This window comes from Hibiscus syriacus, unplaced genomic scaffold (assembly GCF_006381635.1).
Source record: "Hibiscus syriacus cultivar Baekdansim isolate YM2019G1 unplaced genomic scaffold, ASM638163v2 tig00012370_pilon, whole genome shotgun sequence".
Taxonomy (NCBI): Eukaryota; Viridiplantae; Streptophyta; class Magnoliopsida; order Malvales; family Malvaceae; genus Hibiscus; species Hibiscus syriacus.
The window spans coordinates 630,362-752,775 of NW_024062270.1; the positions used below are offsets into that span (position 1 = coordinate 630,362).

Below are 122,414 nucleotides of genomic sequence, written 5' to 3' on the forward strand. Positions count from 1 at the left end.
GATCCAATTCACAGTCTTGATGAATATCACTTCTTAAGAATGATTGCATAAACTAACAAGATAAACTCGACATCTTGCCATGAACTTTATTTCTTTCTTAATTATTAACAGCGTACACGCCCTGTAAACAAAGTTATTTGAACTTAAGACTTTTAAGAAGATTAACACCCCCATTTATCATTGAGGCTTCTGCCACGAACTCTTGATATGAAAATTAAGGCTTTTATTTTACAAAAAGAGACAGTAATCTAAAAATTTAAGAAGGGATTGCAGATGTTAAGAAAATAGTATGAAGATTTTGAGTTCTAAATCCATATCGTTTAGGCAGACCAGAAAACTGAAAAACCTTTTAGTCAATAAATGGACGTTTAAATATTGGGAAAATAGTAATTGCTCTTACCATTCCCAGCCAGTTCTCGAGCAATGGTGGCAGTAGGAAAAGAGAGTGGAAGCCAAGAGAAGGCATAGTATGAAAACCAAAGCTTTCATTTTGGATAAGTGGTTATTATTGTATGCTGGGGTGAGGCATAATATCCCTCTAGGGGCGTGGCTGAGCCGGCGCAAATTGCGCGACGGTACAGGGCCCCAAAAAATGGATGCCTCAAAAAAAAATATCTATAGTGGCGTTTTTCAATAAACGTCACTATAGATTGACTTATTGCGGCGTTTTTAAAAGAAACGCCAATATTATTGCGTTTTTATTTAAAAAACGTCACTATAAATGGACCTATTGCGGCGTTTGTTAAAAAACGCCACTATTGTTGCCCCAAAATCGAATATATCTAAAAAATAGGGGCCCTTTTATAAGAATTTGTACAGGGCCCCCGAAAACCTAGCCGCGGCCTTGAATTCCCTCATAGATTACTATTTATAGATCAATTCAAGTGTGTTGTGGGGGTAAAGAAAAAGTATTTTTTTCAAAGCTTGATGATTGATACAATTAAACTATTATAGATACGAAAAATTCACTATTAAATTATATAAAAAGGAAGAGGTCAAGAAATTCCATTGGACAATTAATATTGTTTCCAGGACCAGTTTTCCACATTGAGCAACTAAGTTTGTGGGGTTCTCTATTTGATTATCATATCATCTTGGAAAAAAGAGATCGTGTATAAAGGCTTAATGGAGTTGAGAAAATTAAGTAATGATTATAGATTACACCAATTTTCTAGTAACCAAAGACCGACAATTAAACTATGAAGGTCTTCTTAATGGAAGTTAGAAACAAACATTGACCCCAAGTGTTGAAAATGATCCTAGAGAAGGACATCTCCATAAACAATGTTGTTAGACTGTTTCAAACTTATCTACTTGTTTGCACTCAAATATATGTCTCTTTAAACAAGTCTAGAACACACTTTCTCTCAGAGATCATAATTCATACTTTAGACCAGGCAACCTCCATCCCTAGAAAGTAATTGAGAATGCCAACATCTTTGATTTTGAATTCAGCAACAAGTATCCCTTTTAGCATTATTATTTCATCTGCTTCATTTCATTTTATGATGATATTATCAACATAGACAACGAAAATGGTTCACCAATTAATAGGATTCTTCTAAAAAGAGGAATGAGCGGTCTCTGTATCAATAATAAGAGTGTCGAGATGCCTTTGTTATTGAATAAAATTGAGAGGTGGTTGTTATATTTTCTACTGTAAATATCGGATCAAAACACTTTATAATATTTTCTTGATTAAGAGGACAAGTGTTTATCTTTGAGAATAGTATATTCACCCACGATTCGTTAAGAGTCTCATACTCTCTGAATGGCTTCATTCTTGACTAATGATACTTTTTAAAAATTATAGGAGGGGTTTAATTAATAACATTAAAAAAATGTTAAAACTTAATATGAATTTCTAAAAATTTTATGGGGGAACAAATTAAATTTTTTGAAAATTTAAAGATCTAAATTATAATTTTTTAAAATTTCGAGGCCGAAACCCCTACAGATCTCTATTGCATTTCGTCCCTAAGCAAAAATGTTATATATATTTTTTATATTTTCGATTGTATTTGAAAATATTATGAATTTGTATAACTTTTCAATTATAAACCCTGAAACTATAACAATATAATATTTTTAGTTTAACCGAAAATGTTATAAAATTATGTATTTTTTTAGATGGAACATAAATTTATGAATTTGTATAACTTTTCAATTATAATACCGACTTGTGCAGAAAATTCACTTTACAATTATAATACTAAAATATCCCAAGGAATATTGATGGATTCGTCATGCAAAATTTGGTTGGCTCACGAAGTTTTAATTCTATATACAAAGGAATTCTTGAAGAGAATGGAGCAATAAATGCAGAAAATGTTAATTTCTTGGCTGAATGCGAGACCTTGAAGAAAATTCGACATTAAAATCTTGTCAAGGTATTAACAGTCATTTCGAGGGTCGATTACAAAGGCAATGATTTTAAAACCTTGGTTTACGAGTTCATGGAAAATGAAAGCTTGGAGTACCGGTTGCATCTATCTGTTAGCATGATTGATCCTGAGACGATGAGAAATTTGAACTTCTTCCAAAGAGTTAATGTGGCCATAGATGTTGCTCATGCATTGGAATCTTTGCACCATCATTGTGACTGGTAGATATAAAAGTTTTGTGGATACATTTGTTTAGTCAGTACTGGAGAACTGCAGTTGCATGCAAATAGTTTCTCAACATATTCTAAGCATCAAGAGATAGTATATCGTGAAGTAGAATTAAAGATTAACGGTAAAGTCATATAATTAAATTAAAATTTAATTTTATAATTAGAGAAATTGTAAAATTTAATGGTATCTGAAATAATTTATCATTGAATTTTAACGTGATTGTTAGATGGTAGGTAGTGGGATGAGCCACTAGAACCTTTAAATAAGGTTCGAATCATGACGTTTGCAAATGAAACAATTTGAGTTGAGAGAGTCGTTTTCTTAATGGTATATACTTATTTATCAACCAATTTAATTAATGTAAATACACGTCTTCCATTCTTCCTCGGTGTCTGCAATCACAATAAAAAGGATGCATTGAAATCTGATCTCATATGAACTAAGCAAAAAGATCTAAAATCAAACTTATAGCAATACGAAGAAACAAGCTGAAGTAAAGAAACCAGTTCATCATTAAGAAGTTTGTAAACTTATGGCGGATTGAATGTGCCATTCTTAGTTAGTCTTCAGTTTTCAGCTAAGAATTATTCTAGACAAAACGAAAAACAGTAAAGTCTTCACAATCCTACAAACATTGGAACAGTTTCCAGTTGGGAAAATGATGGAACAATGAAGCATAAGGATCCAAGATGCTCAGTGCCTTTGCTATAGCCTCAAGGCTCGGCATTTTGGACGAAATCGACGCAAGTGCGACACTTGCAATCGAGAAATCGGCACTTGTGGCACCCGAAACAGACACAGGTAGTGCAACCTTTGCAAGTAGGTGATCGAGGGCAGCCCCTGCAACTCTTCCTGCTTGCTCGTTCTTCATCAGCTTTGCAGGTGATTCTGAAAAAAAAGTAAAACCAACAAATGCTAAGCTACATGTTATAATATGAGCTTGATCGAATTCGAAAATCGATTACTTGTCGAGAACTTACTTCTCATATGGCCAGTTAGCACACCTCCACTTTTTTGCATTCAAAGCATCATGATACGTACGGCATTCCTCGTCCGTCCGGAGTCGGAACCTGCGTTGTTTCTTGCACTTGGTGCAACGTATGAACTCGTCTCGATGGAAAAGACGCTTAGCTCGTAAGCTCGTTAGTTCGTTGTCCCCGTTCGACGCATGCTTGTAGTACTTCAATAAGTCCTCCATAAAGGAACCTTCTTGCCGTTCATCATCACCCAAATGTGGTTCTTCCATTTCCTGGTTCCTTCCTTCCCAGAATGTTTTTCGAAATCATAAGGCGTCAATTTCTCTGGTTTTCAAGAATTCACCATAAAAACACGTCAAGCAAAGAAGAGAATCTCAGAACCAAATTGAATTAATGCAAAACCAGCTTCAAAAATTGATGAACTTGGGGCAAACCAGGACATAAAGTTAATAGTAACAAATGTCAAAAATCAATGATCAGTTTCATGTATGTGAAGTGAAATTGAAGTTCATCAAATTCATAAACAAATGAATGATCGATTCTACATTAATGAAAACACCTCTAATTCGTTAATGCTAACGTTTTTATTTTGCAACAGTATTTTTCTAACAGCGAAACACCTTAAAAATAAAATATGAATTACCTTCGTCACAAACCGGAGTGCACTGACAAGATATAAGAAACTGGCCATTGGTGAAAACCCTAAGCTTGCCAATGGTATCACCATATTTCTTGCTGGTGCACCCACACTTGACCTCAATGAAATCCGACTCTCTTTTCAATCCTTCCATGTCTTTCAACTCTTCTTCGGTGAACATATTTGACAATAACCTCGAAAAAAAAACACATAAAGAAAAACCCTAACGACAATGATTTTTATTCAAGAAAAAACCTGAAGATCTTGTCGGCCGACAAGAATTTGAAGAAACCCAAGTATGGATTTTTGATGTATTTAATGTATATCAAGCAAATAAAAGGGTTTCCTTTTGTTTATTTAAATGTGTACTAAAATTAAACCTTAAAGGAAGATATGTAATGCCCGAGATCGAATTGCTGGTTCTATGTAAAAAAAGAAACCGAAATTCACTCACCCAATACATGTCAACAAGCATGCAACGAAGCTAAAACGTGTAAAAGATGAGAGAAAGAGAAGGGAATTAGTTTGGCAAAAGGATAATTCAATAAATATAAACATATATACGAGATGAATTTATAAAATTTTACGCGATAAAAATAGATTATCAATAGAAAATGTAAAGTAAATATATAAATTATATGAAAATTTAATAATTCTTTTATTCATTTGATAATAAATATTAAATAAACATTTTAATTGAATTTTTATTTAAAAACTTTTGAAAAAGATAAGTAGATTGGAGTCACTTGTTACTTAAATTTACTTCTTTTTTTTTACTACTATTATATTATCTTTTAAATATCAAACTTTGGGGGGAAATGGATTTAGCAAATGTTAGGGCATTGCAATTTATTGTCAATACGTTAAGAAAAAAAAAAAGAGAAAATAAAACGATTGTAGTTAAAAATTTAACAAATAAAATCATTTAAAATAAAAAAAATAGTTTTAATAAAATAACAACATTCGTGACATTCTTAGTACTATATAATAACCCTAAATAATTAAAGAAAAGGTGTGAACTTACTTTGAGCCTAATCTTAGATAACCAGAATCTGATTCAGGAGTTTCCGATGCTTTGAAAAGTTTAATCACTCTTTATATTTATCTAAAAAATTGAGACGACAAATCAAATTTATAATAAAAAAAACAATTGATGTATCTTTTCTCGCATCGATTTAAAAACTTTTTTCTCTAAATTAACTCAAATATAATAAAATATAATTTTACTCTATTATTTTAGTATAAAATTTAAAAAGAGCTAGGTAGAAGAATGATGACATTCGACACCGTAGATAAATTAAATTTTGATACATGTTTATTTACAATTTGTTGACAGGTATCTCATAGAAAATAACGTTAAAAATTATAAAAGACAAAAAAAATTACTTTCCATATAAAATTTATATGAAAAATTAAAAATATTTAATTGATTTGTGCCCAAAAAAAATTAAACAAGCTGTGAAGATTGATCATAATTCCCATTGTTTATACTGGCATATATATATATATATATATATATATATATATATATATATATATATATCAAAACATGCACCACAAATTCTTACATGATGGGAAAAGATATTTGAACATATATATAAATATTTTTTAATATCTATAAATTATATTTTAAAAACTAAATCACCATTAAAATTGTTATCTCAGTTACTCTTTGCAAATAAGAAAAAAAATAAGAGGTTGAAGCATTTATTTTAGTAGTGGATTCCTACTATTCTTTAAAAAATGAAAAAAATAGCAAATAATATAATCAATATTTTTAATAAAACAACACCATTCATGAAAACCTTAATTATATTATAACTCTAAATAATTGAAGCGAAGAAAAATGAGAATTTACCTTCACTCTTATCTCAGATAGGCAAAATTTGAGTTCGGAGTTTTCGATGCTTTGCAAGATCTAGTTGTTCTTTGCACTCTTCTATCTTAAGAATCGAGTCGGTGAACCTAATTTATAAATGGGAGGACAATAATTATCTCTTTTCACAAATTTAAAAGTTGAAACATGATTCGTTGAAATATGACATGTCAAATTAATTTGCATTGATTTAAATTTTATCCTCTGAACTGGCCCAAATACAATCTCAATTTACACCGAGGACATTCAGTACAGGACATAATAAATTTCGACACGTGTTTATTTATGATTTGTTGAGAGAAATTTATAATAAAATAATATTAAAGATTTAGAAAGAGTGGTGACTTACTTCTCGATAGAATTTGTGTCTAAATCTAACATAGATTTGATTGATTTGTGTAAGAGAACTTAAATAAATTGTGAGGATTAATCATTCCTATTGTTATAACACTTTTTCTCTAAATCTAATTTCGGAGTTTTTGATACTTCGTAAGATTTAATCGCTCTTTATATTCCTCTATCTTTAAATTTAATAAAAAAATATTTAATTTATAAACAGCAAGACATCGGTTATTTCTTTTCTCAAATTTAAAAGTTAAAATATAATTTATTGTATTAATTTACACTAATTTAAACAATCTTTTTCTCTAAATTAATTTAAATATAATCTCAATTCATTCTATTGTTTTAGTAGGGAATTGTCGACTCTCGTTTTCGTCCCGCTATTATTATTATTATTAATTAATGTTATTTTTATTAACATGGTCAATCAGACTTGGCCAAACATGGGCTACCAAATCCCTGGAATGATAATGATCGTTGCTGGGCAGGCTGATCTGCAGAAACTCATGCAGGTAGACTCCATCGTATAGTCGCAATTGCTTTAAAAGAAATATTTTTATCAAGTTTCTCATACGTGCACTTCTTTACCTGTTGGCATTAGGCTATGAGTATGGGACAGACACAAGTGGCAAGCTCTGCTGCATATCCATCAACCAGGTACATATTTGATCTCTTTATTCTTGGCTGTCTCTTGTAATACCATCGGCCTTGCCATGAGTTCGGTTGGTTATGATCTCCCTGTAAAGGTTCTAATTGTATTCTCAGAACCCCATGCCATGCCACGGACGTGTTATGATAAATAACTCTCCAATAGACTATGGATTTCATCCATAAACTGTTTCGTGCTCCTAAAATGTCGGATATGCCATCTCTTGTAGCTTTTATGCACTAGGACAAGTTACCCTAGCAAATGGTGTTGCTACAACGGGAGCAAGCAAGCCCCATTCAGCTTCCCCAGTTCCATCAGCGAATTATTCGCAATCGGGTAAGGATTATGATTTTTCGTCATTGACGCAAGGGATGTTCACAAAACAATGATCCGGGCCCCCCTTTGACGATCTCTGGCTTTGTCATTACTATACCAAAATATTCATTTTTACAAGAATTGAGAGATTTTTTTTAGGGGGGGGGGTGTTAGAGGGGATTGTAACCAAGCTGTAGATGCAGTTTCATATCATTTTGTTTTCACCATAACTGAGGACTTAATTTATATGAGTAGATTTATGCCAATACTTCAATAAAAATGTGTTTAGATTGAATTGGGTTTTAATCATTACTCAAACATGGTTATAGAGTTGGTCAATTTTGATTTAGTTTTATAAACGATGGTCACTCGATTCAAAAAACATAATTCGTAATCATTTTATTTTAATTAAGATGTGATCATTAAAACGGGAGCTTCCATTAGTTTGATGATGTGTCATCTTAGTAAAAGGGTATAATTCTTACTTCAACCCTTGAATTTTAGATAAAATACTAATTAGGGACCATTTTATAAATTTAAAGTAATTTAGGGATAAAGTTCTAATTTGCCCTTCTTTTTATATATTTTCTTCCCCAACCCCATCTTCTTGCGCTGCACTTCTCCATCTTCTATACAGCGGTGATACTCGCAGACCTAACCCCACTTCATCGGTCGTCGTTCATCAGTGGTTACTACTCCGAACGCCACCATCAACGGACGAGGAAGTCCAAACCACTGTCAATAGAAGACTAAGCATTACTTTTACCGGCAAGCATGCACCTGATATCCATTAATGGTGGCTTGGCTAGTAATAGAAACGGCCAAACCAGAAAAATCCATTTGTAGTTGGACAAAATCATTGATGTACTTAAAGCAGAAACAGTTAAACTATTCACGTCAACTGTCATTTATCAGACATAATTATGTGGAACAGGCACACACTCGAAAGACAGCCCAGTTCTTTAGATTTTTCTTTTCGGCAATAACACTACAGTGGGATGAAATAAAATGGAAAATTCTCAAAGGTCCATCCAATCACACCCGTTAGGTGTGGCGATAATCATTCTTGGTATTCCAATACCAACCAACCATCGGCGGGCCACATCATCAGCTACAATTGCTGAAAAGCTAGTGTTAGCTTTTTTTTTTTAAATTTTAACCTAATTAATTATAACTTAAAGGATAAACTACATCAGATACCACCGAACGTTAGTAATTATATTGTTTATACCACTAAACTTTCAATTTTATCAATTATAACACTAAATTTTGATTTTTGTTTCAATTATATCACTGAAACGTTAAATCGTTAACAAAATGGTGACATGGATAACGGCTATTGATGTGGATACCTCACTAAAACAACGTCGTTTTGGTCTGGTTGTTAACGATTTAACGATCTAGTAGTATAATTGAAATGAAAATCAAAGTTTAGTGCTATAATTGGAAAAATTGAAAGTTTAGTGGTATAAATGATATAATGACTAAAGTTTAGTGGTATATGGTGTAGTTTTTTCTAATTTAAATCTATTCATATTTAATAAAGGGTTAACTAAATGGTTGATCATTTATGTTTGTGTTTTATTTACTTTTTCTCACTATTCTAAAATATATATATATATGATTACTTTCTTTTTCATTTAAATAAGATATGGTCACCCCAAGTTAGCTACCGTTAAATATTTTGATATAATCACACATTTGGTCCATTTTTTTATATATTCTCTCAATTTAGTCATATTTTTAATAAATTAAATAAATTTAATCCTCTAATCGAATGATGTCGCGTGTCACTGGTGCCACATGTCACCATTCAATTGGAGGGTTTAGGTTTATTTTAATATATTAAAAGTAGGATTAAATTGACTTTAAAAATAAAATAAAATATTTTTAAATTAAGTTAATAATGAAATATATTTATTAAGTTAATATAAAAAATAAACCTAAACCCTCCAACTGAATGGTGACATGTGGCACGACACATGGCAACAATGACACATGGTATCATTTGATTGGAGGATTAAATTTATTTTAATTTATTAAAAGTAGGGCTAAATTGAGATAATATATATAAATAACATGGATCAAATGTGTGATTATACCAAAATATCACATCACCTAATATGTTAACTGTTAACGACTGTTAACATGTAGTGAACACATCTTAGCTAAATAAAAACGAAAGGGATCATATCTTAATTAAATGAAAACGAAAGTGACCGTATATTATGCTTTTTGAAATCAGTGAGAAAAAATAGACAAAACACAAACATAAGTGATAAATCATGTAGTTAACTCTTTAATAAAATAACATAAAGACTAAATCTAATTTCATTTGTGTTTAATAAATTAAAATTAAAATTAAAATTAAAATTAAAATTAAAATTTTGATTTTTATTTTAATTTGTTTAATTTCACTTGTGAAATTTAGAATAATGAAAAGACACCCTTTAATTTTTTTTAGGTCTCGATTCATGCAATTTCCTAAACAGTTTGTATCATATCATTGAAAATATTTTTGAAGTACAAGAAAAACCATTTAAAAAGATCATGAATAGTAATAATTATCAAATGGGTCCTCATGTTTGCAAAAATAGGCCCATTTAGAACATAAATCAGGGAAAGAGCACAAGCGATAAAGTTCAAATCTCGCCGGTATTAGTTGAAATAATAATTGATTTAGGTGACTTTTGAGTCAGATTTAAAATGTAAGTAAAACTTTTATTGTATAAAAATATATATTTATAATAATTAAGTAATGTAAATGTAATTAAAAATTTGATATCAATTATAATAATTGCATGAATCAAGTTGTCTCCGTGATAAATGAATTATTGTTATTCTTTGAGGGCCTGAGTTCGAGCACCATAGATGCCAATGGTGTGAACGTTTAATGTCGAAATATTGAGAGTTTTCTTTAATCAGATATAGTATTGTACTTATACTAGATTAATAACGTAATCCATATATAACTTTTCTAAAGTATAATAATTTAATTATAAACTCACTTATTAAAAAACAATATTTGGTTTATAATTTGTATCAGTATGGGTTAGGTAATAGAATTACCGATATGCCCTTGCAAAAGAAATCGAATTTTGAATTATTATGGGTGGTTTTGGCAATTGGCACTAGCTTTTAACTATCTATCATCCTATTTTAGACATCAAATTTATTTAAAAAGAAAATAAAAAGATTTTTTATCTTGTAATTGATAGTCGTAAAAGCAACCATTTTTATCTTTCAGATTTAAATTAAGCTTAAATTATAAATAAATACTTAAGTTATATCATATTTTTATATAAAATATTTTGAATATTTTTTTTATTGATTTAAGTATATAAAAGTATCATTTTCGTCAAAATAAATATCTAAAATATTCAATTTTTTTATTTAAGTTTTAAAAATTGACCTATAACATTAACTAAATATATGTTAGGTACTTTCTTAAAGAAGAAAAAAACACTTTAAGTACTTAAAACGAAAATGATAGTGTACATTGAGTATCTATTTTAATCAAAAGATATTTTAGACACTTATTATGATCAAAATAATAACTTTAAGTACTTACTTTGATAAAAAAATTGAAAATTTAATAAAAAATATGATATACTTCATATAATATAAGTTTTTTTTTTATTAAGTTAAGGTGATTACAAAAATAATATATGTTCTAAATACTCTTAACTATTTGATAATAAACGCTTAATCACCCTGCTACCGTCACTTGTACTCGAACCCGTGACATATAGGAACAACAACGATTCCTTTAACAACTAAGATAAGTTGATTTGTGCACAATATAAGTATTTAAATTATAAACTTCAAATCAATATATATTTTTAATAAGTAATATATATATTTATTTATTTATTTATTTAAATGTAGCCATACACTTGGTAGATATGATTATTTTGAAAATATAATATCTATATACAAAGTCAAAAGAATAATTTAATTGCTAATTCTTAAATTTTCTTCTCACAAGATTTAAAGTTTAAATGATTTGAACTTCCCTCCAATATTCGGAGGCTGCATTAACAAACTTTTGACTTATAAAATACCTAATCATGCATAATATGTAGTTTTGTACATGAATCGAACGAACATAAATGAGGGTATGTTTATGTTCTTCTGTTTAATTATAACTGAACAATCGAACGAATTTTTTTGTTCGTGTTCGTGCATTAATAAACTTAGCTTGTTCGTGCTTGTTCATATTTGTTCGTTAAAACGATAAAAGAATACAGACAAACGAACGTAAACAAACACAAACGAACGAACATAAAAAGTATGAAATATTAAATTAATTGAGTTTATATTTAAGAAGAGTTTTTTTTCTCTCTCCAAAAATAATTTCAGGATTTTATATTTTTTAATTGATTTGAGTAATTTTTTTTATTTGGCTTTAAAATTAACTGAATTTTAAAATATTAACATGTTTAAGGTTAAAATTTATTAGGGTTTAGTATTTTAAATGGGTAAAGAGATTAGATTAAATATAAACGAACAAACATTTACGAATGTAAATGAACGAACGAGTCATTTATTTGCGTTTGTTTATCTAATTAAACGAACATAAAATCTTATTCATATTCATTCATTTATTAAATAAACTGACATAAACAAACTTTCCGTCTAACAATTCATGAACGATTCGCTTTTTTAATTAATTCAAATGTAGGTATTTTTTATTAAATAATAACCATAGTCTAACAATTGCCTGTCCAGCTTAGTTGGTAGAGTGTAAGGTTCTTAACCTTGAGGTCGTGAGATCGAGTCCCACGATAGACAATTCATAATTCGGAGGTCTCTCACGGAAGTTGCTCTCAACCTAACGTTTGGGACAGTCTACTATCCTACCTCCCCTTATCCCATTACATACGGGAATAAGGGTCGGCTAATTTAACCATAAATATTAAATTTTATGGGACCATCAAAATTTTGCCTATGTTTTGCTATTCGTTAATTGATGATCCAACGACATCAAAGTAGGGTAATTAATTCTCATAATAATTTATTTGAGTTACTGCTTAAATGAGCTAGTAAATTAGCTGTTGTGGGTTGTTAGAAGTTAAAATCAACTTGGACGAAAATGAAAGGACAAGATTATTAAAGGATGTACTGGAAATAATAAAAACAATAGTTTAGATAAAGAGTAAATCTGAGTTATATTATATTTAGATTTACCAATCAACCTACCAAATAGTATATTATTCAAATGAAAGTTGTATTTGGTAAGCCCTTTTTGTTCTTTCTTATTTTGTTTTAGGGTACTTTTTTACAAGTGATTTTTTTTTATAAAAAAAATTACGTTCGTGAATAATTTGTTCACATCTCTCAATTCCGATTTGTTCTTTCAATAATTTGATATCTTTTGTGATTATTTTACCGCTTCGATCAAATTTGTTCATATCCACCATTTGTTTGAGTTTATTTAATTAGTTTTTTAACATTTTCTTTGTATGATCCTTATACGATCTTAAGTGATTAGTTTTCTTTGTGTTAATAGTTATAGAAAATTATTTTTGTTATGTATTTAGTTAAAAATTGTGGTTCTCAATTTTTATATTATAATTTAAATATTTTTTATTTTTAATAAAATTAGCATGTTCTATAAAAAATGGTATTTTAAATAGTTTAATTTTACACAAAAATAATTAATAAATTATGTAATTATTATGTAGGGATACATAAAACTAAAAAGGTCATGAGAGGAATTTAACAAAAAATTCAAAAAAGAATAGTGCTTTTAACGGTAATTGTATCCAAATCCCAAACCTAACCCCAAATCCAAACTTTTGTAATTTAAAAAAGAGAAAATCGCCTCAGTGACCAAAAATACTTTATAATATACGATTTTAACCAACTTTTTTTGGATTTGCCAAAATGACCAATAAAATCGCAACGCGATACCACGACCACGACCACGACCACGACCACGACCACGACCCGACCCGAGACGAGACGGCGGCGGCGGCGGCGCGCGAGAGTCCCCATTGTCCTCTTTCACTCAACAAGGAAGTGCAAAATACAAGCCTTAAATACCATTCCCAATAGTATTTCCAATACTATGTGGGATTGAGCATTACCAACACTTGTTCCAAATATCATTATTCTTCATAAGTTATCATCCATTACAATATGAATTAGTCGTGTTAATGAACCAATATACCTCATTAATATATGGTATTGTTGAACAAAAGAATGATGATGATGATCTTATTAAAGACCATCTAATACGAAAGAATCCAATGCATAACCGATACCTTATTGTGAAACTAATTCACATAGAGGTTGTACGTGAAAAAAAAATCTTTTACTTTTATAGTAAATATCTATCTCAATAATTTTAATATAAAAAATATATTTTTTATTTAATAATAGAATTATTTCATGTATTTATCAAGTTATAATTTTAAATACTTATTAAAATGAATTAATTTATTATCGATAATTCATATTGTAATGGATGATAACTTATGAAGAATAATGATATTGGGAACAAGTGTTGGTAATGCTCAATCCCACATAGTATTGGAAACACTATTGGGAATGGTATTTAAGGCTTGTATTTTGCACTTCCTTGTTGAGTGAAAGAGGACAAGGGGGACTCTCGCGCGCCGCCGCCGCCGCCGTCTCGTGGTCGTGGTCGTGGTCGTGGTCGTGGTAATACGTGTCTTCGACACGTCCGCGCGGATACTATCTTTTTAGAGAAAAATTCTTAAGAAACAAATTTTTTTTAACTATTCTTTTGACCGTTGCGATTTTCAACGTTGCGATTCTCTCAGTCGCATTGCGATTATCTCAGTCGCATTGCGATTTTCTTCTAAATCGCGTTGCGACTCTCTCAATCGCATTGCGATTATATAAATCGCATTGCGATTTTCTTCTAAATCGCGTTGCGATTTTGATATCGCGTTGCGATTTTATTGGTCATTTTGACAAATCCAAAAAAAGTTTGTTAAAATCGTATATTATAAGGTATTTTTGGTCACTGAGACGATTTTCTCTTTAAAAAAAATCCAAACTTTATTTTTATATTGTTATTTTTTAAAAAGATTTCTATCATAAAACCCATTGGCCATAGCTAAACAGAAAGGAAGAATAAGAACAAAATGCTCATTGTTTTCTCTCAAGACAACTTTAACAGTTTTATTTTCTCTTTTCTGTTCAAAATTTGAAGTGTTGGCTTCGAACAACCTTAATCTCTTGTAAGAATTTATTGTTTTAAATGATAGGATTTCCAATTTTATTGATCTTTGTGGGTTTTTTCAGCAGATGATACTGTGATAGTTTCACTTCTTCTTCTTCTGTTTGTTTTTCACTTCATAATTGGTCTTATTTTGATGTCCTTTTTTGTACAATGCGAGCTTAGCAAAGAAACTAAATCGAGTTTCTAAAAAAAAGAATTCACTTTTTTCGGTGGGTTTTGGGTTTAGTTTTACTTTTGTTTGAAAAATGATGTTATCGGCGTCGCCGACGACTTTAGCGAAAAGTTCGCTGGAAGAAATGCTGGAATCTCTCCGGCGACAAGACGAGGCCGATAAACCTAAAGATTTACCTCCGGCTTTACCAGCCCGGCCTACTTCCAAGGCCCGACTTCCCTCGGCTCGCCGGTCACTTCCGACCAACTTCAAAATCGGTGCTAATGGTGTAAACGAGGCCGTTTTAAGTGAAGTGAAGGGAAATGAGGAAGTTAAAAGGAAGGAAAAGGAGTTGGGGGTGAAGGGAAATAGTTTTGGGAGTAAAAAAATGAGGAAAGGTGTGAATGTAGTAAATTCACCGTATGATTTGGGAGGGAAAGGGAAGGTGGAGTGTGAGGAGAATGATAATATTGGGTATTTTACTCAGAAAGTAAGTATTGAGTTTAACGTGTTCTTTGTTTGTTTTTCATTTTTGCTGGGTTTTATATGTTATCAAATCCATGTTTTTCATAACATGGAGCTCAAGTACTTATTAAGTTTAGGAGAAATTTGGAAATTTTTATTAATATGGGTGTCAAATATCATGTTTTTCTTAATAAATGTTTTCAACAAGGAATACTTTTGATTTTTTTTTGAAAATATATACTTTTGAATTTTGATGAAATGGGTTTGGGGTGTTATGCTAGAAATTGAGGAAGGTAACTAAATGGAGTTCAACTTTTTCATTATAAATTTAGGGTTCATGATGAGGAACTGCAAATGTTCAAATATAGAGTTGGCAGTGTTGGTGATTTGTTTTACTGTGGTAGGAGTTATAACTCAGTAATTATGGTGCTTATGATCTGGAGATTTTATAGAGTGTATTTACTTACAAAAAATATATGGTTGAAATGAAACTTAAACTGTCAGGAGCATCGGCTTGGCATTTGATTATCTTCTGTGAAAACTATTACTATTTTAGGCAAATAAATTTGTTTTTTTTAAATTCCTATTTATTGTGAGGGGATTTGGTTACAGAAACTTCATGTTTGGTGCCGGCTATCCAATGGGGTGTGGGGATCGGGAACCATACAATCTTCATCAGGAGGGGAATCAGTTGTCACCCTCTCCAATGGAAATGTAAGTTCATATATGTCATGATTTTTGAAATTGGATAATTAGTCTTTGGTATTCCATTTGGCTGGTTGGTGTTTAATTTATGTTATATGGTTCTTATAGGTTGTAAAAGTCTCTACCAGTGAGCTCTTACCGGCAAACCCAGGAGTTCTGGAGGGTGTGAATGATCTCATACAGCTCAGTTATTTGAACGAACCATCCCTTCTTTACAATCTTAAGCACAGATATTCTCGAGATATGATATTTGTAAGATACTTGTTCAGGTGTTTGTTTATGAGGTTTATCTCTGCATCCAAGCTTCATTTATTTATATATATTTTTCTTTATGTAGAGTAAAGCAGGTCCAGTTTTAATTGCAGTCAATCCATTCAAAGATGTCCAACTTTACGGGAAGGATTTTGTCACGAGTTATAGACAGAGAGCTACAGATAGCCCTCATGTTTTTGCTGTAGCGGACAATGCTTATAAGGAGATGATGAATGGTGAGCGAAACTACTCCTTTCCTTCTGAAGTTAGAATAAACAAGTGATGGTTTGCTTGTGGTTGTGTAGTATATTATTTCTGATGATTTATTGTCTGTTATTAAAATTTTGCAGATGGAGTAAATCAGTCTATAATCATAAGGTTAGATGGAACTTTTAATGTTTGTTGTTATATCTTATAATATGATACTCGTGGGTCTTAAAGCACATCCTTTGTTCTATGAACTGTTCAATTACATAATCTAAATCTATCTTGCAGTGGGGAAAGTGGAGCTGGGAAAACTGAGACAGCAAAATTTGCAATGCAATACCTAGCTGCTCTCGGAGGTGGCAATGGTGGGAAAGAGTGTGAAATCCTTCAGACACATTGTATACTTGAAGCATTTGGGAATGCAAAGACATCTAGAAATGACAATTCTAGCCGATTTGTGAGTTCTTCTTTACCCCTCATTTATAAATTACTCTCATGGATAAAAGAAACCGTACTGACAATTCATCCTAGAGGACCAATTTCTATCGTGGTTTATGCATTTCACATCCTCTGTTGCTCAGAAAAGTATGTCTTGTTTGTTTCTCTGCTCCGGTGCAGGGCAAGCTTATTGAAATTCATTTTACTGCACTGGGGAAGATATCTGGTGCCAAGTTTCAAACTTGTAAGCATGTTGAAATTGAAAAAAAAAGGGAAAATGCTACTATTACATAGTAATAAAATATTACTGATTAATTTTGGTTGCTGACTTTTTTCTTTTGTTATAATGTTGATTCACCAATGGCTTTTCTGGATAGTTCTTTTGGAAAAGGTGAGTTCCTGACATGGTTGAACATTTTATTGGGTTTTATCTTTGCTATCATGTATGGTATCTAATGTGGATGTTTTTGATGTCCCCTTTGAGCAGTCAAGGGTAGTTCAGCTGACTGCTGGTGAAAGGTCTTACCATATATTTTATCAACTCTGTGCTGGTGCTCCACCAACTCTAAGAGGTACTATTTCATTTCACAGCGTTTCGCTATCCATGCTAGTTTAAAAAAGTTTTGGAGTCTATCACCTTTGTCGAGCTCTATATTATCTACATGGAACTATGCTTGCACCTGTTATTTCTTTAGCTGTGAGACTTACTGTTATTATATTGTATCATATCATTTAAAGGGGTTGCTAAAGTTATTCCTGCCACAGGTCTTTTGCTCACTGGATTAAATTTGTGAAACAATTTTATGATCCTTGGAATCATGTCTTTGCAGAGAGATTGAATCTTAAAACAGCTAATGAGTACAACTATCTAGGCCAGAGTGAGTGCTTGGTGATTAATGGTGTTAATGATGCTCAGAAATTCCAAAAGCTTATGGTAAATTCAAAAGACTATATTTAATGTACCATCAATAGTGTAGCAATTTTTTTAACCGCTTAATTTGTCTCATTGGCCTTTAAGCAATATTTTCTGCATTTCTGCAGGAAGCCTTGGACATTGTTCAAATTTGCAAAGAAGAGCAAGAGCAAGCATTTGCAATGCTTGCTGCAGTTTTATGGTTGGGAAATATATCATTTCAAGTAATTGACAAAGAAAATCATGTGGAGGCATCTGCCGATGAAGGTATGTGTGCTCTGAAGACCTCATCATCCATGATTTTCATCATCATCATTTGTCTTTTGCCTGTTAAAATAACTTGTTTGTTGAATCTGTTTTAAGTTAAATCTTTAGTTAGCATTTGTTTTGCATGTAAGTGCTTGTTGTTATTATATTGTCTTTATAAGATGCTTATTTATGTGAGATCTTATTCCTTGTTGCAGCTTTAACCAGTGCTGCCAGGCTGATGGGTTTTGCTCCAGATGAACTAATGCAAGCTATATCTACGCATAGAATCCGAGTTGGCAGGGATAGTATTTGTAAAAAATTGACATTGCAACAGGTTTCTGCAGTTTTTGTTAACACAACTATTCTTTCTCAATCCTCTCAAAAGTCACTTTCTATATTTGCTGTTATGCATGCATTGACAGCGTGATAATCATTAGTTAATTTGTAATTTAGGCTATTGATGCAAGAGACTCATTGGCAAAATTCATCTATGCAAGCTTATTTGACTGGCTTGTGGAACAAATCAACAAGTCACTTGAAGGGGGTAAAAAACACATTGGCAGGTTCATAAGCATCCTTGATATTTATGGGTTTGAGTCATTTAAGGTAAGTAGTTTTGGGTTTGGTGTTTAGAGTTTATCATTGTGAATTTTCAGTTTGTCCAACTGATAATTTTCTCATCTGATTTTCAGAAGAATAGCCTTGAGCAGCTTTGTGTAAATTATGCGAATGAGAGGTTGCAACAACACTTCATCCGGCACCTATTGAAACTTGAGCAAGAGGTAAGCAACTCAGATCTTTTAATTTCCAGAGTTTTTGACTTCTGTACAGTTTCTGTATAATGAGCTGGGATTCTAGTACCCTGTATAATTTCAAACCAAAAGTTCTATAAAATCTGGTTGAGTTGTCTATTCTTATTCTGGATTTGGTTTCCATTATCAGAAATTACAATTTTGACGAACTTCCCATTGTTAAGAGTTTCTGTTTCTTATTTCAGGAGTATGAATTGGATGGGATTGATTGGACCAAAGTTGATTTTGAAGACAACCAAGAGTGCTTGGACCTATTTGAGAAGGTAATTTGAAGGTTCAATGGTTTCTTTGTCTTCAAGGTTTATTTGGAGTTCCTTGGATTGTTTTAAGGGGGTTCTGTTCTGTATATTGTGTAACATGTGGATCTTGTGTATTCCATAGTTACTTATAAGATTGTTGCTATAAATTGAGCTTGTTATTAATAAGTATGTTGTCCTAGCTTTGGTGCTAATTCTGGATGAAATTTTTATTTTCTTTTAATATCTCGTTTCATTTGAAACCAAAATGTTTCTTGGCAATCTGTCATTCTTCCTTTCTGGTATTTATTTTGCAGAAGCCCTTAGGGCTACTTTCCTTGCTGGATGAGGAATCAAATTTACCCAATTCAACTGATTTTACCCTTGCTAATAAGTTGAGGCTGCACCTGAATTCTATTTCTTACTTCAGAGGAGATAGAGGCAGGGCCTTTGGTGTTCGACATTTTGCGGGAGAGGTCAGTTATTTGTATTTTGAGGACAGTAAGAAATTCTTTTTAAGAGTTTTCCTTTCTTCAATTTCAAAGGAAAATAATCAAGAAAGTGGGTAATATTCAAGAAATTTTTGCAAGTTGATTCAAATGGTATTGCAAACTAATAAAATGGCAATGCACAATGCTTATATGATTGATTTTACGAATTCTCCCAGGTGCTGTATGATACTAATTGCTTTTTGGATAAGAACCGAGATGCATTGAACCCTGAGGTAGTCCAACTTCTATCATCCTGTAACGGCCAGTTGGCACAGTTGTTTGCCAAAAAAATGCTTAATCAATCTCTGGAACCAGCAATTTCATTGGATGCTCCAAAGCAAACTGTTGGGGCAAAATTCAAGGTATATTTGCTTTCTCAGTAATTGTGATCCAAATGTATCCATGATTTTAATATAATTCAAACTGATCAGAGCAAAACTACAAAGTTTTTTAAGGTATCCATTCCCACTGCTGACAAAGTACTCTTGTTTCCCTGCATCATGTCACGCACCATCATTTATCACAAGCTGGTATTGTTCTCTCTGGGCATCCAATTGTCCTTCAAAGTTTTGTTACTCAAAGATTTGCCTTATCAGGTTTGAAATCAGGACCTCTTACATATAGGAGCCCTTTTCATGACAACAGTGCCATCTGATGTTGGTACTAGAGTTGCGAAATGGACTCTCATATCAGGAGGCCCTGGGTTTGAGCTTAGGGATGCACACATTCGGGTGGCAACCTTAAGGGGCCTGTAGGTACCCAAAGAGGACAATACAGCTTTGGGCATGACACTGATTGCCAGTGTGTTGTAAATTGTAATGAGAGTACCGGTCGATCTGCGGGTCTGGTAATGTGGCATATCTAATAGTCTTAGAGATATTGTGTATACTGCACACTGGCATGCTCTGTAAATGAAATGTTTTCATCCATACTTCCAGGGCCAGCTCTTCAAATTAATGCACCAATTGGAGAATACAAGACCTCACTTTATTTGCTGCATAAAACCAAACTCCAAGCAACTCCCTGGTACGTTTGAAGAGGATCTTGTCTTACAGCAGCTTAGATGTTGTGGAATTTTGGAGGTTATTAGAGTCTCAAGATCTGGATATCCTACTAGAATGACACATCAGGCATTTGCAGAAAGGTAGGAAATAAACCCTTCTTTAGTTTTGGTGTTCTTCTTTATTATTTTCAGCATATTTCTCATATATTTGTGCATTTCTTAGGTATGGGTTCCTACTGTTGGAGACCATTGTATCTCAGGACCCATTGAGTGTTTCAGTTGCCCTACTAAATCAATTTAATGTCCTTCCTCAAATGTATCAAATCGGCTATACCAAACTGTTTCTTCGAACTGGGCAGGTAGGTTCTATGCTGTCTTGCTTTGAATATTTCTTGGACCTTAAACTAATAATTTCCTTGATGATGTTATGTCTGACTGAATTGCAGATTAGTTCTTTGGAGGATAGGAGAAAACAGGTATTGCGAGGAATAATTGGGGTTCAGAAATACTTCCGAGGTCACCGTGCTCGTCGCCTTTTCCAGGAGCTCAACAAAGGAGCAAAAAGTATAAAATCATGTAAATTCTTTCAAGCAAAATTCATTTCTTATCGTAATTTCTTTTTCATACTGAGAGATTGTTTCTTTTTTATTATAATTTTTTGTTGTCTTATTTGGTCACAAGTAAACATTTTTTCATACATTTAGGCTATCTTCTGCAGGACATTTTAGACTGTATTCTTTAGGCATCTTAATATTCAAAGTGCCTTTCTACATCATCGGCACCTATATTTTTCCAATCCACATTTTCTGGTTACTTGTTTATCAATTGAAGGAATTTTCCTTTATGATGCAGTTGTCTTTGGTGAAAATAAACGAAGGAAGTATGCTATTGAGGCGAATAGGTGCTCAGCATTTGCTTCTCATTTAATTGATGAGCAGTTAATGGCAGTCATATATTTACAATCTGGTAAATATAATATATGTGCTATCTACATTTTTTTTTGGCTTTCCATTTGTTTCGGTTATCATTATCACTGTTTTTTTCTTCCCATTGCAGTAATCCGTGGGTGGTTGGCCCGTAAGCATTTCAATAACATGCATAATTTGAAACAGTCAAACCAAGAAAGCGTAAAGTCTAGACGAAAGACGGGTAGGAAGATGTCTGAAGCAAAGGTATTCTCTACTCATGCTAAGAATGTTTTCTAAAGATAAAAGATATTTACTCTTGATTCTCATTTTTATTTTTTCTTCAACGCATGCCCCTAAGCATGTTTTACTTTCTTAACTGTCTGAAATCTGTTGAACTCTGAAAGACTTAAAAGTATGAACCCTTTCTTTTGGCTGACCAGGAGATACCCCATGAGCAACAGATTCAAGTTCTACCTTCTGTGATGGCCGAGCTTCAAAGAAGTGTTCTCAAGGCAGAAGAGACTTCGAGGCAAAAAGAACAAGAAAATGCCACGTTACAAGAACAACTACAAAAGTCCGAGGCAAGGTGGTTGGACTATGAGGCAAAGATGAAAACAATGGAGGAGAAGTGGCAAAAGCAAATGACATCACTTCAAGTGAGTGTGTCTATATTACTATTAAAACATCTTTGCATTAGTCATTGTTGTTGGCCGACACATAAGTTCTTGATAATCATCAAAGTAACTACAAAATTAATGTGATCCTGATGATCATAGTTAAGCATGTGAACCAACTTAAAATAATTGGCTGATTGTAAACTTTACATGGGAGCTAAATAGCACAGCTTTGTCGAATCTTTCCTTGTCATGATTTCTTGGCTTGTTACTCTAATTTAATTCAGTCATCTCTTACATGGGAACTAACTTCGATTATTGATTCCAACTGCATTTATTTCAGACAAGTCTTACTGCTGCCAGAAAGAGTCTTGCTGCTAACAGTGCTGCAGGTCAGCTAGGAAGAGTTGATGTGCTATCTCCGCGATGCTATGATTCTGAAGATAATGCGTCCATGGGATCTCGAACTACCGGTGGGAACACACCCGTCTTATTTTCTAATGCTATGCCCGATGTCGTTGGGGGTAGAGAGAATGGCTCTTTGAATGCACTGGGCAATCTGTTAAAGGAATTTGAGCAGAGGAAACAATCTTTTGATGTAGATGCTAAATCTTTGATTGACATCAAAATGCCACAGCCAGGTTCTAATGTGAATCCCCGACGACGAACTTCGGAGATTAAAGAACCGGTTCGAGACCTGGAAGAAAGATTACAAGCTGAGATTAAAGGAAGCCAAGGCAAGACTCCATAAGCGTGGGCATTCCGAGTCAGACAAAGCTCGAAGAAAATGGTGGGGAAAGCTAGGTTCGAAGGCATAATAAAATTCCCGGTCTGAAATGATCATCTCCCATTCTTGGGTACAATTTCTTTACATTTGTGGAAAAAAAATTTCTGCAGTCCATGAACAGTAAGGAGACATTGTATTTGTATGTATCTACCAATTTTTGTTACTTTGGTGGGAGAGACTATAATGTGCATAAGACAAATAGGGATTCGTTGAGTTTGAGAGTTGTGGCTGCCTTGTTTGAATAGTTTGGTTTAGTTTTTTGTGTATAATTCTGCCTTGTTAGTGATGTAAGATGTTTGTAATTTCTTTGTAATTCAGATGAAATCAGAAATCACATTTTCATTCTCAATGAACCGCAGTTTTAAGTGGAGAGGTATTACATTTTCAAGGATATCGATGTTCAAACCCACACAAGATGAGGTAATATGAACATTCTTGGTCACTCGATCACTTAATGGATCTCAATGAAATGCAGTTTTAAATTGTCAAAGTTATTCAGAATCTACAATTACATAGATAAGAACAATGCAAATTTAGGATCGAGGCACAAACTTGGTAGCATAGACCCAAGCATTGTTTGCAACAGGGTTGTCCAGGTGGTCCAATAGGTTCTTCAAGGGACCTTTCCCGGTAACAATGGCTTGAACAAAGAAACCGAACATGGAGAACATGGCCAGCCTTCCATTCTTGATTTCCTTCACCTTAAGTTCCACGAACGTGGCGGGGTCATCAGCAAGGCCAAGAGGGTCGAAGTATTGGCCTCCGGGGTAAAGATTGTTGCCTTCCCCAACACCAGGGAGGCCGTTGATGCAAAATCCTTCGAGCTCCATCAGGACGACTTGGAATCCGAGGACAGCGAGGATGCTTTGAGCATGGACCAGGTTCGGGTTGCCTAAGTAATTCAAGCCACCTTCCGAAAAGATTTGAGCTCCTGCCTTGAACCACACTGGTTCCTTGAAATCAACCCGAACCCGTTTCTCGAGTACTTCTAGCGTGATGCCGCCTAGTGCTCCCAACATTGCCCATCTCCCATGGATTACCTACATGTTTTCGTTTTGTTTTGGTTACAAAGATCGAATTTACGAGACGAAGAAGTTAAAAGGGTTGAAGAAAGAGAGGATACCTCAAGAGCCCTGTTCCGGACGAAGGCCTCAGGATCAGCAGACAAACCAGCAGTGTCCCAACCATAGTCACCAGGGAACTCACCTGTCAAGTAAGATGGTGTCTGAGCTGAAAAGGGCCCCAAATACTTCACTCTATCTGGTCCATACCACAGTTCATTTCCCTACACATATTACACCTTCAAAATCAGTAAACTTTAAAATAAAATATTAATATCATATATGGAAACATATTTAGCATTCTTTTTTAATGGAAAAAATATCATCAATTGAAATAACGATATTACTTTATAATGATATGTCAGTATCATCGTTCATTTAAAAAAAAATAAAAAATAGATAGGTGACTAAAATAAAATTGTTGCAATAATTGGTAACTAAACACATATTTTTTCCAAATTATTAACCAATAGTAGAATCCACTAAATATTTAATTTTAATAAATAAAAAAATAATACAAATAATGGAGTTAAATATTTAAATTCAAAATATATTATCGATTGATTTGAATAATAAATATTTATTTTTTAAAGGTAAATATTTAAATTTATCATTTACATAAGCAAAGTGAATTGATAAAATAAATATTTCAAAGTTTAATATTGATAATTACTCCAACCCTATTATGATTTATGAATAGCAACTAAATGTTTGAATCTCGCCAATGAGGTCATGACTTGTTGGTGAAGTGTAAACGCATCAAACCTTAAATATAAATTATTTTTTTAGATATATCTCGAATCAATTTATTAGTTTTTTGATATAATAATTAATTTAAATTTTAATATACGAATTTATATTATAATATATAATTTTATTATTTTTATATTTTTAAACTAAATTTAAATCTCAATAGTATTTAAATTTAAAAATAAATTAAATATTTATAAGGGTAAATTACGTGTTTAGTATCTCAACTATCACTTCTATTCTATTTTGGTCATCCAACTATTATTTTTTCAAATCATACATAACATTACATTTTGATTCTATTTTGGTTACTCGTCGTTAAAAAATTAATAAAACTACTGATGTGATATTTCTTTAAAAATATTCAATGATGATGTGACATTACCTTATGGTGATATATCATCATCTTTGTTAATTTTTTAACAATGTATGGTCAAAATGAAACTAAAACGTAACGATTGGTATGATTTTGAAACAAAAAATAGTTGAATGACAAAAACATAGCACAAATAATAATTAGGGTTCTAAACATATAGTTTTCCCTATTAATAAATAGACAAAAAGGCATTAGAGATGCTTATACATTTGAAAAAAAAATCAATGTGATTTTCATGTTATTTTTTTCTCTCTCAATAAGCCCCTTCAACTCAAAAAAACAAATTCAATGTGATCATTTGATCAATGTTTATCGTCGTTGACCGTTACAGTAATTAGTATGTTAGTTTACGGTATTGGGGTAGCTAGGGGTGAGCATTCGATCAAGTCGAATTTTTTTAAAAGTAAGGGACCTCTTGTATATGTTTACCCTATAAATATCATAGTATCTTACAAGTTTACTGGGAAGACATTTTATCATTTCTTTAGTATTAAGATTCCGTGTCAACCTTTCGATCTATGGGTAGGAAATATATAGTATTGTCGGTGGTGGCGGTGATCTTTCCATCACCACTGACAGCCAACCCAACGCTGACAACAACCACAACGTGTCACCGACAAATTCGTGTTCTTAAAGCAACGCTGTCTCCACAAGATTCTTCAACCATGCTAAGAAATTTACATTAGTTACGACAAATTCTTTATTTTATTAAGATTGAAAGGAGAAAGTATTCAAAACCCTCCATTTCTTCTTTGCATCTTATTCGCCACAATCCTTTCTCCACCACTCTTTCAACCATTTTCCATTGCAGAAAAATAAAGCTTTTTTTTTCCTATTTTTTTTTCATTTCCTCGTGAGTCGAAAGACCTACCATTAGAGGGCGGAGAGGGAGGCGAGAGCAGTGGGTTATATAATCATGGGTCGTCGCCTCTTTGCCTGTTTTGGTGGTGGTTCATCGAAAAAGGGAGTCCATGCAAATGGGAAAACCGATGGAACAGTGGTCGAAGCAGCGGCGGGTGATGGGCCAGTCCTGGTGGAGTTGTTCTCTTCACAGGGATGTGCGACATCGCCGGTGGTGGAGTTGCTTTTGTCGAGACTAGGGAGAGGGGATTTTCAGCTGGATACGCCGTTTATTGCGCTGGCTTATCATGTTGATTACTGGGATCACATGGGGTGGAAAGACCCTTATGGATCGAGCCTATCAACTGTTCGACAAAGGCTTATGTTGAGGCATGAGGCTTGACACAATGTTTACGCCTCAGGTTGTGGTTCAAGGTAGGGCTCAGTGTGTGGGTAATGATGAAGATACTTTGTTATCCACCATTTCCAGTGCTCCCAGGTTCCCTGCACCATCATTCCAGGTATTGAATTTTTTTAAATAATATCTTTGATTTGATGGTCATCTTTTTTTTCTATTGAATTGATAAAATCTAAATCAAGCCCTTTGTTGGAATCTGTGAAGCTTTTGCTTATTCTGATCTGAAGATCCCAGAAAGTAATTGTGGAAATAAATTAAGATTTAATAAAATTAGTAATTTTAGTTAGGAGATCCTCTATTGATTAAACAATTATTAACTCATGTCATGAACTTGAATCTTGAAGCTTTTGTAGGAAATCATGAATCAATAACGGAATACATATGTTCTCTTAGTTACAGTTATCAAGATCAAATCCAGATCACATCATCTATCAAAAGAATATTTATTTATTTTTTTCTTTTATATTTCATGATATGATGAGAAAATACATTATAAAAGTGGATTTTGGTTTTACTTTTCATTTTCTTGAAGTATCTGTTACGATTGATATTCAGATATTAGTATGTAGACATAACCAGACCATTTAAATACATAAAATGTGGAGAATATATTCGAATAAGAAACAGACATGGATCCAGTACTTACACCAAAGGCTATTAGATATTGGCTCCTACTCCACCATCCCTCATGTTTATTGCCAAGGGCATTAATCAGCTTCAAAATATATCCATGTTCATATAAATTTTCCATTTTCCTTTTGCTAATGTAGTTGAACTGCATGACCAAGGAAGTCATTCCTTGAAAACAAATCTTTTTCATCAAATACTCTGCCTCCTAAGCTAAAGTCACAAAGCGGTCTCATTTAGTTAGCTCAGGTACTGGTTTTCACAATTGATAGCTGAATAGATTAAACTGACATACACTTTCGATATCTAATTGATTCTAAGAATGTTGCAACTGGAGTGTTTAGTTAGCTAGGGTAGCAAAGATCACTTCATGCACATCATGTTCATGTTCATCCTCATCTTCATTGACAAGAACCAATTCTTCTGAAACAGGCTAATTTCCAAAGGCCTACATCAGAGTCATTGCAAGTGACCCTAACAGGAGCTTTGAGGTCAAAAGTAGACAACAATGGTGTCAATGTAATGGTGGCATTGTATGAGAACGGATTGGTGAATGACTGCCTGGCAGGAGAGAACAGAGGGAAAGTCTTATCCAATGATTTTGTTGTTAGAAAGCTTGAAAAACTCTGCACTGTCAAAGACATATCCGCCAAGAAGACGGTCTCAGGCACCGCTACATTCACTCTATGGGATGGTTTCAACAGCGAAAAATGTGCTCTTGCAGTCTTTGTTCAGAACAGCTCCCACCAAATTATTGGTTCACAAAAGTTTGAACTGCCAAATGACTTGTGAAAAAATGCAGAATCAATGAATTATTTGTGGAATTCAGGATTTAACCCGGTTCATCCATACACTCATCAGCACCCAGAAGATTTTGGGTTTGAATCCTGGCATTTGTGCTTCTTTCTCTATTTCATATATAAAAAACCCTTGAAGTATTGTGTCATTGGTACAAAGTTTTAGGCAAATTTTCATGTATAGGATGTGTTCTACTTTAGGTATTGATTTCTTTTCCCTATGATTTCCTTTTCTTATTTCCTGGTTTCATGTTTTAGGATATGGAGATTGGAGAGGCATTTGCATTCAGTATATGGATTCTGTTTTAAACACTACCATATTCTTTTATAATTTAACCTCTGTTCACCATCATAGTTGACCATCTTTTTGGATTGTTGAAGGTAGGGAAAGTAGAAATAGCATTAAATCTATACAAAAAAGATCAAAGGGGATAGGTTAATTAGGACGGACCCCAACTGCTCAAATACATGACTGTTCTAAGTGATTCCTCAGATTTCAACTTATCATCTTTCTTAGACAAATCAGAAGATGAAACATAGATTTTGTTAGCTTGTGTAGAAGAGGAAGACGATGATCTGATATTGTTATTGGCATGCCTTTGAATTGACCTTTGAGGATGAATCAATCTACAAATTCCTTGATCTTTCAGTGCCTCAATAGCTCCAATGCTCGCTGCTGCAATCCATGCTCTTGTTGAAGAATTCATGTTTTTTTTTCTCTTTTGTGCTATACTCTCTGATGTAATGGCTGTTTTTGCTTTGTTGAAGCAAATGAAAGGGGTTGATGAGACTATCTTATATAGAGAGAATTTGGGGCAGGGGGGGATGGTACCTAATAAACAAAGGAAAAAGGCTACTGGTTGAACTTAGAAGTAGTGGATGGGTTAGCTTTTTTGGTCTAATTATGGTCTTTGTCCCTCTTCTATGTTGAAATTAGAAATTCAATCACTCTAATTTTGCATATTTTAGCATCTTTTTACTTTTAGTATGTTATAGGTAGATCTAAATTCATAACATTAATTGTTGATGTTAAAGTGATTATATGAAATATTTTTTACATGTTTATCATGATCTCTTAAATGTTGCAATTAACTGGATTATTAAAATTGAATTTATTGAGTGATCTTGGTAAAAAGGATTATTCTTCTTAAAGAATTCGAGTTTTAGCATTCTTATCTCAACATAGGAATTGTGGATTTGAATACACTTAAGTGTGCATTAACCTCTTAAATATGAGTAATTGTGGATTGTTCAGACATTACATAAAAAATGTATGTGTAAATTTTAACATCGTAAAGGGACTTAAACGATATTAAACCAATAAAAAGGTTAATGGTTCGATGGGCCGGTTACTAGTGATATTGTAATAAAATAAACGGTTTTAATTTGCATCCTACAATGGGGCGATAATAGTAAAAACAATGTGACAAAATCTCCAAAGATAAGATTTAGGATTCACTCATTTTGGCTCCTTTGGAATTTGGGGATGAACCCTTCACATTTCACATTCCATTTATTGTTTTTTATTACAGCTTTCCATGAATAAGGAAATGTAATATTGAGAATTGGATTCGCTTGTTATTGAGGCTAATGTAATATATTTTAGTAGATCTAATTTATCATTTTCGTCACAATCGTATTTTCGCATCAATTTAACCCTTAAAGATATTTAATGGCATCATTCTATACCTTAACTTAAAATCCTAAATTATAAACCTTAAGTTGGGGTTTATGGTTCAATGTTCATGGTTTAGAGGTTACAAGGTTATAGTTTAGGGTTTATAATTTAGGGTTAGTTAGGGGTAGGGTATAGAATGATGTTATTGAGAAAATTTGAGGACTAAATTGATGCGAAAATATGATAGGATCGAAAATAATAAATTAGGTCTATTACATGACAAAAATTACTCTTTTGCCTTTTAATTAATATACACAAAAATACTTGAGAGTGTAATTAGAATATAAAGTTCTTTCTAACATTCTTCATATCTATTTTAAGATTCATGTTTGAAATTTATAATTGTATCTTCTAATAAAGTCATCTTCAAAGTTTGAACTTTTGTCCTCCATTTAGGGAAATTATTTCATGGATCCGACTAACTACGTGATCTATGGTCCTAATGAATTAGATTCATCAATTTTAAGATAATTTTTAAATAATTACTCATTTCTTATTTACACATAAGAAAAAGATGAAGATTCACCTAAAAATATAAGGTGGATAAATGTTATTAGTTGAGATTACAGATGACATGGTGAGTCGAGTTCATATAATAATTTCCCTCCCTTTTGAGAGTATAATGTGTGTCTCCACAAATATATCCAACACTTGTTGGTTAAAATGTAAGTTTGTTGGATTAGGGTTTGTTGGTTTAATTTGGATTGGATTGAGATAAAATCCTAGCTCCCTTCTCCTTCACATGTGGGCCACTTTTGGGCTTTGTAAATATTCTATTTGGGCCTATATTTGGGCGTTTCAATGTATTTTGTTTATTTAGTAGTAATAATAATAATACTAACGATGATAATAATAATAATAATAATAATAGTAATAGTAATAATAATAATAATAAAAAAATGTGATTACACTGAGATCATATTTTTACATATCACATTAAGTAGGAAAATGTGCAGCTCAAAATATCATAATTTATTAATATAAAAAGGACGAGTTTAAAACATAATGAATAATCAGATGACTATTTTATAACTCTAAATAGTTAAGACACTTAATGAAATAATATCTTATAGTTGGGGATCATTTATGTACTAACCATATATATATAATATATATATATATATATATATATATATATATATATATATATATATAATATATATATATATATATATATATATATTATGCGGAAAATAGGAAGGGAATGTGTGGAGGAGAAGGGGAGAGGAGGGAGGGTATAGTTTGCCATTTAAATGTAGGACACTTGAAACAGTGATGTGATGTGAGCCCCCCCCCCCCCCCCCCACAATTATTATTTTTTTTGGTTGTGGCCGTAGCTATACTATGTTCTCTTTGATTTATTGGTTATAATAATGAGAAGTTTATTTTTTTAAAAATATATTTATCTATCACGTTAATAAATGTTTTTAAAATAAGTATTAAACTCGTATACGATTGTTATCATTAAATTAATGTCATTTGTAAAATATTTTTCTTATTTTTTTTCGAGTTTATTATATAATTTACACTACAACGAAACATATTTGTAGCGATGGTTTTAATGGCGTTTTTAGAGAGAAAATAATTAATTTTTAGAGATCAGTGGGAGGAGAATTGAGAGGGGAGAATATCATTTTTGTTATCATCTTAAATGGTGATTCCTTGATGGTTACAAGTCGAACACATAGAAATGTTCAGATCACAGGCATTTGTGATGCTGAAAATGAAAGAAGAAAATTAATGAGAAATAGACAAATATCACCTTAACCAATAAATAAATAAATTTCAACTCTTTGCAATTAAAGGGGCAACAACTCGGAACATTTGGATACTATCAATAACACCATGCATGTACTATCCAATTTTATTTCCCCTTGCATGGAGAGAAAATGAAATCTTTTAGTGCTACAAGTAGAATTGATAATTATTTATTTATATATTCTTATATTTTATAATTATATTTAAAATATTCCATATTTGTAGTGTTTTATTTTTTAATATCGAGTTTTTGTATATCATTGTATTAATAGTATTAGGTTTAAATTTTTTTGGAAGGTAGATAGGGCATCGTTAAAAATTTATTCACAACTCAAATCGAGTTGAGACTCAATCGAGACATCGAAAGGAAAAAAAGAGTACTCATAATTTTAATTGAAATACCAAGAAATCAATCATTATCCGATACAAACTAAATATCATAGAACTACCTAAACATTGTGCAAAAATCTAAACCCTGCATACCACAACCCAAACTTATATCAAAGAAAAATCAATATTTCAATGGTTAAAGTGATAGTTGTTATCTTAAAGGTTTTGGATTCGAGCACCAGTAACCTCAATGTCCACCACCATTTCCATTAAAGAAGAGAACTCTATCTCAATGTAGAGATATTAATGTTGTGATAATAGGGTTTCCCCTCTTTATTCTGAATTGGAGTCGAGCTAATGTAATCCTCGATATAGTAAATTTATGGAATTGAAAATGAAAGAAGATATTCATTGAGAAATAGACAATTCACATTTATCAAAGAACAATAAATAAGTTTTAACTTTGCATGGTCTTACAAGATGTTAGAAAAATATTATAATAAAATGTAATTAGTTGATATTGAGTTAGTCAAAACTAATTGAATTTGTTAAAAGTTGGTTAGTCTGTTGGATCAAATTTGTTAAGCTTGTTTGAGTGGTGCTATATAAGTACCGTTTGTAATGGGTTGAAGGACCCCTTTCATTAATACACAGTATATTTGATTCGGTTGATTGTTAAGGATTAAATATAAAGATTGAAAGTTCAGAAGCTAAAGTGTGAACATTAAAGTTTTAATACCTAAGTGGAAACAAGAGAGAAATGAAGGGATAAAATTTATGATTGACCCACTAACCTAATAACCTCAAATAGTGGATTCTGATGAATAAGTATGCTAACATTAAAAGTTGTTATATGTAAGTATGATAAATTATATGCTTTAACTCTCATAGATAACTTTGTATGGTAATTTTGTTAATTTGATAAGTTTCAATAAGTTGATATGATGTTATGATAATTTTGAATATTTTATGTCATGCTTTGATTATTAGATGATCATGTGTTATGTGAAGTTGAGTTTAATGTATAAAATCGGATTAACTAAACTATGTGTTTCACTTTATGATAATGTGATCTTTCTGAAAAATCTATCATAATTGATTAAGACGAACTTTAATATTTTATAATTATGTTCTTAGTCATTTAATCGAGTCTTAGACACAATTGAAATACCATAAAATCTATAGTGCTTTGTACAAGTTTTGTATAGACTCTAGTATTTGAAAAAAAATTTAGGGATCTTTGATAATTATCATCAAAATCTTAAGGTATGTTCTCACATTTTCAATGTAAATACATTATTTTTGTGGTAAATTATTCAAATAAACATTGCAATGCACATCAAATCAAAACATATTTTAGCACCAATAAGTTTGATAAAAAGGTGCAGACGTAGACAAAAGTCATGATGTCAATACAATTTCATTAGTATAAATAACATAGAACTTTTTCTTAACATATTTTCCAAGATTATGGATTGTAAATTGAGGAAGAATCAATATTGAACCATCCACAAACTTCTCATTTTGATGATCCTTGATTGTCGATAACATGTTGTTTCTAATAAATAATTAGAATAATCTAAACAATAATCCTCTTATTGAAAAAACTAAGGTTATTTATGATTGAAAAGAATATTGTACAATCAAATTCTCTCTTACCTACAATAATAAATAAATCAATCATGATGAGAAGAATGCTGATACCTTGTAATAAAAACAATAATCACTTAAGAAGTTAAGACTAAGAGAATTTAAAGAGAAGATGATGTATTTTTAAGAATTAGAGCGTAAGTCTTTCATTTAATAAAATATCAATATATACAATTTTATATCTTAAACTAATAACCAAAATTAACAATGTAACCGAAAATATAACTATTAAATCAATTAATAAATTGTTTAACTAATTAACAATCACTTAACCATCCCAACAACAATAAATCATTAATCGCATGTTTAATTAATTATACGTGACTATTTGAGCAACTTTTCAAAATTTTAAAAATATGAAAAATCTATATTTTCAAACAAAATCTATATTTTCAAACAAAATCTATAAACAATTATTGAATTAGATTATTTTAGAGAATACTAATATAATGATTTTTTTCATTAAAGTATAAAATTCATAATAAAATCTTAAATTTCAACATATAAAGTTTTTATTTCAACATTAAATTTGATTGGATAATGAAAATGACTATCGCAACGCGAATTTGACTATCGCAACGCGAAATGAAAATCGCAACGCGAATTTGACTATCGTTGCGATTTTCATTTCGCGTTGCGATCCTCGGTTTCAAATAGTCATTATCTAAAATTGAAACTTGAATGAATTGCATTACTTCAACCAAAAGACAAAACAAAGACAAATATTAACTTTACAGGGTTAAAGACTAAACAATTTAGCAGTATTGGCAGCAATCGAATGAATTTAATAAGCAATCTAAGTGAAATGGTTAATCTATTATTGCAATTACCAGTAAACTTATCATCAATTTCAATATGAAAAACCTAATAATAATCCAAAAATTTCAAAATAAAAATAATTAAAAAAACTAACCATCAGCGGTTGATTTGGTTGATTTTCCATTTCTGATCGTGAATGATTGTGAGGGTGGCTCTGAGAGATGGAGATAGACGGATTTCGCCGGAGATGGGGACAGATTTCGTCGGAGATGGGGGCGGATGTCGCCATAGAGAGTGAGAATGGAGATGTGATTGAGTTATGATTTAGGGTTTTAGGTTAAGAGTTGCGATTACCGGTGTATTAATATTCGTATTTAGAATTTGAAAATAAAATACGCGTTGCGATACTAATGGTGCTTTGAAAATCGCATTGCGATTTTATATTATCGCGTTGCAATAGTCAGAATCGCGTTGCGATTATGTATTATCGCGTTGCGATAGTCAGAATCGTGTTGCGATTTACATATTCGCATTGCGATTTTACAAAATCGTACAAAATCGCAACGCGATAGTCAAAATCGCGTTGCGAATATGGAAACTGATTTGCGATACTGGAGATCGCGTTGCGATTTAGAGATCGCATTGCGATTTTGTTGGTCATTTTGGCAAATCAAAAAAAAAGTTGGTCAAAATCGTATATTATAAGGAATTTTCGGTCACTGAGGTTATTTTCTCTTGTTAATTTGATAAGTTTCAATAAGTTGATATGATGTTATGATAATTTTGAATATTTTATGTCATGCTTTGATTATTAGATGATCATGTGTTATGTGAAGTTGGAGTTTAATGTATAAAATCGGATTAAACTAAACTATGTGTTTTCACTTTATGATAATGTGATCTTTCTGAAAATCTATCATAAATTGATTAAGACGAACTTTAATATTTTATAATTATGTTCTTAGTCATTTAATCGAGTCTTAGACACAATTGAAATGCCATAAAATCTATAGTGCTTTGTACAAGTTTTGTATAGACTCTAGTCTTTGAAAAAGAAATTAGGGATCTTTGATAATTATCATCAATAAACATTGCAATGCATATCAAATCAAAACATATATTTTAGCACCAATAAGTTTGATAAGAGGTGCAGATTTACCGTAGACAAAAGTCATGATGTCAGTACACAATTTCATTAGATATAAATAACATATAACTTCTTTCTTAACATATTTTCCAAGATTATGGATTGTAAATTGAGGAAGAATCAATATTGAACCATCCACAAACTTCTCATTTTGATGATCCTTGATTGTCGATAACATATTTTGTTTATCTAATAAATAATTAGAATAATCTAAACAATAATTCTCTTATTGAAAAAAACTAAGGTTACTATGATGAAAAGAATATTGTACAATCAAATTCTCTCTTACCTACAATGTAATAAATAAATCAATCATGATGAAGAATGCTCTGATACCTTGTAATAAAACAATAATCACTAAAGAAATTAAGACTGTAAGAGAATTTAAAGAGAAGATGATGTATTTTTAAGAATTAGAGCGTAAGTCTTTCATTTAATAAAATATCAATATATACAATTTATATCTTAAACTAATAACCAAAATTAACAATGTAACCGAAAATATAACTATTAAATCGATTAATAAATTGTTTAACTAATTAACAATCACTTAACCATCCCAACAACAATAAATCATTAATCGCATGTTTAATTAATTATACGTGACTATTTGAGCAACTTTTCAAAATTTTAAAAATATGAAAAATCTATATTTTCAAACAAAATCTATAAACAATTATTGAATTAGATTATTTTAGAGAAGACTAATATAATGATTTTTTTCATTAATGTATAAAATTCATAATAAAATCTTAAATGTCAACATATAAAGTTTTTAATTCAACATTAAATTTGATTGGATAATGAAAATCAAAAAGCAAGAGGGAGATAAAAAAAGGACACAAAGAGTTGATTTTTCCTATTTCTTCCTAGACATTCTTCAACCCCATTGATCAATTGTAATGCTATTAATTGAAAATATTTCAAGCTTATCCCACCCATTAACCAAACCTATAAATTTAGTTATAGATGAAAGTAGGAAAGAAAAGTTGCAATTTTCAATATTTTTAATTGTTTTCTTTTTCCTTTTTATTAACATAAATTTTTGGAGTACACCAAATCTCCAATAATAATACATAAATAATGAACACCGAAAAAACATAATATTGAAATTAAAAGAAAAGGTTTTGGAATTAAGATGTTACTTTATTTCTTATTTTTCCATACACTCTTTATTGTTGATCATTTGCCCTCAAAACACAATTTAGATGAAAGAAAGAAGAAAAAGTAACAATATTTTTACGATATATATATATATATATATATATATATATATATATATATTCAAATAACATCATATTCTTCAACAAATGGCTGGAGCCATGTTATGCAGTAACCGGGGGCTTAACCTAAACATGAGAATACAAAAAACTCAACCTGGTTCAACGCTCCATCGCCATCCAGATCACCTTCACTCAGCATGCAAACGAGCTCATCGTCTCTTATATCGTCCAATCCGAGCACGACGCTGTTCTCTTCAAGCTCTCGAACGTAATCAGCCCTCGGTCGCCATCCATCAGCAGCCTGAACCCATTGCAAAGCTCCATTATGAACCCTTCCGCCCCCATTCGCTCACCATCGACGGAAAGTAATCCTCGAAATCGACCTCGTCCACCACCATTTCCATATGTTATTGTGATAGGCCTTCCCCTTGCTTTTGTTGGTTGGAGCAAAGCTAGAGGGAAGGGATTTGGGGATTATATAAAGGACCATTTTCAAGGGTTTTTTCCAGGAAAGAGTGAGTGGCTTTTGAAGCATGTGTGGAGCCCAAAATTTTTAGACAAAAGATCTTTTATAAATTTTATATAAAATATATCAAAAATAAACTTAATGCTCCTATTTTGTAAAAAAGGATAATTAATATTTTAAAATTTTTCGCATATCTTTTGGTTCTGATGTCGTAATTTAAATTTTTTGATCTAACGTTACTTCTAAGATAACTAAATGTACAAATAATAAGATAAAGTTTATATATATGGTGAAACAGTGAACTTCATGCACCTTTCAAGTACGTTGGCATGAAGCTAACATTGAAGACCCTACTTCGTGGAAGTTGCATGAGATATGTGTATATGTTTACAAAGTTGAACATACATTTACACTTGTACCTAGAGATTGATCCGGTCAGTGTTGGTGAGATTAGTCGTCTCCTTAAAAATTTAAAATTATTATAAAATTAAAATTTTATGTATTTTTATTAAAAATATATTTTTATATTTTTAAAATTTTATAACTTTAAATTTATCCCTTCACCATAGAATCTTACGGTAATCGTTGCTTGTTAATCATTGCTTGTTAATCATTGCTTATACCTTGTTTTCTATGCCATTTGTTCTGTTGTTAGGGTATATTCGAGTCATTGGAGTTATAGATACCAATTATTTCATTTTAGGGTTCATAGACTATATGTTTTTGATTTACTAGGAGATTTTCCACACACGTGTTCCCTACCTATTTATTGATTTCATTTGTTTATATAGGTGGACCTGAGTAGGCTGGGGCGAGTAGTATTTTCACTCGAGTATTTGTCAGATTTTTATTATAGTTACCTGTATTATATTCATTAGTTGTTTAATTCGTATTATTATTATTTATTAATCAATTAATTAAGATTAAATAATATTTTATTAAATTAATTTAAATTGTATGTCTCGTTAAAAATATACCTAAACTTAAATAAATGAAAATAGTAAAACACAATCGGGGAAAGAACAAACATGCAATTAAAATGAAAATCAGATCTGAAACATAACAGAGAATCAAACGGTCGCCAAAAAGCTAGCACTCAACACCATGCTTAAGACAAAGGAAACTCAACATTCTAATCTAACAAAATATTCAACCAACGACATAAAACTTCTTGTTATCGGTACAGGTTATCATAGAGCGACATCCTCAATTTGTTTTACTTTAATCATAATATCAAAACTTAAATTTTTAACTTTATTTTACCTCATCTTATTAAACTAGCTAATTATTAACAAAATTGACAATCGTCTACTTTACCAAATAAAAATAATTTTTAATTCTCAAATAAATAAATAAATAAATAAAGTACGTAATATAAAGAAATAGGATCGATTCACAGGGACGGGGAAGTTTAATAATGTTGTTTCTCGGATTGAGTTAAAGGCAAAAAAAATAAAAAGGGGATTAAAATTAATGAAAACAAATGAATAAAATAAATAAATAAATATTAAATAAATAATAATAATGAGAAAATAAATAAAGTAGAAGAATTAAATAAATATGAAATAACCTCAAGTTTTGCTTAGCCTCAATTTTGATTGATCATCGAAATAAAACTTTCCCTTCGTGATGTATGTCGGTTACAGTCAACAAGGCACAACACTTGCAGCTAACTCTTCTTTTAGGTTAATCAAAACTTCCAAGTCTATCTCCGAAATCAAATCTTTGTTGGTCTAGCTACATCTATCGTCGTTACATTCAAAATAACTTTAAATTCTAGAAAAACCCGACTCGAGTTATAACGTCTCACCGAAAATCGAACAACATACGTCTTTGATTTTTAAACTCTCATCCAAAATAAATTTACTTTTGTATGTGAACTTGAATTTATTATGATAAGCAATAAACACATACGTCTTTTTTTATAAATTTTAAACAAAGATTGACATTGATATATACCCATATTTCTTTGATTCTTTCCTCTAGGGTGATCCATATGGGTAAACTACATGTCTCTATGACAGTGGTGGATGATTGTTCAAGTCTAATTAATGTGACATGCTTGAAGGTGTTTTTAAGCTCCTAATTTAGAATTTCAACTCATCAATTTGAGTAATAAAAATAAATATTGTTTTTTAGATAAATATTATTTTCATAAGGTGTACGTTCAATAAATTAAAAAAAATCTGATCAAATATATCTTATAATTATTCTAAAATATTAAAAAGATAAAATCATTTGTTTTAAAACCATAAATAATTAAGTTATTTAAAAATAAAACAAAAGGATATACAATATCATGCATGTTCGATGGGAAATAAGTCCAAACAACGTACGAAAACTATTTTGATCTTATCGCTTTTATATTTTCGTTTTGATAAGATTTTGATTCTTTGACATCTTTTCTGAACACTCTAGACATCGATAAACTCATTTTATCGTTCTCTGCAATTCGATTGATTTAGATTTTTCTCAAAACCTCTTTAAAAAAATTAAATAAAAATACATTTTTAGAGTTTAGGGGCTTTATAAAATGTGAAGGGTTCGAGGTGTTATTTCAAGAATTATAATAAGGAGAAATAATCTTCCAAAAATAAAAACAACATATCTCGAAACTAACCTCACCGAATGACTGTTGGAAAACATCAAATATTAGAAAATTGAATCTTTAGATGAATCTTTATCAATTTTTAGTGAGTTTCATGAAAATATAATTTTAAAAACGGGTAAAATATAAATGTTTTGATATTATCTTATTGCAAATGGTGAATGATGACAATCGATGATTGACTGACAACAACAATTGAAAAACTTTAGGAACATAATTATTCGTACTTAAAATTTTTAGAGATAATTAACTATGTATACATTTATACAGGGCCGTGGCTGGGGCGGCGCAAACTGCGCGACCGCGCAGGGCCCCTAAAAAAGGCTCCAAAAAACTATAGTGGCGTTTTTCCAATAAACGTCACTATAGATAGATCTATTGCGACGTTTTAAAAAAAACGCCACTATTATTACGGTTTTATTGATAAAACGCCATTATAGATAGATCTATCGCGGCTTTTGTCAAGAAAACATCACTATTGTTACCCCAAAAATCGAATATATCTAAAAAAATAAAAAATCTTTTTTAAAAATTTATACAGGACACCGAAAACCTTTTCACGGCGCTGCATTTATACAACAACAATATATTAATATAAATCTACATACAAAGTGAGATCCTTTTTGTACCTATTGAAGTCCTGTGGGATGTCCTGCATGTGCTAATCTGCTACGCATCATCATGACATGGGCTTGGCGTGGATGTTTAGTTGTACGTATCTATTTCATACTCCTCTTTCCTGAGCTCCATTCCTAACGACAAGTACACATTTCGGTATCTCAAAATTCATTGTTTCCTCTCTTTTGGAAAAAAAAAATATGAAATATTAATATTGAAAATCCAAACAAAAAATTAAAGAGAAGAAATGATAGTGATGTGATGTGGACTACACATTCGATTTAATAATCATTAGCATATATTTAATATTTTCCATTAAATTTAACCTGACAATAAAGAAAAACGACATTTATATTTTAATTGTGAAATCTAAAATGTGGTTTTCAATAGAGAGGGAGGGAAGGAGAAATCAAATCACATGGAGGTAACTTTTCCATTGGGATTTTTGTTTTATCTTTCAGGACAAGAGGAAGTTTCAATGCAATTTCCTTTGAAAATTTAAGTACAGAAAGTTTAGCCATGGCCCTATTTTTTGATTGATTCTTACTCCAATAACACCCAGAAAAAAGTCAATTAAAAGATTGTGGTTATTAGTATGGTTTTCAGAATCGGATCGGTTAGCGAACCGGTTATGTTACCGATTTACTGGTTCAATCGGTCGAATCGGTCCGACAGGTCGGAAGAACCGGACGACGTCATAATTATTTAAAAAATTAAATAAAAATACCAAAAATATTTAAAACATATATAAGTTAAAAACCATAAAATCAAGTGAAACAAAATGATTCAAATAAACTACAACATAATATTTAAGGTAAACATATTAAATAATAAATATAATTATATAACTATAATTAAAAAATAAATTTGGAGTTAAAAAATCATAACAAAATGATATTGTTTGGTTTAATTTTTTTAAAAAACAATCCCACATGGCTAAGAAACATAGAAGAGCATCCCAAAAGTCTAAAGAGTAAAAATATAAGAACAAAACAATCTCACATTGCTAAGAAACATAGAAGCGCATCACAACTAACTTCTATAAATAATAGAGGTAATTTGGCATTCAAAATCATGGAGCCTTTTGGTGAGCATTGAGTGAACTATTCTTTCACTTCAATCAAGCTCGAATTTTAGGCTTCAATTGAACTTCTAATTTTTTTTGAGTTCAAGCCTTTTTGAGTTCAAGTTTCAATATTATATTTCCAGTTTGAGTTGAACTTGATAATTTTTAGCTTGTGAGTTTGAGTTGAGTTGAGCTTACTTTTAAAGTTTTCAAGTTCGAGTCGAGCTCAGCAATACTCGAGTTCGACTTGGCTCGTTTAACAAACAACGTTGTTTGGTTTAATTTTTTTTTTAAACAAAAATCTCGGTTTTTCCCGGTTTTCAGCCGGTCCGGTTCGAACGGTTCAACAGTTCTGACCGGTTCACTAATAGCGGTTCAATCGGTTTAGATTGAACCGGACTAAGCAACAGTTCCCGGTTGAACCGGTTGAACCAGCCGGTCTGGTCTTAAGATTCATGTAATTTAATCTTCCCATTTTAGTAGTTAATATCGATCAAATAGATGAATTAATGAAATTTTAAAATACGTGAACTTAATATTAACTCTTAAGATTCATGTAAAAGAGACAAACCTCAACAAATATGCATGAAGGAGTGACGTTCAACTTTTAAGGTATAATGACTTTTTAGGCCCCTGTGTGTTTTAATATTAACTCTTGATCCCATTCGTGAGGCTTAAATATTCAATATGTCACTATTGTTTTTGAAGTTAAACAATTTAATTTCTCTTTAATATTTAATTTTAATTCCATGCACAAACGCTAGGATTCGAATCCCTGATTTTACGTAAGGAATATATTCACTCATCCCACTATATCAACCGATTGTTGGTTAAAAAAATGAATACTTCTAAATATATTTGCATGGAACCAATAAGTATTAGATTTGGTGATAAAACACATTACATTCTCAAGGAGAAATTTAGATTTGAATCATGGAGACAATATATTTTTTAGGCGGGTAAACGAACACGAATGGGAGTATATTCATGTTCATTTGTTTAATTTTAACTGAACAAATGAACGAACACGAACATAAACAAACAAAAAATTTATTGTTCGTGTTCATGTTCGTTCATTTAAATGATAAACGAACACAAATGAACGAACACAAGCGAACATAAACAAACATAAATGAAAATAGAATTTTTTTATTTCCTAATAATTTTAGGATAATATTTTATTTAATTGTTTTGGGCTTTGTTTATTTGTATTTAAAATTAATTGAATTTTAAAATATTTATAGGTATCAATTTAAAATTTATTGGGCTTTAATATTTTAAATGTGTATAGAGATATTGGGCTAAACATAAATGAACATACATAAACAAACAAACATAAAACGAACGTTCACGAACGAGCCCTCTATTCGTGTTCGTTCATTTAATTAAACGAACACAAAATATTGTTCATGTTCGTTCGTTTAATAAATAAACGAATTTCTCGTCGAACGGTTCGCTAAACGTTTGGTTCGTTTACAACCCTAATTTTTTTAGATAATTTTTTTTATTCATCCAAAATAACCAACATTACAAATAAAATATAACCCCACACAACCATCACCCCAAGAGAAACTCCATAACTAGCTCAAAAGAACAAAAAAATAACGAATAGAGTTTCAAACTATAATCCCCATGTAGTAAGCCAAAAAAAAAAAATCTGAATTAGAGACTCTACTGTCCTACAAGCCTTGATCTAGTATTATTCTTTATCTGCGAAAAAATGGCAGAACACTGACGTGTACCCTTGTCATGTTGACTATCATTCTTCTCTTGCCAAATGTAGTGATTAAAAGCACTGCAAGCTATACGAACGACAATAGTTCATAAAGACATCCTCTTGTCAAACTTCTGCAGCCACTCAATCAAATCCCTCCCAACAGCTGCGAGTAAAGGAACACCCACAAGATTGAAGAATGAAACCTGACACCTGTTCAGAATAATAGCACTCAACAAATAAACGATTTCGCATCTCTAAACTATCCTGACATGACAGGCGTCGAGGGTCAACTTGACGACACCAACTTATCATTCTATTCTTTGTTAGCAGACTGTTTTGCACCACCAACCATGAAATAAAAGAATGTCGAAGAATGACCAATCTTTCCCAAACAAGTCCGAATCAAGGCACCTTGTTTTTGTTTGTGCTTAAACAACTCCCAAACCTTTCTCGCTTTATTCCCCTCTGCAGATTATCAACAAAGGCCAAATCTTCTCTAAATTCAAGTAATTTTGTCCAAGGCCAACTATGATTGGCCTTGACTTAAAACCTCAAATAGAAAAATCTTTTAACAAATAATTCCCCACTCAAGTAATCCAAATAGAACCATATTGAGATAAGACAAACCATAAACACTTCATCACACAAGCTTTGTTCCAAACTAAAATATTTTTGTACCCTAGGTTCTCCTTCACAGTTAAGATGACAAATCTTCTCCCAACAGACTCAAACTCTACGAACAGAATCATCTCTATTCTTCAAGAAAAACGCTGCACAAACTTTAGTAATCTGTTTGATTACCTTTGAAGGCAACAAAAGGATCCTATTTCAAAAGTTGTGTACCAAAAGCCACAGCCTAAACGAGTTGTAATCTTTCAGTAAAAGAAAGAAATTTAGTAGACCAACAACTAACCCGCTTCACAATTCTTCCTACCAATCCCTCATGAATTGAAGCACTGGCTAAGGAGTACATTAAGATGAACAAACTTATGAAATTAAAATGCCAAGAAAAGTCTAGGGAAACTCATGAGGGGTAATGAAACAATATGGACCACTGGTTCTTGGAATGGTAAGGGTTTTACTTTGATACCTGAAATGAGATTGAATTACATCTTCAACTACACCATGTATAGCGACGAAAACGAAACATATTTTTCATATTCGTTGTATAATTATGATATTATAACTAGATGCATCCTTGACATCTCCGGACAGATTAGACAGTCTTCATGGCTTGAAAGTACCCAACAGTGGAACTTGTTTTGGGCTCAACCAAGACAACTGTGTGAGATCTTTAACGGTTGCGGTCCATTTAGCAGCTGCAGCAGCAGTGACAGTTGTCTGTGCTTGCGAGGCTTTTACCCATCAGAGAAGCGGACAAAATGCTCAGTGTCATTTAACAAGGGTTGGTTGGGGTATTAATAACCCCAACCACTACAATATAATATTGTTTTTTTAACATAATAAATAAAATGAAAAAATTGGTGTTTACAAAAGGTTATAAAACAGATTACTAAAGTTTGTGCTGCGTTTTTCTTGAAGGATAGAGATGATTCTGTTCGTAGAGTTAGAGTCTGTTGGGAGAAGATTTGTCATCTTAACTGTGAAGGAGAACCTAGGGTAACAAAATATTTTAGTAGACCAACAACTAACCCGCTTCACAATTCTTCCTACCAATCCCTCATGAATTGAAGCACTGGCTAAGGAGTATATTAAGATGAACAAACTTAAAATTAAAATGCCAAGAAAAGTCTAGGGAAATACATGTTTTGACGTGCTCAAAATTGTGTTCTGTCTTGCTTCTTTCTCTTAATTTGCCGTGTAGGTTGATCAAAATTGTCTCCGTCTGTTTAAACTTTTCATCAAGAGATTCAAACATGTGCAGGGCCACCCAAGGAAATACAACGCATACCCTTGGATGGGCTGCGTAGACTTGCCTTCCAAAAGTCTTTAGTCAAGCTTGGCCGGCTAATGTGATTTTCACTTAAAATCAAGAACCCATACGGAAGAAAAGACCTGTAAGATAACTGTTTGTGTCAGATTACATTGTTGTAAGAAAAAAAGAAGGGCAACCATGAGAATTGTTTCATGCATTTCCTTGCTTGTTTCTTCATGCTTTTACTTGCAGGTTTACAGTGAAACAGTTGCAGCCACTGATACTCTTTTCCAAGGTCAAATCATGACGGCTTCAGATCTATTAGCATCTTCTGGATATAAGTTTGAATTGGGGTTTTTCTCAACAGGCTCAACAGCTCTTTATTTGGCGATTCGTATGAAGAATGTTCCAACCAAGGATATTGTGTGGGTTGGCAAAAGAGACGTTCCTTTAAGTGGTTCATCTATGATTCTCACCATCAATGGTGATGGATTCCTTGTGATTCTCAATGACAGAACAACTTATAGAGTGAGTGATGATGATCTATCATCAAGCCAAAACGTGAGTGCAACACTGTTGGATTCTGGGAATTTGGTTTTGAGAAATGGGAACTCTGATGTACTATGGCAGAGCTTTGATTACCCTTTGAATTTTCTTACCTGGAATGAAGCTTGGTTACAGTAAGAAAACTGGGAAAGTTTGGTCTTTAACATCCTGGTTAGACGAAGACGACCCAAATAAAGGGGGGTTTGAGGTGAAAATTGATTCTAAAACATCAAATGCATTTGCACTCATGAGGGGTAATGAAACAATATGGACCACTGGTTCTTGGAATGGTAAGGGTTTTACTTTGATACCTGAAATGAGATTGAATTACATCTTCAACTACACCATGTATAGCGACGAAAACGAAACATATTTTTCATATTCGTTGTATAATTATGATATTATAACTAGATGCATCCTTCACATCTCCGGACAAATTAGACAGTCTTCATGGCTTGAAAGTACTCAACAGTGGAACTTGTATTGGTCTCAACCAAGACTACTGTGTGAGATCTTTAACGCTTGCGGTCCATTTAGCAGCTGCAGCAGCAGTGACAGTTGCCTGTGCTTGCGAGGCTTTTACCCATCAGAGAAGCGGATAATACAGGGCCGATACGGAGAGTGTACGAGGAGAAATCCCCTAACTTGTGGTAATGGAGATAATAGAGACAAATTCTTCAGGATGAACAACGTGAGGTATCCTCTAAGTTCAATTCAGCAAATCAATTCATCCAATCCTTTTCCATCGGGTCCTCAAGTCTCGACCTCTGACGCTAAAACATGTGAAGAAGCTTGCTTGAATAACTGTAGTTGCAGTGCATATGCATATAACACAAGTCGCCATTGCTTAAGATGGTTTGGTGACCTTTTTGATCTTCAACAACTTGAAGCAAAGGATACTAGTGCAAGAACGATCTTTATCAGACTTGCAGCTTCCGAATTCGACAATGGCAGAGGTAGTTTCTTTCTAAAAGCTTTTAACTATATTGGCTATTAAATTATTTCGGAACTTTTAATTTCTTGAATTCGATTTCTAGGGGACAATGAGTATCTATGGATAATTGCAATCCCCATTGTTCTACTGGTGCTTCTTTCTGCATCCTTCATTGTTTTTTGGAGGAGGAAGATGTTTAAAGACAAAGGTATTGAGTTTTGTATCAGTCTTTGTGAACTGATCGGTTTGCTTGATCCATATGCTAACCTCACTGTCTTCAAAAACAGGGGAGAGGGATGATACAAGCCAGGATATACTGCTCTTTGATGTGGAGATGAGCATCACCACTAGTAGCAGAGAATTTTCAGATACCGACAACCCCGGGAAACTTACGAGGAAGGACACCACGTTTCCATTGTTTAGCTTTGCTAGTGTATCGGAAGCTACTGAAAATTTTTCTTTGGAGAATAAGTTGGGAGAAGGGGGATTTGGTCCTGTTTATATGGTATCAAGTCTATAATCTTTTAAGACTAGTACCAGAAATCAAGCTCAAGTTTTCGGATGGTTTTGATTGCAGGGAAAACTATTAAACGGACAAGAAGTGGCAGTGAAAAGGCTTTCGAAACGGTCCAGACAAGGGCTCGAAGAATTAAAGAACGAGACGATGCTTATAGCAAAACTTCAACACAGGAACCTTGTTAGGCTATTAGGTTGCTGTTTAGAACATGGGGAAAAGATACTGATCTATGAGTTCATGCCTAACAAAAGCTTGGATTCATTTCTTTTTGGTTTGTGATTTATGAATGCTTAAACCTTCCCTTTTCTCCCCAAGGTTTGCTTTTGTCATGCAACATTCTTTTTTTTTTCTTTGCAAATCTGTAACAGGTTCAAACAATCAAGGACTACTAGACTGGGGAACAAGAGTTCGAATAATCGAGGGGATAGCACAAGGGCTTCTATATCTTCACCAATATTCGAGACTACGGATCATACATCGAGATCTGAAGGCAAGCAACATCCTGTTAGACAGTGAAATGAACCCGAAAATATCGGATTTCGGGTTGGCAAGAATGTTAGGTGGTGACAGGTTACAAGCAAATACTAATAGGATTGTAGGAACATAGTAAGTGGAGTACAGTATTATCATGCTAGCTTTAATAATCCTTCATTGAAGAATCTAATCAACCTTTTTTCTATGTAAACACAGTGGCTATATGTCGCCGGAATACGCCATGGAAGGCCTCTTCTCCATTAAGTCGGACGTGTTCAGCTTCGGTGTCTTGCTGTTAGAGATACTAAGTGGCAAGAAGAACACTGGATTTTACCATAGCGGTTCTCTGAATCTAATTGGACATGTGAGTGACAAAATCTCTCCACTTTTTCCCCCCAAGGTTTTATTTATGTCTTTTGTCGGACATGTGAGATATTAAAACACGTTGGTTTTACTCAAGGCATGGGCATTGTGGGAAGGAGATAGAGGAGGTGAGTTGGTGGATCCTAAACTGAAAGACCAGGTTTCATATCCCATGCTGCTGAGGTACATTCATGTGGCTCTTCTTTGTGTTCAAGAAATGGCGGCTGATAGACCGACAATGTACCAAGTTGTCTCCATGCTTACCAATGAGCTCACGGTTCTAGTTTCTCCCAAAAAGCCTGCTTTCTCTAATGCGACAAGTACGACCCATGATTCAAATCAGCCTGCAACGTTCTCGGTGAATAGCGTCACGGTTTCTTTGATGGAACCAAGATAGTTATTTTTCATTATTATTCATGTAACACTCCAATATCGTTGTGTTTGTCTCCTAGCAGTTTTCTCCTCTCCCTCTCTCCTCTCTTCTTTCTCTTTACAATTTATGTTAATTTTTATAGATCAAGTCAACTTTTTCTTTTTAGATTTTGTTTAGCAGGTGACGACATCAGTTTTGATACTGGTTGTCGATCATCGGTTGTATGTTCTTTTTTGTATTTCTAGTTTTTAATAAAAATAACTATTTCTTTGTGACATATTTATTTGTCTTTATGACACATTTTTCTCCACATTTTGATAGTTTTTGATCGTTTGGCCGTTTTCGTTTATCTTTTTTTAGGGTTGAATTTGACATTACCACGATTGATCAAGATAGTGATTATTTGTTATCATCCTAATCTTTCCTACTTTGAATTCTCGGATTGATTTGGATACGTGTTTTGCATTCTTAGATAGTTTATTCATGTCGTTTGACTCTGATTTGCGAACTTTAGGTGATCTTTCAATAGTTTCATCCCATTTTATAATTCTTTTGCCAATGTAGTTAGATTGTTCGTATATTTAATTTGTTCGAGCATTGGTTAGGTTTTTAAAACTTTTCTTTTTTTGATCTTTGTGTGATCTAGCGGCTAATTTTTGTGTCAATGGTTATAGGAAAATGTCCTAGCTATATTTATATTTAGTTTACAATTATAGTTACACTTATAAATCTTTATTATAATTTTGAATATTTTTTATTTTTAATAAAATCAATAAATTCCTTTGAAAATTTATATATAATTTTAATATTTGCCCCTTCATTAAATCGCAGAAAAATATATCATAATTATTAGTTTCTCTAAAATACCCTTTTACATGGATGCTTTCATTTTGGTACATTTATTTCTGTTTTTTGTTGTTGTTAATTTTAACTTTATGAAGTGAATTGATCATTAAAGGGTACTGATCCCAAAGCATTGTAAAAGATATATTTATAAGGTCTAATATAAAAATAAGTGCATAAATTATATTTAAAATTAATTTTTAGGTGTTCAAAAAAAATTTTGTTAAAAATATGTGTTTAAAAGTTTTTTTTCATTTCACTTTTAGGTACTTACTGTTAAAAAAATTCGGTAAGTGACACGTGTCGCGTTCAGATTTTTTAAAATATATTTTGATTAATATTTTATTTGAAAAAATTAATTTTTTTAATAAATGTGACACATGTCACTTAACGATTTTTTTAAACGGTAAGCATCTAAAAATGTAACGGAGAAAACTTTAGGTACTTATTTTTAATGAAAAATTCTTTAAACACTAAAATATTTTTCGAAACATAATATGAACATTTATTTTTATATTAAGTCTATTTACAAAGATTCTTTTAAAGCCAAAGAGATTATAAAGTTTCAAGCTTACTAGAGTAAGAGTAAAGAAATATATACCAACTCATACTGGTTTTTAAGATTAATTTTTTTATGTACGAACAAAGTAATCTCAATAATAAAAGAATTATTATTTTTTTTAGGTATTGAATTCGAGCATCAAACACATTATGAGTGTGAACGTTCAATTCAATGTTAAAATAATTAAGAATTATCTTTAAATAGATATTACTTGTACTTACTATAAATTAATAAAAAAGTTTTTATTTTTTATTTTTGAAAAATATATTATTAGATGGTAGAATCTCATAAAGTTACTTCATCATTACTCTACAGGTATCAATTTTTCTTTTTCATCTCTTTATATAATATTTTTCCTAAATAATTTAATTAATTCATTAAAAATCAATATTTGATTTATCATTTTACATATCACCAATGATCTAAATAACAATATTTTATTAAAAATTAAAATCAATTTATTTAAGTTTGTTATCGGCCATATATCATAACTTTATTCACTTATAATACATAAAATTACACACAAATAGTATATCAAATATTATTCTTAATTAAATTTGTTAATAATCCTTATTTTCTTAAATTAATCCACGTAAAAGAAAAAGAAAGAAAGAAAGGTAACATTACAAAACTAATTTTAGAAATGATCTTCATTATATTCTATTTTTAGTTAATATATATCTTTTTATAAAATCAATAATGAAGATTAAATTAAGATATAAAATACACTATCATCCTAAAATATATAACATAAGATTTTTTAATTATCTTATTTTAAATTTTAACTCACAAATTAATTATCTCATATCGATAGGTATTTACAATCATTTCATATATATCATATTTAAATTCTGATAAAATAAATTATCAATATATTATCGTTTTTGTTATTATATTAATATCGTTTATGTTCATTCGTCATACATATAATGATAAATTATTATATCATTATTTTTTAAAATCATTTTATTAGATTTTTAATTTTTAAATGATCCTATTTCATGATACAAGTAAATTACATTTTAATATATATTAAAATATTTAATAATTTACATGATATTTATATTAGTGTTTACCATTTTTATTTTTTCCCTTTACCTTCCAATAAAAGCTCAACAACGTATAATACAATAATACATTAACCCATAATCGTATCATATTATTTATTTAAATAATATAAAGCCTGAAGGAGGAGCTTTAGTGTCCCACCTTGTGACATCCACTAACCCATATATTCCAAATAATATTATTAGTAATAATAACATAATTAAAAAAAGTTGGATTTTCAATCAAATGGTATCCCCACACTTAAATTAAAGCCCTAATTGACAATGTTTGTAACAAAAATCTTTTAATCTTTCACATTTATTTTTTCTAATTTTTTTTGATATAATCAATGATATCCGATCTATTAATCGACTAATCTTTCAAATTTTCCTCTAAAAAAATCAGTAATTGTTTTTTTTTTGTCAATATCCCAAATCCAACATAACTTGTTCATAATAATTAATTTTAAATTATTACAAACAAATTATTCTTTTCCAATGGTTTACTATCTGAATAACCCTAATCCACAGTTATATCTTCGTTTCTACCTGAATGTTCCCCCGAACGTCGGCGTCCAAAAATCCACCGACGACTCGTGTGTCACCGGAAACGTGCTTGAGACGGGCACGAGACACAGTCCCCGGCTTCTTAGATCTTGTTTAAACCCTTCAGGGTCCATGGACTTCTCATAGTTCTGAATTAGTAAAGGAAAAATTTGCTTAATCATGGTTTACGTATAATGAATCAAAGGATTTTATGAAGTATTATTATTACCTGGTGATGATAGTGAGTGGCAGCTCCATTTTTCATGTATGAAGTACTTAAAACCTGACAGAATATAGTAAGGAAAAGGGGGAAACTTTTGATATTTTATGCTCTGAATCTTTTTATAAAGGATCACTAGTTGATAATGAAGCTTACGTTGACTTGATCATGGAGGGATTTTATGTACTCAATGGCTTCTGACAGCACTGAGGCTGTATCAGTCTACATATAATGGGAAGAAAAAAAACAATCATAAACTTTCACCTTTCGAATCAAAATCAGATATTTAAATTACGGCTGTGATTGTATTTTCGATTATGTTATATTTATCAAGATTACAGACATAACAAATATTATTTGATAACGATTATTATTTCAACGGTTGCTATTTAAATCCCTTGTCAAGATATGAATTCCCATTCAACACCATGCTATTTAACTATAGAAATTGATAAGAAAACTCACTTTTCCGAAGGGTGAAACCAATTGTTGGAGTGCAGAGATTCTATCTCCCATCTTCTCTTTTCTCACCTTTCATGATCAAAGCCATAGAAATTCTCGTCTTTATTTACGTAGTATCATAAAGGGATTAAATTATAAACTTCTGCGTAATTAAAGGACTAAAATCAAAATTAGACGAAGAAGAAGAAGAAGAAGAAGAAGAAGAAGAAGAAGAAGAAGAAGAAGAAGAAGAAGAAGAAGAAGAAGAAGAAGAACTGTACCTTGAAAGCGGGCAAAGATGGGGTTTCACTTCGAGGCCTTTTAGATGAGGCTTCGTTTACACTTTTCTTCACCACAGTGCTCGAGTCTCGAACCCCAGATATTTTCTAATGACATGTGAAGATAAAGAATTCAATACACAAAATATTCCAAACCCTAATATAAAAAAAGTAAAAGATTCTTCAAAACAAAGTGTTCTTTTTTTAAAAGAATTACCTTTGGCTTTTCACAGAAGTGTGTTGTTTGAATCTGGGTTTGCAGTGATGGGAGAAACCCAGGCGGGGTGACATTATGATCAGCCGCCGCTGCAGATGGATTCCAAAAAGGAGCATTGTTTGAGAAATGTAACTGTCCATGTTTCGGAGGCGAATTTCTCAAGAATTGAGGGACTTTAGACCAAGAATTAGGCAACAGTTGATGATGATCATTGCTGTTCATCCCATATTGATAATCATTGATCGGACGACTCCCGTGAACTTGATTGTTTTCAGACCCCAACATGAATCCTTGCAGAATCGATGAGAATTCCCATATAAAGCTGTTGAATCCATATTGATAACGGTTGAAGTTTCCAGATTATGTTCTTCGAGCATGGATTTGAAACTATTCACATTCTTTTCCCCACGGCTGTGAAACACACATCAAAAGCTTTATTCAACGCCTTCAAAACATAACACATATACATTCACACACACACACATATATATATATATTGCAGTACTTACATAAAAGCTTGATTCCAGTCCATAGGTTGAGAGGAAAGGCCGAGCTCCATCATGTGTAAATCAGCAGCTCCAGCTTGAAGTTTTGGGTTATCTTGAAAAACGACTGATGATGGTGGTGAGATGGAATCAATGGAAGATGCTGGTTTGATATCAGCCATTTCCGGTGCCCAACCAAAGGTTCCCAAGCTATTGTTTAGAGCAGAAGATGAAGAAGAAGAAGAACTTGCAGCTGTTCTATCCCACCAGTTTGTTCCTGCACCAAACTCATCTGCCATGGCTGAAATATACTACTTCTTGTTTCTGGCAGGTTTGTTTGATGAGTTTTTATGGCTGCATAAATTTTTTTAAAATATATATATATATGGGAGTAAATTTATCTTAACGGTAATCAATAGTATATTTCTTTTGACTTAGGTAAAGAGTCGTAATCGTTGAGTGAATGTTATTAACTAGTAGACTATTTTTCTGTGGGACAGATGAATGTATAAAGAACATAGAACATCCAAAAAGAGAATGAGGGGAGAAGATCTCCTCCTTAATCGAGACTTTAAATGAGATTACCACCATAAAATCATTTTGATTACTCGTAGATCAATGAACTAAAAAGATCTAATGATCAAATCTTAGAATCCGTCTTATAGATTAAATAGGACGGTTAGTGTTTTTATCTATGTATTATAGTTGATCTAAAGGATATCTAACTTCTTGAAGTTTATAATAAGATGAGAGATCTATCTAAAGCGGTTTAAATGACGAAAGATCGATAATTTATGAAATTCATTTTCGAAGATATAACATCATTAAAAATTTAATAACTAGAATTCAATCGAATAAAATTAATTTAATGGAAATTGAGGCGACTCAAAGCGAAACTCCATGCCCACTAATGGACGTCTCTATCAAACGATTAAACAGTTTAACTTGAAGTACTACGGAGAAAGCAGTGATCGGGATGCGGTTGACATTTCAGGGCAAAAGGCCAATTGAAATTGATTTTCTCCTTTTTTATTTAATTATCGTTTGATGTTTTAAATAAATACCTTTAAATTGTCTGTTACAGTTAAAATAATATTTTTTTTTCAATTTTATTACAGTCTTCTATTCTTATATAATTTTGGTTTTCTTATGTATTTCCTTATTTTATAGTATTTTAAAAATATAAAAAATACATAATTTTCCATAAAACTAGGTCATGATTAAGGATTAAGGATGGACATGGGACCCGAACCTGAACCCGATAGGTTCTTACCCGACCCGACCTGATTGGATTGATCTCCTCGGTGAAATGGTAACTCACACCCAATCTTTGGACTGCATCGATGAAGGTTAACTTTTGGCTCAAATTGTCCATCGGTGCCACAATCGTCTTCCTCGCTGCTTCTTTCAACTCTTCATGTCGATGTCTAGTTTGAGCATCGATTTCCTGCTCGAAACAATGGAAATTCCTTGGTATTAAAATCACTAAAATAATTAAACAAATAATATATTGCCATTAAATTCATGTATATATACCTGGTCAGGACAATTGAGGAAGAGATCACCCCAGATGCTAGGCTGAAAATCGGCCTTGGGACGAATTTCTTCCTTATCGGAGGGAGTGGCAGTAATGGGTGATGAAGAAGGAATTTGAGAAACTTGTGATGCCATTTCGATGGATTCAAAGGCTAATTTTCTTCCTTTTTTGGTTTACTCCCGAAATTTAGCATAGAGTTTGTGAGGTTAGGAGTGCAATTGCATGTATTTATAGGTAAAAATATTTGTAATTTTAAGTAAAAAAAGATGAGTTAAATTCAAAAGGAAATTGTAGAGCAAAGTATGTAGGGTCCAATGAAGGATAAATTGCAAATAGATTGAAAAATCATGCGTTGAGTCTTCTTTTGTTTGTATCCTTTTTCTTCAAAGTTGATGCCTCTGTAATATTAGTATGATTGAAAGTCAGGTTGATGTAAATTTTGAGTCACTGGTTCCAATTGAACTGAATTATTTAATTGAATTATAAAGTACAAGTTATTTTTTATTCGAAATTAAGTTAATAGTAAAAATAGAACTTAATATGTTTTTCTATTTTTTTATATGTAAAGAGTCAAATGAGGTATCAATTATAAGGATAGTTCTGCTCTACGGCAGTCTAATTTAAGGCTAAGAAAAGTCGTGACCGAAAATGTTAATTTTTTTAACATTTTCGGTTGTCAACAAAAAAATGTTACGAAGAATATTTGCAACAAAGAAAATTAAGAAAAAATTAACATTGTAAGTCACGTCCAACAAAAATGTTATATTTTTTATAATATTTTTGATCACGTCTTTCTTTAACCTTAAACTAAACTTATCTTTTCTTAAACTTCTCAACTATCAAAAATATATTTAAATTGAATTGTAAAAAAAAATTAGTTTCTCAACGTGAAATCATTATTATATACATTTTTATGTTAATATTGATGGTGTTTATCTTTCACCGTGCTAATCATGTTTGTTTTTATCTATTATTTTTGAGTTGTTTGATTGAATTTTTAATATTTTCATTGAATTACCCTATTGTATTAAAGAATTAATTTGTGCATTTTATTATTATAAGAAATAATCGATTTCTTTGAGTTAATCTATTATGATTTTCTAAAAAATATATATAGTTTACTCATATTTCCTCTATATTCAATGGCATTAAAATTTATTTTTAAAATTATCGTACTCGTTGCCGGGGCGACTTCTAATGCCGTCGTTGGAAGCGGAGGTGATTCGAGATCGGTTGTCGGTCGTTGTGTTGGGTTGTTGTATCTGATTAGTAAGTGTTGTTTTCCAATGTTGACGCCTATAAAATAATACTAATAGATAATGTTTAGAGGTGTATAACAACACACATTTTTTAATTGAATATCATCCATTGATCTTAAACTTTTAGAAATATCATATTGGGTCCTTCCCTCAGCCGATCGCCACTTGTCGACCAGAATGTGGTAGAGGGAGAGTACCATGTACTAGAAGTCAACAGGTGCTGCTGGGTCATTCACTCAAGCAGTTGAACTAATTGAATAGAAATTACAACCTTGAAGCATCTTCACATAAATATCACTTCATGTGTTAATACCATAGAACATTATCAGTAAAAACTTATATAATTATTTTTAATAGATCGTGTCACGTGAGTCCTACAGTCCAAATTATTTTTACTTTTGAAAGATCTAAATCATTTTTTAAAATTTCATTTTGTTTTTCAATATTCATTTTTGCTTTAAAAAGAAAATCATTTTCAACTTTAAATTTTGAAATCATTTTCTTGTATTTGGAGTTCATGGTCTCGAACTCCGAAAATAATTCATCGTATGCATTTTGTAACTCATTAAAAGAATATGAATTAGATTCACTAGAGTTAGAAGATACATTGGGCTCTTCAAGAGCCATTAAGCACACTACCTTTGGTGGTTCTTCTTTCTTGTCACCGTGAAGTTCTTCGAGCTTATTCCAAATGCACAACACAACATGTGCATGACCTTGGCATTTTGTTGAGTTTTCTTTCGTTCTTGGGCACTCCACTCATTCGTCTTCTTCTTTGGAGAAGAGTAGCCGTTCTCGATCATCTCTCATGTATCAAGATCATTTGATTGGATGAATAGCTTCATTAATTTCTTCTAATGACGATAGTTGGTTCCATTGAAGTATGGAGGCTTGTTGATCGGTTGGGAGTCTTCAATGTGGAATGAGTCGTAGGTGGAAGTCATGTTCCCAGTTGTGTCGGAAATGGATAAAGCTTCTTCAAGGTTCGTCTCAAGATTGTTAGACCTTCTAATAAGTCAAGCTCTGATATCAATTGTTGGGATTATTCGATGAAACTCAATGATCAACCGAATGAATTGCCAAGAGGGGGTGAATTGACTTTTTAAGATTAAGGAGTAAGGAGTATAAATGATAGGAAAATTTTCACAATGATTTATAGTGGTTCGACTTCTCAACCAAGTCTACATCCACTACCTTAGCTCCTCACTAAGGATTTTCTAACAAATTTACTAATTTATTCTTTCTTTTTACAGGATCAAGAGAAAACATTTACACTCCCTAGCTTTTCAAAGGCTTAGCTAGAACCACTCCCCTGTTACAAAAGAAATAAAAAAGAGTAAACAAGAAAACCTCTAAAAGGTAGGTGTTTACAAGATTGAGCTCACTAAAACACTAATATTTATAAGAGAAAGGAAAATGAGAATAAAAAGCTATTCTCTTGTGTTTGATTGCTTGGATAGGTGTTCTCTAACCTTCTTCAAGTGTCCTAAACTTGTTTTTATATGTTGGAATGAGTTTGTGGTCGTTTCTAGCCGTTGGGGATTAAATTTTTGCAAAATAAAACTACTAAGGACAGGGAGTATCGGTACTCCTTTAATGAGTATCGATATTTCCTTTATAATTTTTAAATAAATTAGTCGTTAAAGACCATTGGGTTGACCAATATTAAAAAATTGAACTAATAATAATAAATATTAAAAAAATTAAAACTTTAATAACAAATATTAAAAACAATTTTATTATAATTAATAAAAATCATTTTTTTACAAAGCATAAAATCTTATAAAATTTATGGTCCCTAGGAAGGTGCCCCTCCTACCAGGCCCTAATACGGCCGTGGAGGTGATGAAAATTAAGATTATATCAGTTTAGAGTCTTAAAAACCCTAACAGAAACCCACCATTTCTCCCTCTCGTTGATGTGATTCTTAGCTTCAATTTTTGTTTCACACAGTTTTTCTTTTTAAAGTTTTGAGTTCAGGGTCTGATAGATAACATGTTCTTAATGGAGTTTGTTGATAGGGTACTAGTTAGAAGGAAGCTTTAGGTATTATAGTTTATGTGATTATAATGGACCAATCATTGTCTTCTACATGATATAAAGATTTTAATGTTCATTATTGAGATAAATACACCATTTTTATGTCCGTTGATTTAATTGACGTTTTGCAACATTTCAAATGCTCCGATAAATCTAATGAAATTGTGTATATTTGTAACGCAAACACATTCCGAACGTTGAAGACATATATATGAAGACATATAATACTGATATAATATGATATGTTGTGATAGACATCGATAAAAAGAAATGTATATTCAAAGTGAGTAGGTTATTGAAAAATGTAATATATTTCATATTTTGTTAGAGGAACAATGTTATCCGGTTAGTTTCAAATATTTAAAAAAACATGATATCTTAATTTTCAAAGCAAATTTATCCATTCAAAACGGATAGAAATAATTATGAAAACGTCGATTCCATTATTTCCATCATTTCATTTCAAATGCTCTGAAAAAGGAGAGATTTATTATTATTTTTTTTTATAAGTAGAAGTTTATTCATCCAAAAAGAAGCAGTAAGCTGCTACAAATGACATCAAACAGCCTAGATTAATCCCCAAGCTAGGCTCAACCTCCTATTAACATCATTTATCCTATTCATATGACATCTATACAATTTAATTCTTACAAACTCTCTAATGCTATTTACAATCGTATCAGCAGAACGAATCACACCACGAAAATGTCTGCGATTACGTTCTTCTTAAAGAAAATAAACAAAACCAGTCCACATGAGCTTTAGAATATGAACAAAGAGGGATTTACCCTTCAAGTTCGAAATCATGCAGTGCATGGCATCATCCCAACAGGTTATCATCTGTAATTGGAGATCACAAGCATGCAGAATGGCTTTCCATATCACCCTTTCAAAGGAACATTCCAAGAACAAATGGTTTCGAGATTCTTGATTATCACCACACAATCCACAGACATTAACAGTGACAATGCCAAACCTTGCTAACCTGTCTTTGGTTGGCAATCTATCGAGAATCACCATCCAAGCAATAATGGAGAATTTTGGGATATGAGATGGGAACCAAATAACCCTATGTCACTCAACCTTAACCCTCCTATCACGGATACGATCTCAAATCCAGCCACCTTTGATCTGTGACCAAATAGAACCCGAAATGAACAATCTCCTAGCCTCCTCTCTAAGTTTAATCAGCTTGTTGAGGATCCAACTAAAATGGAATTTTCTGTCAACATTCCAATAGTCCGAAGGAGAGATTTAATGGTATGTTGCAACATCATAAAATTAAGAATTGATTACTAAATTTAAGTATTATATATACTGATTCAACTAAATGTTTGTTATCAGAATAAAGATCCCAAGAAGAAGAAGAAAACCTTGAAGCATTTGTTCAGCTCAATGTAAGAACCCTTCTTCAATCAAAGCATAACTTCTTTCCTTGTCAACCTTTCTTTTTACATGCATTATAAGCTGCTTTTTTATTTTTTTATTTCGAAATTTATTCTAGTTTAAGCTTGATTGATATTGTTTCTAGATTTTGTTTTAATCTCAGTTTCTGGGTTTTGTTTGTTTTGTTGATTTGTGATTCCAAGTTTCAATCTTTCATCAACTTTCTAAGAAAAAATCTGTTTTTTTTTGCAGGTTTCAATGGTTTCTTATTGAGGGAAAATGACTCGAATTGGTACCAAATGTTATAAAATTTGAACTTTTGATGACAGCGTTGGGAAGGGTTTTAGGTCGGGTCGGGTTCTTTTGGTATTGTGTGGCTTAGGATATTGATGAAATGAAAAGAAATCCATTTTCTGCTTCTGATAATGGCGATGGTACAAGGAAAATTGTGTGCCAAAACCATTCGTTGTGCAATGTTTTGGTGGTTTTGATTTGTATTACATTGGCAATCGTCTTTGAGTATAGGGGTGATGAAGAAGAAGCATTTATTAACGTATTGGCTGATCCATCAAACGGGGAGATCAACGAAAATCTGGTGAAGGAAATTGCTCATTTGCTTATGTGATTTGCTTCTTGTTGACTGATGTTCATTGCCTGGAATTGTTTACTTGCAGGTGGCTTTGTTATGGGTAGAATGCAGGCAAGATTTGAATAGTTTATTAGAACCCAAGTTACGGCGTCTGCAGGAAATACTCTCCGATGTTATCCGCGCGGTGGGTTATTCATCGGCCGAAGAGAACATTCGGAACATGGCTCGCCATCCGGCGATAAAACAAGCTCTTTCTAACTGCATCAGAAAGAACGATTTTATGTTCCGAGAATCCATTAAAGATGGTGGCTTTAATCCTTGGTACACCAGGTATGTCAATTCATTAAATCGCCGGCGTGATGTTCCTAGAAGAATTTTAGCCCCAAAGAACACTGCTGCAGCCCCTGGTTTGGTCTCGAGTCCATCGCCTTCCCCATCATCAACGTCACCCGGTTCGGCTCCAGCCTCTTCCCCTGATTCCAAAGCTCCTGATTTTAGTCCAGCTCCAAGTCCAACACCGAGTCCATCGCCATTGAGAAGTCCGGCATCTTCACCCGCTCCCCCACTTCCTAAACCTTCTAACTCACCACCTCCGGTACATGATGGCCACCATGGAGATGAATATACAGGAATTAAGAAGATAACACTTGTTATTGCTTGTATTGTGACTGCGGTAGTAACAGCTTCTGTCTCGATGTTGTTCTTCTTTTTGTGCTTTCGTAAGCAAACTATCCGGAGACCGATCTCCGGTGGTGGTATATATACTTTTCCGCACTCTGTTGAAGTTTTTTTGATGAATTCTACCTGAATTTCTTTTTGTATGTTCTTCTCATGCATATGCTTTTATGTCTAATGCAGGAACGAATCATGATTACCAATCATTAGGTAATGAATCAAGCCCAAAAAAGAAGGCTTCAACCAATGCCGGTATTGCTCTCAAAATCTCCACGGATGGGAAGTCATCACTTGGAGCTGCTCCTGGTGCTGGGGCCGGAGCCGCTGTCGCCAAAGCCTCTACTGAATCCTCTAATACATCAGGCAACGCTAATTCGAACCAACCTTTGGGAGACGCAAGTACTTCCGTGCCTGGAGTAGCTCCGGAGAATGCTCCTCCCAGCGGACCCAAACCTCCTAATCCAGTTAAGGCTAATCCTCCTGCACCTTCTGCCTGGACCTCCGCCACCACCTAAACTTCTTGGAGCTGGTCCTCCTAGGCCACCTCCACCAATGCCCCCAGGTTCCAAGGGACCTAAACCACCAAATGCACCACAACATACACCAAATGCACCATCTGGGGAAGGATCAGGGAATACAGCCAATGCTTCTAAAGCCAAACTGAAGCCATTTTTCTGGGATAAAGTTGCAGCCAAGCCGGACCATGCAATGGTGTGGAATCAGATCAAAGCTGGATCGTTCCAGTACGTATTTGATTCTATACTTGTTTTTTTTTTCGTCTTAATTTTATTGCCACACATCAGTATGGGATTCTCGATGCTGCCTTTTCAGGTTCAATGAGGATCTGATTGAAACTCTTTTCGGATATTCGGCCGCCGATAAGAAAAAGAACAACGATAAGAAAGAGCCATCTCTGAAGGACCCTGCCCCTCAGTTTGTTCAACTAATTGACCCCAAGAAGGCACAAAATCTAGCAATCCTTTTGCGGGCGTTGAATGTGACTGCCGAAGATGTATGCGCCGCACTTTGGGAAGGTGATTTCCTCCATCTTATTTATCCTATAGAATATGTGCTCCCTGTTGAACTCTGTTCTTTCGACATCAGGAAACGACCTCCCTGTTGAACTCCTTCAGACGTTATTGAAGATGGCACCGACATCAGACGAAGAACACAAAATTAAAACGTGCACCAGTGAAATTTCTAGACTCGGTCCGTCCGAGCAATTCCTAAAACGAATGCTTGGAATCCCGTTTGCTTTTAAACGAATCCAAGTGATGCTTTTCATGTGTTCTATTCATGAAGAGGCTGCTGTCACTAAAGTGTCCTTCGAAACATTAGAGGTTGGTCATTAGCTTTTAAATTGCAAGACTTGCATGATTCATACAATTTGTCTTACTTGGATGCCTTTTGGCAGGTTGCTTGCAAGGATCTACAAGGCAGCCGTCTATTCCTCAAGCTCTTAGAAGCAGTTCTTAAAACCGGAAATCGCATGAACGATGGAACATTCCGTGGTGGTGCAAAAGCTATCAAACTCGACACTCTTTTGAAGTTATCGGATGTTAAAGGAGTAGACGGCAAGACCACGCTATTGCATTTCGTCGTCCAAGAAATAATGCGTTCTCCGCGCCGAAAGAGAGAGCGGAAGTTTTACCAGCATGAAATCCGATGATCTCCTTGACGATGTTTCCCCTGATATGGAAGAGCGCTACCACATCCTGGGGTTTCAGGCAGTTTCACGTCTGAGCACTGAACTCGAAAGTGTCAAGAACGCGGCGGCTGTCGATGCGGAGAACTTAACAGGAACCGTTGCCAGACTCAGCCATTCACTGCTAAAAGCACGCGATTTCTTGAACTCGGAGATGAAAAGTTTGGAGGAAGACAGTGGCTTTCACAAAAGATTAAAGAGTTTCGTGGAGAAGTACGAGGTCAAGATCACGTCACTGCTCGAGGAAGAGAAGAGAATAATGGAGTTAGTGAAGAACACTGGCAGTTATTTCCATGGTGCCAATAAGAAGGACGAGGGACTACGCCTGTTTGTGATCGTACGTGACTTCTTGATAATTTTGGATAAGGTGTGCAAAGAGGTTAAAGACAAGCCGGTAAAGTCACACAAGCAGGGGTCGCACTCATCATCTTCCTCTCGTACCGATGCAACTGATCTACGACAGAAGCTTTTTCCAGCAATCGCCGAGCTAAGGGTGGATAGTTCTACTTCGGACGATGACGATTAATAGTGTTCGATTGAGTACCGAAACGGGATAAAATGAAGGGATCTGCTCTTCAATGCTAGATTTCTGCAGAGCCGACATCACGAACATGTGGTTAAACAACGCCCTTTGGTATTGTTTTTGTGGTTCTAATTGGTTTCCCTCAACGTATGCATTTATAGTTAGAGTTAGATATAAGGATGTCTTCATCTTTTACCTTTCACCGTTGTTAATAAATTCTCAGTTCATAATATTGGGTTGGCTGCATTCAAATTGTTGACATTTTATGGTTAAATGAAATTGGTTCGGGTATAAGGTACATATGATAGAATCATGATATTCATCTTATCATTTACGCATAGACAGTCATGTCAATATCATGGATAATCACATAAACATTATAAGCAAGGACGAAGCCAATATACCAATTAAAGGAAACAAAATATAATTAATTATAGAAAATGGGAGCAAAATCAATACGACATATGTCACTTAACGAGTTTTTTTAATGACCATTATGACTAAAGTACCCAAAGTGATAATGTTTATAATGTTAGACACCTGAATTGATCAAAAAAATCTGACGTCACCGGGAAAAAAAGTATAATTTAGGTAAAAAAAATTATATTAAGCCTTAGGGGCTGTTTGTTTATTTCAGAATGATTAAGCGCTTAATGATTCAAATGCTGAATGATTCATAGACTCTGTATGAATTAGCTCTGAATGTGACATGTTGTTTGATAATGGCTCTGAATCATTCAGAATGTACTTTGATGCTGAATCATTCAGCACTGTTTTGCTGAATCAGTCAGCACTGAATCATTCAGGGGTGAGAAAGAAACACACTGAATGTTGAACGGTTCAACATTCAACGCTAAATGATTCCATTCAGAGCCAAACAAACCGCCCCTTAATCTTTTGATTCTTGGATTCAAGTCCAATAAGCCTAATGATTAGGCTCAATGACCCACAAATATCTTATTTTAGAGTGGACGATTTAAATCAATAAATAATTATTTGTTTGAATCAATAATGATAAACTTACATTGCTTCATTCATTAAGAATCAATATTTTTTAATAAACTTATTATTACCATTTACAGTAGGAAAAATTCATGAATCATTAAAAGTTATATGAATAAATTCAACTATCGTAATATTGGTAATAAATTAAAAATTCGAGTCTCCATCTTTCATCTTATTTAATTTTTAATATGTTATAAATTCATCAAGTGATTTTAATGATAAAATAAAAAAAATATTTTCCTTAAAAGTCATGAGTTAGAACGATTGTATTTAAAGGTCATGAGTTAAAGTAATTGTATTTATACGGTATAGGTATATTATCGATAAGTTAAAAAAGATGAACAAATATTACTTTGGTCATCCAAACTATCAAAAAGAACTATTAATATGCCATAAATCATCACACCTAATTTCTTAATTTTATTTCCAAACTATCAAAAAGAATTATTAATATGCCATAAGTCTTCACACCTAATTTCTTAATTTTTTTTCTGCATTTAATCCAGAAATTCACGAAAATGATACATAATCTTGATTGTAACACTTTAAATTTAATTAAAAAATCAAATTGAAAATGATACATTAATTAATCAAAACTTAATTTGAGTTAAATTATAAATATCATTATCACCGACCTAAGAAACAAAAAAAATTCAACTAACATGATTGGTTTAAGTGGTAAGTAATTTGATTATGTTTAAGTAGGTTTTGAGTTCGAATTTTTATGAATATAGAAAATCCCAGTTGGAAACTCACCCACCAAAACTAAATGTGCGACACGGTAGGGGCAAAACTAGGAATTTCATAATTCGGTGTCATAATTTTAAATTATGATATGTAAATAAAGTCATATAAATTAATACATAAAATTAAAATTCGATAAATTAATGTAAAATATAGCTAAATTAACATAAGATTATTACAAAGCTATCAAAACAATAATCAAAAGAAAATATACATACGCAATAGAGGTTTTCATTTTTTTGATTTTAATAGAATTTATCGATCGAACTGAAATAAGTCGGTTAAAACAACGGACCACTAAATTAGTTCGGTCGGGGAACAATGATTTTTTTTATATTTAATGGTTAATTCTATTTGAAATTTGATAATTAACTAAATTAATTGAATTAGTCAAAAATATTAAATATCATATATATTATTTATATTAAATACACATTTTAAGCTCAAATCTATAAAGAATTAAGACCCAATTATTTTTTAATCACTCTAGATCCATTAAATTATCAAGATCTAATTAAATTTTGACCCAAATAAAATATATATATATTAAATTTAAATTGATCTAATTAAAAATATATTGAAAATTTTGATTAATTAGGTCTTTGATCGAATTAATCGAACTTTATTCAATTTGATTCGGTTAGCGGTTAAAGAAAAAATCTATTACTTAGAATTAATAAAAAATTAATTCAATTAGTGATTAAATTAAACAAATGAACACCTCTAATACATTCGGTGTCAAAACTTTTTTAAAATGGATGTCATTTTCTTAATTATATGTATAAGTAAAATTGAAAATGTTTGGGGGGTGTCAATTGACATCACTTAGTGGCTTCTGTTCCATCGATATGATTTGGGTCGATTCGAATTAATCAAAATTAAATCTTAGAATCCGAAGATCAACTAAAAAAATTGTAACAAATATAGCATGATTGAAACGTACAAACAAAATAATCTCATAACGATTATTACATATTACCTAAAAATAGGCAAGCCATGAGCATCGAACAAGTAAATCTTTGACTTGCTCTACCCTTGGTTTCCTTTACCAAATAATATTGATTTTAAAACTTTAAAACTAATTATAAAGGGTAAATTATACCCTTTTTCACTGATTGCTTCATCTTCTATTTTATCCACCATATTTTCAATTTTTTCTATTTTGTTCACAGAATTTTATAGATGGAATCATTTTGCTCACTCTGTCGTTAACTCTCTAACGGTGTGATGATGTGTAATTTTTTCTTATTATTTATTACAAATTAATTGAAAATATAGACTGTAAATTACACGGTTCCTCACCGAACTTTCCTCTCTCTCATATTTTGCTCACCCAACTATAAAATAAAAACAGAAGGTGTCCAGATGCCACCACCGGCCACTATCGATCGCCGTAGATGGTGGTTGTTCGGTCTTAAATTTAATGGGTCGCTTTGCCTTGACACATTGAGTTCGAATCCAACCTCTATTTTGTTGAAACTTGCTCCAAAGTCCACAAATTGAAGATTACAAGTGAGGGAGCCAAAACATTTGAATCGAGATTCATGGATTTTGGGACATTTTCAGGTGAAACAAGTCAAACAACCACCAAATTTGGACTCAAGGGGTTGAGATGAACTGACCCATGAATTTTGAGACCGAATGACCATCACCAACGATGGTAGACGATGGCAAAAATGAAAAATGACGTGGTGGCTTGTGGCGGCAACCTATTACCTTATTTGCAAAGTAGAGAAAAATTGGGTGGAGAATAGGGTTCGAAACAATCTTATTTTAGTGTATATTTGAGTTTTTCAAAACGACATTATTTTGATACTTCTTTCATGTCATAACACCGTTAAAAAACTAACGGCAAAGTGAGCTAAATTATTTAATCTGTAAAATTCAGTGATGAAAATAAAAAATTTAAAAGTACATCGAATAAAATATGAGAGAGTAAAATTCCATTCAGCCTAGCTAAAATAGATTCCTTCAAGCTTCAAAACCCCATCAAAATTCCGCCAGATCTCAACGGTAATAAAAGTCCAAAACGCGGCTCTTATTTAATCATTTCATCCATTAAACAAAAAAGAGTTGAAAATTCCAAAAAAAAAAAACAAAAATAAATTATATAAACTTTCATACTAATCCTTTTTAAATTATATTTCTTTTTCTGTAGATTAATGTAAAGATTCTTTTTTGAGGGAATTCATGAGTGTCCTTTGTTTGATTCATCATCACCGTCATCATCATCTTCCTGGCAGTAAAAGCAGCGGCCTTGATATTGGTGGCTTTGAATGCAATTCACGGTCCCGTCTAGATCCTACGATTTTACTACTACCAACATCCCATACCCTTCTCTTTTATGTTTCTCTTTCTTCCAAAATGGCTTCAATGAATCATAACAAAACCCATTTCCCATATAACACCAGCCCCTCAACTACCACGGCCCCAAGCCCTTCAAAAGTAAGTTTTTCTTTCCTTTTTATAAAGTTGTTCTTGTTTCACTTTCTTAGGTAAATATTCAATGTCTTCATGCTATTTCTGTTTCTGGGTATCTTTTGTTTTTCATTTTGGACTAAAAAAATGTTCTAAACTGTTTCTGGGGTTCTTTTTAGAAGTTTTTTCTTTTTCATTTTGATATGTCCAAGTGCTTGTTTATGGTGGAAGACTTATTCCCCCCTCAATTTTCTTGGTAAAGATTCAATCTTCATAATCTTCTTGTTTATGTGTATCTTTTATTTTTCGTTTTGGGGCTTTTTTATTGGATTTCTAGAAGAAAAACATTGCTGATGAAGTGAGTGGAGAAAAGGGACAGAAGCTTGAATTTGAAAAAATGGTTGGCAGTGCAAGTAATGGTAGGCTTCGGCTAGCTTTTTCACTTGTAAATGGCTCCCAAGATCTAAGCCTCACGCCGGCGAGTACTGCCGGTTCCGAATGCGGTGCGGTTGAGTTCACTAGAGAAGATGTGGAGGCATTAGTGAGTGAGAGAATGAAATCCAAGAACAAATTTAACTATAAGGTGAGTGTCCCTGTGTTGCATTTATGGGTTTTCGGTTTGAGATAGTTTTGGATTTTATTCGATTGTTTGGGTTTTTCAGGAGAGATGTGAAAACATGATGGATTATATAAAGAGGCTTAGGCTTTGCATTAGATGGTTCCACGAACTTGAAGGAGAGTTTGCATTTGAACAAGAGAAATTAAGGTGTGCTTTGGAATTGACTGAAAGGAGATGCCATGAAATGGGTATTAAATCTTGTATTCACTTTGATTTATGTTAAATCGTATCAATTATTTACATTTGATGTAAATTACTCTACTTTGTTGTAGAGGTGGCTCTTAAAAACAAGGATGAAGAACTGAATTTGGTAATTTTGGAGCTTAGAAAAAGCTTAGGTTCCTTACAAGAGAGCCTCGTGAAAGAAGAATCCGAGAAGAAGGTAAAAACCGCCTGTTTCATTTGTAGACTTTCGTTTTTGCTTTTTTGTGTTCGAGATGTGATTAATGATTTCGAATGTAACAATCAGGCTGCAACGAATTCTCTTTTGAAAGAAAAAGAAGCTTTTATTAGTATTGAAAGATCAAAGGCTTCTCTCTCAGAAGAGCTTGATAAAGCTCAAGCTGAGCTCGATGGTGCCAATCAAAGGGTAAAGATAACGAAAATTTGATCTTATTCAAAGTCCTTTGTGCCTCGGGTTTTTCTATTGTTGTATTTACATTATAAGTTTACTTTCGTTAACCTATTCTTATGAGATTCTTGAACCCTGCAGATAGCATCAATAAATGATATGTACAAGCTACTACAAGAATACAACTCGAGTTTACAGTTATATAACAGCAAACTCCAGACGGATCTCGGTGAAGCTCATGAAACCATTAAGCGCGGGGAGAAAGAGAGATTGAACATTGTGGAAAATCTTCATACCTTAAGGGGTCAACATAAATCATTGCAAGATCAACTCACTTCATCTATGGTGCGTTTACATGATTAAAAAAGCCATTTCTTATTGCATATGTTTTATCATATGTAGTAATCTAGGCTTTCAATGGCATGTTAAGCACAATGCTTGATTATTAGTTGTCGCCTTGTCGGAGTTTATATATATGCAAGGTTTCCCAAGAAATAGGACACCATATTGTAAAAGAAATTCCTCAACTTTTTGATATTTATATATTACTTAATTTCTTAAAGAAGTTTTTAAAAATTTTGGGTTAGGCTTCCCAAGAAGGGGCTATGAAGCAAAAAGATGCTTTGCTAAATGAAGTCACGTGTCTTAGAATGGAGCTACTCAAGATTAAAGATGACCGGGACCAATATCAACGAGAAGCACAAAATCTAGCCATTGAAGTATCAAAATACAAAGAGTTGGCAACCAACTCAAGTGAATTAGAGGTTCGTTTTTGCTTTCTGATTTCTTTTTATTTCCCATTAAGTGCAAAGAATTGAATGTATTCTTATATGTTTCGAATCTTTTACAGGTGAAATGCTTGTCTCAAGGTAATCAAATACAAATTCTGCATGATCAATTAGCGGTTGCAGAGAGGAAATTACAGGTTATTTCATATTCTTTTCTTGAGAAGAACTATGTATTCATTACTATTAGTTTACTTCCTATTATAATCATGCTTCTTTTTTGACTTAGATGTCTGATATGTCTGCACTCGAGACAAAAATTGAGTTTGAAGGGCAAAAGAAACTCATAAACGAGTTACATAAATGCTTAGAAGATGCAGAATTTAAGCTTGTAGAAGGGGAGAAACTGCGGAAGAAGTTGCATAATACTATATTGGTAATGTTCTAAACTATGTCTTATGTTAACATTGCTGCAAATATGTTATCCCAATGGGTTGCATTTTCTATTGCAGGAATTGAAGGGGAATATCCGTGTATTTTGTAGAGTGCGGCCTCATTTATCTGATGATAGTTCGAGTAACCATGGGAAGGTTTTCTCTTATCCAACACTAACGGAATGCCTTGGACGCAACATTGACATGACACAAAATGGTGATGAACCAATATATTTAAAAGATAAAAATCTTTCATCTGATTTCATTACATAAGAATATATCGTTTCCGAAGTTTGAAATCCCATTTGATATTCTTCTATTTATCAGGGCAGAAGCATTCTTTCATTTTTGATAAAGTATTTATGCCCAATGCATCACAAGAGGAAGTTTTTATCGAAATCTCACAACTTGTCCAAAGTGCTCTTGATGGTTATAAGGTTACATACATACGTGCATATCACGAGAAGGTTGCAAGGATTTTCTTCTATCAGTACTTCATGCAATGGTTTATGCTTCTACAGGTTTGCATTTTTGCTTATGGGCAAACTGGCTCAGGTAAAACCTACACTATGATGGGCAAACCCGGACAGCCGGATGAAAAAGGATTAATACCCCGGTCGTTGGAACAAATATTTCAAACTACGCAAGCTCTTCGACGTCAAGGCTGGAGATACGAAATGCAGGTATGCAGTACTTTCTTTTTCCTCCTTAGTTTGTTTTCTATACTTTTGTGATATATTTGTTATCTCTTTTAGATATTAATTAGTGAACTTTTTCTTTGGTAATTGTTCATAGGTCTCAATGTTAGAAATATACAAGGAAACAATCCGTGATTTGCTATCAATAAACCGGGATTCCTCTCGAACCGAAAACGGTGTTGTTGGAAAGCAATATATGATTAAACATGACACAAACGGAAACACACAAGTCTCGGATCTTACTATTGTGGATGTTCGAAGTAGTAGGGAGGTCTCGTTTCTTTTAGAACAAGCTTCTCATAGCAGGTAAACCCTTTAGTGTATGCATATTATTGTCATCATCCAGCGTCAGTTTTGTTGAAAATTTCAGATAAGAAATATTAGAATTCGGTTCTACGATAGAGAATCGTGGACTAATGAAGTTTGTGTTTGTCTCATTCAGATCAGTGGGGAAAACTCAAATGAATGAACAATCATCGAGAAGTCATTTTGTTTTCACGATGCGAATAACCGGTGTTAACGAGGTAGGAGTTGATTTTTACTAGAATCTGCATTAATATAAAGCTATACCAGTCTCAATCTTTTCTTCCATGAACTATTGCAGTGTATTGTATATTTGACCATATCTGCATCATATTTCTGATACTCAACAGAGCACTGAACAACAAGTACAAGGTGTCTTGAATCTAATTGATCTCGCTGGAAGCGAGCGTCTTTCGAAAAGTGGTTCAACCGGAGACCGGTTAAAAGAGACTCAAGTATTTTTAACAATAATTATTATTTATTTCAGTATATGTTTTCATTTCCGGTTTTTGAGTTTTTCTATTATTCGGTTTTCATCCAGGCCATTAATAAAAGTCTATCGTCTTTAGCCGATGTTATATTCGCATTGGCAAAGAAGGAAGATCATGTACCATTTAGGAACTCAAAGCTCACTTATCTTCTTCAGGTAAGTCTCTCAACACTTGCAGTCGCACCGGATTACCAGTCTTAAGCATCTAATCTTCTTTCTTATTCCATGGTTAACCAGCCCTGTCTAGGTGGGGATTCGAAGACTCTGATGTTTGTAAATCTCTCCCCCGAATCCTCTTCAGCCGGTGAATCCCTGTGCTCTCTGCGTTTTGCAGCGAGGGTCAATGCTTGTGAGATAGGGACTCCCCGACGTCAACTCAACATCCGGACTTCGGATTCTCGATTGAGCTATGGTTGATCTCGTGTACGGGTTTCACCTTTGTTTAGCCATCTGTATCGATATTGTATTAGTAGATTGAGAAATGAGAGTGATTGTTAACACGTAATCATCTGTATAGTAGCCATTGCTGCTGTATTTTTAGCATGCAGTCCCTTCACTTACTACATTTATACTACTTATATGCTGAGCTGATTTCTTCAACATTTTTATTTATGCAATATTATTTTCTCAATATTTGTTTAATTATTTTAAAATTTAATATTAAAACCAACATTATTTTAAATATCAAAATAATTATATTAAAACAACGTCATTTTAATGTGTTAGATCAACAATCATTGATTATATGACGAAATAAAATAATTGAATATAAATCATTGATTATACGATGAAATACAATAATTGAATATAAAATTAAAATTTAAATACGTACATGTAAGAGTTTAATAATATAAACAAGTCGACAAACGTGATTAATTGATATTTGAGATAATCTTCCCTTTGAACATCACTGTCCCCAGGAACAGCAGAAGACCATTTTTATCGTTTTCAGTTCAGTTCCGTTTTAGTTCGTGTCCGATATCAAACCCCTTTCCAATCTTCAATCAAACGGACAATGTCTCCACTTCATCTATGCTCAATAAAGCACCATCCTTCACCGATAAAAACACTTGCTTTTCTCTTCTCTCCGCTTCTTTCCTTGCTCGCATTCATTCAATCCCAGAGAGTACAGGTGAAATCTTTCACTTCTAATTATTTCTCGAATGGGTTTTCACTTTTGTTACTGTTTTCGGTGTTGCATGTCGATGAAACGCAGTTTCCAGATTAGATTCATCGTGGGTTCATATAAAGCTGTTAAATCGATGCCTTTTCATTTTGTGGAATTTCTGGAAGAAAATGAAAATTCTGAAGTTTAGTTTATCTGTTGTGATGTAGTTTTAAACCAGTTTAACTGTGGGAATTGGCGAATTTTTTGTGTTAGTTTGGTCTTTACTTTTTTACATTTTTATCTGATATAAGAAATTTATAACATTCGAAGTTCATGGGAATTTTGAATAGAAATTTTAGATTTTGACGATTTGCATAAGATTTTTAGATAGAAAAATGGATATGGAGAATGATTTTCTTCTTCTTTAGTTATCTATATGATTTTCTGATCAACCGCATTTAAGATGAAAGTTTAAAATCTGATACCATTACTATGTTTTGCCGACTTTTCATTCTTCTTGAAGAGTCCTTGTCCGACATATCCGGGCATAAGTCGGGGATATGACATTCAAAATACATTGAAAAAAAAAATATTCGTTTGGGACACATATCGGTATCCGACACTCACTCTCAAGCCCAAATTACATAGTGTGCCAATGCCAAAATTTATATGAGGTTCACCAATGAAGAATGTGCTAGCTCAGACTAAGAAAGTGATTATCGTACTGCTTTGTTAATGCAAAAAGAACGACTAAGAAGATTGTGTCAATATATTTCTGTTTCGGGCTAGTCTAGATTTAGAAAGGAAGTAATTTTGCATATTTATTACTAGAAGCATATTTGGCAATAAAAAGGGACCGGTTCGTATTATGAAAATTGACTAGGTAGTACCTCTGATCTTGCATGATAGGTAATACCAGCTGCATATATTTTCTGGTAGAACATAACCGATGAAATGTGATTTAGCCTTAAGCCTTCGTAGCTTGTTGTTCATAATAATGCAGATAATGGCATGCATAAGTAGTTAAGACTGCTTGATACTGTTACTTATTTCTAATATATATTGGTCTGGAGCTATGATTCAAACACTATCCTCAACCTCAGTGAGGAAGCTGGCTTGAGACCAAACAAAAATCGAAAAAGGGTTTGCTTTAAACAATCGTTGTTTATTCGAAAAATATTCTTAAAAAAGCAATAAAAGAGAGATAATGAAGTTTGGGACACACTATTTGCATTTTGCGGTATTGTTCTCGGTTCGTTTCATAGTGTGCAAGAGTTATGCCTGTATTATTTTCAAATAATTTTTCGTATTCCGAAATGGAGACCGTTTCTCTGTTTTTTCATTTGTCTCTCTACGAATTAAGCATGGCTTTGAAGAGACTCATTGACTCGTAAACTTGTCTATTAGATCGATTTCTATTTTCGACACGATTGTGTTCATTTTCAACTCTCTGAACATGGAGATGATGGCTGACCGTGGAAATTGTTGAAAACAATCGGGGGTATGGAATTTTTGGACTTCAATTTTTGGTTATATGAATGTACCTTGATTTAGATGATTATGACATGTAGGAAGGTCGTCAGTTATATCCTCCTCGTGGATGCTTCCAAAACTTTCATGTGGATTGAGTTGTCATTTGCCAACAATGACATATTTGGTTGTCAGTTTCTAGCAGTGGAAAAAGGTAAAAAATTTACATTTTTACAGATTATAATGCAGCAAAGTTTGATAGAAAATTTACCATTTTAGCATTCGTTTTTTCCTCTCGTGGTTCTTTGATGTCTATTCCAGTGCATGCGTCCCACTTGTCGTAATGCATGAACTCCTATATTGGCACTTTGAAGGGGAATCTGTCAATAGACGAGCGTTATAAGTTCTGGAGTTATCTCTGTACCTCGATATCAGAAGCATTTTCTAGTCTCTTTTTCTCAACAGCAACCAGAGGCACCAATCGTAATCTGTGAGCTCCGAACCCCTTCTACTGTTTTCTTAATATTTGATCATTCATTTGTAAATCTATGCATGTGATATCCTTAGAATATATCTCTTTAGGGTGAGCGATGAAAGATTGCAGATTGCAAACTTTTCGTCCTGTAAAAGATCTAACATTCAGATCTTCCTCAATTTGATTCGTTTTAATTGAAAATTGCCCGACTGATGTGGATTCTTAATTAGAAATTTGATTTGTGGCTAACTTTACCCCTTTGTTGCAGTCATCGGGATCTTGGTTATTTAAATCGAGGCTAATAATATTGTTCTCTTTGTTGGTCACAATTTTCTCTAAAGATTGCTGCATGTTTATAACCAAAAATTCGAAATTATATTTGAAGAAAACTGAAATACAGGTGATTTTATTTGCAGGACACAAAATAGGCACGAAATCGTCGAGGAGCAATGTTGTGGTAAGTGTGTTATTTTCCTCCTGCTTTTTTCTCGAGTATTTTTATTGTTCGCTTTCTTCCATCTTTGCTTTCTAGATATCATTTTGGTTGCTTTGTTAGATTCCAGGTTCTTTCTTTTCCCATATTACTTTTAACTGTTTCATGCTGATGCATCGATTATGTTGTTATAGTGTCTAGTCGATGCATGTGTTGGAGTAATGAGATTGAATCCAAGATTCTGAATGTGACAGTGATGTGTTCATTGTGTAACTTAATCCACTCAAACAAAGGAAAAAACGCTGTTTTTTAGTTCAATCTCCGGAAATTGTGTCTGTAGTGCACCGGACAGTTGAGTCCTGAACAGAATGACAACGATAGTCATCGAATAGTAAACGAAATTTCAATACGTTGAGCATGCAAGTTTTTCTCTGTCTGTTTCCCCATTTTTTTCATGATGATTTTTTGTTGTGTCGGAAAATAGTACGTTTTGATATCTTTCCAGAGGTGAATGTGTCCATTATAATGTCTGAATATTATGTATCATTAATCTCGGTATTTGTTAACTACTGATATCTGCTGCATGTATAGTTTTCTCATTGGATGAAGGAGGTGAAAAAAACTAGAAATGGATGAAACCGGCGGTGAATGTGTTTATCGTGATAAGTGGTACGAAGTAGAGTGTGCAGAAAACGTGCTTGTCAATATACTCTCGAGGCTTCCGATTAAGTCAATTTTAGTATGCAAATCCATTTGCAAGCATTGGCACCGGTTGTTAAGTAGTCGGGCTTTCATTGACGAGCAGCTACTCTGGTCCCAGCAAAACTCGATTTACATTGTTTATCCGTTCATGGATGTGCTGATGGAATTATTTTTTGTGGATATCAACGGTGACATTGTTAAGAGGCTGAGCTTCCCGTATTGTGAGAACTTTTCTCCAATTACAATCATTTGTTCCTTTGATGGTTTACTCTGCTGTATAAACTATCCATGGAAAGCGAACTCGGGAAGGGTAGTTGATGATGAAATCGATCTGGAAATCCGTATCTGCAACCCTGTTACAAAAAAGGCTCTATTAATTCCGAAAGGTAGCCCATCCAATGAAAAGCCTTCCATCGGGGTTGCTTTTGGTCCAAAAATCAATGAATACAAGATATTTCGGTTTTTCTCTTCCAAGCGCATATCCCTAGCTAAACATCCCTCCCGTGTTAACCGTCGACAATGTGAGGTATATTCATCGAGCACTGGATCCTGGAGTGTCATAGGTCGTGTACCATACCGCCCGATGCATTCTAGCCATAGCCCCCTGGGGTCCAACCATGTTTTCGTCAATGGAAATATATATTGGTTTATTGCTTTGGATGAAGATCCGTTAATTCCGGGCTCGATCCTTACGGTTGACACAGAGGAAACCTTTGGAACTATTAACCTTCCAGGAGATGTCACAGAGCACTCATACTTGGTTAATCTCAAAGGCTGTTTATCCTTAGTTTCTGTACATGATGAGGATGAAATCATGAATATATGGATTCTCGACGACAAGAACGAGCCTAAATGGGAACTGAAAAGCAGAGATATCGTCCCCTTCTCGAATGATGAATGTGTCGAATTTGTAGTTGCAAGGGAGAATGACCTTTTTGTCATAACTTCAAGCCAGTACTATATCTATAATTCGGACCACAGGTTTTGGAGGGAGCTTTATTTACCAAGGATGTTCGAAACGAATTTTCCTGTCGCTTTCACATACGCCGAAAGCCTTCTTTCTTGTAAGTCGTTAGTTTTACTGATTAGATCTGTATGTGATATACGATATAAACAGTGTAGCTGCTTCTTTTGCAGGTGGTGGACGGATCGATCCTAGGATCGAATACATATCCGAAAGAAGCATATGATATGCTCTAGACTCGCTCTTCGTTGATCATAATAAGCTCCTCTTGCTGTATATCTGCCGTCCTCATTTGCTTTTGTACATGTTTTGTTAGGCATCCATCTTGAACTCTGAATCTAAATTGTCGTCGTTTATTAATTGCAGACCAAAGCTTCCGAGGATTGGGATATTGATCGCCTTCTTCATCATGCCATGAAATCCTTCTTGGGGACCGATAATGTTTACCTTCTTTATCTTTCGTTTTCGCAATGTTGTAAGGTTGTTTGTGCATCTGCCGTATGCAGATGACTTATTCCGACAAATCGACTTTGTCGAAGAAAACCGATGTTTATTTCACAGGTGTGATGTTATAGTTTTTGTTAAGCGTCAAGTTTCGAATTCTGAACGTGAAACAATTTTCTGTGTATTAAGTTTAGTAAAGAAATTAAAATGTTTTAAATTTTAGTGAACAAAATAGGAGAGAGTAAAATTTAAAGATAAAATTTATAATTTACCCTTATATTAAATACACCAATATTAATACATCTGAACTGTCAAATCAATATTATTATAAATTTCTACGTCAGCATTATGGATTATAATATTAACGTAATGAATTAACAATAAATGTCAACATTTTTACTCTTTACGTTAGCATATTAAGAATAAATGTTATATTTTCCGGTTAAAAAGAATTTTTTTTATAATTTACTAATTCAAAAATCTAATTAAATACGTTTTTTCACAAAAAAAAAAGAAATTAAATTAATTATTTGATACCAGTTCATGGATTAAAATACCCATTAAGCCAAAAAAAAAACGGCAGCGTTTTCAACCAAACTTTAACTACGTGGCTTTATATTAACCGGTACTGTTTTTAGCAAACTTTTTCTTAATTAAGTCGTCAACCTCACCCTATAAATAAATCAGCAAATTCCCCCAATTCCGCATTAGAATTGTAGATTTCGCCATTGGCTTCTCTTTTGATCTCGTCTCTCCCGTTCCAAATCTCTCTTAGAAGGTAATCTTTCATTATTGTTCATTCCTTTCTCTTTCGTAATTTTTGTTAGGTGTATTTAGGGTTAGGCTTTACCGTTTTATTCAATTCGGTAAATATAATGGCATCTGTTCGTAAAGACGTCGTCTTTCTTTTTCCGATTCAATATCAGGTATTTTCTTTGTCTTGGCCGTTTAATTGATTGCCGAATTCAATTGTTAATCTAGGGTTTGATGGGTTATTTCTGATCTAGCTTAAGGGTTAGGGTTCTTTTTTTATTTAGTGTATTTGTTTATTAGGCCTTCATAGTTGGGTAAACTGGCCTAAATTGAAGGTTAATTTTATGCTATTTAATTTTTGTTTATAGTGTTAGTCAATAATATATGTATGATCCACCTTGATTGATCATAAATGTTCTTTGTGTTCTAGCTTTTGATAATAGTTTTGAGCTATATGGCTACCAAAAATAAATCATCTTTGTTTAATTAGAATCTCTGTAATAGTTGTTGGCTTCTCTTGGAAGCAAAAATTTATATATATTTTTTAGTGTTTTAAGTTATAAATTAGTAATATGTTTCTTGTTGAAAGCTGATGCAGATCTTTGTGAAAACTCTTACTGGTAAGACCATCACCCTCGAGGTAGAAAGATCAGATACAATTGATAATGTCAAGGCCAATATCCAAGACAAAGAAGGGATCCCTCCAGACCAACAAAGGCTTATCTTTGCCGGTAAACAGCTAGAGGATGGCAGAACTCTTGCTGACTACAATATCCATAAAGAGTCCACCCTGCACCTTGTCCTTCGCCTCAGGGGTGGTATGCAGATTTTCGTGAAAACCCTTACTGGCAAGACCATAACCTTAGAGGTGGAAAGCTCTGATATGATCGATAATGTCAAGGCCAAGATCAAAGACAAGGAGGGTATTCCACCAGATCAGCAGAAAAGGCAAGGAGGGTATTCCACCAGATCAGCAGAGGTTAATTTTTTCTGGGAAGCAGCTCGAAGATGGTCGGACCCTTGCTGATCAAAACATTCAAAAGGAGTCTACCCTCCACTTGGTGCTACATCTCCGTGGAGGCATGCAAATTTTTGTGAAAACCCTTACTGGCAAGACCATAACTCTTGTGGTGGAAAGCTCTGATACGATAGATAATGTCAAGGCCAAGATCCAAGACAAAGAAGGGATCCCTCCAGACCAACAGAGGCTCATCTTTGCCGGTAAACAGCTCGAGGATGGCCGAAGCCTTGCTGATTACAACATCCAGAAAGAGTCCGCCTTCCACCTTGTCCTTCGTCTGAGGGGTGGTATGCAGATATTTGTGAAAACCCTTACTGGAAAGGCCATAACCTTAGAGGTCGAGAGTTCCGATACAATTGATAATGTCAAGGCCAAGATCCAAGACAAGGAGGGGTTCCACCAGACCAGCAGAGGTTAATTTTTGCCAGGAAACAGCTTGAGGATGGTCTAACCCTTGCAGACTACAACATTCAAAAGGAGTCTTGGAATTCAAAAGTAACTTGAACTGAATTGTGATAGTTATATGTATGGCATGAGTATGTTCAGTTTCAAGGGTTCTTGGAGAGCTGTATCGCCATGCTCATTTCCGAGTATGCATTTGGTACAGGTTCTAGTCTCGAAGAAGAAAAAGGACAAGTCGGAGCAAATATATTTCGGTGCTAAAGTGCCTAATCTTGGTCTTTCGGTTTGATTTTACTAGGTTGGCATTGTGAAGAAGGAAAACATCAAAATCCATGGATTCTAAGATGCAGCAAGCTCAAGGCTTTCTGCTAACTTGTGTGCCTTGTTTCGAACCCGGAATTAGTACCCGATTAGGAAAATATAATAATATCTACGCTGTTATATCATCACTATGTAGCGATTTTTGCATTTTGTTAAGAATAGTGGTGGAAATATTTGATTAGCTATGAAATAATAGAAGCCTGCAATAATTGATGATGTTATTTTCTGGATGAACTTTCATTGAAGTGAAAATGAACATATCGTTTGCTAGTGTGATATTCCATTAGAAGGGGAGGAAGAAGGTGGAGCATATTTCACCAAAGACAAATCAAACCAAGTATTTAAATCATATTTCAGGAGCTCATGCATGGTATAAATTAATAATATTGGGATCATGTAATTTTATTAATTTAAAGATATTGATTAATCGTTAAATTAATAATTTATTAATTTAAAGATTTTTTTCCCCAAGAACTCATATTATTATTCACGAGGTTGATACGGTGATTAATGGTTTTGGATACTGTAATAAAATGGATGTCAATTGCCTATTGAATTATTCGGATAAAAATAATACATGTTCAAAGGTCCAGAGTTTAAAAAAATTTGTAGTTGATGATATTGAAAATCGTATTTAGGATAAAACTAAAAATGATATGTCTTTACAACTAATTACGGGAAAAGAAACAATTACAAGAGAAAAAGTGTATGCATAGAATTTTAATAGAATCTATAATTTGTAGTGTTGATCAACCTCTCAGGTTTACTCACCGATCAAATTGCTTTTGGTATTTAGTTCCTTAATTTTATGTATTTCTCCTATAATTTATTCGATTCAACTTAAATTTAAATAGAGATTAAAATAACTCGAACTTGAATATCAATACTATTAACTATAACATCAATATCGTAGCGATTAATGATGGTTTCTGTTAATAAAAACTTATAGGGTAAAGTATACAAATAATCTCCAGACTATAGAGTGGGCAAAACTTTCGAGATAATGTTCTGGAAAAAATTAATTCACGAGATAAAGCACTCCCAAGATTAATTGCTCAAATAAGGTGAAATCCAATGTTGGTCGTAGGTCGCCATGCCTTCAGGGCGACCTACTAGGTCGCCATGTCTTCCCGGCGAGCTACAAGAGATTGCATGTGCCATGCACGTCCCAACACGCTGGGCATCTGAGGCCATCCGACCGAGGCCATCCGAGAGCATCCGAAAGCATCCGAGGTCATCCGAGAGCATCCGAGGCCATCCGAACGAGCTATGCGAGGGCATCCGAGGTCAACCGAGCGAGCTATGCGAGGGAATCCGAGGGAAGCCGAGCGAGGGTAGGTCGCCCGGAGGGTATGGCGACCTATTTGTTGGGACGTGCATGTGCATAGGTCGCCCGGAGGGCATGGCGACCTATGTGTTGGGACGTGCATGTGCCATGCAACACGTTCATTCTCTCTGTTTGAGCAAGGGTAGGTCGCCCGGAGTGCATGGCGACCTACAAGGTCGTCCGGAGTGCATGGCGACCTACGGCCAACACTGTGGATTTCACCCTATTTGAGCAATTAATCTTGGGAGTGCATTAGCTCGTGAATTAATTTCTTTCAGAACATTATCTCGAAAGTTTTGCCCTATAGAGTGTTACTTTATTAAGTCTCTAATTATTAAAAGTTATAAAATAGACATTTGACTACAAGGTGTTGCTTCGTTGATTCCTTCCACTAATAAAAGTTATAAAATAATCACCTGACTAATCATATATTCCAAACTCGTCATTTTCTATTAAAATATCGATAATTATTTGAGTTGGACGTTAACATGTTGATTCGGATGTGATAGTCGTTTGAGATTTTGAGATAAAATTTTATCGTATCTCAATCAACAAGTTACCGTCTAGCTTATACTGCCGCCAATTTTTATCAAAAAAGGATGAATTTAGAATATATGAATAATCAAATGATTATTTTATAACTTTTAATAGTTATAAAACTTAACAAAACAACACTCTATAACCTAGTACCATTTTATTTTATAGGCCACCGTTGAAACTAGTCTATTAAAATTGTATATAAATATTTGAAACCCTAAATAAATAATCAATCACTTTCAACCGAAACCTTTAAAGAGCTGAACTCTCACTTCTTCCGAGAATTTGATCCCAAATCCACTTTCTTCAAGAGATATTGGCATAACGAAATGTCCGGCGGAGGCGACGGTGCAGATGAAGGGGAAAGTATGTCGCCGACACAGGAGTTAAACGATGCCATAACGTATGTAAACGCAGTCAAGGAGGCGTTTCAAGATCAAGAAGAGAAGTATGTCATGTTCCTTCAAGTCATGACCGATTACATGGTTCAAAGGTATACTGAGTTTCGAAACCTCGAGCTTTTATTGACGGACAACGAACTTGTAGCTCTACTAATATTCGGTACATCTTTTGCCTTATGCAGGACTGACATAATTGGTGTCTTTGCCCGAGTGAGAGAGTTATTCCAAGGGCACGACAACTTGATTTCTGGGTTTATTGCCTTCTTGCCCAAGGGGGATCAGGAAGGTAACTTCTTTAATCAATTCTTGAAATGGGTTTGCTGTCTTCAAAGATTACTCCTTTGTCAAAAACAATTCAATTGTTTTCGGTTTTCGGCTTTACAGGGATGGAGATGATAAAAGATGAATGGTGAGTTGTTTACTTTAGGGTTTGTTCATCCCCCCTCTGTCTGCTTGCTTTTTAGGTTTTGCATGGTCGTTGCTTTGTTGGCTCATCGTAAAGGGTTTCATGATAAGTTACTTTGTTTCTGCACGCTAAGCAGTGGACAAAACCAAGTGTCTGGTGGAAGCGAGGCCGCCGCAGGTCGAGGAGGAGGTGCAGAAGGGAGATGTCTGCCGCGGAAACCGACTAAAGACGACGCCGTGGCGTATCTAAAAGAAGTCAAGGAGACGTTTCATGATGAAGAAGACAAGTACAACATGGTGCTTCAAGTCTTAAAGAATTTCATGGATCGAAGGTATCTCATCTTTTAGATCAGATAACTTGGGGTCGGATCGAATTCATGTTTTGTTTCATCATTCATGCAGGATTAACGTAGTTGATGTCATTGCTCAAACGAAAGAGTTAGTGAAAGGACACACCAACTTGATCGATGGATTCAATACCTTTCTCCCAAAGAAAAATGAAATTAAAGTCGACAAGGTCATAGACGAAGCTCAAGCGACAAAGATCTATCATGAAACACTCGATTTAATGATGAGTATACGGGTAAAATACTAAAATACTCGAACTGTCGTGCCGATCTTGTAAATATTCATTTTCAATGATCTAGTTTTATCTATTTTACACTGTGCAGGAACGCTTTCAAGATGAGGATGAACATGTACTTGAATCGTTTGTGGATACAATGAAAATGTGCAAGGGGAAGCGCATGGGATTAATTGAGGTCTATAACATGGTAATAAGGTTAATTAAGTTAATTTTGATCTATTATGAAATCATTACATGTATGTGTTCTTGTTGCTTTCAGGTTGCTCCTCTTTTGAAGGACTATCCGGATCTGATCCAAGAGTTCAAGAGTTTTGTTCCAGATTTGAAGTTCTAATATTCTCATGTTACAAAAAAATGTCACTACATTTCAATGATTCTAAATTGTTCGCCAAACGTTTTGAACATTTTTCATCCCAAATTACACGTATATACTAATCGGATCCTTTGTTAATAAAATTGTTTGGTCAAGTTATATTATTATATGTTTTAAAAAAAACAAAATTTAGATTAAACTATTGTTGAATCGAAATACATATTTGAATAAATTTAGGGATGAAATTGAAAGATTCAAAAGTTTGGGACTAATTTAGAATGAGATCTATAGTTTGGGGATAAAATTGAAATGTTTAAAAGTTTAAGGAATAATTTAGAATGAGAGTCATAATTTAGGGATGAAATTAGAATGTTTAAAAGTTGAAGGACCAATTTAAAATGAGAGTCATAGTTTAAGGATATATGATGCAATTAGAATGTTTAAAAATTTAAGGACCAATTTGAGATGAGAGTCATAGTTTATGTGATAGCTCATAATCAGTGATGGAGTCGCACATAATTGCGGGTGAGTACATAATCAGTGGCAGAGTCGCACATAGTTGCGGGTGAGCACGTAAGATCTGAATTTTCTTCGGTTAGTTCTTTTTTTTATTGATGGCACAAAATTGTTGCAACCAAAGTTTCAGTTCAGCTTTTCCAAAAAAAAACATTAAGAGTTTGTTCTTCCTTGTTTTTTCGATGGCTAACTCCATTTTCAGATGTCAAAGCAAAGGTTTTTTAGAATTGGGGTTCTTTTGTTTCATGCAGATGATGATTCAAAAGGCTCATGCAAGAGAATTCCAAGTGAATTGGGGTCTTCACAATGGCTCCAATGCTGAAAATTACAATCAATGGGCTGAAAAGAACAGATTTCAGATTGGAGACTCACTCGGTAAGTTTCTGTTATTGAGTATATTACTCGGATTCGTCGTGTTTTCTAAACATACTCGTGTTTCAAAAATATTTGATTGTATCGATAAACGATTCGATCTTTCAAATGTTATATTGGTAGTTAGTGTTACATTTTTTTTCTTTGTTTTTGACGCTATGTATGTGTATGATGGCATGGCATAGTGTTTAGCTATGCACCAAACGATGCTTCAGTGCTGCATGTGACCGAGGAGGCCTACAAGAACTGCAATTTAGAGTGCACCGATCGCCAAATACACCGATGGCCACACTGTTTTCTCATTGGATCGTTCAGGTCCTTACTATTTCATCAGTGGCAACAAAGACAACTGTGGAAAAAACGAGAAGTTGGTGGTGGTTGTCTTGGCCATGGATTTAAATTGATGTCGCGGTCACGTTGCATTTATTGACTTGATGTAACAGGAAAAAACGACAACAACGGTCCGTTGTCACAGTGATCAGCCGTTGTCGACTGCTATTGGTGTGAATGAGTTTATTTTGGACAATAGCGGTAACGGACGACGACCACGATATAGCGGCCATTATACCGCGACGCGACCGTTATTTGAATCTCTAGTCTTGGCTGATCGAAGCAACCGATCTTTCGACCGAAAATGAAACCGTGGCTCCTTCTCCTTCGCCAGTTGGTTCTACCGAGCCACCGTCCCCGACACCTTTGGGCGAGTCTCCGCCAGAAGTGACGGTTGAGATTAACCCGACTCTGGCACCGAGTGAAGAGACTAATCAGTCGAAAAATGCCGCCACTTCTTTGGTGTTGATGCGTGTCACAGGTTCTACTATGGGAGCAATGCTTGTGGCTACAACTCTTGTTTTAGGTTTCTAAGAGGGAGATTTCCATTCATGAATTTGGAGTTCTTCCCTATTATTCTTGATTTTTTAGTTTATATATTTATTTGTTTGATTTCCTTTGTGGGTGTTTATTTGGTTAAATTGTTTTTTCTTGATAATTGATAAAATTTATAATTTAACTTCTTTTTAATTTTAATCGACTTCTATACAATAAATTATGTAAAACTTTTTAGTTTTATATATTTTTAAGATCACAAGATTATCGAATATAAATTATAAATATTTAACATGAACACTTTTTTAAGATAAAAAGAGGAAAAAATATTTTGTCCCCAATTTTTGGGTATCAATGTGAAAAAAGATTTACCCAATGTTCCGAGGTTGGAAAATATCAAAGTTTTTGCATTGAAGTGAAATGAACTTATTTCCTATTTCACCAACTAGAATTAGAAATAAAAATCATTTCCATAATATAATAATCCTCACTAATTAGACTCCTTTACACAATTAACATTTCCCCCCTCTTTTCTCTATCAAAAGTTTTTGCCCAATTCTACCTTTTTCATCACCCTAATCGTGTTGTGTAATATTGAATCCAAAATGCCAGCAACCTGCAGTTGAAACATCGTGATTTAAGGGCTGATACAGTATGGAAAAGCGAACGGTTCGGGACGGGGGCAGTAAGATACTAACCGTGAAAACACCTCCGATTATAGCACAGACGTTAGTGAGGAAGTGCGAAAACGATTTCGGGTTTTCCGTTATCAAAACCTGAGTACGGAATCAAAATGAAAAACAAATATCCATTCGACTAATGAAAAACAAGGAGAATGGAAGGTAAAAACTTGGGGAAAATAATTAAGCAGCTTGGACAATAACCTGCATTGGAGATAACTCGAAATGAAACTTCACAACGGGTATGTATATGGTTTGAGCTAGACTGCTGTGCGCGGTGTACTCGTATTCCTCGATTAACGTATGTTCCCGAGAATATTTTACTGTAACCACCTCTGTTTTGACTATTTGAAGGTAATGCTCTATCTGAAAATGCAATTAAGGTAATTAGTATAGACTACATAGAGTCCACTCACATCGCCAATTATCAGGAATTAGTTAAGATCATTTATAAGTTTTAGAGTGAGGATTTCTTAGAACAGAGTATTCTTTAGTCTCGACTAAAGGTCAATGCATATACTCGGCCACAGCGGTAAAACACCAATTGCTTTGAAAAGATGCGTATAAGATGTCCATTGACAACAAAATGAACTTAAGAGGTAAAACAAGCAATTGAACAGAAAGGATCGAATAAAAGAACTTACAGTAACATTTACATCTGAATCCCGATGATTAATGAATGACCGACCATTCAACCTGTCATGGCTTCTTCCAAGATGAGGTATCAATCGCTTTGCATTACTCAGCAACCAAGGTGAAATCGTTTTTCCAAACGAAAGGTGGCTTATGACATGAGACATGTTCATTTTAGAAGCATCAAAAGAATGGGCGCCTGAACGAGCAGAGATTATGAGGTTGCCGGGAACCTACAAAGTGCAAGCCACTTGATACGTTAAGGAATATGAAGAAAAACAGTTCTGAATTGGCATACTTTCAGATCAAAGGGATCATATAACCTATGTTGCTCCAATTCTTTATTCTGGTCAAATTAATCCGACACACATTGATATGGTGATAATCTCCAAAGATCCTCCAAATACATGGAAAAACATAGGAAAATCTAATGATGCTTATGTTAGACACACATGATATCCAACACTCACACCAAAGTCCGAATAACAAAGGGTATAACTACATTCTACAGCTCATTTATCTCACTGATAAACGTAAATGATTGAACAAAATAATTACAAGTAAATAAATCTAAAGAACAGAATCTTAGAATCATAATTATTACCTTCTTTACACGCACGTATCCTTCAATTCTGCATCCTCCAGTCAATGGTGCCGGTCGTTTAGATACATTGGATTTATCCTCTAAAGCAAGCACCTGGTTCTCCCGTGGAACAGAAGCAACCAAATCTTCCATTGCCTAGAAGATATTCGCATTAGGTCATGTATGCACACCTTTATCTTATAAGATTTTTATAACTGATCTGTAAAGTTAAATAGTCAATTCAAAACTAGCTTAGTCGTGTACCTTAACCAGTGTTTCTGTATCACGGTCTCCATAATAAGATTCATGTTCATGGTGTCCATGGTCCTCCCTGAAACAAATGCACGAACAAAGTGAATCAGCATTGCATGTATATATAAAGTTCAGCCGCACTGATCAGCCTAGATAGAAGAATGTGTAATTATCCTCTAGCTGGTGGTCAAACAAAAGTGGAGGGTTAAACATATGCCTGAAAACATAGTACATTAACGAGCTTCACATATGGGAATATAATTATTGTTAAGTAACAAGCAACATAGAGAAAAGCAGAGTGTGGAAGATTCAAAGAACAGATATATAGTAATAATTCCTTTTACCTCAGATCACTGCCTTTACGAAAAATGCGAATGGATGGATACCCTTGAATATGATGCCTATACAAAGGACACAAGTGAGCATATAAACCAGAAAAGGAAGAAAGAGAAAAAGAGAGAAGATTAAATTTGTGGCAAAGTTCTGAAAAAGATGCAACATTTAGGAAACAATTCTATAATAGAAGCAAGAAAACACATTTAAACATGTGGAGATAAATATTGATATGAATCTGCAACATCAAAAAGATCAAAACACAACAATGTAGTTAGAGGTCATAGCATTAATTAACATTTGAAGAAACTTCAAACAAATAAATACCTCTTACACAGGTCAACTTCTACAGTGCAATCAACCTTGGCCAAAAGAATACGCCCATCCGACTCTGGATCATATCTGTAAAAGGCAAGGGTGCAAATGCATGCCAAATCAAGAAACAATTTACAATTTTAATCCGCAGAAATGAATTGGTGTATGCTCAGACCTCTCCTTTATTATGTTGGCAGTTTTCTCCCATGACGGTCTCTGAAACGCAAAAAGTAACATGGTGAGGCAAGGGTTTAATCATCTCTAGGTGCTGTTTTTGAAAGCAAGTAGACAAACATGCATTTGCTTCAAGGAACACAGAGCCTCATAAACTAAGGTCCTACTACAGAATTTATCACATCAAAGAGTGTATTAGAGAGTTACTAAAATGTTCAATGGTCCAAAAGAAAAAATTGATTACTAATAATAGGAGATTTGGAAACAATATCAGTATAACATGTAATGACCACTTTACACAGCTGAGAATTCTAGACAATACTGCTTTCAGAAAGAATCTGAAAGGCAAAAGATCGCATGTACTAATAGTAGATTACCAGGCGAGTACTCCAGTAGCACCAAGGAGCATAAAAATTGACAACTAAAATTGGATACCTGAAAAAAAATCAAATGAAGTAAATAGAGGTTTCACCAAAATTAGCCGTTAGCAGAGAAAGATCCAAGTGGGGACATAACGTCCAAAAAGTTAAATGGCTTGAAACTTTGAACTAATCCACTTACAGATGTGAAAGTTTGTCAAAGCTAACACCATTTAATGGTACAGCGCCCTCAACAGTTTCTTCATCAACTTCATCTTCATGCTTAATAAAATGTATAACAGGTCCAGAATGAAACTCTGCACCAGTGGGTCTTAAATGGTGATCTATTGAGAACTTTCGTATGGTTTTTGTTATGTTCAACCTGTTCTGGAATCAGAAAAAACAAATTTAGTCATATGCACCAAACTGTAAATGGTATACACCGCTGAGGAAAAGGATTAAGGCCTCTAGAATAATAGAGTATGAACTATGAGAAAAGTTGACAGGCAAATATTAACACAATATCCAGCATAAGATGCTGAGGTGTATTTCTGTTTCTTTAGCACAAAATATATTATAAGTTTAAAAAAAGATGGGGACAGAGATATAGCTTGTCTGAAAGTTTTCTGACATTTTGTCAGTCATTTAAAGTGATTATCAAGCTTGCAGCTAGCAAAATACTTCAGAGCAAAGCAAGGACCATCCTCTTAAAAGATTTAGTGCTATACAGAAACATAAGTTTTCCTATTAAAAAAAAAAAGGCAAATGAAACACATTGGATGATATATACTTACAGTTCCCAAGACATCACTCACATCAACAGAAGCAAATTCACATGATAGCGCTGGAAAACTGGAGATCAATTGGAATAGTCAGCCAACCTAATCATCTAACATTAAAAATAAAACTCGAACTATGTTCAAGGATATTCCAGAAATGAAAAGATACATGCACATGAAGATCACCAACAGTATAGCAACTATGACAGTTTAGAAGAAAAAGCATATAAATGCGTCCAAATATATCTTGATCTACAAGTAACAATTTAATCCCAACATTTCTTGGAAAAAAAAGTGGAGAAACAAGAGAAAAGAATTTGTATAGAAATCTCAAGGGCAATCTAAAGCACCCTAAGAACCATAATGCAAAGTGTCACATTGTTTGTTTGCTGGTAAAGCAAGTATAGTGCAACATAGTTTGGGCCCTAGTTGCATGGGGGATCTCCTTGCAGGCTAAGCTCAATTGAGAATAAGTGTGAGATGATGCAGAAACTGAAGTATGTCTTTTCATCACCAAGAATTTAATAAAATTCAATCCACGCATGCCCATTTCACTAATGCGTCCATCAGTGTATTAATAAAGATAAGTAAAAACGTTTATAAGCACATGCTCAATCTACAGAGTAAGAAAGCCCCCTGCTTGTACTTTTGACATGAAGTTCACCTGGACCTTCAATCATAAAGCTGATGCTGGAATGCATATAAGACTCATCAATGTAATGCACATTCAGATACATGATATACAAACTGACAGATATCCCAAATTATGTCTTTTTTAATTTTCTTTTTACCTTTGATACATGATGAGACAAAATCTATTATAGGCTACAAGATGAAGCCAATATTGAAGTTGAAGGGAAGTTTTTACAAAAACCTCAACCTATTACTTTTCTTCTTAGAAATTGATAAAGGATGGTACAACCATTAAGGTCCAACAGCCATTCAAGATTCGAAATCAAGATTATTTGCTAAAACACTGCCACACCAAGCTTAAGACTTTAACTATGAAAAGGCTTTGCAACCAAATGAGAACATTGAATGGTAACATTGCTACAGAAAGTTAATGCACCTCATGTTAAAATCAATGCGCAAAAAGTCTCCATCAGAACTATTATCAACGATAACAGATGTGGTGGTGCTGACTGCTAAATAATTATTCAACTCCTGCAAAATAAATTTAATGGATTAAAATGTAATCTGAGAAAAGAGAAGGAAATGACAACAACTAATATGATAGAGGGATGTTGCAAAGGTATTGTCAAGGAAGTAAAATCAACCTACATGCCAAACAGAATCAAATCAGATTGAAATTTGAGTAAATACACAGGCTGCCTACCATTCCAAATAAAAACATCATAGCTAATGCTGCTATTATGGATAACCCTGCACCGGATAGGGATGCCTCTGTTAAATCTCTAGGGATTTTCCTGTACATGGATGAAAAATTAATTGATAAAACATAATTATCATAATAAAATTTACTTAAACCCTAAAAATCACTAAGCATTGCAGTAGATCACTTAGACCAGTATATATGCTTAAGCCTAAATAACAAACTGAATAAACAAATAAGAATTTAAGCCCATTCACCAAATTAAAATAAAACTTTAGCAAACAAACGAGATTTTCTCAACTTTTATGCACACAAGTAAAACCTAATGCTAGAACGTAATCTTTCTTTCATTTTCCGGTAAACAAATAAACAAAATTTCAATCCACGTATAGACAACAGCTGATAGTTTTGGTCTTTTACATTAAATGCTTAGATCCATTAAACTTTCAAACTTCAATTCTTCTGAGTCACTCATCAGAAGATTTATAAATAAAATGAAATAAAAGAGATAGAGAGCTGACAGATCTGAACCTGTAGAAATCGACGGATTTGATCTTGCTTGAAGACATCATGACTGATATTAATTACTCGGAATCAGATTTTTTTTAAAAAAAAATCAAAATAAAAAAAGAAAAGGAATTTAAATCCCAAGAGATTTAGCAATGGAGAACCTTTTCCCAGAGAGTAGTGAGAGAGATCAGCAAAATCGTTTTACGTTTTAACTAATTCGACGCTACTGCGTTTTATCCTGGGATTTTCATTTCCTCTTTTAAAATTATAATATAATTAAAGGTAAATTACACCATTTCTAATTTAACTATCTCTGTCTCCTATTTTTCTCACTCAACTTTCATTTTGATCATTTTGATCACTAAACTTTACAAATTGAATCATTTTGCTCACTCTATTGTTAACTATTTAATGGTGTTATGGCATGAAACATGCATCAAAACGAATTTGTTTTGAAAAACTTAAATATACTCCAAAATGACGTCATTTCGGTGAGTAAAATAGGAGAGAGTAAAGCTTAACGACTCATGGTGTAATTTCCCTTTTTCATTTTCTTCTTCATTTTCTCTCCATCGGCCACCATGTCATTTCATTCCGGCCACCGTAAATGGTGTCCGTTTGGTCTCAAATTTCATGGGTCGGTTCGTCTCGACCATCTGAGTCCGAACTGGTGGTTGTTTTCACTGGAAAATATCAAAAAACCCTTGAATTTGGACTGAATCATTTCGGTTTCCTCACTTTCAATCTCAAATTCATGAGATTCGAAGCAATTTTTGACAAAATGGAGGTCGGATTCGAACTCAAGGTGTCGAGGCGAAGTGACTAATCCCATTTTAGGACCGAACGACCACCATCTACGGCGGTCAACGTTCGTCGGTGGAATCTGTTCACCTTCTGTTTTTATTTTATAAAATTATATTATATATTTAATAATAATAAAAAATTCCATATCATCAGCCGTTAGAAAGAAAACGGTCGAGTGAACAAAATGATTCTATTGTAAAGTTCAGTAAGCAAATTAATCAAATTGAAAGTTGGGTGACAAAAATAGGATAGAGAGTATAGTTCAGTGAGGAATGATGTAATTTATGCTATAATTAATAGGCCCATGCACCTAGTTATAAAATATTAAGGTCTTATTATGCGTTCCATCCCTCAGCTTTACAAAATTGGATATGTTAATTTATCTATTTAATTTATTATAATTCAGTTCTCTTATTTTAGAAAATCAAGAAGTCAGTTTAGTTGATAATATTTGAACTTGGAAGGCTATTTTTTTAATTTATTACATATAATTTGTTAAATTGTTGATTTTTACTAGTTCCTTACATAAATTCTCGTTTTATTAATTACCAAGTCGGTGATTAAAGTGAATTTTTAATAGTTTTATATAATTAAATTAATATCTCAATTTTAGTAAAAATATAAAAATTAAATCTTAACAAAATAAAGTGAAGTCTTATTTCTCAACTTTTTATAAATTAATGGGTAAAGTTTATAATTAAACTAAAACAACAACAAAACCCTATTCTCATATGCAATGAGGTAAGATGAGGTATGGTAGTAGGTTGTCCCAACGCCAGGTTGAGAGCAACTTTCGTGGATATAATTAAACTAAAAGATAGGAGTAATATTTATTGATAAAATCTAATCGAAGAAAGTATCTTTTTAAAAAAATAATTTTTTTTTATCCAAGTTAAAGCCATAAGTTCAAGTTTCTCAAGGGTCACAATCAAAGAAGTTAATGCGCACTATTACATTAATTTTTAGAAATATACTATGAAAAATATGAATAACAATAATATTGGCAAATCTATTAAGAATGTAATATGAAGCTTATTAAAAATATAAAAAATAAAGCCAAAATGGTCAATACCTATAGCGCCATTTTTGTAACAAACGCCACAAAAGGTCAATACCTATAGCGTCATTTTTGGAACAAACGCCGCAAAAGGCCAGATCTATAAAGGCGTTTTTGGAACAAATCCTGCAAAAGGTCAGATCTATAGCGTCCTTTTTGGAATAAACGCTGCAAAAGATTGAGATCTATAGCGGCATTTTTGGAACAAACACCGTAAAAGGTCAGATCTATAGCGATGTTTTTGGATACAAACGCCGCTAATTACCTTTCTTTAGCTAAGATTAATTGATTTTAATGATGATAAATCTCGATGTAGTTTAATTAACGATGTATGAGGGGATTTATAAGATTTAGTTTATTGAAACTTAAGGAAAAACAATATATGTGCAATATATCGGCTTTTACATATATTAATGTAATTGACTTCATCTTGATTTTCTTGCAAAGAATTTGTTGAACTTCCATGGCATCCTATTTGGTAAGGAAGCAAAACATGATGATATGATCAGTCTTTTGCCCGATTCCATTCTAACTCGCATCCTATCGCCGATCGTTTCCCACCAAAGATAAAGTTTCCACCTCCATTCTATCAACCAAACGGTGATATTTGTCTGCCTCATTGTTTAATCTTGATGTTAATTTTTCACATATTTAGCCGTTCTCCTCCCCATATTGTCATATCGACAAATAAGGGGTCGATGCTTCACGTGTTTGTGGATGGATATCCGCTGCACTTTGGCTCGGAGTTAAGGATTTAGATTTGGTTTTTGAAGACAAAATTCCCATGTTGCCAACTGCTCTGCTTTTCACCTGCGAGACGCTGGTGAGATTGAAACTGGACATCCCATTTGTAATGAGTGTTCAAGCTGTCCTGTACTTGAAGACTTATCCATCTATAGCTGTGACGTGCAAAACATAACGAGGGCTACAAAGCAAAAAGCTATTCGATGGTAAACATGCCTTGTCTTGTTGAAGCTGATGTTAACATTTACAGAGGATTCAGCTCTTTAAGAGAAGGATTATTGAGTTTTTTTCAAGGAATTGGAAACGTCAAGTCACTTCATTTGACTCTCCATCCGCAAGCAGTGAGTCAACTGATTATCCATTATCGATGCTGTTAGTCATGCTATGATCTTTAATATGCATGATAATCCAAAAATATTAATACATACATAAACATGGTTTTTGATATACGATCATGTGGTTAACGTAAAACAATAATCAATTTGTTAAACTAGGGTGATTGCAAGTGATAGTATTTGTTCTAGAGACTCTCAATCATTTGACAATAAATGTTTAAATATCCTATAATCGTTGATGCTCAAATGATTATGAGCGTACTTATATTAATTCTTATACTTGCCCTTAAAATATATATATATAATAATTAGTTATATTTAATTTATCAGTTTACAAATGTTTTATTTAAAAAAAAAAGAGAAAAAACAAAGTTGATATATAAGGGGATTTATAAGATTTAGTTTATTGAAACTTACCAAAAAAGCAAAGGAGAAAGCCCTAAGTTAAAGCCATAACAAAACCGTCCTCCGTCTGGCCACTTCCGTCGCCGGCTCTCCGTCCGTCGCTCTCGTCTGTTGCTGTCTATTTATAAACAGGTTATTAAATTCCTGTTTCTAACAATAGAATTTGTGTGTATATATATATATACATGTGTGTGTAAATATATTTGTGTGTGATAGAGATTAGAAATATCAGCATTTACATATATTAATGCGATTGACTTCATCTTGATTTTCTTGCAAATAATTTGTGGTTTGTTTCTATTATAATAACACTGTGGCTTTTGGGTTTGAAGGTAATCTCCATACTTCTTAGATGAACCCTTGAGCAGCGATTATACTTGGCTCGAGTTGTCACACCCTAGTTGTTATGGGCTAAATTGAAATATTTGAAAATAATAATGCTTAAGCATTAATTTCTGGAAGTTCAGGGGCTTAGGGCACAATTGGCCCATGGTTGGGTTTAAAACCTAAAATTAATTCCTTTTTCCACTCTTCCCCGTGTCATGTGAAATCACTTTCTCCAAACAATTTATTTTTCTCTCTAGTGTTATTGTGTTTTCCCTCCGTTTGGTCTTCGTTTCGACCGCCGTGACTCTCACCGTCAGCTTCTTTGTGTCCATCTCATTGTCGCCATTCGCTCGATACCCTTGTTTCGTCGTTTTTCATTACTGTTAGCTTCGGGGTGAAGGACTTTAGTTTAGGGTTTTCAAAGAAATTCAATTTCGTCGCTCTTCGATACAAACCGACCTCGTTAAGTTGTTCCTCGTGTTTTGAATTAATGTTCTAGAAATTTTGGTGCAAAAACCACCGTTGGACGACGTCCCACATGCACTCACGTGTCGCCATGCGCGTGTGGGACTGTCCAGGCGATTTTAAATTCAAAAACGGCTGAACCGGTTTGTTGCTGGACCGAACCGGTTAAACTGATTAACTCGTTGACCCGACCATTGACTGTTGACTTTGACAGTTGACTTAGACCATTGATTTTTTTTTTGAAAACCCCTATCCTTATCTTTTTCGATGTCCTAAGTCCGTTTTCACAGTTCGTTTGGTCAAATTCTAACCCGAAACCCATGTTTTACCTCGTTTTCCGTATTAAATCTTATTTATGTTAAGTGAAGTGTGGGTTTTTGAATTCACTTTTGGGTTTAATTTTCTAAAGGTACCCTCGCATCTCTGGAGCGCTATCCAGTTGACCCTGATCAATCCCGCCCTCATCATTTTGATTCCAGTCACTCGCCCTGAGATACACTTGAGTATTAGATTGGTATTTTAAGGCATATTATGTTTAGTGGTTGACATATGTATTTATGGTAGAGTACTATTTTAGGTTCTCGATCCGCAAGACCTAGTACTAATGACTGTGGGAAGCGTAAGGCTTAGCTGACATCGATTATCTTCTTTAAGGGTGTCTTCTTTACCTAATTCATACTCAGATATTTTAGACTGTTATGTTAATATTTCTACTTAAAGTATGTTTGTAATTTGGTTGCACTTATCTGCATCATTCATATTTTTGAATAATGTTGCACCACTTTTTATTTGCTTATTGATGTAGTTTCAATCTGCATGAGATTAATTCCCCGTTCTGACATCTCCATGGGATTAATTCCATGTTTTGACATCTGCATGAGATTAATTCCCCGTTCTGACATCTGTATGAGATTAGTTCCTCGTTTTGACATCTGCATGGGATTAGTTCCCCGTTTTGACATATGCATGGGATTAGTTCCCCATTTTGACTTTTGCATGGGATTAGTTTCCCGTTCTAACATCTACATGGGATAAGTTCCCCGTTCTGTTTATCTGCAGCGAAAGGTAAAGTAGGGTGCCATTGGTGCTGCTTTTTGTTCATTAAATTCGGATTTAATGTTATACTTTAATTGTAGTGCATATGCTTAGATATCTACTTTACTTTAAAGGGCACACTAGGTTTCGTAGCTCATTTTTTAGTTTTTGTTTTTTCAAATTTCTCAGACGTTTAGTATTTACGCCCTAAAAATATCTTTTAATTTGTAGCAATTTTTTGTGACTATTGTCCCTAATTTTCTCTTTATGTTTAGTGCATTGTAATTCTAATTTATTTTATTATTTTTATTAATGAAATCCAATTGCTATCGCTAAAATAATATTTTAGCTTTCCATAACTATAAATTAAGCCCACCCGAACTTAACCTCTCATCAAGCCCGTCAACAATAGCATTTTACTCGCAAATTAATCATCCTCAAGTTTAGGATGAATATTTGATGATACAATTATCATATTTGGTAATGCTTTTAAAAAAATATGGTGAAAAGTACATTTTTAAAGTGTTTTTGGTTTTTTTAATTAAAAAAAACATGATTGAAACTTAGAAAAACATAGGAAAACCCTAAGTTAAAGCCATAAAGAACCCTCCTCCGTCTGGCCACTTCCATCGCTGGGTTCTACGTCCGTGGCTCTCGTCTGCTACTGGTTTGTAAATTCCTGTTTTTACCAATGAAGTATATATATATGGTTGTTCTTGTTTTGTTCTCATATATTTGTGTGTGCGTGAGAAAGAGAGATTAGGAACATTTGCTTTTACATATATTCATGCAATTGACTTCATCTTGATTTACATGCAAAGAATTTGGACTGTGATTTGTTTCTATTATACTGCTTAGATGAATCTTTGAGCAGCGATAATACTTGGCTCGAGTGCTTGCTTGGTCTCAGTGAACTATTCCTTATAAAACTATTCACTGATATTGCTCTTTTCATTTGTCCTTATAAGGTTGACGATATGGTTAAGAAAGCAAAGCATGATGATATGCTCAGTAATTTGCCCGATTCCATTCTCAGTCGCATCCTATCGTTGCTTCCCATAAAAAATGCAGTTTCCATTTCCATTCTTTCGACCAGATGGCGATATCTGTCTGCCTCATTGTTTAATCTTGATGTTAATTTTTACTTATTTATGCGTTCTCCTCCACATATTGTCAAGAGCTTCACGAACTTCATGGATAAACTATTGTTTTTCCATGCTGAGGAAAGGATCCAACAATTCCGACTCAATCATACCTACATATCGGGGATCGATGATTCACATGTTTGTCGATGGATATATGCTTCACTTTGGCGCGGGGTTAAGGAGTTAGATTTGGTTTTCTATAACTTCTACAACATGTCTATGTTGCCTACTGCTCTTCTTTTTACCGGCACGACGCTAGTGAGATTGAAACTGTACATGCCATTTGTAATGACTGTTCCGATTTATATTTGTTTGCCTAACCTCAAGACCTTGGAGCTTCGATCTATTAAATTTGAAGACGATGATTCAGTCAAAAGACTCTTTTCAAGCTGTCATGTACTTGAAGACTTATCCATCTTCGACTGTGACATGAGAAACATTACGTGTCTTAAAATCTCAAACCCTTCACTTAAGAGTTTGACTTTAGTGTTTAAATATTTTATTATGTTCGGTTTGTATGCCATTGTCCTTGATCTTCCAAGTCTTGCCTACTTCAAATACGACGGCCACAAAGCTCGAAACTATTCCATGGTAAACATGCCTTATCTTGCTAAAGCTGATATTAATATCTATGGAGAATCCGGTCCTATAGAAGAAGGATTAGTTGAGTTTTTTCAACAACTTGGTAACGTCAACTCACTTCATTTGACTCTTGAACCGCAAGCAGTGAGTTAACTGATTATCCAGCATTGACGGTTTTTAAGTTTTATTAATCTCCTATTTGACCATTATTACTTTTATGTGCAGCTTCCAGTTTTGTCCCACAAACGTTTTGACGCATTTGGAAACCTGCTTCGGCTGCAAATTGTTAATTGGAGCAACGACGAATGGGAAGGAGCATGGCTTCTCGAGTTCCTCGAACTCTCACCTAATCTGCAAACTCTTGTTATTCGTAAACTATCAAAGCAGGTACACACACAAACATATATATATTGATATGTAGTTTAAAATAAAAGCTTCTAACATATTTTTGTTCTTTGTCGGGCTCAGGTCTCGCTTCCAATGGAGAAAGTGCCTTCATGTGTTGTATATCAGCTCAAGGAGTTTAAAGTAATAGATTTTGATGAAAAGAGTTCCCTGTTTAATTTGGTTACTTATATACTGAAGAATGCAGCGGTTCTTGAAAAGCTCATTATATCAACCTCTAAACTCATGATGATCGAAGAGAAATTTAGGATCACTAAACAACTGTTGAATTTACCCATGTGTTCAAACAAATGTCGAGTTATAGCTTTTTAACGTTTCTTGTTTGATCACTTTTTGTAAATGATTGAACCTTTGGTTCTTATCTTGGTTCCAATCCCTCTAGTATACTAAATACTTGAATGCTGTTATTTATTTTTAATTTGAAATAATCTGGTCCTTCTAGTTTTGCAATATATAGCAAGTTCAAATTGATTGCGATAAAGTGATGATAACATCACCTTCTGACAATGATTTTGAACCTTTGATTTGAAATTGTGACACGATTGTTATGATTTTTGGTATATTTTTCGTATATTTTTGCAGTTGATTTGATGTTTACAAAAAAAAACATCACGATATTTATTTTCTGATTAGTTTGTCGGTGGTTACGTATAGTCAAAACCCCTCATTGATAAAAGGTTGTTTGTCGATATAATCGGAATGATGCAATGGAGCATCCTGTCAGATAATTTGATTCACTCACTACTCCTTTATCACTTCGTAAAGTGTCTCGTTCGACAGAGACAAAAAGTTTTTATGAAGGTTATTAGATTCTTTTTATGTTGATTGGCATTTTTAATGTAAGGTTCTGTTTTTCTTCGTATCTTTAGGTTTAATATTTTTATGTTTGTATTAGTTTTTGGTGACTGTTATCTCTAATTTTCTTTTTATATTCGATGTGTTGTAATTCTGATTCATTCTATTATTTTTAACGATGAAATCCGGTTTTCATTTTTTAAAAAAAAAGATTTTAGCTTTCCTTAACTACAAATTAAGCCCACCAGAAATAAATTAACCTCTTATCAGGCCCGTCAATAGCATTTTGCTCACCCTTTGAATAGTTCAGATTCTTTCCCTCTTAGTTTAAACATCTCACGCACAAATTTACTCCATCTTTCTTTCCCATATTTCATCATATGATATCAGTATGACTGCTCATCTCCAACAACCCTATACTACTATATACACCCATTTCTAATTAATCATGCCTCAAGTTTAGGATGAATATTTGATGATATAATTATCATTATTTGGTAATGCTTTTGAAAAATATGGTGAAAAAGTACATTTTTAAAGTATTTTTGGGGGGTTTCATTATAAAAAAAAACCTTATTGACACTTAGAAAATGGCTAAATCAACGAGATAATGTTGTTGGAAAAAAATTTCACGAGATAAAACGTTCCAACAATTAATTGCCGAGATAAGGTGAAATCTACAGTTCGAACATATGTCGCTAGGCGCTCATGGCGACCAAGGAGGTCGTCATGTTGTCCCTGCTAGCTGTGGTGAGCTACTGCATTACATATATCGGTAATTAGGCTTTTACCCGAAACCCCAGTTTGGTCGCCGGATCACATGACGACCTATAAGGTCACCCGACATACATGGCGACCTCCATTTCAGCCTAGTTAAAAAACCTAATTACCGATGTAGGTAATCGTTGTTACTTGGGGGGAAATTTAGGTAATCGCATGAAAGCCTAATTACTTATGTAGGTAATATTTGTTACTTAGCCTCAGCGTGTTGAGACGTGCATGGCACATGCAAAATCTCTCGTAACTCGCCGGGAAGAAATGGCGACCTAGTAGGTCGCCATGGGCGACCTACGACCAACACTGTGGATTTCACCATATTTGAGCAATTAATATAGGGAGTGCATTATCTCGTGAATTAATTTATTCGAGAACATTATCTCGAAAATTTTGCCCTTAGAAAATCAAAGGAAAAAACCCTAAGTTAAAGCCATAAAAAAACACCCTTCACTCCGTCTGGCCACTTCCATCGCTGGGCTCTCCGTCCGTCGGTCTCGTCTCTACTGCTTTGTAAATTCCTGTTATTACCAATGAAGTATATATATGGTTGTTATAATTTGTTTGCATGACATGGAAAAGCTTATGTTTTTTATTTCTTCGTTTTGATTACTCTTTAACACGCACATATATTTGTTTTACAAATATTGAAGTATAAGAACAACATCCTTCCATACATACATACACACACACATATACATATATATATATATATATATATATATATATATATATATATATATATATATATATATATATATATATATATATATATGCAAAATTTTGAAAAAAACAGAAATTTACTAACCTTTTTATAATTGCACAGCAACAGAAAGCGACGGCCAGAGTGCAACAGAAACCGAAGGACGAAGAGCGCAGCCAGAGAGGGTTTTATTTTTCTTTTTTCTTTTTTTTAATTTCACAGAGAGTTTTTTTAGTCTCTTTTTTTAGGTTTTGATTAATAATATCTATTTTGCCGAGCAAAAAATATATTTTAAATTTTAAATGATATAAAATATTATCTAATAATTATAAAATAATACTAAAAATACTATTTGTTTAATTATAAAATTCAATATATTAGTATATTTTTCATATAATATTTTATATTATAAAATTAAGAAAAATCGTATGCCTTGTCAGGCTCCTGCTATAAGCATATTTACATATATTGACAAGTAGGGTGCTGAGCTTCATTTGCAGGGCTAAACAAGGATAAGAGAATACTTTTTAAATAGTTTTAATTCACAATTTGGCCCTCCAAGTATATATGTCTTTCACTTTGTACCTTAAACTTTTTTTCTCATTTTGCCCCTTTAAATATTATTGTTCTTAAACTTTGCCCCTTGAAATGACCATCCAGCTCAGTTGGTAGAGTACAAGGTTCTTAACCTTGAGGTCGTGGGACGGAGGGCATTTCATAATTCGAAAGTCTTCTACAGAAACTGCTCTCAACCTGGTATTGGAAGCAACCTACTATCTTACCTCCCTCTTACCCCATACATATGAAAAAAAAGGACATCCATTTTTGATTTATTGGTTAAACTTTGTTCTCTCATGTCATCTTAGGTTATAGATTCTAGACCCACTAGGAGCACTCTTTTTCCTTTCCCTTAGATTCCCTCCTTCCCCTTCCCTCCAGACATAATTATATTGAGAATTTGTTAACAAGAAGTATGAGTTAATTATGTATTTTATTTTACCTTATTTAGGGTGTTATTATCTACTGTCTAGTGGTATTTTGCCTTATTTAGGGTATTTTACCTTATTTAGGGACGAGTTAAAAATAGTTTCTCCAATTAGTTTATCTTGACTTTTTTTTCCTGGGTAAAATAAGATTTATTATAAACGATTCGAATGAAACCAAATCATATTTCTCGTTAAAAATTTCTCTAATCCTAAATAGAAGAGAAGAGTACATACATTTCGGACAAAACAAACATGAACACTCAAACAAACAGAACTTAGGGTCTGTTTGTTTCCCGTAATTAGAATTACGGAATTGGTTTTCCCCGAATTCTCGTGTTTGTTTCACGTAATTCGTTTTCTGGAAAATGTTTTCCCGTGTTTGTTTTACGTAATTCGTTTTCCGGAAAATGTTTTCTCGTGTTTGTTTCACGTAATTCATTTTCCGGAAAATGTTTTCCAGTGTTTGTTTCACGTAATTGGTTTTTCTGAACGTAATTCATTTTCTTAGTAACAAAATTTCCTTTTTGTTTTCTGGAAAATGACTTACGGATTCATTTTCCGTAAGTCATTTTCTGAACTTTTCACTTCAAAGAATAAATATTTAAAATAATTTTATTTTATGAATTTAATATTAATAAAATATTTTAATATCATTTTCATCAAAATATTATTTATTAATTTATTAATATTTATAATAATATAATATTATATTTTTAATATTATATAAAATAATAAATTATATTATAATATAAGATATTATATTTTTATTTTAATAATATATAATAAAAAAATTATATATTTAAATAATATTTTAATAAAGATATTTAAAATATACTAATTAATATTTTTAAAATATAATATGACACTATTACTTTAATAAATAATTTATAATATTTTTATTTCACTAAAATATACAAAAATTAATATTTTTAATTAATTATAAAAATACTATTTAATAATAAATAAATTATTTTTAATAATAAAAAAGTTTTATGATAAATAATATTATTTATTGTATTTAATATTTGTAATAAATAATTTTTAAAAACTCTTCAACTAGTGGAAAAAAAGGTTTAAATAACATTTTCCAAACATCATAAAACGTTTTCCAAATATTTTTCAGAAAAATGTAATTTATTTTACGGAAAACATTTTTCGGAAAACGTTTTCTAGAAATGTAATTCATTTTCCAGAATTCAAATTCCAGTAATTCATTTTTCAGTAATTCAAATTCCAGCCAGTAATTCATTTTTCGAAAAACCAATTACAGCCAAACAAACATACCCTTATAAGTTCACGTCAAACATGGTGCATCTTCACCTACCAAACTTGGTTCAACAGAAATTTCGTAACTTGACACTTGTTTGAGTACTCAATAGTTGGCAAATGAAAATATCAATAGCATGTTTTATATAAGGAAGAGTTGCGCAATGAATCGAAAAGCCTGATACAATAACTGCTGGTAAGACATAAATTTTCACCGAACAAACACGATTGTGTTGAGCATTTGAAATCAAAACCAGAGGATCAAAATCCTTCTCACATTAGAAAGCCGTAACTTGACATTTGTTTGAACATCTGGGTAAACTCAATAATTGTTTGATGATCTTCAATTCTTCTCTGGGCATTAAAACTTTAGATGTACATATTGTAAGCTTCTCAAGAACTGCTGCATTCTTCAGGATGTAAGTGACCAATATAAATAGACAACTCTGGTCATCAAAATCTAATACTTTAAACTCCTTTAGCTGATGTACAAGACAGGAAGGCACCTTCTCCATTGGAAGCCAGGCCTAAAACCCCAAAAAAAAATAGACCCTTCAATTTTAAACTACATATCAACATATTTGTCATTATATATATACCTCGTTTGATGATACTTTATAAATAACAAGAGTTTGTAGATTAGGTGAGAATTCAAAAAACTGGAGAATCCCTCGTCCTCGATATGCGTTTCTCCAATCCATAATATCCAGCTTAAGTAGGTTTTGAAATGCAGCAAAACTTTTGTGGGATAGATATGGAAGCTGTGCATAAAAGTTACATCGGTCAAATAAAAGAATAGTAAAACTTAAAAAGCATCAATACTGGAGATTAAAAATGGCAAATTAACTCACTGCTTCAGCATTGATACTCAAATGAAGCGACTTGACATTGTCAATTCTTTGAAAAAGCTCAACTAAACCATCTATTTCTCTTGTCAAACAGATTCGTCCATGAATCTTAACATCAGCCCTAACAAGAGACGGCATGTGTAGCGCTGAATAGTTTATTTTTGTGAAGCCCTGGTATTTGAAGTAGACAAGACTTGGAAGATCAATGTCAATGGAAAACGCTAATGAGGAGAAGCTATTGACTTTAAGGTTATCAATAAAAACCAAAGTCAAGCTCGTAAGTGAAGGATTTGAGATTTTAAGACACGTTATGTTTCGCAAGTCACAGTCGAAGATGGATAAGTCTTCAAGTAAAGGACAGCCTGCAAAGACCCTCTTGATTGAATCATCATCTTCAAATTTAACAGATCGAAGCTCTAAAGTCTTGAGGCTAGGCAAACGAACATGAATCGGAACAGTCATTAAAAATGGCATGTCCAGTTTCAGTCTCACCAAGCTCTTGCTTGTAAATAGCAGAGCTGTTAGCAATGTAGGAATGTTTATGTACTTGCCAGCAAAAACCATATTTATCTCCTTAACTCCAAGCCAAAGTGCAGCAAATATCCATCCAAAAACACGTGAATCGTCGATCTCTGATATGCAGATATGATAGAGTCGAAATTGTTCAATCCTTCCCTCAGAACGGAAAAATAACATTTTATCCATGAAGGTTGTGAAGCTCTTAATATGTGGAGAACGCCTAAATAAACGAAAATCAACATCAAGATTGAACAATGCGGCAGACAAATATCGCCATCTGGTCGATAGAATGGAAGTGGAAACTGCATTTTTTATGGGAAGCGACGATAGGATGAGACTGAGAATGGAATCGGGCAAATTACTGATCATATCATCATGCTTTGCTTTCTTAACCATTTCCGATGCCATGGAAGTTCAACCTTTTAAGGACAAATGAAAAGAGAAATGTCAGTGAATAAGTTAAATAAGGAAGAGTTCAATGAGACCAAGCAAGCACTAGACCCAGGTATAATCGCTGCTTAAAGATTCATCTAAGCAGTAACAAATGACAGTCCAAATTTTTGCAAGAAAATCAAGAAGAAGTCAATTGCATGAATATATGTTAAAGCTGATGTTCCTAATCTCTCCCTCTCACGCACACACATAAATGAGAAAAAAAAACAAGAACAACCGTATATATACTTCATTAATGGTAAAAACAGGAATTTACTAACCAGTAGCAGAAGAGAGCGACGGACGGAGAGCCCAGCGATGTTGGTGGCCAGACTTTATGGCTTTAACTTAGGGTTTTTCCTTTGTTTTTCTAAGTTTCAATAAGGTTTTTTTTTATAACAAAAAAACCCAAAAACACTTTAAAAATGTTCTTTTTCACCATATTTTTTTAAAGCATTACCAAATATGATAATTATATCATTAAATATTCATCCTAAACTTGAGGCGTGATTAATTAGAAAGGGGAGTATAGTAGTAAAGTATAGGATTGTGGGGGATGAGCATTCATATTGACATCATACGATGAAATATGGGAAGGAAAGATGGAGTGAATCTGTACGTGAGATATGTTTAAATTAAGGGGGAAAGAATCTGACCAATTCAATGCGTGAGTTAAATGCTATTGACGGGCTTGAGGAGAAGTCAAGTTCCGGAGCAAATTAGGCACTTCCTATGGCTCACATCTTGTGGAAAATTACTGTCCAACCTTCGTATGACCACAAACTGGGCGCATCACTACGTCTCCTCCCAGCTTCCCACGAGCATCATCCCTGTTCGGTCGGCCATGGATCAAATTCAGTGGACACCAGCAGCTCCTGGATGGACCACCCTCAACGCTGACGGGGCCTTTAATCATTCATCCAATATCGGCACTGCCGGAGGACTCATTCGGAGCCACGATGGAGACAGGTTAATAAGTTTCAACAAGCACCGATCGGCATATCAACCATTCTTGAGACTGAACTTTGGGGGATTTATGAAGGACTCAACCTCGCCAACTGCTGCCTCGAGTGCCCTCTCTCTCGTCCGAGCCATCAGTCGAATCAGAATGCATGCTTGGTGTGCTGATTTCTCTCACATCAAAAGAGAAGCGAACTTTGCAGCAGACTCGATGATTAAAATCCCGACCAATCTGGATGGCACAACTCGCATTTTCTCAGAAGACTGCAAGGGTCCCCTTATATATGGAACCTTAATCCCATGGAGTAAGGCTTTGTTGCCTCCTTTCTATTAAAAAAAAACATTTTAGTAATGCTTTCACGAATACGCTTAAACATGTTCTTTAACTATTTTTATCTATTTGTCAATAAAAATTCAGATTAGAATTTTGATCATTTAAATTATGTTTGAATCTGCACACGATTATACTTCTATTATTAGATATTGATTAAGAATAAAATCTAATAATTTAAACACCTTGAGCTGATATAAAAGACATGAAGGCACTTTTCCCATCGGAAAAAAAAAACCTAAACCAAGCAAATAAAAAACATGTTAGAAGCTTTAATCTTACACTGCATATCAACATATTTGTCATTATATGTTTGTGTGTGTACCTGCTTTGATGCACCACGTATAACGAGAGTTTGCAGATTAGGTGAGAATTCATGAAACTCAAAAAGCCACGTTGCTGTCCATTTGTTCCTCCCATCAATAATTTCCAGCTGAAGCAGGTTTTGAAATGCAACAAAACGTTTGTGGGACAAAACTGGAAGCTGCACATATAAGTTGTAAGAGTTTTTAATAAAACTTAAAAAAGGCACCAATATTGGAGAATAAAAATGGCAAATTAACTCACTGCTTACGGATAGATGCTCAAATGAAGTGACTTGACATTGCTGATTCCTTCAAATAGGTCGACTAAACCATGGGGACGGTATCTTGCACTTACAAAGCTTCCACCACAGATGTTAATGTCAGCTCTAACAAGGTAAGGCATGTTTACCATTGAATAGGTTCTTGCTTCGAAGCCCTCGTAGTTTAGATAGACAAGACTCGGAAGATCGATGAAAATGGCAAACGTTGAGGATAATGGAATGAATTTAAGGAGATAACCTTTCAAAACTAAATTTAAACTCATATGCGAAGGAATTGAGATATTAAGACACCTTATGTTTCGCATGTCACAGTCCAGGATGGATAGGTCTTCAAGTATAGGACAGCCCGAAAAGAGCCTCTTGAATGAATCACCATCTTCAGGTTCAATAGATTGAAACACCAAAGGTCTTGAGGCTAGGCAAACAAACATGAATTGGAACACTCGTTACAGATGAAATTATATGTTTAATTATTCATTTTTTAAGTAAATGAAATTATTTGTCCCTCAACTTATAAATTAAGGGATTCATCTAGCATTTTGAAGTCCAAGCGTAGTTCGACTTATACTCTTCTTAAAAAAAAATTATGTTGTTAAAAAACAATTCAAACCAATTTATCTCAGTGGTTTAAAAAATCGTTATTGTTCTTAGAGGTTAAGGGTTCGAGCACTAGAGGGTTGCAGTAGGGTGATTGAGTATTCATTGTCAAATGGTTGAGAGTATTTAGAATAGATAATATGTTGTAATTACCTTAGCTATAATAAAAAAATATATGGTAAACTATGCATATAGTACCTAAACTACTAGTTTTTGTCCATTTTAGTACCTAAACTTTAAAAAAAAATCAAAATTTAATGTTAAATTTTGAATAGAGCGAGGTATTAAAATGAAACAAAAACTAAATTTAGGTATGATTTTGGAAAAAATTGAAAGTTCAAGTACTAAAATGGATTAAAACTAATAGTTTAGATACTAAACATATAATTTATCACAAAATACATCTAACGTTTTAATTAAATAGTTATTTTAGTCTATGTTCTCATTTTCTAAAATTTTCTGACAGTACTTTATTTTAAGGTAAAAATATTCTTAACATTTAATTAAATAGTCATTTTATCTCTCTTTTTTTAGAATTTTGACTTCAACATTTCATTTTATGATAAAAATGCTCTTATTTTGAAACATTGATTGTTTGTTGATTAGCAAATTTTGTCAACAAAGATATATTTTTGTCTCAAAATAAGAGCATTTTTATCGGAGTGATTATTTAATCGAACATTATATATATTTTTGTTATCATTATACCTAAAAAATAATAAGAGTAAAACGTGTTGCCCATAGCAATTCGCCAATGACCGTGTCAATTTTAATGTTGGTTGTCGACTATCGGTAATTATTAGTTATCTTTCTTACACTATGTCATTTGTTTTTTTCTTTCTTAAGATTTTTTTTTAATTTTAGAAAAGAATTTATATCTATGTGACATGCTTTTATTTTATCTTGTGACACGTGTTTCCTCTGCTCTTGTAGTACGATTTTTATGATTTTTAGTACGTTTTTCGTATAACTTTACATTTGTTTTGTTGCTCGCATAAACGGTATTTTTTTCTGATTGGTTTGTTGGTGGTCAGGTATAGTTAGATCCCCTCTTTAGTAAAAAGGTTGTTTGCCAATAGAATCATAATTGTATAGCGAAGTAGCATGTCGTATAATTTAGTTCGCTTGTTACTCCTTTATTATTCCGTAAAGCGTCTCATTCGACACAGACGTTAATCATTATTCTCAAAGGCATGCTTCGTTTTTCTTCGTATTTTTGGACTTAAATTTTATTTTTGTATGAATTTTTTTTATAACTATTATCTCTGTTTTTCTCTCTATAATTGGGTGTGTTGTAATTCCAATTGTCTCTTTTCCTTTTATTAATAAAATTTAGTGGATGTTAACAAAATTATTGTATAAACTATATACAAATTTAAGGTTTTAGAATTTCATGCATTTTGATGTAATTATTTTATAATCCTTTCAATATATTTTTATTATTTGGAGTGTTTTATCCTAATTAATTCAAATTGACTCGTATTGTACATTTGATTTTGGTTGACGAGTCTTTAAACGAAGATTTTTTTTAATTCGAATTCAATACCTACTTAGACGATATTAAACTGTTAACTACTTGAATCAATTGCGTTGGTCTTCTCATAGTTTTTTTCATTTATTTTTTATGTTTCTTTTATATTTATTTTTTATTATTTTATTATATATAATAAAATTTATTATAATTTATATCAAATTGATTAAAAAAAACGTTAAAAGAAAACCATCGATAAAAGAATGTTGAAGTTATTTTAAGTACCGAAATGGCACAAAATTATATACATTTTTAGATAGTAAAATTTTGTGCTACTGTCTCCTAGTCAATTTCAGTTATTTTTATCAAATAATCTTGAATTTAATAAATTTCTTTAAATATTTTCAATTCATATATCGAAAAAATAAATTAAGTTTATTACTTAATTTAAATATATTTAGGTTATATTATTTTAATTTCACATTATACAGTCAATATCTTTATTATTTTTATATCGTATTCCATTAGTGCAAAATTACGAAATATACCCTCATCTCTTTTTTATTTTATTTTTGTTGGCCAACTCATCCTCTTTTTCATTAAATCTTTAAGATTTAAATTTTTGAATTAAAAAAGAAATCAAAATCCTCATTTCGTTGTGTTTAGATCTCAGCTTTACCCTTACTCCATCACTTTTCTCAAAACTCAAATTCTTTGAATTCTCTCTCTCTCTCTTTCTTCATCAATTTACTTTCAATGCATGCAAGATCCAATCTTTCTCCACCAAAAAAAAGAGAGAGATAATTTTTGGAATGATTTCATTTCCTCATAAATCCCATTTATTTGTTTGTTTCAGTCTCTGAAATTCCAGTTCCCTCTTAAGAGATTCACACATTTTCTCTCATTGAACTCCTAGAAATTTATTTCCTCATCAACTCTTCTTCCAGTGTATGAAATTCACTTGGTAAAAAACTTCCCCACTTCCTCAAAATCCCATATTTTCTCCTAGTTTAATCTGTGAAATCAAATTTCCCCCTTCATTTCAGTTTTTGAAATCCCATTTCTTCTGAAAACCCTATTGTTCTTCTCATTCTTTTGACAATGAGTAATTCCCAAGCATCCAAATCAACGAAACATTCAAAGTCTTCAACTTTAGCTCCCTCGAAACCATCTTCACTCTCTTCCCACCTTGCAATGGTGGAACTAAAGCAAAGGATTTTAACCTTACTTTCCAAGCTTTCTGACCGTGACACTTACCAAATAGCTGTTGAAGATCTTGAAAAGATTGTCCAATCCATTTCCCCCGAATCCCTTCCCATGTTGCTCAATTGCCTGTTTGATTCTTCCAATGATTCAAAACCAGCTGTAAAGAAAGAATCTTTAAGGTTACTATCAATGCTATGCAATTGCCACGGTGAATTGGCAGCTTCCCATTTGACTAAAATAATTGCCCACATTGTCAAAAGGCTGAAAGATGCTGATTCTGGGGTGAGAGACGCTTGTCGTGATTCGATTGGAGCCCTTTCGGGGCAGTATTTGAAAGGGGAGAATGAGGGGACTCTAGTGGGATTGTTTGTCAAGCCATTGTTTGAAGCAATGGGGGAACAGAACAAAGGGGTGCAATCTGGTGCAGCGACCTCTATGGCTAAGATGGTGGAATGTGCTGCTGATCCTCCTTTGGCTGCTTTCCAGAAGCTTGGTCCAAGGATCTGCAAGCTGTTGAATAGTCAAAATTTTATGGCTAAAGCTTCCCTTTTGCCATTAGTGGCGAGTTTGTCACAGGTTTGGACAATGTAACTGATTTTAGCTTGATTTTGATCATGTACATTGTTGAACTCATAAGGATAGTGATGCTTTATGTTGTTAATTTTTGTGGATGTTAAATGGAATATCCAATTGAAGACTTTCAATATCTTAATTGTTTTACTATGTGCTTGTTTTTCTGGCTGCTGGTAATGTACATTTTCTTATGTTTGATCGTGGAATTTTGGTTGAATTAATTTTAATATCTTTAAATAATCTCACCAAAAAAAAAAAATTGAAGTTCTTTGAAAATTATGATGACATTGCTGCAGGTGGGAGCAATTGCACCTCAGAGCATGGAAGCTTTGCTGCAAAGCATCCATGAATGCCTTGGGAGCATAGATTGGGCGACACGGAAGGCAGCTGCTGATACTTTAAGTGCCTTGGCTCTACATTCAAGTAATTTGATTGCAGATAGAGCATATTTGACGATTACTGTACTTGAGGGTAGCCGCTTTGACAGGGTAGCTTTCTGGATTCATTTCTCTTTCATATAATGTTAACACACACTCAATGCCATATGTATAAGCTATTAATAGATAATCTGAGTTTGGACTGGATGGATTCATGCTCTCTGAAATAGTTTTGCATTTCGGTTGGCACGTTTTGATTCAGGAATGTTAGCGTTTCGTCCAATTCCTAACTAACCAATGTAACTCTTGCACTGTGGTCCTCTAAATGAAGTTGTCCCCAAGTGTTTTTCCTTAACTGTCATGATGCCATCTCTTCGAGTGGTATATGTATGGTGTTGCACTAGACTGCCATATTTAATTCTTATTGTTTTGAGTAATGCTTAATTATTGATCAAACAGATGAAACCTGTGAGAGATGCCATGACTGAAGCATTGCAATTATGGAAGAAGATTGCAGGGGAAGGGGATGCTGGAGCTGCAGATGACCAGAAGTCTCGTGGTAAGTATGTTAGTTATGCGTTTCTATGTTTTTTCATGTTGTCTTTATGATGTTTAATAGTTCTCTTATTGGATTAATTTACTTCTACTGCTGCAGATGGTGACAATACTAAATCAGCTGAATCATCACAAAAGAGTGGTTTGAAAAATCCAAATGTTTGTGATAAAAAAACAGATCCATCAGGAAAGGATTCATCTAACAATCTTTCCCCTACTTCAGATTCCGTTTCCCAAGGCAAAGGTGGAAGCATTCCTGACAAAGCAGTTGTAATTTTAAAGAAGAAAGCACCTGTTTTAACGGACAAAGAGCTGAATCCTGAATTCTTCCAGAAACTAGAAACAAGGGGTTCTGGTGATGTACCAGTTGAAGTAGTTGTTCCTCGTAGGCGCCTTAATTCTTCGAACTCGAAGAATGAGGAAGAATCCGAGCCCAATGATCCAGACTCGAGAAGAAGGTCGAGTTGTATGGGAAACAGCCAAGCAGATGATTTTTGTGCATCCTCTGGCAGCAAAAACCGTAACATTGAGAGAGGAGCTGCTGCTGCGTCGGATAAATGGCCCGAAGAAAAGATAAATGGAAAAGACCAAAGAACAAGGGCATTTGATGCTAATAACAGGATAGATGTAAATCAAAGGGAGCAATCTGGAAATTGTTTAGGTTACTCGAAGGTGGATGGACAGTTTGAAAAATCCTTTATCGGCAACAAAGGGAATTGGCTGGCTATCCAGAGGCAGTTATTGCAACTTGAGAGGCAACAAGGGCATCTTATGAACATGTTGCAGGTATTTCTCAGTTTTCCATTTATGGTCCCTGTAAGTGCTTTTTTTTATTGTTAAGATTCATCGCTATGTTGTAGGATTTTATGGGTGGTTCTCATGATAGCATGGTGACTTTGGAGAATAGAGTTAGGGGCCTTGAGCGAATTGTTGAAGACATGGCTAGGGATTTATCGTTATCATCAGGCAGGAGAGGTGGTAAATTTATGGCAGGGTTTGAAGGATCATCTAATAGACCTTTAGGGAAGTATAATAGCTTGTCTGACTATGGTTCCAAGTTCAGTGGGCGAGCTCCATATGGAGAAAGGTTTGCACAATCTGATAGAATTGCTCCAGGTGGGAGAGGAAGGGGATCTTCTTCGAGATCTGAAATGTCTGATGATTGGGATTTCGCTGCATTTGGTGCTTCGAGGAATGGGAAAATTCCATCAAGAAGAGCTCCAGCCAGCGGCGGCGGCCTGGATGGTAGATCACCCAAATCAGAACATGAGAGTGACCAGGTTGGTGGCAGGAGAGGTTGGGATAAGGGTCCCAGGCCTGTGAGGCTCGGTGAAGGACCTTCTGCTAGAAGTGTTTGGCAGGCGTCAAAGGATGAAGCCACCTTGGAAGCAATACGTGTCGCTGGGGAGGACAGTGGAGCATCCCGAACTGGACATGTGCCTGAATTGACTGCTGAAGCTCTCGGGGATGATAATGGTGGACCAGAACGAGATCCAGTCTGGACTTCTTGGAGCAATGCAATGGATGCCCTTCAAGTAGGCGATATGGATTCCGCTTATGCTGAAGTTCTGTCAACGGGGGATGATCTATTGCTTATAAAGCTAATGGATAAATCGGGTCCTATGGTCGACCAACTTTCGAATGAGATAGCAATCGAAGCCTTGCATGCTATCGCACAATTTCTTCTGGAGCCGGATTTGTTTGATATCTGTCTATCCTGGATTCAACAGGTACAATTTCTCAATCTGTGATCATTTGAAGTTCAAGTTGCTTTAGTAAAACATTATCTTTCTGAAGTTTCTTATTAGTTTTATTTCATATACCTTTTCAGCTGGTAGAAGTGGTGTTAGAAAATGGACCTGATGCATTGTGTATTCCCATGGAGTTGAGGAAAGAGCTTTTGTTGAATTTGCATGAGGCGGCTTCCACAACAGATCCACCGGAGGATTGGGAAGGCGTCGCACCTGACAAACTTCTACTGCAGTTAGCATCAGCCTGGGGGATTGAGTTGCATCTGTTTGATAAGTAATCTGTGACCGGTAATGAAATCATGTGTTCTGCTTGCAAACTTCTTGATTAGGATACTGGATCAGTACATTTATTTTACATGATTTTATTTTTCATTTTTCAAATGGCTATGATGGCATTGTGGTATAAATATAAATATTGATACATTCAAAGCTGGTTTTTGTGTGGCATGCAAGGTAGTGGCCTCTGATGTAAATGTAATCATGAATGATATACCTTTTAACCAAGAGATTTGTTATGAGGAGAGTTTTCTCCCTGTGTTTTAGACAGTTGAGCTTTACTCTTTTCATCTTGAAGACAACTTCTGTAAAAACAATATTCCATTTCATTACATCAATAAGCAATTATAAATTTACTGAAGCCTGCAATTACCATCCCGAATCTCATATTGCAACCCCCTTTATCCGAGTGTTTACCTGTGTATAAGCCTGCATCAAGATATTCATGTTAACGGTGAAACGAAAGGTCGTGTTGGGGCAGTCTTCTACAACTGCATTCAACCATGGTGGGAACATAAAATGATTACCCATAGTGCTGAAGCGGACAAGGCTTGGTAGTTGTAGGAGTTCCAATCTCTTCGGCTTTGGACGCACCTTATCCTCTTCTGTTAATGTGTCTGTTTCATCTTCATGTCCAAATACATGCTCCAATTCAGATGTTCCTTCTACTTTGAATTCTTCGAGTTTTGGAAGACAGCTCCGTGCTGTTCAATATTGTGACAGACTTTAGACGTTTGAAGCCTTACAGGATCGATAGGCGTTTCCATATGCCCCTCAAGCTGTGTAAAGAATTCAGCTCTAATTTAGTCCAAATTTGAAAGTAGAATAGCATGATTTTCCTCTTCTGTATGTAGAAGATTATACAGCTGAAATACTGCTAGCAACTTGGGACATCAATTCTTCCAAACTTTTTACCACTGGAACTGTAGAGATCATAGCATCACAACCATCAGCGGTAACCACATCCTCTCCGGAAAGGGCCACTTCTCCTCGGCTGCCCCCAACATCATACGTCTTGACCGCCGCAGAAAGCAATTCCATTGCTCCTTCAGTCCTTTCAGCAGGAGCAGCTGCACCAAGCTTGTCGCTTCTGTTTTTCACAGCAGCAGAGGTGCAAGGAGGCCAGAAACCAAATCCCAAGCTAAGTTTTTTTGGGACCATGACAAAGACAACGAATGATACCAGAATGAGAATCAATATATTATAAAGAACAAAAGCTTGATTTTTTTATGATGAAGAAGAAGATAATGGTGTTGGTGTTTTATCAAAATTTAGGGGTTAAAATAAAAACTAAACCCCTTTTATTATCGTGTATTCAATTTTCAGCAACAAAAACTTAATAAAACGATAACATAAATAATTTAAACTTAAATTTTTTAAATTTTATAATAAAAGTGGTATAAATATAAAAGATAGGTGACTATTCTCGTATAAATATAAAAGATAGGTGACAATTCTCCTAGCTTACCCATTTTTGTTTTGAAGTGTGACCTTAACCCACTTTCAACTCCCTTCATTTCTAAAAAAAGTGGTAAAATACACTATTCCTCATAAACTTTACTCTCTCATATATTGTATTTATTGTACTTTTAATTTTTTTAAACTACTCACTGAACTTTTTGAATTGTTTATATTTTAATCACTGTGAATTATCTTATTATTATTATTGTATGAGGTGAAATTTATTATTATTATTTAATATAAAAGAATTTAAAATATAAAATTAAAATAGAAGGTGGTTGGATGCTACCGTCGATCGTTGTAGATGGTGGTCATTCAATCTCAAATTTTATGGGTCGGTTCACCTTGATTCTTGAGTTTGAATCTGGTGGTTGTTTCATTGAAAAAGTTCACAAAACACGTGGATCTTTACTGCAACATTTCAATTTCCTCACTTTTGATCTCCAATTCGTGAAATTCAGAACAACTTCTGAAAAAATGGAGGTCAAATTCAGATTTAAGGTGTCGAGATTAAGCGACCCATAAAATTCGAGATAGAACAACCACCATCTACGGTGACCGAAGGTTACGTGAGACCACATTCTATTTTTATTTTATATTTTAAATTATTTTTACATTAAATAATAATAAAAATGTTACGTCATACGAAAAATAATAAAATAATTTAAAGGGATCAAAACAGTTTCAATTTCAAAGTTTAGTGAGTAAATTAGAAAAATTAAAAGTACAGTGAGTAAAATAGGAGAGAAAGTAAAGTTCAGTTAAAAATGATAGAATTTACCCAAATAAATGTACTATGAGTTCAATTTCTACTTCTCCCTGTCTTCCGGCGGTCTGCTAACGAAAAAAGGAAGAAAAAAAATTGATCAGAAAAAGGCAGAGAAAAGGGGAAAATGAGAAGACGACCTGGAATCGGAGGCCTTCAAACAGCTGCTGCTGCTAGGGTTTTCTTTCACACTCATTGTGATCTTAATTACGATTCTGCTAATCAGTATCAATTACAGCCTCTTCCCGTTAATGTTTGTGTAATTTATTTTTCAAAATTTTAGGATCAATATCGATTATTGGGAGAAAATGTAGCCAAATTACGAGCCGATCTTATGAAGGAACAGCTTGCTACCTTCCGTTCTCAACTCGAAGAATTCGCTCGAAAACACAAGGTTATAGAAAATTCCTTTCCAGTTTTATTTTTCATGATTTTGATAATTTCAGTTTTTTCTAATTTCTACTGTATTTTTCGCAGAACGATATTCGTAAAAATCATTCTTTTAGGACACAATTTCACGAAATGTGCGCTAAAGTAGGAGTGGATCCTTTGGCTTCAAATAAGGGATTTTGGGCTGAGCTTTTAGGGATTGGTGATTTCTATTATGAACTTGGTTGGTAACAAAATCCTTATCTTTTTAGAACAAATATTAATCGGAGAATTTCCCGTTGTCTTCAAGATTTTAGATCTTCCCTCTTTTTTTAGTGTAATTTGATGTTCTTTATTTTGAGAGCAAAGTTATGATCTTTATGCTTATTTTTTTGGGGTATATTTACCAATTTCTGTTTGGGAGTTCTATAATTGTGAAATTTATATAAATATAGATAATTTACCTGCAGGCTTCTCTGCATTTTGGCATGATATACAAATTCATACACCACTGTTTTTTCAAGTTTTTTCGTGAATTCTAAGATCAACTTCACAGTTTTAACCTTAGCATGGAAGAGATTCATTTGTGTCAAGATTTGGTTGAGTGCTTATAATGGGGTATTGGTATTTGGCTAGACAGGAGTTCAAATTGTTGAGATATGCTTGGCGACTCGGCTCCTTAATGGAGGTTTGATCGATCTTCAGGAACTCTGCAAATTGCTTCGTCAGAAACGGAAACATGATCGTGAAGCTGTTTCTGAGGATGACTGTTTGCGTGCTATAAGTAAGCTGAAGGTATGGCACTATGAAGCTACTTCATATTTGTTTTATACTGCTTATTGAGTGAGTTCACTGGCCTTGCCACGTTCCCATTTTCCCTTTTCATCTCTTAGGATGAGTGAGAGGATAAATTCCTTTGTTTTGAGCGACACGTTTGCTTGAACAGTTTTGGACTCGTTGGTGCCATTATTTCTGCTTGCAATTCTGACTTCCTATTGCATTTGTCTGTAATGGAATCGTCTAATGCAATTTATATAAATTTATATACTGCCTTTTTTAAATACAATTATTGCTCGAAATCTCTAGATATTAGATAGTGGATTTGAGGGGATTTCTGCTGGAAAGAAAAAGCTCGTCCGATCGGTTCCAACCGAGTTGAAGAAAGATCATAATGAAATTCTGGTGCTGGCACAGGTTACTGGTTCTTCTATTTTATATTTTCTATCAAGCACCAAACGTGAATTGTGTTTCATCGATGTTCTACTTGTTTCTCTCTCAGGCTCAAGGCTATGCGACTGTACATGAGGTAGAGAGATGGCTTTCCTGGATGCACGGACGTGCTATCGATGCCCTTGATACTTTATTAGACGTACAGTTCTTGCAATCGATCGACACGTATTTCATCTTACTATGGTATTTAGATAAGCAGGGTTAACAAAATCCGTGTTGTGAGATGCAGGAAGGTCTTACAATGATTGATGACGGTCATAGAGATGGAAGACGTCGATATTGGTTCCCCTGTGTATCCTCCATCTCCTCATTTGGTGTTTGATTCGTGTGGTAAGGTTAGAGATATTTGAAGCGGAATCGAAAAAAAGAAAGAAAAATGATTGTTCCTCAATTGAAGCTTCCAAGCAAGGCAAAGAATCATGTTTGTTATGAATAAGTGAGGTTATGTTGTTGCAGCAAATGTGTAAACTCCTCTTTTACAAGTAGTTCCTTCAAAGGATCTTCTTCCTCAAAAGTCTCTTGCACCTTTTGTACATGCTCGTCCCTCTGTAAAATGTTATTTTTTGTTGCCCTTCCTGTTTTCAGTACCGACCTGGGTCACACACCTGATTTTGGTAGATGAGTCTCACAATAGGGATTTTTGTATACTCAAAGGCTCAAACTAGAGATCTATTAACAGATATTAAATTGTTTATCACTTGAATCGACCCTCGTTGGTTATATAAAATGTTCATTTAAGCTATTTTATGGATACATTTTGAGATCTAATATGCTGACGTGAACAGTAAGAGAATTTATGTAAAAATAGCTGTAAAAAAACTGCCTGATATTCATGTAGCCATTCATGTAAGAATTGCATCAAACCACTATAAATCTGATCCCATTGGGAAAATTAAGTGAACCATTCATTCCAAGAACAAATTTGAACTTCAAAAGCAGGAAATTTCTACAAAAGCAACATAATTCTGGGAAAAAACCAGAGTTCTTTCATATGTAACAGTCTAATACTTCAGATTCATACACACTCAGAGTACAACACGTGTTATATAATTGAAACTTTCCAAAGCAGCCAAGATTCTTTCATAATTAAAACTGGTAATCTCGGTGTAACAGTGTTATTCAGCCTTGGCCGGGTAATGATTGCCGCCGGTGGCGATTTTGTACAAGTAAAACCCAGTCATAAGAGCACTGCAACCAAATGCAACATGAGTTAGACAAATGTTAGCAGAGATTATCTGAAACTTTTGCATCGGAAACGGGAGCACTATGAATCACCGAACGGGAATCAGGCCGAGTTATATGCAAAACCAAAGGTGGATCATAAAAAGACATGCACGTCATGAAAGAATCTGAAAATCAAGAGACTTGTATACATGGCATTGAAATGCAGCATGTTGTTAATATGCAATAGGTATGAGATAAACCGGACAAGGGGGTTCTACAACCGACGCCATCGAAAGGAGCCATTCGACGGCACACAACCGAGCACTTAAGGTCTTAATCATGTAACACATTTATCCATATTCGAATATTGTTAGCTTTAGAAGAACTTAATGAAAAGATCATCACAGTAACGATATAATTTGGTACATCATATGAAGGGTACTGAATATACATTAACAGGAGAGCAGCATACCTTATTCCGGATACAACTCCGGCCGGCATAATTTTAGACGTTTGGTAATAACGTTGTCCCATGATCCATGTCAGGGCAGCAGCAGCAACTGATTTAAAGGAATATAATACAGATCAATAAAAAGAAGAAACATTGCCATCATTGAAGGGGAAGATCGCAAGCAATCAGACAATAGACAAAATCAACTTTCATCAACATAAAAAAGACAATTTTCTTCCCTAGAAATTCAGCAAGAAAATAACATCAACTTGGATAAAAAAATATCCGATCTGATTCATGATTTCCACAATGTAACAACATCATCTAGGATCAGTGATCCAGAGAAGTTATAAAAAAATTCACTCCCCCAAAATATGAACACCAAAAAAATCATCTATTACCTAACTACAGATTATAAGGGTAATTAAACAAAAACCCAGATCAAATTTACAACAAAAAAAGTTTATACAAAAAAGATGAAAAGAAAGATGGGATTTTGAAAATTTACCAGTCTCGAGAACCAAAGCGAAATAAGAGTTCTTCTTCTTCTCGAAAGCTTTAAGGCTCAAATATCCAGCAAGAATGAGAGTCAATCCAGTGCCTACACCCCCAGCAAGTGATGCCGTGCTCCCTCTCTTCAAATACCCAATAACTCCTCCGGCCACAAGGATCAATCCATAAGGGATTGTGAAGCAAAAATCATGCATTTTGGGTAAAGGGTTTCTCTTTTTCTTTTTTGCTAGAGAAAATTTAGGAGTAAACTTGAGTTGAACCGATCAAAGGGGAAAGAACTGGAACAACGGCAATGGGATTTGTGTTTTGAGTTCAGAATTTGTAGTTCTTAAAGATGGACTTTTTCTGGCGTGTGGAACATTTAATTGGTCAAACCTCAAAGCCACAAATTTTCCCTTTAAATAATAAAATTAAAGAAAATAACAAGTTGAATTTATACAGGATTCCTCAATATACTACGTGTCTCCGTTGTAAAATCTATCGTCAATAATAAATCAAGAACTATCTCTATAATATAGGTCGAATAAAATTTGATTCGAAAAAGTTTAATTTTTTTAATTCAAATCAATGTCAAAATATTTAATTTATAATTTTATAGATTTGATCGGGTTTGAAAAAATTCAAATAAAGTTTAAGTTATAAAATATAATTCAAATAATTTGAATAATTTAGAATTTTTAAGAATTATTATTTGTTTTTTAAGCTCGAGTCAAATCCTTCAATTATGATCTATCCAGCGTAAAACTCTTTTAATTTTATATTAAAACTCGAACAAGTCAGTTAACAAAATTCAAATAAAATTTAAGTTATATAATATAACTCAAGTAACTCAAAACTTTTTGACTCGTATATTTATGATTTTATTTCTATTGTCATTCTATCTCATTGCAACACATTTTTTTTATAATACTAATAAATATTATTAACAATTCGATGGAAGTGTTCAAAATAATTCTTTATTGGTTAGATATATTTATGCACGAACAAAATTTTAAATTATTTAATAATATTTAGATTAAAATTTATCTTAAATTATTTATCAAATATGATTTTTTAAAAATCACCTTAGAGGAAGAAAACAAAGATTTTTAGCATTAAAGTAATCTTTATTCGGATAGAACTGTATTTGATTATATTCTGACGATAATGATACCGATGAGATATAAAAATCCTTTTAATCGATGATAATATAATATAATATAATATAATGTAATATAATGTAATATAATGTAATGTAATATAATATAATATAATATAATATAATATAATATAATATAATATAATATAATATAATATAATATAATATAATATAATATAATATTTATTTAGTTTATTGTTATGTAATTCATTCATTTACTTTTAATATTATTTCTTGTTGACGAAAACGGGTAAAGAAAACAAAAGAACACGAGAATTTTACGAGGTTCGGCAATGTGCTTACGTTCTCGGTGCCTAGGCGGCGCTAGAAGCTTTTATTCAATAATATTTTAGGTCTAGGTTACATCTCTATTTATAATAGAAAACCCTGGTACATAATTACAAAATTAACCATGTACCGTACCGCAGGGGCTGCGCCCCCGCACCCCCAACCCACATAATTCGTAACCCCACAACGAGACTTTCTTTGTAAGGACAGTTGATGTTCGCTCACTCCGCTCCATCTCCTGTCCTCTTTACTGGTATATTTATGAGCCATACCTAACAAATCTCCACCTTGGCGAATATCCTGCCTCTTGGAAAATTCAATGTGGGTTGGGTTACCTTGATTCTTTAACAACTCGAAACATTCAACAAGTCCAAGCAATGCTTGAACTTGTCTGTCGTAACTGGCTTAGTGAACATATCAGCGGCATTCTCATCAGTATGTACCTTCTGAAACAAAACCTCTCCAGATGCAACCAACTCTCTGATCTTGTGGAACCTTACATCAATATGTTTAGTTCTAGCACGATACACCTGATTCTTAGCCAAGTGAATAGCACTTTGATTATCACAAAGCAACTGAACTCCACCTTGTTGAACACCCAACTCCTTCACTAAACCAGTAAGCCATAAAGCTTCTTTTGCAGCTTCAGCCGCTGCCATGTACTCAACTTCAGTTGTAGATAGAGCCACAATAGATTGAACAGTAGACTTCCAACAAATAGGCCCTCCACCAAGAGTAAAGACATACCCTGTTGTAGATCTTCTATTATCCAAGTCACCTGCATAGTCTGAATCCACATATCCTACAACCAAAGGATTATCCCGCTGACTCCCAAAAACAATTCCATGTCCCACAGTACCCTTTAAGTACCGAAAGATCCACTTGACTGCTTCCCAATGTTGCTTACCAGGTTTAGACATGTACTTACAAACTTGACTAACAGCATGAGCTAAATCAGGACGAGTACATACCATCGCATACATCAAGCAGCCAACAGCATTAGAATACGGAACCTTTGCCATATCTTCAGCTTCCTTATCTGTCTTGGGGCACTGTTCTGATGAGAGCTTAAAGTGATTCGCCAATGGAGTGCTAACTGGTTTTGCGCTGCTCATCGCAAACCTTTCTAGCATTTTCTCAACATAACCCCGTTGAGATAGCCGCAGTTTCCTTGAGTCTCTGTCCCTGCAAATTTCCATTCCAAGAATTTTCTTTGCAGCACCTAAATCTTTCATATCAAATTCCTGACTCAATAAAGTTTTCAAACCGATAACATCATCCATGTTCTTCGCAGCAATCAACATATCATCAACATACAGTAATAGAAAAATAAAAGAACCATCATCAAGGCGCTTAACATAGACACAACAATCATACCCACATCGGTTGTAGCCAATCTTGATCATATAGGAGTCAAACCGTTTATACCACTGTCTCGGAGACTGTTTCAACCCGTACAAAGATTTCTTCAATCTGCAAACTAAATGCTCGTTTCCAGGTTGAGTGAAACCTTCAGGTTGCCGCATGTAGATCTGCTCCTCTAAATCACCATGCAAAAAAGCAGTTTTAACATCCATCTGCTCTAAATGCAAATCCCAACTAGCCACCAATGCAAGTACTGCTCGGATTGAAGTGTGCCTGACCACAGGAGAAAAGATTTCATCATAATCAACTCCTTTCTGCTGTGAAAAACCCTTCGCTACCAAACGAGCCTTGAACTTCTCCCCCTCTTTTTCTGTTACTACTGGTTTCTTCTTATACACCCATTTGCAACCAATCGGCTTCTTACCCTCAGGAAGGGGAACTAACTCCCATGTGCGATTGTGATTCAAAGACTCCATCTCCTCAACCATGGCTGCCATCCACTTGTCGTTTTCCTGACTAGTAACGGCATCATGAAAAGTAATCGGATCATCACTGCTAACAATAAGTGCAAAAGATACCAAGTCTTCAAAACCCAATCTGTTCGGAGGCTTTATATTCGTCCGTCTCACCCTGTCTCTGGCGAGACTATAATCCTGCAAATCATCTGTAGTGGAACCACCAGAAGTCGGTTGAGAAGTTTCTGGTTTCTCAACTGGAAACTGCTCGAAATCCACCACTGTCGTGTCTTGCTTCTGCTGCAACATGGATTGTTCATCAAAAACGACATCTCTACTAATCACAACTTTCTTCGCAACTGGATCCCAGAACTTGAATCCTTTGACACCTTTCTTGTAACCCAGAAAAATGCACTCCTTCGATTTTGCATCAAGTTTGGATCTCTCATCAGCAGGTACATGCACATAAGCAGGACAACCAAAAATCCGTAAGTTATCAAAACTAACATCATGACCAGTCCATACCTCTTCTGCAACTTTCCCAGCCAGCGATGCCCTTGGCGATCTGTTGATAAGGTAACACGCCATGTTAACAGCCTCAGCCCAGAAGTGTTTGGGAAGCCCCGCATTCAACCGCAAACATCTGGCTCTTTCATTCAACGACCTATTCATTCGTTCCGCAACACCATTCTGTTGTGGTGTCTTGCGCACTGTAAAATGCCTCTGAATCCCATGCTCTTTACAGAATTATATGAACTGTGAATCTGTGTACTCCGTACCATTGTCAGACCGCAAACACTTGATTTTTCGTCCTGTTTGGTTTTCTACCTCAGCTTTCCACAGCTTGAACTTCTCAAAAACTTCAGATTTCTGTTTCAAAAAATACACCCAAACTTTCCGTGAAAAATCATCAATAAAAGTAACATAGTACCTAGATCCACCCAAAGACGATGTCGTGGAAGGCCCCCATACATCATAATGCACATAATCAAGAGTCCCTTGAGTTGTGTGCTTCGCAGTCTTGAAACGGACTTTAGTCTGTTTACCAAGAACACAATACTTGCAAAAGTCGAGCTTACAGCTTTTGACACCATGCAACAAGTTTCTCTTGTGTAATTCTGCCATACCACGTTCACTAAGATGAGCAATGCGCATATGCCACAATTTTGTCGTATCATCACAGGACTCAACAGAGTGAACTCCACCTGCAACGGTACTCCCTAACAATCTGTAGATATTCCCTGCAGTCATCTTGCCTTTCATCACAGTCAATGCTCCTTTAACAATCCGAATGGTTTCCCTATCCTCGTCAGCCTTAGGGATAAAACCATTCTTGTGCAAAGTGCCCAAGGAAATCAAATTCTTCTTCAAGTCTGGGATATGTCGAAC

The 122,414-nt window shown here is 33.7% G+C and overlaps 13 protein-coding genes and 7 pseudogenes across 16 annotated transcripts; 12 read left to right on the forward strand and 8 right to left on the reverse strand.

The window, feature by feature from the left end:
- Nucleotides 1-3,279: 3,279 nt before the first annotated feature.
- On the reverse strand, nt 3,280-4,490 carry LOC120205251 (annotated as a pseudogene).
- A 2,396-nt stretch (nt 4,491-6,886) lies between these two features.
- LOC120205198 (ADP-ribosylation factor GTPase-activating protein AGD5-like) lies at nt 6,887-7,707 on the forward strand. The gene is made up of 3 exons (XM_039205114.1): nt 6,887-6,959; nt 7,049-7,104; nt 7,326-7,707. Exons 1-3 carry the CDS (start codon nt 6,891-6,893, stop codon nt 7,483-7,485), a joined length of 285 nt encoding a protein of 94 aa, XP_039061045.1. The 5' UTR covers nt 6,887-6,890; the 3' UTR covers nt 7,486-7,707.
- A 7,145-nt stretch (nt 7,708-14,852) lies between these two features.
- LOC120205252 (myosin-2-like) lies at nt 14,853-23,067 on the forward strand. Its single transcript, XM_039205161.1, is given in 25 exon segments — nt 14,853-15,268; nt 15,856-15,957; nt 16,057-16,200; nt 16,286-16,436; nt 16,551-16,578; nt 16,696-16,864; nt 17,026-17,089; nt 17,223-17,236; nt 17,333-17,417; nt 17,676-17,779; nt 17,887-18,025; nt 18,223-18,341; nt 18,461-18,613; nt 18,700-18,789; nt 19,005-19,082; nt 19,373-19,531; nt 19,723-19,908; nt 20,485-20,690; nt 20,773-20,908; nt 20,996-21,125; nt 21,402-21,515; nt 21,606-21,721; nt 21,898-22,113; nt 22,415-22,725; nt 22,727-23,067. Coding segments are annotated over 25 exon segments (3,573 nt in total). The 5' UTR covers nt 14,853-14,872; the 3' UTR covers nt 22,890-23,067.
- A 309-nt stretch (nt 23,068-23,376) lies between these two features.
- LOC120205254 (chlorophyll a-b binding protein 13, chloroplastic-like) lies at nt 23,377-32,150 on the reverse strand. The gene is made up of 4 exons (XM_039205162.1): nt 32,146-32,150; nt 28,088-28,090; nt 23,982-24,143; nt 23,377-23,898 (listed from the first exon to the last, which is right to left on the reverse strand). The coding sequence occupies exons 2-4, from the start codon at nt 28,088-28,090 to the stop codon at nt 23,392-23,394; spliced, it is 672 nt and encodes a 223-aa protein (XP_039061093.1). The 5' UTR covers nt 32,146-32,150; the 3' UTR covers nt 23,377-23,391.
- Nucleotides 25,759-28,143, forward strand: LOC120205253 (annotated as a pseudogene).
- A 4,183-nt stretch (nt 32,151-36,333) lies between the features above and the next one.
- Nucleotides 36,334-36,733, reverse strand: LOC120205201 (annotated as a pseudogene).
- An 8,064-nt stretch (nt 36,734-44,797) lies between these two features.
- Nucleotides 44,798-47,880, forward strand: LOC120205255 (annotated as a pseudogene).
- A 2,930-nt stretch (nt 47,881-50,810) lies between these two features.
- LOC120205332 (transcription factor bHLH123-like) lies at nt 50,811-58,102 on the reverse strand. Its single transcript, XM_039205234.1, has 8 exons — nt 58,093-58,102; nt 52,493-52,779; nt 52,330-52,394; nt 51,984-52,285; nt 51,770-51,874; nt 51,204-51,269; nt 51,057-51,110; nt 50,811-50,976 (listed from the first exon to the last, which is right to left on the reverse strand). The coding sequence occupies exons 2-8, from the start codon at nt 52,765-52,767 to the stop codon at nt 50,827-50,829; spliced, it is 1,017 nt and encodes a 338-aa protein (XP_039061165.1). The 5' UTR covers nt 52,768-52,779; nt 58,093-58,102; the 3' UTR covers nt 50,811-50,826.
- LOC120205333 ((+)-delta-cadinene synthase isozyme XC14-like) lies at nt 52,871-54,188 on the reverse strand. The gene is made up of 3 exons (XM_039205235.1): nt 54,005-54,188; nt 53,742-53,915; nt 52,871-52,957 (listed from the first exon to the last, which is right to left on the reverse strand). The coding sequence occupies exons 1-3, from the start codon at nt 54,137-54,139 to the stop codon at nt 52,871-52,873; spliced, it is 396 nt and encodes a 131-aa protein (XP_039061166.1). The 5' UTR covers nt 54,140-54,188.
- Nucleotides 58,103-58,516: 414 nt separating the features above from the next.
- Nucleotides 58,517-62,365, forward strand: LOC120205334 (annotated as a pseudogene).
- Nucleotides 62,366-66,094: 3,729 nt separating this feature from the next.
- On the forward strand, nt 66,095-86,800 carry LOC120205257 (kinesin-like protein KIN-14N). 2 transcript variants are annotated; one of them, XM_039205164.1, is made up of 18 exons: nt 66,095-66,376; nt 66,687-66,932; nt 67,012-67,156; nt 67,241-67,350; nt 67,438-67,557; nt 67,681-67,884; nt 68,127-68,303; nt 68,390-68,464; nt 68,554-68,700; nt 68,777-68,915; nt 69,026-69,135; nt 69,220-69,381; nt 69,494-69,702; nt 69,839-69,920; nt 70,050-70,154; nt 70,241-70,345; nt 70,427-70,612; nt 86,791-86,800. In XM_039205164.1, the coding sequence occupies exons 1-17, from the start codon at nt 66,122-66,124 to the stop codon at nt 70,604-70,606; spliced, it is 2,571 nt and encodes an 856-aa protein (XP_039061095.1). In that variant the 5' UTR covers nt 66,095-66,121; the 3' UTR covers nt 70,607-70,612; nt 86,791-86,800. The 2 variants fall into 2 exon arrangements, with proteins under 2 accessions (XP_039061095.1, XP_039061096.1); XM_039205165.1 differs by lacking the exon at nt 86,791-86,800 and having other exon boundaries at nt 70,427-70,754.
- On the forward strand, nt 74,192-75,938 carry LOC120205260 (F-box protein At5g49610-like). The gene is made up of 3 exons (XM_039205169.1): nt 74,192-75,441; nt 75,515-75,614; nt 75,708-75,938. The coding sequence occupies exons 1-2, from the start codon at nt 74,304-74,306 to the stop codon at nt 75,565-75,567; spliced, it is 1,191 nt and encodes a 396-aa protein (XP_039061100.1). The 5' UTR covers nt 74,192-74,303; the 3' UTR covers nt 75,568-75,614; nt 75,708-75,938.
- LOC120205261 lies at nt 76,408-78,407 on the forward strand (annotated as a pseudogene).
- LOC120205335 lies at nt 82,498-83,603 on the forward strand (annotated as a pseudogene).
- Nucleotides 84,021-113,237, reverse strand: LOC120205258 (protein disulfide isomerase-like 5-4). 3 transcript variants are annotated; one of them, XM_039205167.1, is made up of 17 exons: nt 113,195-113,237; nt 109,614-109,623; nt 89,537-89,606; nt 89,009-89,099; nt 88,742-88,836; nt 87,688-87,745; nt 87,096-87,280; nt 86,912-86,969; nt 86,536-86,576; nt 86,373-86,447; nt 86,057-86,113; nt 85,725-85,791; nt 85,482-85,616; nt 84,889-85,110; nt 84,449-84,610; nt 84,263-84,340; nt 84,022-84,180 (listed from the first exon to the last, which is right to left on the reverse strand). In XM_039205167.1, exons 3-17 carry the CDS (start codon nt 89,575-89,577, stop codon nt 84,103-84,105), a joined length of 1,443 nt encoding a protein of 480 aa, XP_039061098.1. In that variant the 5' UTR covers nt 89,578-89,606; nt 109,614-109,623; nt 113,195-113,237; the 3' UTR covers nt 84,022-84,102. The 3 variants fall into 3 exon arrangements, with proteins under 3 accessions (XP_039061099.1, XP_039061098.1, XP_039061097.1); XM_039205166.1 differs by lacking the exons at nt 109,614-109,623; nt 113,195-113,237 and having other exon boundaries at nt 89,537-89,660; XM_039205168.1 differs by lacking the exons at nt 84,889-85,110; nt 109,614-109,623; nt 113,195-113,237 and having other exon boundaries at nt 84,021-84,180; nt 89,537-89,669.
- On the forward strand, nt 95,649-97,410 carry LOC120205336 (F-box/LRR-repeat protein At4g14096-like). The gene is made up of 4 exons (XM_039205236.1): nt 95,649-96,558; nt 96,640-96,801; nt 96,883-97,008; nt 97,402-97,410. Exons 1-4 carry the CDS (start codon nt 95,665-95,667, stop codon nt 97,408-97,410), a joined length of 1,191 nt encoding a protein of 396 aa, XP_039061167.1. The 5' UTR covers nt 95,649-95,664.
- On the reverse strand, nt 101,622-103,150 carry LOC120205337 (F-box protein At4g09920-like). The gene is made up of 3 exons (XM_039205237.1): nt 102,195-103,150; nt 101,943-102,104; nt 101,622-101,870 (listed from the first exon to the last, which is right to left on the reverse strand). The coding sequence occupies exons 1-3, from the start codon at nt 103,116-103,118 to the stop codon at nt 101,622-101,624; spliced, it is 1,335 nt and encodes a 444-aa protein (XP_039061168.1). The 5' UTR covers nt 103,119-103,150.
- Nucleotides 107,873-111,981, forward strand: LOC120205256 (microtubule-associated protein TORTIFOLIA1-like). The gene is made up of 6 exons (XM_039205163.1): nt 107,873-108,869; nt 109,163-109,354; nt 109,703-109,802; nt 109,899-110,584; nt 110,659-111,528; nt 111,630-111,981. Exons 1-6 carry the CDS (start codon nt 108,189-108,191, stop codon nt 111,825-111,827), a joined length of 2,727 nt encoding a protein of 908 aa, XP_039061094.1. The 5' UTR covers nt 107,873-108,188; the 3' UTR covers nt 111,828-111,981.
- An 860-nt stretch (nt 113,238-114,097) lies between the features above and the next one.
- Nucleotides 114,098-116,288, forward strand: LOC120205182 (vacuolar protein sorting-associated protein 22 homolog 1-like). Its single transcript, XM_039205101.1, has 7 exons — nt 114,098-114,230; nt 114,336-114,446; nt 114,530-114,665; nt 115,062-115,216; nt 115,508-115,615; nt 115,701-115,790; nt 115,881-116,288. The coding sequence occupies exons 1-7, from the start codon at nt 114,180-114,182 to the stop codon at nt 115,971-115,973; spliced, it is 744 nt and encodes a 247-aa protein (XP_039061032.1). The 5' UTR covers nt 114,098-114,179; the 3' UTR covers nt 115,974-116,288.
- A 246-nt stretch (nt 116,289-116,534) lies between these two features.
- Nucleotides 116,535-118,126, reverse strand: LOC120205184 (protein FATTY ACID EXPORT 6-like). Its single transcript, XM_039205102.1, has 3 exons — nt 117,775-118,126; nt 117,288-117,375; nt 116,535-116,839 (listed from the first exon to the last, which is right to left on the reverse strand). Exons 1-3 carry the CDS (start codon nt 117,971-117,973, stop codon nt 116,767-116,769), a joined length of 360 nt encoding a protein of 119 aa, XP_039061033.1. The 5' UTR covers nt 117,974-118,126; the 3' UTR covers nt 116,535-116,766.
- Between the last annotated feature and the right edge of the window lie 4,288 nt (nt 118,127-122,414).

What these genes read in the sequence shown, in the direction of transcription:
- LOC120205182 (XM_039205101.1), top strand. Translation starts at nt 114,180, where the DNA reads ATGAGAAGACGACCTGGAATCGGAGGCCTTCAAACAGCTGCTGCTGCT. An exon ending in TGATTTCTATTATGAACTTG is followed by an intron (nt 114,666 to 115,061) that starts GTTGGTAACAAA and finishes TTGGCTAGACAG; the next exon opens with GAGTTCAAATTGTTGAGATA. An exon ending in AAATTCTGGTGCTGGCACAG is followed by an intron (nt 115,616 to 115,700) that starts GTTACTGGTTCT and finishes TTTCTCTCTCAG; the next exon opens with GCTCAAGGCTATGCGACTGT.
- LOC120205332 (XM_039205234.1), bottom strand. Translation starts at nt 52,767, where the DNA reads ATGGCAGATGAGTTTGGTGCAGGAACAAACTGGTGGGATAGAACAGCT. An exon ending in CCCTCCATGATCAAGTCAAC is followed by an intron (nt 51,111 to 51,203) that starts GTAAGCTTCATT and finishes ATATTCTGTCAG; the next exon opens with GTTTTAAGTACTTCATACAT. An exon ending in CCACTCACTATCATCACCAG is followed by an intron (nt 50,977 to 51,056) that starts GTAATAATAATA and finishes TTACTAATTCAG; the next exon opens with AACTATGAGAAGTCCATGGA.
- LOC120205184 (XM_039205102.1), bottom strand. Translation starts at nt 117,973, where the DNA reads ATGCATGATTTTTGCTTCACAATCCCTTATGGATTGATCCTTGTGGCC. An exon ending in CGCTTTGGTTCTCGAGACTG is followed by an intron (nt 117,376 to 117,774) that starts GTAAATTTTCAA and finishes CCTTTAAATCAG; the next exon opens with TTGCTGCTGCTGCCCTGACA. An exon ending in GGAGTTGTATCCGGAATAAG is followed by an intron (nt 116,840 to 117,287) that starts GTATGCTGCTCT and finishes ATTTGGTTGCAG; the next exon opens with TGCTCTTATGACTGGGTTTT.
- LOC120205333 (XM_039205235.1), bottom strand. Translation starts at nt 54,139, where the DNA reads ATGGCATCACAAGTTTCTCAAATTCCTTCTTCATCACCCATTACTGCC. An exon ending in TCCTCAATTGTCCTGACCAG is followed by an intron (nt 53,916 to 54,004) that starts GTATATATACAT and finishes TGTTTCGAGCAG; the next exon opens with GAAATCGATGCTCAAACTAG. An exon ending in ATCCAATCAGGTCGGGTCGG is followed by an intron (nt 52,958 to 53,741) that starts GTAAGAACCTAT and finishes TCTGTCCCACAG; the next exon opens with AAAAATAGTCTACTAGTTAA.
- LOC120205254 (XM_039205162.1), bottom strand. An exon ending in TCCGGAACAGGGCTCTTGAG is followed by an intron (nt 23,899 to 23,981) that starts GTATCCTCTCTT and finishes GAAAACATGTAG; the next exon opens with GTAATCCATGGGAGATGGGC.
- LOC120205336 (XM_039205236.1), top strand. Translation starts at nt 95,665, where the DNA reads ATGGTTAAGAAAGCAAAGCATGATGATATGCTCAGTAATTTGCCCGAT. An exon ending in TGACTCTTGAACCGCAAGCA is followed by an intron (nt 96,559 to 96,639) that starts GTGAGTTAACTG and finishes TTTTATGTGCAG; the next exon opens with CTTCCAGTTTTGTCCCACAA. An exon ending in TTCGTAAACTATCAAAGCAG is followed by an intron (nt 96,802 to 96,882) that starts GTACACACACAA and finishes TGTCGGGCTCAG; the next exon opens with GTCTCGCTTCCAATGGAGAA.
- LOC120205258 (XM_039205167.1), bottom strand. Translation starts at nt 89,577, where the DNA reads ATGATGTCTTCAAGCAAGATCAAATCCGTCGATTTCTACAG. An exon ending in GCCAACATAATAAAGGAGAG is followed by an intron (nt 86,448 to 86,535) that starts GTCTGAGCATAC and finishes TGCCTTTTACAG; the next exon opens with ATATGATCCAGAGTCGGATG. An exon ending in GATACGTGCGTGTAAAGAAG is followed by an intron (nt 85,111 to 85,481) that starts GTAATAATTATG and finishes TGCACTTTGTAG; the next exon opens with GTTCCCGGCAACCTCATAAT.
- LOC120205257 (XM_039205164.1), top strand. Translation starts at nt 66,122, where the DNA reads ATGAGTGTCCTTTGTTTGATTCATCATCACCGTCATCATCATCTTCCT. An exon ending in CGGCCCCAAGCCCTTCAAAA is followed by an intron (nt 66,377 to 66,686) that starts GTAAGTTTTTCT and finishes TTGGATTTCTAG; the next exon opens with AAGAAAAACATTGCTGATGA. An exon ending in AAGGAGATGCCATGAAATGG is followed by an intron (nt 67,157 to 67,240) that starts GTATTAAATCTT and finishes ACTTTGTTGTAG; the next exon opens with AGGTGGCTCTTAAAAACAAG.
- LOC120205256 (XM_039205163.1), top strand. Translation starts at nt 108,189, where the DNA reads ATGAGTAATTCCCAAGCATCCAAATCAACGAAACATTCAAAGTCTTCA. An exon ending in TAGTGGCGAGTTTGTCACAG is followed by an intron (nt 108,870 to 109,162) that starts GTTTGGACAATG and finishes ACATTGCTGCAG; the next exon opens with GTGGGAGCAATTGCACCTCA. An exon ending in AGGGTAGCCGCTTTGACAGG is followed by an intron (nt 109,355 to 109,702) that starts GTAGCTTTCTGG and finishes TTGATCAAACAG; the next exon opens with ATGAAACCTGTGAGAGATGC.
- LOC120205337 (XM_039205237.1), bottom strand. Translation starts at nt 103,118, where the DNA reads ATGGCATCGGAAATGGTTAAGAAAGCAAAGCATGATGATATGATCAGT. An exon ending in TGAGTATCAATGCTGAAGCA is followed by an intron (nt 102,105 to 102,194) that starts GTGAGTTAATTT and finishes TTTTATGCACAG; the next exon opens with CTTCCATATCTATCCCACAA. An exon ending in ATAAAGTATCATCAAACGAG is followed by an intron (nt 101,871 to 101,942) that starts GTATATATATAA and finishes TTGGGGTTTTAG; the next exon opens with GCCTGGCTTCCAATGGAGAA.
- LOC120205260 (XM_039205169.1), top strand. Translation starts at nt 74,304, where the DNA reads ATGGATGAAACCGGCGGTGAATGTGTTTATCGTGATAAGTGGTACGAA. An exon ending in CGCCGAAAGCCTTCTTTCTT is followed by an intron (nt 75,442 to 75,514) that starts GTAAGTCGTTAG and finishes CTTCTTTTGCAG; the next exon opens with GTGGTGGACGGATCGATCCT.
- LOC120205198 (XM_039205114.1), top strand. Translation starts at nt 6,891, where the DNA reads ATGGGCTACCAAATCCCTGGAATGATAATGATCGTTGCTGGGCAGGCT. An exon ending in ATCTGCAGAAACTCATGCAG is followed by an intron (nt 6,960 to 7,048) that starts GTAGACTCCATC and finishes TGTTGGCATTAG; the next exon opens with GCTATGAGTATGGGACAGAC. An exon ending in GCTGCATATCCATCAACCAG is followed by an intron (nt 7,105 to 7,325) that starts GTACATATTTGA and finishes CATCTCTTGTAG; the next exon opens with CTTTTATGCACTAGGACAAG.